Source organism: Ciconia boyciana, chromosome 1 (genome assembly GCF_034638445.1).
Source record: "Ciconia boyciana chromosome 1, ASM3463844v1, whole genome shotgun sequence".
Classification (NCBI taxonomy): domain Eukaryota; kingdom Metazoa; phylum Chordata; class Aves; order Ciconiiformes; family Ciconiidae; genus Ciconia; species Ciconia boyciana.
The window spans coordinates 123,749,768-123,893,946 of NC_132934.1; the positions used below are offsets into that span (position 1 = coordinate 123,749,768).

At 41.7% G+C, this 144,179-nt stretch overlaps 2 protein-coding genes across 9 annotated transcripts in view; both read left to right on the forward strand.

Moving 5' to 3' along the window:
• The window catches only part of FUNDC1 (FUN14 domain containing 1), a 50,349-nt gene extending 31,564 nt beyond the window's left edge, over nucleotides 1–18,785 (forward strand). For 2 of the 6 annotated variants that reach the window (XM_072847872.1, XM_072847882.1), the window contains exons 2-6: nucleotides 3,153–3,223; nucleotides 7,490–7,646; nucleotides 9,548–9,623; nucleotides 16,385–16,513; nucleotides 18,141–18,785. In XM_072847872.1, the coding sequence (XP_072703973.1) occupies nucleotides 3,153–3,223; nucleotides 7,490–7,646; nucleotides 9,548–9,623; nucleotides 16,385–16,513; nucleotides 18,141–18,218 (511 nt within the window). In that variant the 3' untranslated portion in view covers nucleotides 18,219–18,785. Of the gene's footprint in view, nucleotides 1–3,152; nucleotides 3,224–5,164; nucleotides 5,296–5,368; nucleotides 5,953–7,489; nucleotides 7,647–9,547; nucleotides 9,624–14,272; nucleotides 14,376–15,957; nucleotides 16,343–16,384; nucleotides 16,514–18,140 lie in introns of those variants that run through there. The other 4 variants (XR_012039830.1, XM_072847905.1, XM_072847891.1 and 1 more) reach the window with 4 other exon arrangements.
• A 28,838-nt stretch (nucleotides 18,786–47,623) lies between these two features.
• EFHC2 (EF-hand domain containing 2) lies at nucleotides 47,624–110,178 on the forward strand. Of its 3 annotated transcripts, none has more exons than XM_072852337.1 (15): nucleotides 47,624–47,729; nucleotides 57,174–57,362; nucleotides 61,717–61,867; nucleotides 69,603–69,826; nucleotides 72,747–72,998; nucleotides 74,603–74,713; nucleotides 75,031–75,169; nucleotides 83,069–83,234; nucleotides 84,241–84,383; nucleotides 89,475–89,671; nucleotides 94,221–94,354; nucleotides 99,185–99,382; nucleotides 99,980–100,072; nucleotides 107,057–107,162; nucleotides 109,542–110,178. In XM_072852337.1, the coding sequence occupies exons 1-15, from the start codon at nucleotides 47,688–47,690 to the stop codon at nucleotides 109,635–109,637; spliced, it is 2,241 nt and encodes a 746-aa protein (XP_072708438.1). In that variant the 5' UTR covers nucleotides 47,624–47,687; the 3' UTR covers nucleotides 109,638–110,178. The 3 variants fall into 3 exon arrangements, with proteins under 3 accessions (XP_072708438.1, XP_072708456.1, XP_072708448.1); XM_072852347.1 differs by lacking the exon at nucleotides 47,624–47,729 and adding an exon at nucleotides 48,004–48,073; XM_072852355.1 differs by lacking the exon at nucleotides 107,057–107,162.
• Nucleotides 110,179–144,179: the final 34,001 nt, after the last annotated feature.

Here is a 144,179-nt window from a genome sequence, read left to right on the forward strand (position 1 = left end):
TCAGTACCCTTTTCTGAAATTTCATAATATGGATATACAGTAGACAAAAGGTTACCTCCAGAAAGTTAAAAACCTTATGTTTTTTTACTTATAACAAAACTAAAAAATTAAGAACACAAACGTTGCAGAACTCTTTAAAAAAAAAAATCACTTTGCATATACATGAGGAAAGTTTTTAACAAGAATATGACAGGAACTGCAACTCATTGAGACCTGTATCACATTAAAGACAACCTTCCAGTGCCGTGAAAGACTTTCTGCTTTTCTAAGACTCTCAGTTCCCCTCCCCACTCTCTATTTGCCTAGGTAATCACAAGAAGCCTCAAATTTAGCTTAACACTCCAGTCTTTATTAAGCATTTTGACTGTGCAAGATTAACCTTCATGAGTCACAGTAGTCATCTCCTTCTGCAGTCTGCTCCCACCACTTAAGTACTAGCTACTTCCTGGAGAGATCCTAAAGCAATAATGAGCTCAACTTCACCGGACGCACGCTCTACCGCAAAGCCTAGCTCCCCTGTCACCACGATCTTGGCATTTGCCACATGCATTGCATACAGACCGTCCAAATGCATTGATGGGGTTTATACAATGGCATGAAGTCATGGTCAAAGCTCTATGTTGCAGTCCAAGTCTAGTAACAGATCAGAGGTGAGATCAAAAGATTAACAGATAATCAGCTTACATTATTAACAATGTTGTAAATAAAATGAAATGGAAGATCAGTCTTCCCCCTTCACTTTTTATTCTTATTTCGTTACTTTTCCAGGTTAGGGTCATGGGAATGTATCCTGCTGCAGCCTTACCTGACACTAACCATCGTTTTTGTTTAATAATTAAAATGCAGGTGCTATGGATCCAGTGCATCTTGCTTTGGAGATGCCTTTGGTTCTTGCCTGTTTAAAAACCTCTGACAGCACACTGAACTTAAGATTTTTCTTTTTGTACCTATTAGTTTAATCCTTCAGCAAAGGACAATTTAAATTCCTGTTAGTTAATCTAGACAACAGACATCCCTTTCTCCACCCTTTCCTCCTCTCCTCATACATGGATTGTGGTGGGAATTTCTAATTGAAATTTCATTAGGATAAACAAATTAAGATTAAAGAGATTGTTATAGGATTAGAGGACTACAAAATGAAAAAGCAGAATTCATATGATGATCACAAAACAGAAAAAAATTCTCATTAACTAAATAACATTTTACAAAGTTAAGAAAAGCAACAAGAGAAGGTTGAAGACAACCAATACAAGCAAACCATCAAAAGTCTCATCTGGACACGGCACAAAACAGAAGGATATGTATCTCTTAGCATAATAACTACAGGGAGGAGGATCTTCATTTTAACATCTTCCTAGTGCATCAGAATTCGGATTATGGCCCCTCTCTGCCAGGCAAGCAAGAAAGAGCTGGGATAACTCCTGGTGCAAGCTTTCACTCCTGCTCCAAAACCAATCTGGCAGCTGTTGCAGAAGGGTCATAACCTCCAAGAATCAGAGTCTGCTGCCTGCCCACAACAGCCCCTGCCCAGGATCTCGATGGACTGAGAACCCAAATCCCTTCCCATATCTGAAAATACATTTCTCTGCCATTTGCCGGCCTATTGAGCTTTGAGTGACAGCATGTCCAGTCTGGTTTTTGAAAAGGAATCATCCACTCCTTCCAATATGTTTATTGCCAGGTTATTCAAACTGTATTTACTAGGTTAAATCTGCTGAGAATCTAAGTTTCATTCACATATATGGCCTAGCGAAGATGGCCTGCAGTGTGTGTTGCCTTTAGGTTTTATAATTAATCACGCAATAGAGCTAAAACTTCAAGCGTGTGTGTCCCAGCTTGGAAGTCTGGTGAGCAGCACAAAGGAGCTGCTAGGATTGAAGACACGCAGGTGTTTGAAGGTTAGAGGGCTCTCCTCTGCTTTTTGTTTTCTGAAGCAAGAGCAATCCTGATAGCGTTTTCTGTGCTGGCATGAAGCCAATCCCACAGGCAGTGACCGCAGACCCCATGCAGCCATCAGGCAAGCTCAGCAGCCACCCAGGAGCAGCTGAGGACCTGGCTGAACTACCCACCATGGCTGTGGTTGCCAGAGACCTACTGCACCCTACACAACTGGTACCCCATTGGGAAATGTCTCGTGTGAGGAAGTGGGTGCATCCTGATCCCAGAAGAGAGATACCAGAGTCCCGCAACCTGCTGAAAGGTCTTTCTCTGGCTCTTTCCCAAACTTCTTCCTTTCAGCTTGTCACACTGCCCTGACTCGGCAAGAGCGGTGCAAAAGGAGGCAGGGCTGCCTAGTGTAGTTGTCTGGTACGCTCAGGTGGGATCCAAAACAAGTGCAAGGATGGCCTTGCCAAAAGTGCTGCAAAAAGGCTTGTGGACTGGGTGACGTGTAGTGTGAATGCACTTGACGAGATGTGTGGGTATCCTGAGCGTACAGCACCGTGGGGCATGGCCGAGAGAAGGGTGCAGACATAGCCATTTGTGCCAATGAGGAGAGTGAGCCCCAAGATCAGAGGGACCTCAAGACAGTGGCATTACATTTGGAGTAGTAGTTGGACTGCTAATTGCATGTGAGAGGCAGACACAGCCTAACAGATGTCAGAAGACAACACTTAAAAACTTCAGACCAAATTCAATATCCAGCATTTTGTCAATGCACACCCAAGTATTTAAGACAAACTCCATTCAACAAGCACGCCACCACTTCCTAGTTTCAGTCTCCAAGTTAATGCAAACAGAAGTTGCATGTAGAATATAATGTAGTTTCTAACATTAACATTTGAAAAGTATTGATCATATAAATCTCTCCATTCTGAAGGGAAATGAATATAATTGTTTGTACAGACACAAGGAAAGTAATCTGCGAAGCACTGGTGCATGATCAGTTAAAAATAGTGAAACCAAATATTAAGAATTTGAGCAACAGAAAGCAGAAAAAATATCTCAGCCAGCAGGCTCATACAATCCAAGCACAACTTTCTAGTCGCCTCCCTTACCTTATTGGCACCTGACTTGGAAATCTTGCACAGGTTTAAGACTGTCTCTGTCAGGCATGGGATAAGAAATGTCAAAGCACTGACTGAGATGATACGAAACAAGGTGGCTATAATGACCATCCTGAAAATCCTTTCTCTCTATTATCTCTCCTACAGTCTCGTCTACACAATGAACAAGAGAAGCGAAAGGTTGCAGGAGCTCCACAGGGATGCGCTCAGCCGGAAGAGTAAGCAGTAGTAAAAAATTATCCTCTGGGATCTCCCCGAGAGATAGAAATAGAGGTGAAAGCCAGCCATACAAACTGCTGTAGGGTTTGCAACAGCATCAACAGTGGTGAAACTGAAAACAGCCAACAGGTCTCTGCGTTAGTCGAAGCACCTTCCCTCTTCTCCTAGCCAGGAGATCATCTGCTACAGCAACCAATCTCGTGCGTGCATACGCTCAGGTATAAACCCAGACTGACAACAATCAGGAAGACCCAAAATACCTAGATAACGGGAACCTTTTCTAGAGATACCGTGGATGAGTTAGCTGGGTTGCCTTTTGTGCCATCTTGGCAACGTGAAGGAAGCCAGGAAAGCAGCGGTTTTAGTTTTGTTAGCGTGCTGCCTTCCACTGTTAATTATAAGGACTGCGTAACACACTCCAAACTCCTTTTTTTTTACAAACTGCTAGTGTTAGAAAAAATATTGTAATTCATTTAGCAATAAAAGTCAGCAAGCTTTTTGTTCCTGATTGGGAAATGAATACCAAAAAAAAAAAAAAGAGATGCTTAAACATGAAAAGTCCAAAGATGTTAGGTGTTTGTCAAAACAAATTGTAAGAGACAAATTTGTGTTCCGCACAGAAGGAGATTTATTGAAAATCTTAAGGAAAACAATATATTGCCTAGTTCTGTCTGGCACGCTATTGCCTGATTATCGTGATGGCAAATGTTTGTAATAAAAATTAGTTAATAAGCAAGCCACTATTTTATACACTAACTTCAAATTTTATAGGCTGACTTCAATCTCAGAACTGATTTAAGAAGTACCTTCACAGAGAACATATGCTTCTCTTTTTTTTTGCATGTCTGTTAAGGCTGGGGTAATTAAGGGGTTAATTAGAAACGTAAATGCTTAGTTTGCATGTTGCAAGATACTTCTCACTCTATAAAAATAGCTTTACAACATGGAAAAAAGTGGTTTTTTTCTCATTATAATTGCCTGTCTTGTGTATTGGCAGCATGAGAGTCCAAAAGAGAGACTGTAAACATTTTTAAATAATCCATTTCCCATTTTATTATTTATAATAACTGAACTATCTCACTTTCTTGATGTTCATATTGCCACAACGTTCATGAAGCTGTACTTACTGTGTCAGCTGTGTCAACTCCACACTATGGCTATAAAGGTTGTGCGGAGCTGCACACAATAAAACCAAAATAAATGCAGTGAAATAAAACTGTGTGGCTTTTAGCCCACCAAAGCAACCCCAACAGCACCCACCTTTGCATTGGAGGGAGTAAACCGGGGTCAAGCAATTCCAAATTTCACTTTTTTTTTAATGTTTCCCAGCTCACATTGACTTTAACCTTTGTTCTTTGAGGGGCCTTGCATTTTGTTTTCTTTTCTGGTTATTAATTTTTATGGGACACCTAATGCTCGTGGCAACAAGACGCGTGGTTTCAAACGTGCCCGCTGTGCGCGGTGCGCCACAGCTACCTGTGGCCCGTCGCCCAGCGATGACCACCCTTTACTTCAGAGTTATTCTGAGACTTTTTGAGGGCCTTACACAATCACCAAGGCTGAAGAAGTCTCCCACCGTACAGGCAAGAAGCCCCAAGCTGCCGACTCGCCGGCCCACCACCTCAGCGACCCAGCGGGAGAGCCGCGCCTCGGCCCTGCAGCCTGAAGGGCACGGGGACGGCCCGCCCGGCTGAGGCGCTGACCGCGGAGAAACCCAGCCGCGCAGCGCCGGCCCCGCGGTGACGGACGGCGGCGGGCCTCCGGGGAACTACAGCCCCCACAATCCTCCGTGGCGCCGGGGGAGGCGCGCGGCCCGAGGTGTCACGCGCCGCCTCGGGGACAGTCCCCAGCCGCTCCCCGCTGGGGGAGGGAAGGGGAGGGTGGCGGGCGCATGCGCGCTGTGGCCCCGCGGCGGCAGAGGGGGCGGCGCCGCGGCTGGGGGAGGGCATAGAGCGGCGCCGCCGTCGGCAGCGCAGAGCGGCCGTTTGGGGGCGGAGCGAGGCGGCCCCAGGCCCGGCTCCGCTGTCAACACCAGCCAACATGGCGGCGCGGAGGCCCCGCACCGCCTCAGGTCAGTGGGCTCCCCGTGGGCCCGGGCGCGTCCGCAGCGACGCGTCCCGTCCCGTCCCGTCCCCTTACGGGAAAGGGGAGGAGGCGTAGCGGCCGCCCTTCCTCTCGGGGCGGGGGGGGCAGCCCGGTGCCCCCGCCGGTGCCGGCGTCCGAGGGCGGGGGAGGGATGGCCCGGGCTCTGCCCCTCCCCCGTCCGTCCCCCCCGTCCGCGCGGCCGGTGGGGGAGGGGCGGGGCGCCTGCGCGCCAGGTCTCGCGCGTCGCCGTTGGCCGGTCCCCGCGCGGGCTCAAGCGGTGGCTGGCACCGCTGCTGGCGGCCCCGGCGCCCCCCTCCCGGCCCCTTCCCGGGCTTCGCGGTGGCGTCCCGCGGTTTAACTGCCGACGTCCCTCGGGGGCGGGGGGGAAGCGGCAGGCCCCGGGTGAACGCTGCCTGGAAACCGAAGTGCCGGCAGATCCGCACGGCAGCACGGCGGCGGAAGGTGGCAGGTGCCGGGCTCTGGCGTCGGCGGGGCCTTGGCGCTGAACCTGCAGGGCGCGCTGGGGAAACGAGGAGCGGTTGCCCTCGCCTCCGTTGTCTTCGCATCTTGTAACCGACTGAGCTTTAAGTGTGTTTAAGGTGTAACGCCTTTTTGCACAGGCACGGTTTTATGTGCGTGAAGAGTGAGTTTTGATTTGAATAATATTAATTTAGGGGCAGAATTAACGGCACTAACAGTCTGTGATCGTATGTTTATGTTCTTCGCCATTTAAAGATGTTAAACAGTTGCGCTTGATACCTCAAAGTTGGAAAGAAAGAAGACTCAGTAACAACTTTTCAGCGTTATAGGTCTTGCTATTTATGTTTTAGTACTCAAGAACACTTAGACGACAATAAAGGGAAAAAATTCATACCTACATGTGTGTTTCTTGTATTCTCTAACCTTTTACCCATAGTTGTAGTAAGTTAAAAAAAGTTGTTGACATTCTTAATAGAATGTTTATATCTGCAGTCTTCCTTTGTAATTCTAGGTAGTCGTTTAACTTCTTGTCCTCTTTGGAATGTCCCAGCATCATTGCTGAACTTACATTTCACCTTAAATATATTTAACTGAAGTGGACTTTAATTCATGTGTGTATGTCTGTAGAACTATGATATGCTTTTAAAAGTTTTTTTTCTAAAGATTTAACCATCTCTTCCCTTTGATGTTTGAGTATACGTGGTATTTAGGATCTCTAATTTGAAGTTGTAGGAGGCCTATTTTGAAAATATTGACAGAATTGTACTGCAAGTATGGAACTTAATTGAAGTCCCAGCTTCATCCATTTCATCTGTTGTGGAAAAGGAACAGAAGTGTCTGTTCTTGGCTTATTAGCATGTGCTAACATCTAGCCCTTTGAGGAAAACGCTAGGCCAGAAGTTCTCAATCTTTCAAAGTTTTGGTCTATGCAGAAGAGATGTGTGTGCTTTCTCTTAAGTTAGACATGTCTCACATTGCTTAAGATCATAAAAGCAGTTGTAGTAGGTCAGATGAAAGCCCAGCATCCTGTGTCCAAAAGCCATCAGCTGCAGGATGAGCTAAGAAAGATTTAACAGGGTAAGCATGTAGTGATACTTTCTCAGAATGTTTTTAATGATTTTCAGCCCAGGACCTCATTAGCTATGGTTGTTGTCTTTGTGTCTGACAGCCCTCGGTGGATTTCCTCTCCGTGCCCCCTCCCTTCCCCCCCCCCCCCCTTTACTTTGTTCTGTTGTTATTTGGAGTCCACATCAGCTTTTGCAGCTTTTGGTATCTACAGCATCCTGCAGCGAGCTGTTCCACAGGTGAACTGGGGCTTCCGGGGCATGGGGGGTGAAGGAGGGAGAGGAAGACTTCCTTTTTTGTGTCGAACCAGCTACCTTCTTGTTTCATCTGATACTGCTTGGTTTCTGTACTTGAGCAGGTAGGAGATTCCTGTTCACCTTTCCTGTGCCAGTCATGGATTTTATAGAGATACCTTCCCTATAGTCTTCTCTTCCTTACCTTGCCGATTATGGCATAAAATCTCAAAATCCTTTGTTCTGTGAGCTGCCGGACCATAGGTAGCCTGTATGCTGCAATTTAAACCGTTGGATTAGCTAGTTAACACCAAAAATGGTTCTCTTAATGTTTGGGGTTTTTACATATATTGTTAATTTACTGTATAACTGACAATCACTTTTTTCTTTTTTCTTTTTAAGAACATGAAAGTGACGATGATTCCTATGAAGTGTTGGATTTAACAGAATATGCACGGCGTCACCATTGGTGGAATCGTGTGTTTGGCCGGAATTCAGGACCAATTGTAGAAAAATATTCTGTGGCTACCCAGATTGTGATGGGCGGCGTGACTGGCTGGTGAGGGAGCATCACTTTTCATAACTGTGCTAGACCTTTTTCTGTTCTTAGAAGATCCCTTTCCAAGGCTATTTGAAGAAGATAGATTTATCTTCTCTAATGGGATTTCCTTTATCATTGATCAAGATTATTCATGCATGAACAATTTCTTAACTCATTACTCTGACTCATCATTCTAAAGTGTTTTGTAGTATTGGTAAAACACCAGTTAGCTAAGGGAACTCGTACCAGTTATTCTGAAAAGGATCTGGGGAAATGTCAGAACTCTGAAGTACAAGGAATAAATGGAAAATTACTGTATATAGCTTTTGTTTGTATGGAAAAGCGTATTTCCTTACTAGTATAGATTTAGAAACCTAGTTATGATCTTATGGCTAAGACATACTTGATAGGTAAAAGAAATGAAGAAAAAAATATGTGTGGCAGAATATACTTTTAATTAAGAGCCCCATTTTATAGAGACCTTTTTCCCTCTAAATTCAGCTGGAGCCATTTTGAACAAATTAACAGTCTGCTGTCATGTTAACTGAAGAGAGATACCACAGTACAGTTACACTAAAATAATTAATGGTGAAAGCTAGACAGTAAAGATGCGAACTTAGGCTGGAAAATGGGGCCACGGTCTTAGCAGCTGTGTCAAGGTATTTGTTATTTGTCAAAGGTATTTGACTGGTATTTGTCTATTCCAGTATTCTAAAAAATGTAAGTGCAGTGAAAAACAACATTATGGTAGCACAGAAACTTTTAAAAGAGAATTATGCAAGATTTGGAAGATGAAATAGACTAAAAATGAAATTGTTCTGTCCAGGCTTAGTACAGCTTTGAGGAGTGTAGGCTTAGTTTTCAGTCTAATTTTTTTATTTGCCTCTGTAGCCTTAAAATTCTTTTTAAGTTAGATGTGTATACATAAACTCTGAAGCTTCTAGGGACTAGTTCATCTGGCATACATAAAAATTAGCTTATTGAAAGATCTGGAAACCGTATATGTCAGTATCTGTAGATGTATATACCTCTGTGTGTGTATTCATGTATATAAATATGAATTAACTATTCATCTGCAGGGGGGAAAAATTCCCCTGTGTGTGTGGGCTGGTGGGGGGGGGGCAGTCAGACACCAGCAGAGTTGTCCAGAGAAGTTACGGAACCATCAGCCGTGGAACCATTCAACACTTGCCCGAGTTAGGACCCTGAGCAACCTGATTGAGCTTGGAGGTTGTATCGGACTTTGCAGCTGGCCCAGTTTTGGGAAGGCGGCTGGACCAGATGACCTCCAGAGGTCCCTTCCTGCCCAAACTATTCTATGATACTGACATCTGTGCTGTTCTCTATTTGATGTGGGAGTGTTTGGAGACTGCGAACAAGATACTAATTTTCTGGTTGCTTTGATCCATTAAAAATAGACTAAGGCCAAGTCCCAATAGAGGGGCCCCGCTAACTTTAACTCTTGTGGTAGGGATGTAACTTCTTTTTACCGAAGATATTTAAGTTATGGGTTGTGTAGTTAATATAAATGATGGTATAATATATTTACCTTCCATTTGGGAACAGTCATAATGGCACTTTTATATTATTACATTATGTTTTATTAACATGCTACATTTAATGGCAGCATACAGCTTTTGTGTATAGACAAGGCCTGGAGATCTCAAGCTTACTTTAAAGGGGCCATCAGACAGCCATGAACTAGCAACCATTACTCATGTTGTCTTGTGTTAGATATTATTAATTAAAATATAGTTTGTATTAAATATTCTGATTTTAAAATCTAAAAATGTGAAGTGATACATTCGCCATGTTAAATGAAAAAACAGTAATAGCTGTAGTCGGGAATTTTGAAATGTGGCATTGTTCAGCAGACAACTTCATTGGACTGGGTTTTTTGTTTGTTTTGTTCTCCTAAGGTGTGCGGGATTTTTGTTCCAGAAAGTCGGAAAGCTTGCAGCAACTGCAGTAGGTGGTGGCTTTCTTCTGCTTCAAGTATGTAGCATTTCATGCTTTATAAGTTGGCAAATGTTATTTACTAAACAATAGGAAAAACACAGCTGTTGGGTAAAATTTAATTAGGAAGGCTTCTTATCTACTTCCTCTTTTTAGTCTTATCAATCAAAAACTTACATTTCAGCTGGAATATTGTGTACAAAAGAGACATTTCTAAAAATCAGTGGTAAATCAGAATCTACTCTATCCTATAAAACAGTTTGTACTAAGCCAAAAGAAACCTCTGTGCAGAAACTGAGATGCTGTATGTGATTCAGCATTGCCAGATTAGAGGAACTGCCTGTAAACCTCTGGTTAGGGAGATCAAGGAGTTTAAGCTGTATTTATTTTAAATAGGTTTGCGAATTTTATCAGTGCTTTAGAAGTAGTAGGCTGCTTTGGCAGTTGCTTGGAGGGTGTGCTCTGGTCCCATTGTGAAGCCATGTTTTTCTCTTTTTCTCCCCATGCTGTATTTACTAGTTATATCTGTTGAACCTCTGAAGCTTTGCTGCCTTCTGATAGCTTCATTGCATTCCTCTGTTCAATTGGATTTCAAGTCCAGAATTTTTTAATGATGTTATCTAGCCTGACCATTTGCATTTTTCATCAGATACTGTGGTTAGGGGAGGGCATATTTCCAAAAAGCCTTTAAATTAGATGAAGAAACTTTAAGTGAAGGAGAATTTCACATACCCTTCTGTAAGATGCCAATTAATTCTTAATTTTTTTACTGACATTTTTCATGTCTTGCTACCTGTGAGCTTGTCATTTTTCCTCAAATCATTCTAGAGGAAATAGACTGGTGCCTAATTAGGTTCATGCAAATAATACACAATTTTTTGAGGCAAGATGTTAAAGATACTTTTTTATTATTATTATTCTTTCCAACATCACCCTGGAGGATTTCTGAAAAGCATATCCCACTTTTAGTTATTTCTTTGATTGTAATGGCTGTTGCAGTCAACCATTGATCAGGAAGGCTTGGGAAGGCTGATTGCTGCTGTATCATGCATGAAAATGTCACAGTTGTGTGAAGTACTCTTACTTCCTTCATGATCATGTTCTTTACTGATTTTGGGTTTGGTTTTGTGGGTTTTGTTTTTTTTTTTTTAAACTCCTTGTTGAATATAAAACTGACCTGCAGCACTTACATGAGAATGTATGCTCTTGGAACTATTTGGTTTAAGTTGTTTTCAACAAATATAAGGTGTATTTTATTTTGAATTACTTGAAAGCAAGCATCAACAACAATGTAAAAAGTCAAAGAGAAATAGTTTTGATATGAAGTTTATAGTATTAGCATTCATTCCACTTCACCATTGTGCATTGATGACCTTTTTAAATCTCCTGGAAATCACTGGTTATTAGGCTTGTACCTAAACATAGGGATGAATTTTACAAGGATGTTGAATCTGAAATGGTGTAGAATCATCCAGATGTAAATTTTTGGCAAAATTTGCTGTGTCAGCAAATGAATCAATTTGATGGAGTACTCTGGACTTCTTTAGCCCACAATGTATATTTCCGGATCACGAGGGAAGAATTAAATCTTTTTATTTTTATATGGATGCAGTGGATCTTGAAGTACTCATCATGCTTTTCATCTAGTTGACTTAAAGATCAGAATCTCTCTTCCCCTATTGTATGCCATTGGTCTTAATTCTTTTAATGACAGTTCTTATCTAAAAATGACTGAAGAGCCTACAGAACAGAGGCCTGGCATCCAGGGGTGGTACGAAGAATGTTGCCTGCAGGTGCCTTCTTAGTACTTCTGACTACAGGAAGCTGAAAAGTTAAAACTAAGACCTATAGACAAAGGAAAATAGAAATTGCTTAAAGCACATTACTTGTGCAGTATTTTTGTTTGTTGAGCTGTGAAGTTTGGGGAGCTTTCCTGTATATAAAATAGATTTGCCATGTGTTTGAGCGTCTGATTTCTTAGTTGATCTCATTTACGGTGTATCTGAAAAGGAATATTATCCAAGAGGAAAAATGAGTTGCATATTTTGATTGAGTTGTCTATATCTTTAATTAAGTAAGATCAGATTCTCTTGGAAGGGAATGAAGTAAATGCCTCGGTCTTTCATTTTAATTCAAAACGTTTTGCATTTTAAAGCTGAGTCATAAATTCTATAGTGTAATTACATTTCTGTAGTCTTTAATTTTTTCATTTAAAGATCACACATCGTGATTTTAATTTCCCTATGAATACATGTTCTGCGCTTCCCCTGAGTGCGCAGAGGAGCGTTTCAGCACATGACTAGAAACTTCCTTTTTATCTGTAAATTTCTCTGAAGTTGCAGATTTCATTTCAACTCCTGATTGCAGTATTGACGTTATAATTACCTGCTAAAACAAGAACAACTACAGAAGGCAAGATTCTTGGCTAAAGCCCATTCAGTGAAACATTTCAGTCCTGAAACTAAAAAAATGCGTGTTTTCTTCAGCATGTGATGACTTCATCTCAAGAAATCTAGTAGGAAACCGAAAGCAATACATTTGTGGAGTGTCAATTTGTACAAGAAAGAAAAAATTTTTCAGATTTTAAGTCATCTAGAAATTTTTCAGTCTTAATACATATTAAATGAAAAGTAGTCTGAGGAAGAGAATAAAAATGACATTAAGGAATTTGCATATTTTTCCAAATTAAGATCTCTTATCACATCTTTGTGCTGGGTATGTCAACAGCTTAATTTGACCAATTAACTATCCTTTTTATTGAAATAGATGGAGCTCTCAAATATGCTGGTATAAGACCAATACCCATGCACTATATTAAGGAAAATATAATTTGTTTGTCATAGAAAGTAAGGGATTTTCCTTATATAACTTCTTGTTTATACAGCCCAGAGTTTAGTGAAATCCTGAAGAGTAGGAAAGTATGAACTCATGTGGTTCTGCTATAATAAATTAGTTTAAAACAATTGTTCTTAATGAGCGCCTGTTCTCTGTGTGTTTTTAAACTCCTGTATCTTTAATAATGGTTTTGGTGCTTTTTGCTCTGCAGTCAACATACAAATTGCAGGTTTTTCCATTGTGTGTTGACTACTACTTAATCATAAAATTGTATTTTTGTTCGATTATTTTTGCTTTCACTAATATATTTTGCCTCATTCCATTAGCATGCCATTGATTAATTTAGTTCTTCATTAAACTGTTTTCTAACTTAAGTAAATCTTTGAAAACGACACAAGAGGCAAAATAAACTCTAAGATATCCTTGGTTATATATTTTGCGGGGGTTTGATACCATGCCATGATGATGATGTGGCATCTCAGTGAAGTGGGGAGAGAACAACATGCTTTTGGGGGTGGGGACTTAATAAGGAAGAGTTGTATTCAGTTTTGTGTTGAATATCCCACTTCACAGTTGATGTCTGCAGACTTTGAGTGAACATTCAGTGAAATAGCCAAAGCAAATGGTAGTTGGAAGTTAGCCTTTTAAAGAAATACCATATTTCTGGCAAGTTTTGACATGAAATGGAGGGGCATCGTTTCTCTGCCTTTGTGAATTGGCGTAGTTTCACTGGTTGCAGTGGAGTTGTGCCAGCAGATGGTGGCTGAAGATACAGCCTCTGCAGTTTAACTCTTACAAAAAATGTTGTATAATTTCTCAGTCCCTCCTTATTTGTATATTGAAGTTAGAGACTTGTCAGATCTGTTCAGGAAGCTGCTTGAGTGTGATGGGGGTTGCTACCTATCTAAATAGCAGAAAATACCTAGAAGTATATGTGGCTTCTGAATGCTGTGCAAGCAACTGAACACAGGGAGCTTACCTGTACCTTCCGGGCTCGGTTGGGCTTTTTTAGTATGAGAGATTTTTGTCTTTGAGGAAATTAAAACTCTTTTGTCCCATCTTGCCATATAAATTTTTTGCTCTTAAATGTTTTTTGCTCGTTACTCTTAATAATGTTCCATAATAACAAAGTACTTGCATGCCTCTTGAGTATTACCCCCAAAATGAGGTCTTCCCTTTAGATCTCTGTTTTCTTTGATTAGTGTGCAGAAGGATGCATGTATTTTTAGTATTCCTGAATTTATGTATTTTTTCAATTGCCTTTGTAGAAAAAAAACCATTATTTTTTCAACAGTTCTGGAAGATCTTGAACAAAAATAAATTTTACTAATGTGATATATGAGAGAGAGAGAGGTGTATATATATTATTCCATTATCATATATACATATATGTATATTTCTGTACATAGATATATATATACACACCCCTATATGGCTCTTTTAAGAATATATCTCTCTCTATATGTATAGACCTATATGACTCTCTAATACCTATAAGTATGGAACTGATAATGGAATATTATCATTTTAGTTTCTCTGTTGTTGTAGGGGCTGGGTTTAAAAATAGTAATGAACTTTAATAATTTGTATTTATGTAAATTTACTGTTGTAAGCTAATAGGGTTTTTATGATGTATTAGGGTCTAAAAATTGAAGTCTGTCTCACCAACGTTTGAGTTCAGTGGGATTATTTCTGTGCTTACATACAAAGTTATGTAATTAGTAGGATTGCAGCCAAAGTAGGTATGACACAGGCTCTGACTATCACTGCAGTGAAGTACGGTTTTGTTCGGTTTTTTTTCTCAGTTATAAATTTTATATTCAAAACGTTGTCCTCTCTTGCTTATTTCATAGATGTGTGCAAAAACTCAAAAGCAGAACTTAAGATCTCCGCTACTAAGTTCAGCGAGGAAAGTAGTATAATTTTTATTGTGTAAACTGGAGTTTTGATACAAATGTAAGTTGTAACTACTGGAGAGCTAAACAGAACTTAATTAAAAACTTCTGCCTCATCCTTGTACTGTATGGATAACCGAGCTAATTAAAATAGCCTTAATGAAATGTTTCTTTTAAAGTCCCATTTGTTTATATTTTTTTACAACTTTCAAGCAAGCAAATATATTAGCATTTCTTACATTGTGTTGTACTGGGTAGATCAGTCCATATTTAGTTTTCAGGTTTATGAGTTAGAAGGCACCAGTTCAACACTTGGGCCTTTTTGAAATTCTTGTAGTAATGTTAAATTGATAATATGAAAATTACCCCAGTGCGCAACCTTCCCCCCCGCCCGTTTTGTCATCCAGTGACTTGTTCATGTTTTCATACTGTATAGATAGTCCTTAGTTGGCTATCCCTGCCTAACACTAGTGTGGATAAGTGGTTTTACAATAGACAGGCAAGGTCAATGAATTTTTTCTGTTCTGAGGTATGACGTAAAGGAGAGTATAATACTTAAGTTCATTTTGCATTTGTCCAGTGAATTGTTTTTTGAATCTTGTTCAAAGATGGAAACTGAAGTTTACTTTCTCACCTAGGTGGTCTTTTAGGAGCTTCATTTACGAACTTTAATTTAGACAAAATCTGTCTGATGCTTGCTTCATTTTAGGGAGTTTTTTTGGTGTGTTTGTTTTTTTCAGGATCATGAAATTCTAATTTGTGGTGAGATATGTTGCTTAATTATTGTGGCTGTTTAAAACAAGTTAGATTGGCTAATTTTACTTATTTGGTAGAAAGAAGTATGTGAAAAATAAAATTCAGTGCCTGTAAGCGATGTCAAACATTTCTTTTTATGCCATACCGAATAAATTGTATATTTAAATATCTGTTTGACGAAACTTAATTATCTGTGAATTTTATTTACCAATTGTACCATTTGCATAGAACGCTCTTACATAAGTACATGAATTTGCCAAACATGACCTTAAGAAGGATCTGAGAAATACTATTCTTCATAAACTGTTTTTTGTGTAACAGTCATTTACCTTTAAATTTAGTGGTCTGTATCTATTTGTTTTAGCTGTTAAAAAAAGCAGTACTCCTTAGTTTTGATTTTTTCCTCTCTTTTTTTTCACAGCTAATGAGTTGTTTGTTTTAACTGTTCTCTAGAGCATGCAGTAATTGCCCAATTTTTTTTTTTAAGCTATGCTCTTAAAAACATTTAAATATGTTTTTCTTTGGTGAATTGTCTTAAGGAAATTGGAGGGACTGTCAGTGTTGGTCAAGTAACAGAACATCTCGCTTTTTTCCAGGATAAAATCTTAGTAAGAGAAATAAGGCAAAGGGTTGGGATGATGGTTAAATATGCTAAAAATCTCATGGATGTTATTTAGCATTTTGGGAGTTTGAGTGTGAATTGGTGTGAGCAATCCCCCAAAACTTACCCACTTTGTTGATGTTACAGAACTTGTGCTGTACACAGGCCATGTTATTTTTCTGCCTACTGGTTTTGTAGAAAGTATGAGAATTCTCTTGTATTAAATACTTTTTTCTTGGACAGTTTAAATGATGTGGGATAAAATAATAATTTTCAGTATTTCTAGGGATGATTCTGATTAGTCCGCAATATCCTGTCACAAATCAGAATTCCAGAATTCTGAAAGAAGCTGAAATGAAACAGTTTTTCATTGTTGTCCTATGAACGTGCTTTTCTCTGTCCTTTTCTTACAAGTAAGGTTACAGTAAATGCTGAAGGAAAAATGTTGTTATTTAAAGCTTTTATAACTAAACAATAGAGAAGTAAAATTAACAGTAGTCTACTGAACTTTGTCACTGCTTGCTCTAATTTGAATTGTTGTTATTATGGAAAATACTAGTGTTTGAAGCAGAGTACTTGCTGTATTTGGCAAAATGTCTTTTCCTATATCTGTAATTAAAAAAGAAAAAAAGAAATGTGTAAGCACTAAGATACTGTATTCTGACTCATAAAACATTAACTACAACTGTACTAAATACCCTTTATTTTCCTAGATTGCGAGTCATAGTGGATATGTACAAGTTGACTGGAAGAGAGTTGAAAAAGATGTAAATAAAGCAAAAAAACAGTTAAAAAAGCGTGCAAATAAGGCAGCACCTGAAATCAATACTCTAATTGAAGAGGTAAGTCTAAGGTGATAAACTGTTTTCTACCAGCCAGTTTTTCTTACCTTCCACTGCAGGTGATGATTAGTTGGAAATGCAGGTGCAAAACTGGAAGGCATCAGAAATGGTCTGGCTGTATATTTTATTAAACGTTACCAGATTGTGCTCTCTTTTATTCATTTAGCTTTCTGTTTTGCTCACTCTTAAAGAGGACACACAAACTTCAAAGTTAATGGATTTCTACAGCAGATACAGCTGTGGGACTGCCGTTGGCTTTACCACTTAGTATGTGCAGATTCTTGGCTAGTGAGAAAGCATGACATGGTCATGACACGGTAAAAAGTTGTGGGTGTTGTGGTTAAAACATGGTAGCTACAAAGACAAAACCCAAATCTTTTTAGTCTGCTGATAACAAAATTACTTGGTTGGAAAAGACTGACCTTTCTTTCTGGAGAAAAGCTATAACCACTTCATAACTAGAGTTGTGGTTTTTATCTCATTTTTGTACAGTTTGAAGAATATCTGTCTTCAGAATCTGTCAGTTACATACTATGTTGAAAAGAGGTAGCCTGTGATACCAATCAGTGTCACTGAGGCTATTTCAGTTTGTCATTTGAAGGCTTTCATTTAGTCATTTTATCTTTTTTTAAAAAAAAAGTATGTTTAGCCTGTTTATACATATTTTCAAACTTCATACAGATGATCGAAGTTTCTTTCTCTGTAACTGTGAATCCTGACTTGGAATATGTTGCAGACAATGTAACAGCAGCCACACTAGAGCTCTGTAATTAAGTCTTGACATCTCAGATTTAACCTGTATGGAGTTGCACATAGGTTGATTAAAAACTACCTTAAATTTTAATGTGAATGTGAAGTGGACGTTCAGGAGAGATGGTTTTCTAGCTTCTGCTATACCCCAAATAGTTTAACCTGTCCTTCTCCATCACCCTGCAAAAATGCGTGGGACAGGATGGGGTTTTTGGTGGTTTCCTCCTCCCCCCCCGCCCCCCCAGTTGTTACTTTCTTCTAATTGTGCACTAGTGCACAATCTGAAGTGTTTGAAGTGGAGGATTTATGAAATGGCACATGTTTGATATAAACATCTTATACTCTGTGCTATTACTTAATGAAATACTGTATACAAAAGTCATCAGACATAAGTGGTTTTTTGTAGCATTAAGTTGTTAGGAAACTGGCTCATAATGGAGTGAAGTGAAATGGATTCTTTTTCAGTTATCTAGTCTTCCAGAAAAAAAAATTAAAAAGTGCTGGTTTTATGTGATTAAAATTGAAGTGATGGTAGGGCTCATGCTTTTTTGCCAAGGGAGTTTGTAAAACATCTGCCTTTTTTTAATCAAAACAAGAGTGGTATTGGCATGAAATTGCTATGACAATTCCTCTGTATTTTGACTTTTAAAATGCTAACTGCATTTTAAATATATTGTTAAAGACAGCTGAGAGTCAGTTTTCACTCCATTGGTGCCAGCAGTTGCCACCTAGCTTTGTATGTTTTTAAACATGTTGCTTTCCCCCCCCGCCCCCCCCAATTTTAGTATTCTCTTTACCGGGTAGTTGTGATAAGTATTAAATGTTACAATCAGACACAACTGACTCAGTTCTTTATGAATATTGTTTTTCTTCTCAGTCAACAGAATTTATCAAACAGAACATCGTGGTGTCCAGTGGATTTGTTGGAGGCTTTTTGTTAGGCCTGGCATCGTAAGGACCTGAGTTGTCTCTTCCCAATGGCATTCACGTCAGCAAAGAACAGTTGTGGTGACACGCTGTCTTAAAGCAGCGTGGGTCACTGGGCCTTCCAGCGCAGGACGAGTGGACTAGCTAGACAATTTGCAAGCTTTTACATTTCAGGCTTTTGCCTCTCGAAGCTTGGCAAAACTAGGATTTGCTGAAAAACTGTGCAGTGTGCTCATTATAGCATTTCTGGGCAAAACTGGTTCATCTTCATCATGACTTTTTATCTATGACCTTTCAAGATCTAGCATTTTTTAAAATGTTATTCTTGGAATATAGATATGTAACCATACTGTAAGAAAGAAAGCTCCATTTCTATGTTTTCAGTTAAATATTGTTTATTTTTAAAGTATTTTTCTTCATGCTGTAGTAGATAGTATCAATGAGTACATAATGTATATGATATTGTAGTTTCAGCCTCATGGCTGTCCATGTACTTTAGAAGTCACTGCAATAATCTATCAGTCTGTAATACCTTTTTACAGAGTATTAAATAACAAAGAATCATGAGCTTATTAAAGGTGAAAATTAACTTTGACTCTGGCCTTTGTGTACATAGAAAATAAGAAAGTCTCATGTTTATAGCCTTTAGGCATCTGGTGCGAATATTTGCAGAGATACTTGTGATATTTGTGTGCTAAGTAAATGTATACATGTTATTTTTCCCAGGTGCGTAGACATGCATAAACTCATTGATAAAACTGTAGTACACAGATAATGGTTGCAAGCGCAGACTCCACAGTGATCTAATGCTTAATTGTTTTACACTCAGTAAACCATGGAGGTGATTTCAGACTTCAGTAGTTGGTGAGATGAAGAGATGAGGCTTCTGCCCGAGCACTTTGCAAGGGCCAGTGCTTTGTAGGACTTGATAACACGTCGGAACAACATGCCTTGAATGAACCAAAGGTTGCTCTTGCAGTCCATTTTAGCTGGAAGTGATACTTCCATATTCACCTCTATTGCCACTATGTTCTCCCCAACTCAAACATAATCTTTTTTTACAGTTGTCACTGAATTTGACTTTCACTGTCTAGGGTGTCAGCTATGGAAAAACGAGGGCAGAGATTGGCTTCAGTTAGCTTATTGGAAGAATGCCTATTTCTTCTGAAGTCTGGGAAAGCAAATGGGACTTAATCTGCTCGATGTGTTTGCTGCCTCCGCCTTTGACAGATCAAAGCAGGAAGCGGATTCTAAAGGAGATTGGAGGCGTAACTGTGGATGGGCTGGAAAATTTATTCTCAAGTAGTTTTTTAAGGTGGTTTTGGTAATTTGTTACTAGGTTATTCTAAAGAAGTTGAGAATCCAAACAAATGCTTAATGCATTTTTCTGCATTTCAAACTTGTGAACCTTTTAGAAATTTCGACCCAAGAAGGACTGTTTGCTCTGCCCCGATCTCTGTTTTTTACTGTACCAGCAAGTTAATGTGAAATGGAGTCTCTCTCCCGCAGGTTCTGTTGGGTTCTTGTTCACGTGTCTGAACAACAATAGTGATTCATTAGCAGCAGATGGATGGATGTGCACTTCTGATGTACAGGACGTGGGATGGACATCCATCAGCTGGGCTGTACGTGAGGGGTGTTTGACATAGTAACTTAGTATATATTTAGATTAGTGCATCTATGGACTTCAGAGATCTGTATTATTTGTTGACTTCATATATGTGTGCTTCTGGCCAAGGTAAGTTATGAAGCATGTCATGCATATCTGTGAAATTTAAGGGTTTAGTTAAGCGAAAGCCTGTTTAAGACTTCTGAAAATAAAACTTAACACTCCCCCCTCCCCCCCGATCAAACCCCCAAAACCAAAGAACATAAATGGCCACAAATAACATGTTAGCATCCTAAATATTTTGTTTTAAGGAGAATATCTAAAACTATGTAAACACAATTGTTGCAGTTTATTGGAAAGGGGAAGGCCAAGGAGGAATGTGTGTGCTGGGTCATCTGGGATTTAAAGAATAAGAAAGATGAAAATGTTAAAACGTGAAAGTTTCTTTGCCTTAGTGTTCAGTCCAGAGGATAACGGGAAGGTAACCAGTCAGCTCTCTTCTGCTGATGAAGCTAATGGATTTTTGGCGTGTCCGAAGAGTTGCTGAAGCCAACTGACGTGGGTCACCCACCCTGACTGGAATGAACTCTGGCGTTCTGAAGGGCTTTAGGAATGAAGTGACCATCTCAGTGGCATGAACCTGTAAACTTGCATGTTTTAAAAAAAAGCCTACTCTCTGAAAGGCTTTCAAGGGAGCATCTTTAGTGTGCTTGCTAAAAAGGCTGCTCATGTGACCAAGGAATATACTTCATAGTTAAAAGCAGAACTAAAAAAAACCCCAACAATTTACACAGTAGTATGCAAGACCAATTTCTGCAGAGGAAAGTTGTTCTGCTATTCTGTTACCATTATATGAGATTCTCGGTAAGGCAATGAATAAAGAACTGATAGAATTAAATATATTTGGGGTTTTTATTATTATTTTTTTAAGCCTTTTGAATAAGAAGTGTAATGTTCTGGTAGATGTAAAACTGTCTGAGGGACCAAAAAATAAGGAGAAATGGTATAATTGAAAAGGTGAACACTGGTGGTTTGTATTAGGATTGTCCTTATAATGCATTCACGAGCGGAGAAGAAGAATGACTGCACAGCAATATTTGCTGAATTATTTGATACAGTTCCTTAGGGTGGTGAGGTAGAGGGGATGCTGCCAGGAACTACAGCTAGAACTGACAGGGTGAGGAGATGATGGAGTGGCAGACTGATAAACGTGAAGTACCGAGATAAATAAATGCAGCTTTTCTTGCAAATACCTGAGATTTTATGTGTGTCAGCTCAGAACAGGGTCTTGTATATCACTATACGTAAGGGAATGCTCTATAGAGTTATGGTCAAACGAATGGGGTTATCGAGAAGGGAATGGAGCATAACAGAAATACTGTGTTTCTGGTGGTAAGTTCTTCTCTGGAATGATTTCAAAGTTACAATTACCTGCTGAGAAAAACTAAAGCAGGCTAAGAAGCTTCAGAGAAGGGAGAAATAAAGATTGAAAAACATTTTTTTGAAGAGCATTTTTTTGGGGGGAAAAAAGAGAACATCCATTTTAGAAAGCAGACGATTAAGAAGGGAAGTGTTAGAAATATGTAAATTAATGAAAGGCTGAGCCAGCATTTCTATGCTTTGTATTGTATAGCTGAAGAACTTCACTGGAAGATGGAAAACATGAACGCAGCATGGGGAAACACCTTTTCACATAAGGCGTAATTGGTCCGTGGACTCATTTGCCCTGCCCGCTAATGAAACCAGGGAGCAGGCTCCATTCAGGGAAAGATGGGGCAACACTTGGGTAAATTGCAGGAGTGCTCAGTAATATCTGAAGAAGCAAGAAAAGCAACTTTATGTTTCTCTGGCCATAGCTAATATTGCTTGGTGAAGTTCATAATAAAATAATTCTAGTGATGAGATTATCCTACCTTTGCCTTCTACAGGCTTCTGTATTTTTTTCCCTCAAACAGTTGTTATCAGTCACTCTTCAAAATTGAATACTAAGCTAAATGATTGACTAAGGCATGCCATATATCCCTCTGTAGTGAACAGCTGTTGAAAGTTTACTAAAGAGTTTTGGGAGAGATTGCTAATAAATCATCTATTTGTTTTGTATTATCTTAATGGGATAATCCATCTTCTGAAATGATTTCTTTTTAGTTAAAGCCGCACTGGGCAATAAGTTTTACTTTAAAGTGAGATGACTCGTTGGTCAAAACCAGTGTGATCTTACTACTGAATTTTAAGAGACCAGAATTTGTCTAAATCTTTGAAGGCTGTTTCTGTTTTAGCAGCCAGACTGAAAATTAAAATATTGCGGTTAAAGATACAGCTGCCTCCTAGATTCAAGTGCATTTGTCATGAGGCCTTAAGAAAGGGCGATGCATACAGAGTAAAATGCAGAAATCAATACTGTAATTCAAAATTGGTAGCTGTGCACATTTCATAACATACATAGCATATGGTAATGTCAAGAAGCATCAGTAATACCTCCTCCTAACCTCCTGAAAATTGTTGGAAATCTCAAAGAATTACTTGAAAATCAAACTTTTGTAGCATGCAGCTGCTGTGTGCCGTCTGAAGGTGATAGTGGAAAAAGATAATGTTCACCCAAATTCAGCACAGCTGGAACTAGGTGACATTTTGGAAGGGAGACTGATGACAAAAAAATGTGGGTTTTGGTCACCCTAGGACTGTGCATGGGGCAGGTGGGTGGTGGGGGAGAAGGACTAGAATCAAATCTGCCAAGAGTAGGAGGTTTCATCCTCCCGTGTCTTTTGTATTATAGTTCAAAAACTAGACAGGAATGATCAGCTTAAAGAGCTGGTTTTCCCTTGTCTGATTGGGAAGCAGGTCTGCTGCAATGCGGTGATGTCCCAGTACTGGGACAAATGGAAAAGTTGACATTTGTTATTTTGGGGTGATTTGGGAAGCGGGTGGTGGGTTCCTAACTACTGAGGCAGCTGACATTCATCAGGGCCTGTAAGACCGGAACCCAATTTTAATTAAGATAATTGTGGGGTGCGTTGGCACAAAGCATCCGGTACTGATCCAGCACAACCTGAAACCTCGATTGGCCCCACATTCAAGCTAAGAGGCCATCTAAATCTTGGAGTGCTGAGGAACATGGTGCAGAGACTTAATGTGGGCTTTTGTGCTCGCACACTGGACTGGAAACAGCATGGCTAACCCTTGCACAAGTGGTGCTATGCTTTAACTACGAAATCTTGCTGGACCCAAGCTGGCTCTAGTTTTTAGCTTGGGTAAAGCAATACGGCGTTAACAGATTTGACTAGTTCACGGGTGCAGCACCCAGAGGTCTTCTGCCTCCCTCACGCTCTTCCCTTGTCCCCTGACCCCGGTGCCCCCAGTTCCTCAGTGCGCTGCGTGTTCCCACCTCCCTGCGTTTGTTTCGCCTGTCCTCGTTTTTTCACAGCTACCTAGAATAGAGCAACAGAGCGCACACGATTGCTGATCTATGAAAAAGAGGAAACACAGTGCTTGAAAATGGGGTGAAGTCGGGGAATAAATCCCACAAGCCAGTTCATCTTTGGACTACCTGCCAGCTAATCCCTCTGCGTTAGAGAGCTCAAGGAAGCTGGAGACCACATTCAGTTACCTCTTCCTAGGAAATATCTCCTGCTTCCTAGACCAGTACCCTACCTACCAAACCATAAGGTATTTTGGCATGAGACAACCTTGGTCTGTCCTGCTGATGCATTCTGTTGTGTGGATGTGTCTCAGCAGTCGTGGGAGCGCTTGGGTCTCATCTCCTCAAAGTTTACCTTAAATCATTGCTAAATAGTTAAATATGCTGCTTGAAGTGGAAATGCTCAGGAAGGAAGGAGGGAAGGAAGGCAGGGAGGTTACAGCCATGATACTTTGCTGCCTGTTTGGTAGGATGCTTACCTGAGAACTGGAATATATGGTTACACATCTCATCCTTGATACAAGAGTTTTTGGCTTCACCGTCAAACCCCCACAAAATCAACGGCTCACAGCCTTAAGCTGTAGAAAAAGATTTTTGCATATGGGCACTGTATGTTTTAAAAATACTTAATAGAAAATGTTAACATCCGCAAAGGAAATTAATGAGTATTGAACCATACAATTCCCATTTAACATAGATGCTTTGAACTTTCATTGCAACAAGAGGCTATCTACATACACTTGCCAATACGCGCTCATGGGACCTAGAGAATTAAGAGCTAACATATCTAGTCTTATTTTTAATTAAACATCTTACTTTCTTGAAGTATTAATTGTGAAGTAAAGGTTATGCTGTTTTCTCATGTGTTTAACAGACAACGAACTCATACTGCAGCCAAATATACAGATTTTTATTTTCAGATTTCAAATCCTCTCCAGTTAGACAATCAAAATGCTTTGATAGTTGATGTTGCTCAGACAGAAATCTAAGCCAAAACACATCTGAACAAATCTGTAAATGTAAGAAAAAACTGCAGATGCATGAAAGGAATGTATGAAAATCAAATGTTGCCAAATATTGTTTCAGAATCCACTTGGGACAATAAAGAGGAGGAATTAAAATTAACAGCAATGTGACTCTATATTTTAATACTCCTGTAACAGTGTATGATTGTTAAAGTTAATAAATATTGAGAAATTGCCTTTTGAAACATTGATTTTTTTTTTCTATTTCTATGGCATCAAATATGATACTTAATTTCCAAACTTAGAAGCTTCTTGTGCCAGCTAAATTGCATGCTGGCTCCTGTAGGAGCTTTGTTTTGAGGCTGCTTGTGCAAGTAAAGCTAAGCATATGCTTCACTGACTAACTGGTTTGTATATGCAAGCAAAGGTAGAACAAACATTGGAAGTGATATACACATTTTTTCTCTTTTCATGTTGTTACAGGAATCTCTAGTTAGGCTCTGAGACCCTCAGGTAGTCTGCAGAGAATCCGAAAACCATGGACTGCACAATGTATAGGAGTTGAAGGTAAGGCACAAGTGGAATTTGTCTGTCTGAATATGGATGTCGAGCTAGGTACCCTATGGCCTGCTTATATAAATGGAAGGAAACAGGCATTTCTGTGGCAAATTTACCTTATTCTAAAACTGACATCTACAGTGGCTCAGATGAATCTGACCTAGAAGGACCCACTTTTCCTCACTGTTTTTAAAGGCAGCCCAGGCCATGACTTGCTCACCTGTAGGTACTGAAGGTTGGGTGAGATGAATTCCATGAAACACGTTTAACTGCAAAGGGCATGAGGGACAAAAAAGTGATTTACCAAGGGCAAATCATGCTTGCCTGGCCTGTCCTCCTTCTCCGATGAAATGACTGGCAATATAGAGAAGGGGAGGCTGGTGGAGTGGTGGGGAGGGGAAGGGGGAGTTTTCAGCCCTCTTACATGGGCTGAAAACTGCTGGCACTGCCAGGCCCCAAGGGCAGCGATCAGTGTCTTGGTGTCCAGCTGGCAGTGGTAACAAGCAAAGTACATCAGCGACTGCTGCTGCATGAATATTTTTCAATATCTTCATCAAAGACCTGTGTGATGGGCCAGAAGGCAGCCCCTTAACAAATCTGTGGGTGACACCAAATCAGGAGAGGCATTTGGCACACTGAAGTGTAGAGCTTCGATTCAAAGGCAAAGCCGGGGAAGTTGAGCATTGCACAAAGAGCAGTCTCGCAGAGTTCAGCAAGGAGAAGCAGAAAGTCCGGTGCCTGGGGCAGGCTAACCCCATAGACAGCCACTGCCTGAGTAGCAGCTCTGCTGGAAAGGGCATGGAGGCTATGGTGGACTGCAAATTGAATTTGAACGAACCCTGCACTTTCACTGCAAATGAAGGAAATCACGTACTGAGGTACCTTAGGAGGAGCATGATCAGCAGTTACGGAAAGCTGTGATCCGCCTGTCTGTACTTAGGGCTGGTGAGTCCACACCTGGAATACTGTGACCACTTTTGGGCCCTCCAGTTCAAGGGGGATGTGGAGAAATAGGAAAGGGTCCAGAGAAAAACACCTAAGCTGATTAGGGGCCTAAAGCATAGGACCTACAAGGGAACCTGAGGTTGTTCAGCCTGGGGAAGAGGAGGCTGAGGGGCAATCTAAGGCAGCCTACAACTACTTGAAGGGGGGTTACAGAAATGATGGAGCCAAACCCTCCTCAACAAGGGGCAGCAGCCACAAGCTGTGGCTTGGGAGGCTCACGCTGGCCATTAGGAAAAGCTTTTCCACCAGGAGGGCGGTGCAGCACTGGGACAAGTCACCCAGGGCGGGTGTGGGTTCTCCCTCCTCAGGGGTTACAAGATTTGGCTGAACAAAGCCACAGCTGACCTGATCCAGTGTTGCTGACCAACCATCCTGCTGTGAGCAGAAGGCTCCAGTGGTCCCATCCAAGCAGCACATCTGTGGGACTGTGAAAGTAGGTGCTATCACACTCAGCCCCTCCGTCTCTCTCCTGGGTTTGGCCTTGTGCTCCTGCACATCTGAACATACATCATAAATGCTCTTCTATGGCTGGTCTCTTCTTACTATTCGCTCTTCTTACTATTCACTCTCTTCTTACTATTCACTCTCATTACTATTCAGCAGGAAAAATAGATGCTGAGGGTATGTGGTACCGCAATTAATTCCAGTTTTTAGCTTTAAAAAGAAAAAGCAAATTTATTTATTATATCAGCATTGGAAAGGTTAGAGACCTGCCAAATGTTTTTGTGATAATAGATTTGCTTTTAGAAAATTAAGACCCTCTGGTAGGTGACATACAGGAATTTGTGTATGCGTGTGATTTGGTTGGAGTTGTTGCAGCAAATTCTCAAATATGGAACAGCCAGAAAAATTCATTTCTTTTTTTTTTTTTTAATAGGCAATCCTACACTAATTTAAAAACAGTAAACTGGAGCAAGGTAAGTATTACAGAGCCTGATGTGAAAAAGTATATTGATAGAAAATAAGGAATAGAATATGTGATGAAGATTGACATCGCAAATGAAAAAGGAAGAGGAAAAAAATAACACAAAATAACGGAAGATGCAAAGTGATTAGGGAGCACCGAGAGAGACGGGAATGGAAAGTTGGTGACAGATGAGGTTGATAAGGCAAAGGGCCTAAAGGAATTCCTCGCCCCAGTAATCACAGAGGCAGCAGAAGGCAACATCCCAGGAACTTCCTCAGGGAAGGAAGGAAATGTCAAAAGGTTTTACTCTTGCACTGGAGTGGATAATAAGGCAATTAGTACTATTAAAAGTTGTCAGCGCACCCAGACTGGAGTGGTAAATCACATCCTAGGATTGTAAAGTGAGAGGGAGATGCTGGAAAGTTCTTGTGGAGCAGCTGTGATAACTTACTGGAAAGGGAATTATTGAGAAGTTTACATGGAAAAACAAGAGGGAGCACTGCAATCCCGGCATTTACAGATCTGTAAGCTTGACTTCACTTCTGCAGGAGAAACTAAATACTGGTGACTCATGGCTATGAACATTTGCAAGTGGCAAAATGAATACATCGTTTTAACATACATGCCATGGGAGAAGTACATATAATACAAATGATTTGGAGTCTGTTGCACAAAAGATTTATGCAAATAATCTCTATTAATAGGATTTCTCAGTGCAAATCCTTTCTTGTCAATATAAGAAGAGGTCTTGGCAATGTTATACTCATGATTTCCCTTTCCAAACGGTTTCTGATGTTTCTACAGTTTCAAATGTTGTTTTTCCCTACATTAATATATATTACAGAGGCGGTAACTGCTAACCTTTCGCAAAGCTGCAAATATGTGAACTATGCAGTTTATCATCCACAGGTTGAATAAGAAGGGAGAGGAATACAAATTCTCCATATGCTATACCTCCACACACCTTCCCTCGACTGGTCTCCACACCTTTTTATTGCTTGATCTATTTTAGATAGGAACGTGATTCCTTTATGAAATAGTTTAACTGCTGCTGATAAAAATAAAATAAAAATAACGGGCAAACTTCTCCGCTTGGTATTGCGGGCTGATTAAATCCTGTGTTCCCCAGGGGAGCAAGGTCCCGTTAGCTGCATTTATCCCCAGCCCCAGCCCCGGGCATCGGGCACCTCCTGGGCCGGGGCCGTGGGCCCGCGGGTGGGGGTCAGGATGAGCGGGGCCCGTGGCCAGGCAGGGCTGCACCACAGCTGGGGTGGGGACCGGGACGAGGGTCTGCACTGGGCAGTAGCTCCCCGGAGAGGCTGCCACAGCTCCTTCTCCCACAGCCCTCGGCCCCAGGGTCAGGTGGGGGCTGCCCTGGGGGCCCCAATCATCAGCCTGCATCTCCAGAGATGAAGAGGGCCTGAAGGAGTGAGACCAGGTAGGAAGAAGGTCACAAGCTCTGGAGAGTGGTTCATTTACCTTCTCCTAGAGCTGCATGTAGTACCTTCCTCCAGAAGCACCAGGGGGATCTCTGCTCGAGGGGAAAAAAAGGAGATAAGGAAATGGGCTGGAAAAATCTGAAGCTCTTGAGGGCAGCAGCCTCTGCAGAGAGCGGTTGAATAAACCACTCCATCTCCAGCTGGCAGGAGGAGTCGTATGCCAGAAGACATCAGCCAAAGGGTGGCAAAGATGCTCTGCAGAGTGTTTCCACGGTGCCCAGCACCAGCAGCACTGCTCGGACTAGGCTGGCTGAAGAAAACCAGTGAGGCAAGAGCTGTGGGAGCAACAGACTGTTAGAATAACCACCACTGGGAAAATGAGAGGAGTGTTCATGGACACGAAGGCATCCTTCAGGTCCTCCCCATCTACAGCGACCACCCTGCCCAGTACACTTACATAGCACCTGCCATGAGGGGTTTCTTCTCCAGGACTTGTGCAGGCCCAAATCCTAAATGGATGTCAATGGGACACGGTCATCACCGCAGGGTGACCAACAGACCCTCATTAGATACCTGCAGTTCTTGTGTGGTTCAGGCAGGTGCCCAAGGCTGGGAGACCTCATGGGACCACTGTGCAGCTGCACTGCAGAGGCAAAAGAGCTGCCAAGGCCAACCTTGCCATAGCGCCTGCAGGCACGGCCACCCAGGGCTGGGACCTTGGGCAGTCCTCGTGTCCTGCTCCCACCTGAGGAGGAGCTCCCCCCCTCCTCAGCTCCCCATGGACACCAGGTCACCCCCAACACGGCCTCTGCTCTGCTTGGCAGCTGCTGTGCGGGTTTGGATGTCCAAACCCATCTTTGCCTGAATTTCAGGACTTGGGGAAAAAAAAAGGCACAACTGAGTCCAGCTGGAATTAGCCTGCCGAGAGCCAGAAAATCTGGTAGCGACCCAGTGAGTGGCTCTGTGTGTGTGTGTGTGCGTCTAGGCGGGCACCGTGTTCCTGGGGTTTGTGCCCTGGTCCAGCAAGCGTGACCTCCCTGCGTCCTTGCTTCACCTTGAGGTGTCAAAATTAATACCTGCTTTTCCACGCCGTGCTGCTCAGACAGGACATGGCAATACCCCTGGTGCTCTTGCAGCACCTCTCCATGCATGGAACAGAATCCCTGAGGCTGGGAGGGACAACTGGGGCTCAAAGCAGGTTCACGCACCTTTACTACAAGGGATGATGGGCATTTCAAACAGCCGGTTATCCCTGGGCAGTGGGAGGTAACACCAACAACATGACCCGACCATCCCCTAATTTCTGACCAGCCCCCAGACAGCCTCACTTTTTTTTTTTCTTTTAAAGGATTCAATACCTTTCCCTGCAGGTGTTCTCCCTCTTGAATTCTTGAGCTCTACAACAAGCCCGTCTCAGCATCCCGACCTCTGACTATAATTTTACCTCTCTTATCTGTGTGCTGACTTTCTCATGGCTCTTTCTCAGCAGCCTGACCCAAGGTTACGCAGCTGTGCTGTATCAGAGCTGGGCCTTGGGTCCTTGATACACAGGCAGCTGAGCTCCCCGGGGGAGGTTACAGAGATAGGGGGGTGCAGCACTGCACTGCCTGTGTTACAGTATGGGTATTTCAGGAACGATGACCAAGCCTTCAAAACCATGCTTTACTCCTCAGGTCACATTACGGATGGACATTGTTTCAATTCCTATTGACTTGGGGGTGACAAGGCAGTGCCCACCGCCATCACGCATCACTTTTGCTCCTCCTTGCTATCTTGTCACACCACCGAGGAGCTATATAGCATGCAAAACTGGTGTTTTCTGAGTGAAATTTGAGCACAAGTATTTCTACAAATGGCTAAAAGTGATACCATTCCTGTGCAATATGTATTATTCTCAATTTTGGGTTTGAGTTTCTTCCAGCCTGCTCAGCGTCAGGAGACACGCAGTCTTGTTTGCTCCTTTGCTTCTTCCTCAAACCGATCCCCTTCAAGATAATGAGCAGTGATGGACTTGATCTTGCCAGCTCCATAATCTAAACGGGAACGGTAGCGTGAGGCACCCACAGGTTTTGCGTTGCTTTTCAAAGGCTGTCAGCGCTTCTCACGGATGAACGGCAGCAGTGCCAACTGATTCTGGATTTCAGACAGGGTTCCTGTTCCTTGACAAACAGGTTTCATTTTTCAGAAAAGGCAAATCGAGTTTTGTGCAAGAGGGTTCTTTCTGAAGAGAGGAGGAGACACGGACACACGCAGCCCGAGTTTCGCACCAGGAGCCAAACATGCACAGCTGAATTGGCAGCATTGGTCCTACACGGCTGAGAAAATGCTCCTGAGTGATTTCGAAAATCAGTGTATTGTGGTTTTGTTGATTATCGGCACTGCTTTTCTTAATCTCCAGCTTTGTAAGAAGTGGGAAGTCTATTGTGTTACTATCCAGATTACCTAATATAGCTTTCCTTGGCTCAGCAACTAGTCACTTAGGCCACTGCAAGTTCAATAAGGGATCAGAGGCACCAGCCAGTTAAAGTCTCCAAACATTTTTGTTGGAACAAAATTGCAAACCTTTATCTCACTAGAAGGATTTACAGATTACACATGACACTGATAAATAAGAGTATCAGTTTAATGTCTGACAGGTCGCCTCTCAGAGGACTAAAAGCTACGTTTGCAGAGGGATAGAGATGGTTATCAAATGATCGTTCCTGTCTCTTTCTTTTATGAAAACTGCCTATTTTGTGGCCAAGTGGTACAAAAGCAAAATAATTCGGAAGAGTTATTTTAAGGCCAAAACCAAGTTCTCAGAAAATCTGTCTCCCAGTCTTCCAGTACATACAAGGTTGTTATAAAGAGGATTATGATCAACTGCTCATCGTGTCCATCAAAAGAAGGACAAGAAGAAATCAGCTTAAACCGAAGTAAAGAAGATTTAGGCTAGGCAACAGAGAAAACTTCCTAATGATGGGAAATCATGCAGCACTGGAAGATATAACCCAGAGGTGTTTTGTTCAACTTTTCAAAGAGAAGATTAAGGAAAGATCCAGCACTGATGGTTCAGAAATGCTCAGCCCTGTCTCAGAGCATGAGGCAGTAAGGGTTGGGAGGGTGTCCCTTCCAGCTGTGAATTCCTGTGACTTTGGGATGCGCTAATCTAATGCAGTGAGAGGCTTTTCAGGTAGCCTAGTGTTGCTGGGGGATTCATAGAGGCATAATGAAGTCCTTCAGGCATCTTGCCCTCTTAAGCATCCAAAATGTCACCTGATGGACCTCTTTAGTAAAAAGTGCGATCCCTGCATGCGTGCAATTGTTTGTCCAGGAGGTTGTAGATCTGGGTGCCACCTCATCTCTGGTCATCAGAGTCATCAACAGAGTCATCTCTACCAGCTATACATGGATGACTTGGATACTGTAGGGTGTTTCATATGGGACAGGGTGCCTCTGTTTAGACAACTGAATTATAGCCATGAGAGATCCAGCTTGTCTCTACAGCTGGGAGTCTCACGCTCACCTCTATACAGCTCCTGTTTGAAAACATGCAACCAACTCCCAACCTGTCTTCTTCCCAAATGCAAAACTACTGAGCGTGAAATGTTTTTTAAAAAGGGGGCTGGGTTATTTTTTCTAAATATCATAATAGCTACTCAAGCCTCCTGTAAATTATCTGCAGCAAAATAGAGCAAACGTTGCACCCCGAGGAGTCTCTCAGCTGAAAGAGGAGTCACGGCCAGAACGACCACACTCCACATGGAATGATGTCCCTTCCCTTTCCCAGGACCTCGAGTTGATATGATATGATCTGAAAGGCAGATACTTTCTGTGGTCAGCTCTTGCTGGCAGCTTGGCCTTGCAAAAATCTTCGTGCTTTAAATTACCAGTGCCACCATAGCAATTGTCACCATGGCTGACCAAGCACTGAAAATGTAGAAAACTGTGGTCAGCCATAGCGCAGCACAGAACACGACCCGTTTTTCTGGGCAATGGGCTGACATCATGCTATGCGCAACTTGTCACTTGATGTGCAGACTGTAAAGTTGTGATTAGACAACCTCCCCTCACCTTCATGTTCTCACCTAAGAGAGAAACTTGACAAAAAAATGGAAAATGTGATTGCAAAGCTATATAAATTAGCAGAGGGATCCCAGGATCTGATAGTTCCTGAATTTATTTAGAATGATTTTTTTTTTAACTGCCTAATTTCAGTTTGATGGGTCCCTTTGAGAACTAAGCAGGTCATGTAGCTAAACTAAGCAAGAGCTTGTCTTCTTCATGAACTGCTTCTGAGTCATGTTTGTACTCAAAGGGAATGGTGTCATGCATTAATTGAGTCTCACTGGTTTAATTTCTGATTGACAAGTAAATAGTTCTGGTTCTTAAAAAATTACACAACAGAAAAAGCTCTCAGTAATACTCTGGTGACAGTCTTCCCAGGTACATTTTTTTTTTTCTTTCCAGATCAGCACAAACTGCAATTGCAGTTGATATTGCATCATTCTGTTTCAATGGATGTTATTATAGTTAGCTGTATTAATCTGATTATACTGAATTTTGGCTCTTATTTGCAGTTAAATTAACTTTACTTATTTAACACAGCTGCATGTTTAACACTTAATAAAGTTGCTAACCATTTCAGTGAATCTGATTTTGTCCCAAAGCAGAATTCATTAAATCTGCCAAACTGCTAGGTGAGGAATCCAGAAGAAAAGCGGTACGGACACAGTTTAAGAGTCAGCCTTTCCCAGCTGTTCACAGATGCAGAAGAGAATTTAGGCCTGTTGATCTCTCCACAGGGAACAAGGAAGTTGGAGTGCTTACTTTTCTGATTACAGAAATTACAGAGAAATCAGCCTCTCCTTTTGCCTGTTCTGAGATTGTGCTAGGGTGAAGGAATCCTGGTGAGGGAAGACAAGAGGTAAAAGGGGTCGTGGCTGGGATCTTCTATGTATAGATGCCAACTCATCACCCTAGCTGGGTAGCACAAACGAGCCCAGGCCACTTTTGCCTCAGTTGCATACTTGCTTCTTGTTAGGAGACTCACAGCACAGGGGAAATGCATGAGATGGCAATCACCTGACCACAGAATTTTGTCAGAAGCCCGATAGGTACTTCAGGAACAAAGGTATGTGCAGAGGAACGGGCCTCTCTGTTGGGGTGTTCAGCTCTGGAGGTCTACGGGCTGAGAGAGAAAGTCTCCTGCTACCTCCACCCCCCATCCCCTGCCCACCACAGCTGGGAGAAGACCAATGGGTGCTGGTGGACATATGCGCACCTGGAATACCTGGAGCTCTGCACAAATAAACCCCTTGCTAGCAAGCATGAGGTCCCATCTGTGCATGCACCCAAGTGGCTGTTACTTTATTTCAATATGACATTGCATCTAGGAAAAAGACTGCTTAGTTAATCATGAATTTATTTATATCCCTGGGATGGAATCTCACTGACTCCTATCAGTAGAGTCCAACTATCTGAATAAAATGGAAAGTGGCAATGATCACAGTATACAGATTGCTGCTTCTTGACATTCGCCTGTCCCATTTGAGACAGCTGATGAAGCTTTGGAGGGATCTAGCACTCGCCTTCCCACAGCTAGAGGGAAGATGAAGATGAAGGAGATGGGCTCTTCATAGGGATGCATGGCAGGATGGAGAGACACAATGGGCATACGTTGAAACAAGAGAGGCTCAGACTTAGACATAAGAAGGAACTTGTTCCCCATGAGGACAAGCCGGAAGCGCACCTGGTTGCCCAAGGAGGTTGCGCAGGCTCCGTCATTGGAGGTTTCCACGTCCTGTCTTTCTCACGCCATGAGCAACATGGGTTGATCTCAGAGCTGATCCTCCTCTGAGGCCCCCAAGGTCCCTTCCAACCTCAGTTATTCTGTGATCCTATGGGTACTTTAACACTCACTGTTGGCAACGGATCTTCCACAGATGGGATCAGCCTGACTGGAGCTCTGCCCCCACAACCTCCCTCTCTGCTTCTATCTCCCCCTCCAGAGAAAATAAGTTATCCTCTGGCCAAGGGTACTTGGTGTCGTGTCACCTGTTGCAAGGTTGCTTGTAGGTTCTAGGTGAGCAGTAACTCACCTAGAACACGATATGGAACAAGATGTGAAAGGGGGAAAACATATGGCAGCTAAATTTGAGCCTTGTAACTTCAACACTGCAATTTCCCCCTTTGGTAAAACACACAAATGTGCTTCTCCTTCTGTGTTATGTGCCACATTGTGGGGCACATTTTGCAGGTCATCTGTGGAGGTAATTCCCTCATGTCAGTGCAGTTGCACTACTGAGTATATAGTGGAACTGCTTTTGCAAAAATAACAGAACTGATTACTGGCAAAAATGCCTTTGATTAGGGACATCACTCGTTTACTTCACAGCAGCAATGACAGAGTCTTGATGCCATTTAGGAATACATACCATTAATCTCAAATTGACTATGTTTTCACACCTTGTTTTCCTCGACCAGCAGACGATTAAAAAATAAGAATCTGATCCTAAGAAACTGTATATTTATAAAGTATTTTGCTTCACACAGAGCACATATTTTAATTTACTAATCTGTATTAATTGTGTTCTTGTAAATTACTCAAAACTGTCCAGTATCTGAGCTGATCATCGTAGCTTAGCTGTGATGGCCACCAAGCACCACAAATTTTTACATTTACAAATCTATGACTATGACGAAGCAGGCACAGAACACAATTAATATGTTCCTACTTTATTAAAGAAGGCAGCAGTTTCACTCATCTAAACATGTCCTAAATGTATAGGTCTTAGAAAGATGGCCTCTGTCCCCTCTTTTTCATAAAACAGAAAGAAAATACAGTCCAGGAGGGAATCTTCTGCTGCAACTCAAAGTCCCTTTTAGGTTGTCTGTCCAGCCAGCATGGATCAGAAATGGTGCTGCATTTTTTCTGTGCCCATGTAGTGACAGTACATTTACCCAGAGACTGCATCCTTGGTCAGAAAAATAGTCCATCTAGTCCAGAATCTGTACTGCCTCCTAAACGAGAAGGGGTCCTCTAAATAATCGTATATATGCCCATGACTAAAACCTATACAGCTGTACAGAAGGATTTAGATCACAACTACATAAGAAGCCTTAATCCTGGCGTCTCCTCTCTTTGTAACTGGAATGTTTTTTCACTCTTTTTTTTAGATCCTGTATTAATATTAATATGCCAATGAAATGTAGAACATGATGAGTGGTATTTGCAGTATCTCTTTGTGATCTAGAAAAGAGGTGGGGGAGCAACATTTGAAGGTGACACAAAGTTATTTAGGTTAGGCTGAGCCAATGGAGAGAAATTCCCCAAAGTTTTGTCCAGCCTGAGCATGTGAGCAGTGGGATGATAAAGCTATGTCGGTGCTCATTAATGCAAAATCACGTCCAGCGGATGGACTAACCTGAAGCACTCTGCACAGTGCTTCGTCCTAAATCACAAAGTCAGGGAAAGACTGGGACATTCACCTGGAAGCTCAGTGTAAACCAGCAGTCAAATCACAAACAAGATGCTGGGATACATAAGGAATGGGATGGAGAATGTACTCAAGATTATGACATCACAGTGCCATTTAGGTTTAGTGATTCACCTGGAACATTGCATTTGGTTCTAGTCAACCTAATGCTCTACAGAGACCTACTCAGAAGAGCTAATTCAGCTTAAGGAGCTTACTCTCCCTGAGATCCCTCTGCAGACAAGAGCGAGCTTTGGGCTCTCTCCTAGGAGGCACTTCAAGCATCTCACGGTAGGTTACTGTTCTCCACCATCCTTCAGAATAACCTGGTTTTCTCCATTAAAACAGAGGCTAATGTTAGCCCTCTATCAAGACACACAGAAATGTAAGGCACAGTTAATGAAAATTGTTAGGGAAGTTGGGAAAAAACAAATTAAGACTGAGGAAGCTTTTTGATTTACATAGGGAGCAATCAGAAGTTTACAAGCTAAGGAAGTCAACAGCAGGTAGACTTGGCACTTCTCCTGACTTTTTCATAAGAAGACAGCAAACCCCATCAGTGACATTGAGAGGCAGGGGATGAGAGAGGAAGGCTGTTCCACTCAATGACGGGATGAAGCTTCATTGCCTCGACAGCCTTGCAGGATTAAAAAAATGTCATCCACTCCACAGCTGATGAGACTACCAACAGTTACGCTAGCAAGGGTTAAAACGCGAGCAGTCTCAGGGCTTGGGTAGCTGTGCTTCAGATTATGACTTAACTTCTTAATGTAGAAGCTGGATTCTCATATTTGCCCTTCTTCCACCAATGAGCAGTTTATTCAGTGGTTACCCACTCACACAGCTTCTGCATTTCTCCCTGAGGCGTCTGGCACAGCTACCCCCAGGATCAGCCCTTGTGATCTCCTCAGCCATTTCCCAGCGAGTATACAGTTGCTAGCTGTGCAGAAGGAAAAGAGACCACAGGGACAAGCCTGAACGTGCACCTCAGAGCAAACGATGAGCCAGATTGCCGTGAGTGAAAGGCCACCCATTCCCTCACCTTTCCAGTGGGGTTCCTGCCAGGCCATTACTGCAGATAGGCATCATAATATCCTGGGTGAAAAACAGTGCTGAAAGAGACTGCACAAACTAATTTACAACATCCCACTGACCCTGGGGTGGATCAGCTGTACCGAAGCCATACCTAGCAGAAATCTGTCTAACCTGTCGTTACAAGCACTGGAAGATGAGGATGCTCTGCTCAGCAGGGGCGTGATGCTCTTCTTTGCCATCCTTACCACTAGAGCATTTTTCTGGTGTAACTGGATTACTTTTTGTCATGTCTTACCCACTATGGCCATTAAACATAGATAAAGAATCACAGCTCCAGAGAGTTACTTTGAACCTTGGCCTTTCCTACATGCAGCATCTTTCCCCACATTTGGTGCTCTCCTTAAAGCATTGGCCCCAGCATCGGGGATGCAGAAGCACAGCGAGACGCTGTCAGCACTGGGAAGGTTGGCTCCCTCTTATCTGCAAGGCTTTTGGGTTCTTCTCCTTGGCCACACCTTTTCCTGCCGTTCAGCTCAGAAGCATAAGACCCCCAAAGCTATGCAGCAAACGGCCTCACCCGCCCGCAAGTGCTCCCTGCATCCTCCCCTCCTTGCTGTGCACCCTCCCTTCCTTGCTGTGCACCCTCTTTTTTAAAAGGGCCACAGCTGCCCTCTCTCTCCCCCAGCTCCCTTCAGCTCTGGTGCTCCCTGCATTTTACAGCTATTACAGACCGCACAGTCTTCAGCGTAGGCAGCTGCATAAGCACTGGTAGTGGGAACCGAGGGGAATCTCACATTTTGCCTCTGTTTGAAAGCCCCCTCCAAGCGTATTTGTGGTAGGCCTGTCCAGTCCCCCCTTGACCCCCAGCACACATGCACACACATGCACACACATGCACACACACACACAACCTTGTGTGTGGCCCAGATTGTTTCTCTTGTTCCTACAATGCCTGTTTCCTTGTCATAAAAGGAAATGTGGTGGATTTGGAAAAAGGCAAATCATATCACGCTGCATGTCCTTTTTAAATTTCATGGAATTATAAATCACCTGATTGGTTGTTTTAGTCTTTCCTCAGGAATTACAGGGATGGCAATTATTTCTAATTCCTTGGGTCCACAATTCCCTGCCCCTACTTTTAAGAGAAGCACTATGTTTGTCCTCTTCTACTCTTCTTTGAAAAAGGCACTAAGCTTTCTGAGCTTCTCAGCATTATCTGCCAATTTTCCTACCCATGGAGTAATTCTTCCCTTGGTTTCCCTTTTTGTTACTATCAAAAATGCCCTTAAAGTGCCTTATTAGTATAAGCAAAGAATAGGAGAAGTATTTTATTTTGTGCTTTAGATTTTCTGATTTTGTCTCTGTATGCTCATGCTGAGGTTTCTTTTAACATTCATTTTTAGATATTTGACCTAGTTTCTATGTTCTGTACACTCCCTTCTTGCACTTGAGATCATTGAAGAGCTTGTGATTTCACAGATATCTCTTACTGCATTTTCTATCCTTTCTACACACTGGGATATTTTGTGATTCTGCTCCTACTGTCTTTTGTTTACTTATGTTTTTATTTAATGAACCATCAGCTCTTTCTGGAGCTCTTTTCTTCCACAGATTTGATTCCCAGAGGAATTTACCTGCTAATATCCTGTGTTCATTACAGTCTGCTGCCTTCAAGTCCTTTGCCTTCAGGTTTATGTTACCCTTCCTTCACTCCCTGAGGCTCACAAATCCTCTAACTCCCTCACCAACATTGTCCTCCACCTTCACACTCCCCAGCTGTTCCTCTCCCGTGGTAGGAACTGACGCCAGGGTCGCCACCTGGGAAGCTGCTTTCTGTCCTGCTGCATGACAAAATGCCGGTGACACACTCGCCGAGCAGGCTGTGCCCTAGTTTATCACGTTCTTCATAACTATTGGAGTAGTTAAAGACCCTCCCAAACCAATCATCAGCCCTGGTTTTTTTTACATGATTTTGCTAGCTGCTCAAGAAAGAGCGTCATCTGTCTGAGTTTCTTAGTTAGGGGAAAGAAGACGAGTGTAATGGACGTGACTTTTTACCGTATTATTTCCTGCTACTATTTAGAGATCAGATCTATCGCGTTCTGTGCTCCTTGACTGAGAAGAAATGTATGTATCTGCTTTTCCCTCGCCAGTTCATATTTCTCCAGTTCACTGCTTTCCATTTTTTCCTCGTGTACGCCGTCCCATGTAGACTCTGCAGAGCATACTAGTGGGAGGGGAGGGCAGAGCTCTGGCAGTCGCTGAACCTTCCCTGCTTGAGCGTTGCACGGGGAAGCGCCTCTTCACAGGCAAGACCTCTAAGGGAGATTACTTCACCTTTCCAAAAGGTCACATAAATTAGGCAGTAAGATTTTGCCCAAACCAGCAGCCATGATTTGGCTATGAGGACCACTTTATTCCCCATTTCTTTAATAGGTAGCTTTTCTTCTTGAACCTAGACAGTTTAAAATTTGGTGCCGAGACCACGCTGGATCACTCCGTTTCGTCTGATTTGGTCTTGTCATCTTCATCATGAACTGACCCTACAATGTGAAACAGAAACATCATAGCTACATTAAATACCAATAAAATTACGTGCAAATACAAAGATTAACTCATTCTAACTTGACTTTTTGCTGCATGATCCCGTCCTCCTCATTCACATAAAAATTATTCAGCCGCAAAAGGCCCTTGAGCATAACATGACATTTACGGCATCTCTGAGTATTTCTTGTTTATTTCTCATAAATTTCCTTTGGTAATAACTTAGTCACTCAGCAACACTCTACAATATACACATACATTACATGATTATCTCATATTTTATACAACACATGTTAAAGTAATTAATTTTCCCAGGCAAATGTCATACCATTTAGTTCATCGTTAGGAGCCAAATATTTGTGCAACCGTTTGTTACAAATATATGCATAACCACAGAACACTTCAGCTCCGTGGTATTTATTAAGTGTAATTTAAAGGGACACTGTCGAGGTTGTTACAGTCTCAACTTGCACATTAGTTTTTGTTCCACTTGAAATTCCCTTAAGGATTCAACCTCAACTCATTTATTTAATTGTTAACTATCCTTGCTAGAGCATTTAGCACACAAAAATAAATATGGTCTCACTGTGGTGTGGAACGTGTTAGCAACCAGCTAATGTCATGCCCTAGCATGACAGAAGGGTTTCATCTCTCATTTAAACCTTCTTTATCCTTTTCATTGACAAGGTCTGGAGTTTGCCCCATCTTTAAGGTAGAACCATAGCAAATAAGAATAGGTACCTCCTTCATAAAAAGAACTGAGTTCAATCACAAGTTCAAACTGAACTTCAAGTTAAGACGTTTCGTTCTGTGCTAACACAGGTTAACAACAGACAAAACCCCATCAGGACAGCGGCTCTAATTTCAACAGATGGAAGACAAGTTAGCCATGCAGCATCAAGACCGGTTGCCTTGAAAAATACATTTTAAGGGCATGAAACCACCTCTGATAGATAGTGAAGTCTGCTTCTCCCATCCCTTGAATTAGGTCTTACCCATACTCCTCACACACTGATACGAAAGCCCTTCAAAGTACATTTAGAGAGAAGAAGAGCAGCGGCGGAGTTGTGCAGTAAGAAATTGTGCTCAGAGACTCAACAGGCTGAACCAGACGGCTCTATTCAAGCTAACAGCCCAATAAATCCTATTCCCCGCAGACCGCTTATTCTTCAGCACGTTCAATCAACGGGTTTGGAAAGGGGGACCTGACACTTTTCTCACTTATTTTGGCCTTCGATGAGAAAAGCAGCAGTGAAGAAAAGAAGCAGAACCAAAAGCGGTACAAGTGGGAATGAGAAGGGGTAGGAGGAAGCGCAAACCCAAGAAAGCAGAAAGACAGGAGAAAGAAATATTGAGAAGACACAGCAGAGCAACAGCAAAGGTGAGAGTGACTGGAACAGTGCAGCACCTTGGTGAGACTTCTTTTAGGTTATTGTGAACAGCTACCTTTATTCAAGGAAGACGCACTCACACTGGAACAGGCAGAGAGAAGAGCAGACCTGGGTGTTCAGAAGAAAGACGAACTATCACAAAAGCGGAGTGCCAAAAAGTCTGGTTCGCTAAACTTGGCGAACAGCTGAAAGGAGATGCGGTTGCTATCTGCCATTAGGTAAGGAGCAGGCACTGAATGGCGAAAGAGACACATTATTCAAAGGACAATGCCAAAACAAGGATGAAAAGGATATATTTCCCATGATTGCCTTTAGGCTGGAAGTCAGAATAAAGTCCTAATTAGCAAAGGGATTAGGTTTGGGGTAAACCTCAATTCCTAACTTATTCATAATTGACTGATTTCAGTCAGTTTTGAGAAGCTAGTATTGACCAAGACTTTTGATCCATACAGATGACCTCACTATCATTAAGACGGAGCTTAATTAATTTAAGAAACAATTTCTGGTGCGGTGCCTGCAATTGCCAATGTCTTGGTCTCTGTGATGGAGGGGATTACCGTCACTCCCGTTCTGTTATTATTCTGGCAGACTTCACCAGTTTTGAGACCACTGCTTGGAAATCCAAAATGTACTTGCTCCTTTGATATCTTACACTGCCTTAATTTTTTCTATGGACAATGCGCTATCATATTTGAAGCAGAATGGATGAGTTCTCAAAGCAGCTTTGATCTGTCCTAGATCCTCAAAGCAGCCGGCAAGGATAGCTTGAAAGCTTTTTATTTTAAATAAGTGGCATTTCCTCCCCTCTCATTTTAATTGAAATAGATGCTGAATGCAGGGCAAATTGTATTGTAAGCTTGATTGCAGAAAGCAAGTATACTTCTAAACCAGCCTTGATCAACAGCAGTTTCTGGTAATTGACTGTAATCTATCTATCTATTTATTGCCATGGGAATTTTAAAAATTGTTGGGTTTTTTTTTGTTGTTTTATCCATCAGCTGAAAAGATTAAGCTGGAAAATGCAGAATGGGAGGAGAGGGAGGAATTGATCAGTCATGCAGCCTCAACTGATGGCGTATCCTCAAGGCAACTTGCAAGACTTGGAGAAATGCCGACAGAATTTTCCTAGGCAGAAGGAAGCAGACTGGTAAATCTGGCTGAACAGAGCCAGGGCTGGGGCTTTTGAGTGTCTTGCAGTGCCTCGTTGGCTGGATGGGAGAGCTTTGACAGTGGACACGGAGATTCAGGCTACAGGCAAGTTACACCACTGGTGGAAAGGAGGAAAGATGTGTATTGACACTTCTGCTGAGCTAAACCCCTTGTTTTTGTCAGCAAGGCAGTGTGAGAGCAAGAAGAGGAAAGTCAGGAAATGTTCATGACGTGGATGGGTTCAGTCCCATTGACATCCCAAACAGGTCAGGAGTAAAGGAAGGAAAACCAAATACAGTCAGGAGGGAAACAGCTGCCTCCCTTCTTTATTGTGTCCGTGAGTGCGACCCACCGTTCTGCAGTGTCTGACACTGTCATCAGGTGTCTGGATGCTGCAGCTGAGGCGATAGTGGCATTTCCCTGACTTTCATGGGGCTGTCTGGGGGTGGCTGCCCTTTTAGGCTGCTCCTGTTAGAGTCACCGTGCCCCCCTGCCACAGGGCTTCGCGTTCCCAGGTGATTTGTCTTCACTCTGAAATAGATGTTTTCTGGAGGGAGGAACGCGTGCGTCGCTCTTTGCGCAGGTGACGACATAACTTGGAAGCTTCGACTGCATTTTGACGAAGGTTATGTTGCTGCCGAGTGCTGTATTCGTACTTTCCTCCTGTCAGTTTGTTAGGTGCGTTACTTATCATGGGTTTTTCCTACTCTTCCCAGCAACTACTGCACGCTGTATTAAACGCGTGTCTATGGTTTAATTGCAAAAAATCTGTGTTCCTCTTCTGAATTAAATTAGAGGCTTTTCTGTCAGGTTCATTTTACTAGCGTGGCTGCATCTCAAATCAGCCCACGTAAGGAGGGTGAAGAGGAACCGAACAGCTACTCCGTACTGCAGATCTCACTGAATATATGCAGCGGGGGCAACTCAAAGGTATCTACTAGGCCCAGAATATTTCTTTTTCATGTACTTTCAGAAGTGTGGGTGACTTAGGAAAGCGGCCCCTCATATTCTCCCTGACTTCAATGACAGGGAAGTCAGGCTGATTGCAAACATGCCTGAAAAGCTCACACCTTATGTAAAAGAGCTGGGTATCACATGAGTAGGAACTTCAAAACGCTTTACACAGGCATGGCAAAGTGAAACATGCCCACCGAGCTTGTTTTGTGAGACAGCAAACTTCTTCCATCAAGTTTCCAGAGGCTGATGAATTTGTGAGATGGTGTGATGGGGTGGGGACAGAAGGGGAGGAAAACCAGGTTACTGCACGGCCTCTAGCACACAGGCTGCACCAGGGAGGTAGCACCAGCGGGGGTACTACAGCTCCCACCTTCTCCCTGCCCAACACCCCGCTTCCCCAAAGGGCATGGCAGATCTGAGCGAGGTGACTCATGTGCAAATGTGCCTTATTAGGACATGCTGAATCGGAGCAATTAGCCGTGGAAAGGTCATTCCCACTAAGGAAACCTTCCAGTGGGACCAGGCTGGATTTAACTGCTTTTCTGTTCTCCTATCCCCTGCAGCATCACCAGGAGAAAAAGGTTACGGGCCATGAGCTGTGGAAATTCATGCTTAATATCTTGCCTTCTTGGGGCAGTGGGCAGCCGCAGCAATAATGTGCCAAGTGCCCTTGTGGTACACAGCCAGCACAGGCCTGTGGCTGCAAAAATCCCCAATTTTCCCTGTGTGGGTTGTCTAGAGCACTCCACAGCTGCAGCCAAAAATTATGGTTGAGCGTTGTTTTCTGGCCACTGAAGAAGTATCTTCATATGCTACATGTTCATTGACTGGTGAAAACAAAATTAATGAGGTAATAAAAGTCATGGGAAAACATGAGTGTTCAGTTTTGTGTTCAGTTTTGAGCCTCTCAGTACAAGAACAACATGGAGGTGCTGGAGCGTGTCCAGAGAAGGGCAACGAAGCTGGTGAAGGGTCTGGAGCACAAGTCTGATGAGGAGCGACTGAGGGAACTGGGGTTGTTTAGGAGAAAAGGAGGCTGAGGGGAGACCTTATCGCTCTCTACAACTACCTGAAAGGAGGTTGTAGAGAGGTGGGGGTCGGTCTCTTCTCCCAAGTAACTAGCGATAGGACAAGAGGAAATGGCCTCAAGTTGCACCAGGGGAGGTTTAGGTTGGATATTAGGAAAAATTTCTTTACTGAAAGGGTGGTCAAGCATTGGAACAGGCTGCCCAGAGCGGTGGTGGAGTCACCATCCATGCAGGAGTTCAAAAAACGTGTAGATGTGGCACTTCAGGGCATGATTTAGTAGGCATGGAGATGTTGGGTTGACGGTTGGACTAGATGATCCTAGAGCTCTTTTCCAACCTTAATGATTCTCTGATTCTATGATAATGAATTGATATTTCTAAGGATCGTTCATTGATGGTATCAGTTGACCCACACTGCACCGCAATGAACAGCCACGTCAGGATTTGCCCTTTTTCCCCCTACACTAGCTAGCTACCGGTAGGGCTGTAGCTCTCTCTGTGTGTGTATGTGCGTTTGATTCCTCTAATCCTATCCCCTATGTGATTTCTGCAATGACTGTTACAGCATTTGATATTTTTCTAAGACAGGCCTAAGGAAGAAGGTATTAATAGGTAATAATTTTCCATTCTTAATTTCTAGTGCCTAATTAAGTGTATGTCAGAGTTCATCTTATGTTCAAGTTTGAGTGTGCTTGCATGATGATCCACATAGGGCCATAATTCACTTTAAACTAGGCAGCCTGGGAACAATCTAATTTTGGACAGCTCAGCCTTACCATGGCCTGTAAAACCAGTCCCAGAAAGAGCATGAAGTAACACGTATGACAGAAGCAGAGACGTGTCTTCACAGTGAAGTGACACTAAATTATGCTGATTTTAGTCAAATTTTCCTGGTCTACTCTTCTTCCCAAACCTTCCTAAACTGACACAACTTGTGAGTGGAAGACCTGGTCTTCCACTCAGACAAATGGACTAACAAGAGTGTGGAGCCAACAGCATTTGGTCAGAGTAAAAACCAGTTTTTTTTTTAAAATTAAGCCTTTTCTGGAAAGTTTTGGGTTGCTCAGAAGTTTACAATTTGAATACCTTTACTGATTTCAAGTTTGCTAGTAAAACTCAATCCCAATACAAACAGACCAGAATCTCTGTCTTTTTATCACAAAAACAGTATTTTCCATGTTTTCCCCAGCTTTAGCTTCCCTCCTGCTTTCTTCCTCCTTTGAACTGTACAACTAATGCAGTCTTACGTACATTCACCACTATTATCCGTAGAGTACTGTCAGAATATACAGTCAATTTACTACTGCCAACTGCTTGCCTTTGTTGTCATTAACAATCTTCATTTAATAAAAAGCTTTTATCAATCAAAAATGGTTTTCCTGTAGTACTTTCATTTTTCCCAGAAAAGGCATTAAAATTAATTTGTTTTCACTTGGTCTGTATTCTTGAGTGAATATAGCAGGGAACAAAAAAGATAAACATGTGAGAGAAACCCCAAAGAGAAGGTAATGTAGAAAGAAACAATTCTGTTCTAAAGTAGAATATGCTCTTTTTTTTTTTTTTTCCACTTTCAAAAGCAAAAAAATTGAAGACTGGTAGAAAACATCACATTGCAACTGTGCTTTTGGTGTACAAGGAAGACATTCCCCTCCTCCACAGCTCCCTGTGGCTTCTTTACTGGGTGAGACAGAAGGTAATCCTACACAGGAAGATTTGACCTGAAGGTTAGGGACGATTCACGGGATTTTCTGCTGGAAATGCACTGAACTCTCTACTAATGCCATGTACTTCACTAACCTTCTTGAAGAAGTGCTGCTGTTTCCCTTGCATGTTTTTCACATACAGCCTCTGCCTGTACTGCCTGAAACCTTGGAGCAACAATTTATGATTGATATGAGAAGAGTATTAAGACATTTCAACCGCCCCGCTATGTAATGAGCCACAAAAACTAAACAGGAGATACCAGTTCTGGAGGATAAATGAAGTGAAAAGAGACACTAACTCTTCACTATTGTGTTTTGACGATGGTTACTACCCCAAATGAGAAGTTGTGCCATTAGTTGCAAGGAGCCTATGGGGATTCCACACAAAGCAACAGCTAGGCTGGTTCACTAATCTCAGAGAGACACATTGGCACATACATGTTTGTTACAAAATGCATTGGATCCACGTTCTGAAGATCTTCCCTCTCTAATGACAGCTGCCAAAACAGAAAGGTATGTTTTCTGAGTGTGCCAGCTGCTCCCATGCAATGTTTGTCAGGTTCATAGACATATGGAAAGGATACCAGGGGATCACATGAACGTGCAAAGAACAATAGAGGATGCTGAAGAGCTTCACTGCTGAAGTACGGCAGTGCTGCGTGCCCTGCAATGACCCTTTCTGAATTTGCACAGCTTGCTTTCCTTCCTTCCTTCTCCTTTCCTTCTCTTCCCTTCCCTTCCCCATTTCAAACTTTTGGCCAAAAACAAAAAATGAAAGAACTTTCACTGAAATTACAGTTTTTGTAATCAGAACATTTTGGCCAAATACAAATTCAGATTAGCGAATGCTGCACAAGCGCTCCATGGGAGCTGCATGGGGAGTGCCTCCTAGACTCACTCAGACTGAACACATCGCCCATGCTCTTCCACGAGCCTCTGTTTCAGGGAGGAGAGATGATATTTATGGGAATTTCATGGTCTGATGCATCATAGAGTATGAAGAATGGCAGGGGAGATCCATTCCATCTATGAGAATAAGGACATTAAGCAACTGAAGTACAGCTCCTCTGAGACAGCATGCTGGCATATCAGAATTGAAATATTTGGGCTTCAGCTAACTATTTTATCCATAAACTCATTTTTCTGTAAAGAGCAGTTCTAATTAAAAAAATATATTCATGAACAGCTTTATGTAAAATGGAGGAACATAATGTAGCATGGTTGCTGTTCTCTGGAATAGGCTTTGGAAGTGGTCTAGAATGCATCCTCCCTTATTAACAAGGAAAATGTTACTTCCATTAAAGAAAGAAACAACCCTTCCCCCTCAAGCCATCCGTGAGAAACTCTCAGTGTTATTTTCTGTTTGAAATTTAAATTTGAGCATAATACCACCCACTGTATGAAATGAATGTGATTAAAATGACAGTTCCTTTTATTTTCAATTAAAATACATTTCAAATGTTTACCTTTCCGCACTAAATGCAAATGCAGGTGCATAATACAGCACTGGGAAACTCTGCAGAAAGTGGAAACCCATTGACCTAGTTTCACCATCCCGGAGGACCAAAATGCAAAAAAACCCAAACAAAAAGATGTAAAAGCATCCCACCCCCCACTCCCCCAAGCTCACCAGGGCCCCAAAGTAAAACGTGCTGTATAAAAGTCACAAAACGAAAAACATTAAAAACATTAAAAATTAATCCGTGCAGAAAACTGCAAATGCGGTGGGATTCACCTGCCCCTGTCCATAACCACAGCTCCAGAGTTAATTTGGGGGGGAACCACGTTCAGCCAGCCGTCACTGCACCCCAGCAGGTGGGAGGGAGGGACGGGGACTACACGAAGCTTTGGGCCTGAGGTAAATTTTGCGAGATTTGTGAGGAAGACGGCAACGAATTCCGAAAAATTAAATAAATGGATTCGGATTGAGTTCTAGTTCAGCCCCAAAGGCCACAAACCCCGACTCGCCCCCCCGCTTCTGGGCCCGCACCGCCACACCTCCCGCACTCCCGCGGGGCCGGGGCTCCTGAGGACGAAGGCCAGGGCCTGCTTCCCTCCGGTACCGCCTGGGCGGGCTATAACACCGGGGGAACCGGCGGCGGGGCCGCAGGGAGCGGGGACAGGTTGGGCCTGCGGCGGTGCCCGGCAGCCCCGGACCCGGCGGCTGCGCGGCCCCACCGACCCCCGCCTGCCGCCGCGGGGCAGGGCCGAGGCCGGGAGCGCCCCCTTTCGCCCCGCCCCCGTGACGTCACCGGCCGGTCTCCAGGCAACGGCGCCCCTAGCGGCGCGGGCCGGGCGGGGAGCGGCGCGGGGCTGCCGGGGGGCCGGGGCGGCCATGGCGCTGCCGCTCCTGCCCGGGGCCTCCCGCGACCGGAACGTGAGTGACAGCGGAGGAAACGCCCCTTCCCACCCCCCTGCCCCGGTGCCGGCGCTGCTCTGGGGGCGGCGCCGGTGCCGGTTGGCCCGGCCGCCCCCCTCGGGCCAGGCCGGGCCGGGGGCGACGCGGCCGCCACACGGCGGGCGCCGGCAGCGCTCTGCCGGCCTGAGGGGGACGAGGGCGGAACAAGATGCGCTTTGGCTGTCGGTGGGGCCGGCAGGAGGGGGTGAGGCGCAGGTGCTCCCTGTGGAGTCGGCCCCGGGGGTGGCGAGCAAGCGCCGGTACCACGGCGAGGCCTTTTCCCCCTCTCCTTAGCCGGCAGGTGGAAGGCGAGATGCTGTTAGGTGTGCAAACCTCCTCTGGTTTTACCTTGGGAGGGGGAATACTGTGCAGCTAGGCTGGGACTGAGGGGTCTGGCAGCTGCTGTGGGGCAGTTTGAGCTCTTGTTGCGAGTCTAACAAAGCAAAACGGGGAGAGGCAGATACCCTCTAAATAAACCAAAAAGTCTTTGCAGAGGGGAGGAGAATGCCAGGGATGCTAATGTGGTTTTTCAGAGTTGCCAGTACCATTAAATACCGATGGCAGTCTGAATATCTAAGATGGTATTTTTATCATGAGCTACAATAGCAAACAAAAGAGAAGGCTGCCATCACTACTTCAAACTTGTTCATCAAGGATAGCTAGGAATTTGCTGAGTACAATCTGTGCTGTGAAATGGTGCAGGAGGTAAGGAAGGATTCAGGCATGGCTCTGTAGCTGGTGCCTTCAGGAGGCAGATGAAACAGTGTAGACTTTCTTAATAATGTTAAAATATCTGAAAGGGAATCTGTCATTTTCACACTGTGAACATGTTGTGGCCATTAGAGCCCTCGTTTCTGCAGCCTGACTGCTGGGGTGCTTTGCTAGCTCCTCAGTCTGGTCCACTCTGTGAGGGAGCGTGTAGAAGGTGATAATGTATTTCAGGGACAATTTGCAAATGATTTGTCAAGACACATGTATTAATGCTAATGATACCATGAGCATCAGTACCCCTTCAATATGAGACTTGTCCACGCTGGTAGCATATCTGGGAGCCCACGTTACAAGCTGTTAATCAGTTTGCATTAAGTGTGGTCCAGTGTAAAACCTCTGGCAGCTCTCTAAAAAAACCAAGACAAGTAGAGGCAATCGTAGCTGCCTAGGTGCTGGTACAGGGAGTGTGAAATTGCATGGAAATTTGTGGACTCCTCAGCCTCACCTGGTGTGTCAGCATTGCACAGGTATGTGCACACACAGGACCTCTTGCAGCAAGAGCCCAGTTTACAAGCAGTGAGGATCTTTCAGGCAACTTCTTCCCCACAAACAGCAGGCTGCATGCCATTGTTTTAGAAGGAAAAACAAAAAAAAAGGGCCTGGTGGTAAATACTCAGTCTCTCTTGCTGAATTCAAATTTGTATTGCAAAGAGTTGGTTGTGTATATAATGCTTCAGGTAGCTGCCGAGTGGGCATATCGGCCACGCTGAAATAGGTGTGTACCATTAGTATCTGCTGGGTGGAAGCAGAATAGCTCAGCTCAGTGTTATCTGAGACTTTATTGTTCTCCACATTTCAATTTGACTTAATTGATAGGGATTATTGTTTTTGGAGTATGATGGAGTGAGTGGTGGTGATGGACTGGTGTTCTGGAGTGATCCATAACACCCCATGCTGAAGCACATATAATATGTATATGTGTTATGAGAACTAAAGGTGTGAAAACCAAGTCACAACTGTCGCAAGGCAGCATTGTAAAACCATAGTTACACCATTGGTAGGGCTCCAAATTGCTCTTTTGACAGTCCTTGAGATAGTGGAGTTAATACAGATAATTTGCCTTTCTTGAAAAGCATTTCTGATCTCCGCTTAGTTGTTAGCTATTAGGTTTAATTTTATTTTCATATAGTTCCACAAATGAGAGGCCAAGAAGAGCGTATTTTAAGGAAAAAAAGTGTCACTGCTATAGCTAAATTAAAAAGGAAAAAAGTATTTTCACCTGTTAGTACTCTAAGCATTGCCATCAACACCTCTTACTGCACAGAAACAACAGTAGCAAAGCACGCCCTGAATAAGGACAAGCAGGGGACAGGGGATTGCTGTTCCTGTCAGCCCTTGGTTTATAATTATGGGTATTAATTCCACTCTTATCACTGTTCAAGCTGCTGCTGCAATCCTCTTTTCTCTGCCCCTAATGCTTCCACCTGCCTCATATATAGGCCCATGAAAGGCAGTGGAATAGGAGTACATATGCGTTTTGTCTACCTTGGATGTGTTTAATAAGGTGACTGGGCTGTCTCCAGAAAATCAGAGCTTTAAGGGACACAGAGTCTAACTTCAGGGCAGCAGGGACTGCATTGGCAAATGGGAAGGAAGAAATCCTTTCGCAGCGCTTAGGACTCTGGATCTAAGAGCCACTAGCCCTTGTATTACTCCTCTGTTATGATTATTATTAATTCTGGCTAGCTCTACCAGGAATACTTAACTTCCTCTGCAGCCAGGAGCAGAAACGCTTCATCTCTGGCCAGGAGCAAGGGCAGCGAGGCCAGGGAGCTTGCAGCCGCACCTGGTGCCGGCACTGCGAAAGGCAGCAGCTGCTGGCTGGTTTTTACTATTTTTCCCTCCCTTAACTGTAACCGACTGGTGCTGGATTCAGCAGCTTCCCTGAGGGCGATGATGCTGCTGCTGTGGTCCTGCACAGCTGGGACAAAGTCTTGCTGCTCGGGCATCACAGCTAATGAGGCTGGAGGGTAACATAGGGGGTTGATAGGCACTTTTAAAGCAGCTGGCATGGTTCCTACAGTAACGTAAGGTAATGTTTCCTTGGCGCTAAATGAAGAGCAGGGATGAAAGGGACAGGCATAGCACAAGCAGTGCCATGTTTGATGTTTGGTTTGATGGGACGGAGACGAATGACGGCTAGCAGAAGGCGTCAGGAGCATAAAATATTTACTGTCTACGAAGAGAGTAAAAGGAACTGCCTCTATTTTTTCAAATCTCTTTAAAATCAAAATTACAGTAGTTTGTGTACACACAAGTCCACCCATCAAATAAATCCCCTTCACCTCCTTTAAAACTCCTGTTCCTTGAACAGAAGTCCAAAGATAAGCTGCTCATCAGCAGTGCCTGTCATGTTCACATGTGGGCGATCGGGAGATCTAACGATAGAGCAGGCTGGTATCTGGAGAACAGATTAGCCCATCTCCTGCCCACTTGCAAGAGCCCTCTCTTTGGGGGCTGGCTAATGGGCAGAAGTCAGACCTTTCCCCTTTGCCGAGGCTGGGGAGGCCAGAGTCTGTGCTGGGAGTGCTGCTGCCCCTCGGCAAGGCTGGTGCTCCTCTGTCCTGACAGCCTTAGAGAAGTGCCCTTGTCTGCCTGGCAGTGCCAGGATGTGGTACTCGCACATCTTTTACTGTCCTGTTGCATTAAGGAGTTTATTAATGTCTTTATTTTCACAAACAGTAACTCATGGGTTACCTGTCTGAAAATTTCACTACCTGTTGCATACCCTTGAAAAGGGGAATTCCTAATTTCTTTTCTTTTGTTCCTGACACTGAAGCCAATGTTTAAGAGCTGAGGGGAGACCTAGGTACTGTAGCTTCTGTCTGCAGAGCCCAACTGATATTGAAATTGTGCAATAGTGAGATTTTCAGCTTTGTCTGTATGAGTTACATGTGTGTCACCTGTTTTTCAAGACAGAAAATCATGGCATCTTGATAACCATATTTCATCCTGCGTGTGGTGGAAACGTAGCACATAATAAGTTTACTCTGTTACTGCAGGAAAAAGTTTGTGCATTCAGAGTCTGGACTGTGTTAGGGATGGACACTGCTTGCAGTGCAACAGCATCGTTACTTCCTTTGTTTAGTGTTACTGGTCCACCTCCCGTTGTCCAAGGCAGCTGTCCCTTCTGGTAACAGATTGATGTTCTTGCCTTATATCAGCAGCTAATGGAGAGGACCACATATTCGTATGTGTCAGATATACCAGGTGCTAGCTGACCAGTGTATTTTCTTGCCTGAGGTTTGAAATCCCTCTCAGAGAGAGAATTCCGTGCAAAAATTCTGGATGGCATTTCTCAGAGAATCGGACAATGAGTTTAGACATCTCAGGGGGAAAATACATACTTGAGAATATCAGTTTCTGTTGCAAACTTTAGTGGCGCAGCAGAAATTCCCTGTCTTCCTTTTTTATTGCAGGAGCTTGGAATTGCCCTCAACTGTGCTACTGTTGCTGTCTGTGTTTCCTGGCTTGAGTATTTTCTGCTGCTCTGTAATCATTGGCGCCAAAATGGGACATTAGTTTTTCTTGACAGAGTGCTTGCCAACCTCTTTATAAGTAAGCTGGCCTGCGCTGCCTTCCCTTCTTCTTTCCCTGTCCTTCTTTCCTGAACCCCTTCCACTGCCTCCTGCCCCTCAGCCCACACCCCCAGATCTCTGTCTGTTCACAACCCCCAAACCCAAATCTTCCTGTAGCTGCCTGTCAGGGTTGCGTTTTGGACCCTTTACTTTATATCCATCTGTTGTCTTCTCTCAGGCTGTACCAGCTTAGGCAGTAAGAGCAAGCTAATAGAATCATAGAATCACAGAATAGTTTGGGTTGGAAGGGACCTTTAAAGGTCACCTAGTCCAACCCCCCTGCAATGAGCAGGGACATCTTCAGCTAGACCAGGTTGCTCAGAGCCTTGTCCAACCCGACCTTGAATGTTTCCAGGGATGGGGCATCTACCACCTCTCAGGGCAACCTCTTCCAGTGTTTCACCACCCTCATCATAAAAAATTTCATCCTTATATCTAGTCTGAATCTAACCTCTTTTAGTTTAAAACCAGTACCCCTTGATGTGTTGCAACAGGTCCTACTAAAAAGTCTGTCCCCATCTTTGTTATAAGCCCCCTTTAAGTATTGAAAGGCCACAGTAAGGTCTCCCTGGAGCCTTCTCTTCTCCAGGCTGAACAACGCCAACTCTCTCAGCCTTTCCTCATAGGAGAGGTGCTCCAGCCCTCTGATCATCTTTGTGGCCCTCCTCTGGACCCGCTCCAACAGGTCCATGTCTTTCCTGTACTGATCCAGGCTGTTAGTGTTGATGCACCTTGTTCTGGGATGTGTTTCAGGGGTACCACAGTTGCTGGGAACAATGTCTTAAGGTAACCCTCCTTTTACAGTGCCATTTAACCTCTGAACGTACCGAAACCTCTGCAGCAAGCCGGGCATGATAAAAGATTTGAAAATCGGTAGCTGAAATATGGCTTTTCGCTAAGCAGTGAGTGCTAATTTTCTGAGAGATGCTACTTAGAAGTATTGCAGGAACTTCTGCTGTTTGTCTCATCTCTGGTGGTGATCTGCGCTTTCCACAGGACAGGAGGTCATGTGAATTTGACTGGCACAGTCTGCAGCATTTGCATTTATTTCCATTGCTTAGCTGAAGCAACCAGCAGACTGTATCAGCAGCCTAGAGTAGTTCAGAAATGCCACAGTTCATCCTGATATAGGATTTGAGCAGGACCTCCACAATGCAGCTGCTGTTCTCAAGGTGGGGATTAAAATTGGATACGGGGAAGAGAACTAGACTGCTACCAGTGGCTTCTGCCATAACTCCCTGTGGGACTTGGTTAAAAACACATAGCTCCTGAGACAGCGTGTGTCACAGGCCTCCCTCATCACTCCAGCCACTGTGGTGAGAGATTTCCTGTTGTGTTTGGTTCAGCTGAAACGTGCAGCTCCCTGAAGAGTTTGCTGTGACTCTGTACAGAGTATTAAAGAGCAAGATGGAGAGAGCATGAGGCAGTGTTCCCTGAGGATTGCAGTGGCTGAGTTTGCAAAGCCAATAGCTGCAGTCAGAGAATCCTGACCTTTGCATTAGTCACTATTGAATGTATCCTCAATATTTATTTCAGGCTCACCGCACAGAAAATGGCCAGCTTTGTTCAGCAGATCTACAGCCTGCTCAGTTTAGCTGCATTAGCACAGCAGACACAGTAAAGCTCTTTCCCTGCACTCTCACAGATTTCTTTTAGAAGTCATTTAATATTAGTGTGGAGGTAACATGATGTTCTGTCACTATTTTAGGCTGGATGTGGTCTTAGTTCATTAGCTGACGTTTCCCAAATGTAATTTTTCTCTTTTGTGGTCTTCAATTATAATTACTCTTTTTCTTAAACTTTTGTTTGTTTGTTTGTTTGGTTGTTGTTATTTTGTTTTGTGTTTTTAAGAAATAACTACAGACTTTTAGAAGATATTATTTTGCATATGGATTTAGGTGCTTATGATGGAGAAGGGGCTTGTAAGTAATTCTATGATTAGGAATCTAAAATAGTCCTTCTGTTGAACCCTAAAAAGTTACAAGAATGCCACAAAAGATTCTTAACAGAATTGCAGCTGTTGGGCCATATATTTTTCATACCAAATTGTGAACGATGTTGTGATTTCATCCCTAAATTCTGGAAAATTGCCAGCAGGAGCAAACCTGGATTACTTTGATGAACACTTTACCACACTGTAGCTCGCCAAACCCCAGAAACAGATGAACAGCAAATGCTTCTAGAAGAAGCTTTGAGGACATGAAAAGCTTTCCTTTGCTCAGGAAAACTGCCACCCTCACTGTGCTTTGATAACTATGCCTTTCTCCCTAACTCATGCTTTGGTAATAGGGGAAAAATAATTAAATGCTTGCTGTGCCAAAAAGTGGATCTGTTCTATAGCACCTTCAGTATAAATCAGATGTTTCTGCCCACAAATTTCCCTTTTAAAACTCAGCTTGACTATAGTTGTTCCACATTTGAACTGATAAATGCAGAAAGCTGCCTCCCATTCTGACTTCTCCCCAACTCTTTATCAGCTTACCGAGGAACAAAATTATTAAAAAAAGAAAGAGAAGAAGAAAGGGCAGCTCAGGAGCGCCCAAAGGAGAGGGAGAAAACCATCCCAAGTGCAGATGTGTTACAAAGCGGGTGCCGGACCCCGTCAGTGCCTGTCTGTGCCAGAGTCCCGTACCAGTAGAGCGCCTGTGTTCACTTCTCAGGGAAGGGTGCGATGACCACATGGACATCTGCTCCTAATGCCTAAATGTCAGTGCTTACACTGCGCACCGAAGCATGAAATTTTATATCACAGCTCAAAAAAATGTGCTGATAAGAAATATTTTATTTTGGGTATTATTCCTGCAGATATGCAGCTCTTTTAAAAATCTTGTTAAAATCCTGGCTTGAGCAATGCTGTGTGGCAGGGGGCCTGTGGGCTAACTAGTTGTTACACAAACAAGTATTTCCTTTTATTGATCTTCTCTTTTATTCAGTAACCCTTGTTCTTGAGTTATAAACATGTATTTCAGGAGTACTTCTTATCTTCCTCTGTATTATTCTTTAAACTGTGATACTTGCCATGTGCCCTTTTACTCACCTCTTTTCAAAACATCGTTTACCTTTTAAGTATCTTCTTTGGGGAAGTGCTTCCATATTCCCAATCATTACTGTCCCCAGTAAATGAACCTCATCTCATTTTGCAATGACTGTTTCAAAGGGTGCTGGCTAGCCCAGCTTTTGTTAGCCTAAGCAAGGCATGGCCATTGATTATTATGGTATTAAAAATAATAATTTGTAAAAATAGTAAGTAATTTATTATTTTCCATCCCACTGTCCTTGCAAAAGGACACAAGTGGTGTGAAAAGGATTTTAAGCACAGGTTAAGCTAAGGTAGTGATTGAACTGTTCGTGTCGAGGGCAGCTCTCCGTCCTGTGTCATTGGATTTAGAGCACCACAAGGCAGGTGAACAGTTCAGATTGTAACTTTCAGTGTGCAGTAGTTTGTATATATGAGCGTTGAATGTTGTGGGCCATAAGGCTGGTTAGCTGCCTTTCAAATTCCTCACTCTCTTTCATATTGGCAGAATGAAATAACTACTTGGTTACTTTCAGGTTTTGCTGCTTCACTGTTTGCACTTGTTCCCAGAACTGCTGTGCTGAGCGTGTTACGTTATCTTGGAGCACTTGAATGTTGCCATGATGAAAAACAATGATCTGTTCCTTTTCTTTGTTGTTTTTCTTGGCCATTTTTTGATTCCTGATAGCAACTTAGAGTTGTCTACACCTTTTGGGGGAGTACTGGTTTAAATATAGATATATATGCGTGTGATAATTAGTGTTGCTCGGTCTTCCAAATGAGAGGCAATTTTGGCCCTCTGCTACTTTGCTGACATACCTACTCTGGTGGTACTATGAAAATTTTGCTGTCCAGCCTTTTCCTCTACCCAGGGCCTTCTCTGTGCTCACCCATAACATCAGTTCCTCCCCCTTCAGCCTCATCGTCCCTCACGTTCACCCAGCCCCAGCCCGAGGGAAGGTACAGCTGCAGTAGTCTCCGTCTCCCCTTACTAGGTGTGCCGGGGTGCAATTACCCAGTGTGCCTTCGCCCTCTCAAACCCTCGAGACACTTTGGCGAGGCGGAGAGGAAGGGAGGAATAGCAGAGTGAGAGGAGCTAACGAGTCAGAACCGCTGCTCATGGGAGGAAGGGTTAGTGGAGCTTTTTGTTGGCTTTTCCTATTTCCCTGTCCTCTCGTGTGAGACTGATGTGTGGGGTCGTTAGGGGATTGCTGCCTGAGCGCAGCTCACACCGGCTGCCTCCATTCGAGGGAACGGGCCAGCAAAGCAGTCAGCAGGAGGGACATTCCCACAGGCAGGACTGATATTCATGTGAGGCCAGAGGCTCTTCTGCGTCACTTCAAGACTGGCTCCAGCCCCAGCCAAGAAGTGCGAGTAGGCAAGATGGGTCTCTTTGCAGTTGGTTGTGCATATTTTTTTAAGCACTACATCCTTAATTGCCTGAAAAAATAGTAATAATATAAAGAAATCACTACAGGGACCTTCTTTTGGAATAAGCCCAGATGGAATGAATATTCTGTCTTTTGATTCAGATCCAACCTCCCAAAATTCAAGTGTACGCACTAGTACAGAGCTATTTATTTTGCACTCGGGGTGCAAGTGTAAATAAGATCTTTGACATACGTAATGAGAGCAGGCTGTTCTCTGGGTACTCCTGAACCATTTCCATTTGTCCTCTGGAGAACTATAGAAAAGGTTTTTCCCCTCTACCTTTTGCAATAGCTCTTGTGGGTGATTTGCTTCTTTCTACCACATGCCTCAATCCTTGTTGCAGGGAAGGAGGGGAAAATGGCCGGTATCATCCTGTCTCTCAACCTGAGTAAATTACTGGAATATTTTCCATTTTCCAACCCATTTTCATCTGTAAGGCTGGCAAATCGACCACTGAAATATGTCACTTCACTTCCAGTTGTTACAGGTTTTTAAACTCTGTATTAAAAGTAATTATAGAGAAACTTTTACATGATTAATCCCCCTTGCCTAGATAGTTAACTCTTACGGATTTAAAAACAAACACACTGATTTTTTTCTCTCTCTTTTCTTCCAAACTTTTGACAGATAGGGAAAGAAAAGTTCCACAAGTCACAGCACTGGGGTTACTGCAATAATGTTGCTATGCTGGTTGGAGAAGATAAACCTGGAATAGGAGGTGAACCGTTACCTGGTCAGAAGCTGAAACCTAAATACAGTGTGTTTCCTGAAGGAATGGGAAGTGATGCTCCTGCTTGGATAGCATTCGACAAGCAGGTATGTAGAAATCTGTACCTGTATGTTTTTTATGAATAGTCACAATATGACAAAGACGGTATAAAGGTGAAATTCAGTTAGTCAAATACTTCAGAAGATTATTTTGTGCATGCAAAAAAAGCTCCTAGATAGACAAAAAAGAGTAGTAACATCTATTTTTCCATCATATTGGTATATTGGACAATTAATATATATAATGCCATACAGCAACATATAAAAATATTTCTGTATTGGGGTACATCTCCTACAGGATATAATAAAAATAAGGGAGTGGTTGATATATTTCTTTTTAGTGAAAATGGTGACAATAAAGGAATTATTGGGCAACCTGGGAAGAATGAATGTAAGGTAGGCCCCAGTCCAGGAGAAAATGTGCATGGACACTCGGGAATTGTTGACCACAGTGGAGTGCTATAGGCTTGGAATTCACTTATGCCATCGCGTTTGCTTGCTCAAAGTCTTGATGACTTTTGTGTGATCTGTTCACATGTAATATAGGTAGATTGTGTCCATTATAGACACAGGAATTTAAAATTAATATTTTTTTATTTTGTAAGAATGTAGTGACACCTTTAAATTTAGAGAGTTATCAAATAACTGTAATCTGTGATGATATGAATTTTGTAGCACACTGTCATTACTTTCCATGTTTAAATTTACATTAAATTCTACTTAGTGATGTTTTATTTCTAAAGCAAAAAGCCTACAATCAGAGAAGAAAAATGATCCAGAAAAAGAAATCATTTGACAGATCGTAGAAATGTTGCATGACTAAATGATTATGGTATTTAAATATTGGGAAGAATGGCTAATCTCATAATTTTTGCTTTAAAAGAAAAGCCATGCAGGTAATTGCAGCACAATTACGCATTTGTCTCTTTGGCAGACCAGAACTACTACAAGGAAATGTAAGGCTTGAACAGATAACACATGACTTTGGTTAGCATTACCTCAGAAGTCCTTAGTACTGCTCACATAGTTTTCAGCGATGTGCTCAATAATGAATTGGTCTAATGTGCCAAAGTGTTAAGGCTTCAGCCAGTCCTGCATTTGCTTTATCTGCACCCTTCTTTCAACGAAGAAGCATGCATTGGCTTCTCAGGGCCGTACATAAGTTAGCAGGACTTGGACCCAAGTTTATGAAATAAAGGGGTTAGGTAGGGTGCAGTGGGGACCTGCCACTGAACATGGCTGGCGAGATGAACTAGCTAGCCTTTCTACATTCTTTCTCTAATCAGTGCAATACAGGGCAGGAGTTTGCAGGTTCGGAATTGGCCTCTGGAGGGCTCATGTGTTTGTATTAATTGCAGACAGTTAAAGGGAACTACCCAACTAATGTAGCTTCCCCCGTTAAGAGCCGAGAATGCAGCTATGTCCTCCAGTGGCGCAGTTTGTGACTCAGCAAAATGGACTGCAAGGAAAATGGTTTGAGTAGGTGTTTATCTTTTTAAATGTAGTCTGCTTTCTTACTATTTTTCTTTGGTTTCTGACTTTCAGCAGTACCATAGTAGTTGGAGGAAGGACAGGCATAAAACTTCATTATTAAGTAGGTTAAGAAATAGTTTTGCAATTTCATACGCCTAATAGGAAGCAGGTGTAAATTTAATTTCTTCTGCGATTAAGTACACACACAAGGTCTCCTGGGCTTGAACTGATGTTTATAATTTGACTACCACAGGTGCCAGGGAAACCTTGTGCCAGCTTTACAAAATGCCACAGAGTTTATTCAGTATTTGTTACTTTTGGTTTTCATACGTAACATATAATTTTTTAAAGAGTGGGATGGGAACTTTGCACACAGCAATGTACTACAGATGAGTTAGGAAGTGTTACATTTCAAGTATTTTTACAATTAACTTTGCTTTAAAATGAAAAGTAAGTCATCTTCTTTTCTGTTCCTTCCTCCCCTCGCCCTTCCTGAATCATGTTTTGATCTGCAAAATAGCAGTTGGCTGCTGCATGTATTTCATACACTAGCATGTTGATAAGGATATCAACATGCAAAAGAACTTACACAAACTTACACAAAATGCAAAAGTGCAAAAGAACTTACACAAACTTCTCAAATGGAGTAAACCAGGACATAGGTGTATGCTCAGTGAAAGAAAATAATACAGTGTATTTAGGACCTGATTGTGCTTGGAGATCTATGCAAACAGACCGTTTCGCCTGGCTGGTGTCTCACAGGACAACCATTCTCAGAAAAGATCATTGACAAAATTAAGAACAATTAGTAATCAAATAGGGCACTTGAACAATATGTTTGTCAAACGACTATACTCTAGTGGGACTAGCAGACTAAGGAGAAGAGGGTACAGCATCTGAGGAAGTTTCCAATGGTTGCACGGCTTATCAGCAGCTGGGCAAGGAATGAAATTCAGCTCCTTGTCAGCTGAACCCCAGGATGTTCAGACTGGGATATAGTGGTTCCACCATAGTACCTTTTAAGTCCCCTGGAGTATTCATGAGATCTACATAGGGCTCCTGGTTCTTCCAGAATAGTAGCTGGAGGCCAGGAAGGATACCTTGGTCAGCAAAAATGGCACTATACACCAATGGTTCGACAAATGGAAGGAAGAAAAGGTGTTAAAGGATGATAGAGTTGTTTGTGTTGGGTCTGTTGTATGTCAGATGTTTTATCCAGTGTTTTTGTGTTTGATACATGAAACAGTGAAATCCACAGTTAAAAATTACATGTGGCCAGAATGAATTTTTATTTATTTTCAACTATTTCGTCTGTAGGTTGTTCAGAAACTTGCATGTTGTACTACTTAAACAAACCATAACTGATAGTGTCTTTATTCTTTTGTGTGAAGATTTAATGCCATCAGGTTTAACAGGTAACAGTTACGCCATTTGGTTATAATTTAAATTTTATTTCTCTAATGGTGGCAGGTCACAGCGCAGGAGAATTGATGCCAAAAATGTATCTGTCATATTGTTTGATGCATGCTGAAAATCAGTGGGATCTTACCCTTTGAAACAGTTTGTGGAAACAGAGTTTTTCTCATCTTGCAGTTACCCTTCCTGAGAGAAGGGAGAGTGGCCTATTGAGAAGTCTGACTAGGACACAGTGCAGCTGTTCTTGTGTGCTCCTGAGCAAGCCACTAGCTCTCTCCCTAGATGTAGAAAAAGAGGTTGTGTTTGTCTATGAGGGTGTTTTAAAATCTCTGTCATTAGTATTCATGGAGGTACTTTGAGGTTCTCAAAGACACGTGCTAAAGGAATACGGACTATTAACTGGTCTGTTCTGTGTCATATAGGGAACTTGGCTATCTCACTAGTTTTCAAGCATTTTCAAGCTATAGTCTGCCAGATGCTTATTGAAACATAGGGAACAGCTAAGTTGTATTTTTGCCAATGCTTCAGTTTGTCTAATGAAGCAAGAATAAAGGTAATTGAACACATTAAATAGAATCATTGCAAAAAATGAAGTATGGATTGGCACTAATTTGACCCAAATGTGTTGGGGGGGAGGGCAGGATGGAAACCTTGTTTTAATTATTTGCTCCTTGCACATACTTACCACAGCAAGCATCCTGGTAGATAATGCAGTACTAAGTAGATACTTCTTGCACATTCCCTTAAAATTGGTCTTGGTGATTAAACACCGTGAATGATACCAAGAAGTGCAAAATTGTGTAATGGTTTGCTGAGTTTGAGTTGGGATCTCCAGACATAAAGGCCACTGTAGTAAACCACTAACCACCTCACCTATGAAGGTTTTTTTTGTGCATTATTGCTATTGCAAGAGACCATGAAGACCAGTTGGTATACTCTGTGAGATTTCCCCATTCGCTGAATTGCAGAACCAGGTAAGTTTTGAAATGCCAATATTGCACAGCTCTAAATGACTCCTGAAAAACGTAATTTCTCTCTGATAGTCTTCAGTACCATTCATTAGACAGCTTGCAGGGTCTGCTTAAAAAGAACTCTCCTTCCCACTTACCTCAATGGTAAAGCCATTACTGTCATAATGCACTTTATTTTCCAGAAATTCATTGAATAGAAGTCTAAAATTTGCTTCAGGACCTAGGTAGCTCATTGTGCTATCAGAAGTACTTTGTTCAGAAGATTTTCCAAGCAGCCTGCTGATAGTTTTATATTTGATTTATTTCTTTACTTCAGAGTTCTATCTCTGCTTAGATGTTGTGATAATAAAAACGCCAAGCAAAGAATTTTAAATTTATGTGATTTAATGTGGATTTCTATTCTTACATTTCTGAGGAACAAATATACCTCCTGAAATCCACACATTTAGTTACTTACAATCTATACAAGTTTATTTTATTGACATATTTTGCAAAAGCATTGAAGATTTTGCTGCTTTATATTTATTTATTGTTTTTAATAGGTATTGTCTTTTGATGCCTATTTTGAGGAAGAAGTGCCTGACAAAAATCAAGAGCTATATAGAATCAGACATTGTAAAATATACTTCTACCTTGAAGATGATACAATTCAAGTGATTGAACCCCAAGTGAAAAATAGTGGCATAACTCAAGGTATCTATTTTTAATAGCACTCTTTTTTTTTGCCCGCTTTATATCTTTCTTCAGTACAGTCTTGGTCCATTCTAATGGATACATAACGTGACTTCTTATAGTTAAAATGGGCTGTAAGTGAACAGCTATAATTGTCTTGTTATGGATCATAATGTGAACAGTTTATTTTTGTAGTTTCTGAAGATGTAGGTTTTGTAAGGCAGAATCCTCTCCTGCACTCACACGTACAATTTTTTCTCTAATACAGCTGTTTGAAAGCATAGCATAGTGGGTCTATTGTCAGTGTCGCATCACTTCTGCAAAAACAATTTGTGTTCTAGATCTCCATTCCTGAGCCTGGTTCCTCCCATTTTGTCACTGACAGTAAGTTCTCTAGCTGCAGCTCTGTAATTTTTCATTAGGTGCTGCAGTATCTCTGCCGTTGTTGAAGGAGAGCGCCTTTTGTGCCTCTGGCTGTTGGTTCCTTTATGATTAAAGTGCCCTTGGCACAGTAATTTTTCCTTGATGCCTCTAAGTTAAGAAGCTGCCTTGCCTCAATGTCACACCACTGCACTTGAGCCAGCCTGAGGACTTTTGCAGGAGGGTTTACTGAGCTGATTTACTGCAGTATTAATGGACTTGGTTTACATTAAGAAAATGTGATCTAGCGGTCAACATCCTGTTGCAGAAGGGGAGCACAGCTGCTGCTGCTTGGTGTTTACGGGTCACTGCCAGAATTAAAAAAGTTTTCAAGGAATATAGTCCAGATAAGCAGGATGTCTCGGGATGAGTTTCTTGGGATGACTGCGCCTCCCAGTCCCCAAAGATATTTTGTACATTCTGGTGGATCTTAGCACAGCAGTTTTAAAAAATAAGGTAACCATTTAACTACTGTATTCTTTTCCAAGATGAGCAGATGCTATCAATTTCTCTGTCTACAGAGTAGGATAATATTTAAAGGTGCTACGTGCATCACTACTGTTAGACCTGGGATAAAATTACCTGGGAATCTTTTCTTAAACCAGTACTTCAGGCCCTGCTCTCTCTGTGCTGAGTGGTTCTTGCCAGAAATCTTATTGGCTCTTCAGCAGGAACTGATTTTGGGTTCAGAGGAACCTCGTCCTACTCCTACCTGGGCAAGTGCTTTTTCAAGACCTGAAGAAAAGCATATTGAATCTCTTCTCCTGGGAACTTACAAGTTACTTACCCGCTCCCTGCAGTCATATGTGTGAGGCCAGAGACATCATCGGGTTTAGGTTTTCCTTGACTTGTGTGTCACGGGAGCCGGAGCGGCAGTTTCTTGATTTTGTGGCTTAGAACAAATGACCATTGACAAAGGAAGTACAATTAACCTGAGAGGTTACATCAGAGGCAACATCTTTGAGACGGAAGGTGGAAGCCGGGTTCAGTAGAGCAGGATAAAGCAAATTCAAAGCGGATTCCTTTGAATCTAGCTAGACGAATGAGTAATTTTCATTGTCTTTGTAGTATGGGTTGTGCAGGCTGCCCCTTCAGGCCTCATGTTCCTGGCAGTGTAGTCATGATCCTGTGGTGACAGGAAGGCTACAATTTGCCCCTATTTCCTTGGTTGTATCTTATGTTAATGGTTTTGGAGTCACCTTTGGTGCTGGATCTAAAATTAACTGAACAGTGTTAGAGAGAAACAAGAATTCTCTCAGTCTTCCATGCAAGGATGTTTTGAAGGCCTCTACAGCTTTGTATGAGTACTTTGTGTGGGATAAATGAGTATACACAACGTATTAAACTGATGAATTAAAAAGAAATGTTCTAGGATCTCAAAAGTGCACTTAATTTATTTGTTGCTGGTACCTGGGCTGGTAAGGAAGCTCTGTATATTGATTGTGTTTAGGAAGGAAGAGACACTGTAGATTGAAAGGCCCAAGGACTATTTGGGATGTGTTTAGGCTTCACAATTGATGAGAAGACCTGGGGCCTATACTTTATCATAAATAAACATCTACATAAATATTCTTATTATCCTAGAAGTTAATATGATGTAGAGGGAAAAAAGGTGGTGGAGGTGCCTATCAGAGGATTCTTTACTCACATGCACTTGGGCAGTGACTTCATGCTCCATAACCAAAGAACAACCACAAAGTTCTTATGTTAAAGACACTAAGTATTTGTTGTTGAATATATGCAAAACCAGTGTTTCTTAAAAAGAAATCCCAAACCATTAGCTGCTAGTCTTAGTCTGTTTTCAATTAAAAATTGGCCCATTGCCTCTTTTATTATAATTATATATGTCTCTTATATTATTCAAGTTCTCTGTCCTGAGTGGGAATTTGTAAGCCTGAGAACAACAGAGGCATAATCGTCTGCATTGTGAAGCTGGTAAACTGAAGCATAAAGGAATGAAAATCTTGCCCATAATCATGCAGAAAAGATCGTTAACAGGGTGAGAAGCTGAACTGAACTGAAGTTCGATCTTAACCATAATGCTGTCCTCTGCACGTCTGCTGAAATACAACATTTCAGTTAATTAAAAGGCTGGGGGTTTGTAGAGGAGAGTTCAACTGTAGGAGAGCTTGGGTTGTTGAAAGGCAAACTGCACTGAACAACAGAGCACAGGTGTGGGGATGTGGGTGAAGAAAGAAGTGTGGGAACATCAGGAGCAGGATAGGCTTAGTCTGTGTAAACAGTTGGAGAGTTGCAGTGGCAGGAAAAGGGTTGTGTAAAGGAGGAACAGCAAAAAGCCGTAATGGAAAAAGTGGAATTGAACTGCTGAAGGCAGAAGGTGGTGGTGACCTTAACTTGGATGTTTACCCCGGCAGAAAAGATGTAAAATAGGCAGCTCAAATGGCTGTTCTCAGGAGTCTTCTTGCAGAGTAGATATAGCAGTGGTGGGGTAGATCAAAGGTAGGTGGTAGGGTAGATCAAAGGTAGATCTTCTTAGCTTGGCTGGTTAATGCCTTGAGGCCATGGGATTATCAGTGCTTGTGCTGTAACCCACAAATGAGAGCTTGATGGTCTGAATGGGTGTCCCTGGGCATGGTGGGATCAGAGAAATGTAGTAGTTTCTCACTGTACTCTCCACTGTGGGTAGCACTTGTGGCTTTGGAGAAAAAAAACTTGGAGAGGCTTATGGACTGCAGGAAGATTTGGTGAAGGAATAGCTGTCAAAGAAGTTAGAATTTCTAACTTCGATTATGATTTTACAAAACTAAAACAAATTGGCTTCGGGGCAAAAAAAAAGCCAGAAAATGTGCTTTTACCATTGATCAAAATCTCAGAGTGACACAGTAAACAGTAAAATCTGTGGGAAGTGTATTTCAGTGACTTTAAAAAAGTACATTATGGAATTGGCTGCTGTACTTGGACATGGATTTGGACAGATAAAGTTGCTACCGAATAACTGAAATTTACACTTCATTTAATTTTGGAAACTGCCTTGCTATAGTTTGAACTTTGGAAAATATTAGAAGCATTAGAAGAAATCTATACAAGCAGAGAAATTCAGTGCAAAACACAAAGGAATGCAGAGGCCAACCTGAACTTGAGAACCCAGAATCAAAGCAAAAAATACCAGGACAATCACAGTACATAAAAACTAACTAAAGATAAGGGAGTACAGAGTGAAGAGAAGGACAGTAAACTCGACTGCATAACAAACTCCACTGTGTTCTTCCAGAGCCAGAATGCTAATTATTCTTTCCATATAAAAAGAAATTCTCCCATAGAGCGCCAGGCTAGATATGGCAGTGCAAGTGTTTTGTAGATCTAATTCCCAGTTAACAGGACTGTGGCTGGCTGATACTGCCTTATCAAAAGGTCATTTATGTCCCATGGGGTTGACTGTAGCTTCCAGTGCAATCCAGGCCCTGCACGCCAGAGCAGAGTGGAGCAGCTGGCTGGTTTCCCCAAGGTCAGCCAGCTGAAAAAGAGAGTGGAGCTGCCTGCTGGCTGGGTTCCCAAGGACGGCTGGCTGAAGAGGAAAGTACAAGCAGGAAAGCGAAGTTGCAGTCAGCTCCTCCAATATAACCGATTATCTAAGAGTTTAAGACCTCCCCTGAGGCCTTGAAATAATTGTGATTTTGCCATACTTAATGGTGGCCAAATCACGACCGTGCTATGTTCTGAGACGGGTGAATAAGTGAATGTAACAAGCCTCCTTGTTTATTGGGGTGAACTCTTTGTGTTGTAGGAATAGTAGTGGTTGCTTCTCCTCCTTTCTGTGCAAGCAGTCAAAGAGTGTACAAACTCCAGGTGTTACCCATTCCTCTCCTTTCTCTAATGCACTCTTGAGTAGTGCAGAGGGAGTCAGAAAGCTGTGCTGAGGAAATTCTTGATACCACTTTATTTCTTCTGCAGAGCAGCGTAGCAGCAGAGACCAAATAATTTGCTGCTCAGTTTCATGAGCTGCCCCATACTCAAAAGGCCTTCACTACTATTAAGGTCTCCTTAAGCTGCTGCTGTAGTTGCCAAATAATCAGAAGCCCTGAGAGAAAAGAAGATATGCTACAAATTATGGTATGGGAACTTGATGCCATGACCACTGTCAGAGAAAAGCAGTACCCCAACTCCCTTTACAAGAGCACGGTAGGGGAGAGCTTTAGCATGACCAGATGCAAATATTTAAAATAATGCTTGGTTGTGCAGTAGGATAGCCTGCTCAATAAACTGACAAAAACCAAAAGAAACATAAAGAATAGCCATCCATCCTGAGCAACCTGAGTGTTGCACATGCCCAGATCCTCCTTTAACCACTTGTAGCAAATTTCTAGAAGTAGAATGTAATTATTTTCCAGAAGGAAGAATAATTTAAAAAATGCTGAGACCTAACCTCAGCTGATCAGGTTTTATTGAATTTCAAATTCAACAATATAAAATGTATCCTCTACATGTATAGATCAGGCACAGTGATACCTAATAAAAGCAAAGGATTGCTAGAGATATTATATTTACAAGACATTTTCCATTAGGAAATAAATTCTTATCCCTCAGAACAAAATGGGCATATGGATTATACTTTGAAAAGTGATATGAAAAACTAGCTGAAGGCTTATTCACCAGTTCTGAGGTGAATATACCCTCAGAAAACACCTCATATTAGAAAACTGTCAACCATTGTATTTTCACTAAAATGATGATTCAACAGGATTTGCATTTATGTGGAGGACTGTTCTGACTTAGCACATTATCTGTTGATTTTTGTAGGAGTGACCCAAGAATTAGACAAAATTAGGTAACACATTTTAAAGTATGTGGTTTTGTTAATGGTAATGCGATGCAGTTTTGCATCATGTTAGAATGTGCTAATTACCATGTTTTCTAACTAATATTTCCATGAGGATGCATCTTAAATATATGTATAAGTATGCAGATAGAGGTCCAAATTTATTTTACAAAGGGCAGTAATGAGAATGTCAGATTTGGTACATGTGAAATATCAGGATGCTTAATGGGTCTTAAATAATTATTTTAATGGGAACATAAAGTAAATCTGCTTTGTTGCTTTATTCCCCTGAAAAATTAAGGGTATGTTTTCATTGTAGGAGTTAGAATTTAACAAACAACTCTGATAATGTAGAAGTGGAAGGTATTTCGCACAGATTAGTCCTTAGGGAAATAAAGCGAACAAGAAAGAATTTCCATGGACTAACTCAGAAGTAAGGCCCTTCAAATACCAAACAAAACCACACAATGATATCTTCCTCCCTTCTCCTCTGTCTCTCTTCGTCTCCCCTCTACCCCCGCCTACCCCCAAAACAAAATAGCAGTGCTGGAAAATCATCAAACGGAACTCAGTGGGAAACACTACCAGATGCACAGCTGAAGGGCACTGGAAAGAGAGCCAGTTCTGTAGTGAGAGATAATGAAACAGACCTTTTAGATAATTGTGTCTAGTAAACTATTATTGTAGTAGTAGGTTAGTATCGGAACTATTTTTAGTTTTGGAATTTTTGTGTGTTTGCTGTAGTTGTCTTAAAGTTGCACCTTTTATAATTACTGTTATTTTAAAGTTGTTGGGAACCTATGGCAGCAAGGAATTGTTATAATAGTATGGGTTGGTGGTTCCTGTCTGGTCTTAACCAGTGGGTATCCGCATTATAAAACTGGTGTTACAGAGGTGTCTGGGTTGGTAAGTACAGCAAAGAGCCTGTGGTTGAAGACTGGACCATCTTTTTATTCTCTGCAGGGTATTTTCACACAACTATACTAAGGTATTGATGAGCAAAACTTTCACTGTTGTCCTTTTTGTTCTCTCATAATGTTGAAAAAGAGAGTTTAGTCCCAGCTCTGCCAATCTGCTGTTCTTTGTGAACTCTGACTTCACTCAGAATAAATCATAGCTTGTCATACATGCAGCTGCATACCTTTCTTTAATGTATGCGCTACATATTTGTTTAACCTACTGAGGCTGTAGCTTATAAGTTGTTTCTAAAATACTTGTAGTATTACAGAATTGTTGAGGTTGAAAGGGATATCTAAAGATTGTCTAGTCCAAACGCCCTACTCAAAGCAGGATCAGCTAGAGCCAGCTGCCCAGGGCTGTGTCCAGGTGGGTTTTAAGTATCTCCAAGGATGGAGACTCTACAATATTTTTTGAACAGCCTGTTCCCATGTTTCATCACCGTCACAGTAAAAAAGTGTTTTCTTGTGTTTGGATGGAATCAGGTATTTATAAACTTTGATAAAATCCCCCTTCTGAGCCACCTCTGCTCCAGGCTGAACAGACCCAGCTCTCTCAACATTTCCATATGAGAGAAGGTCTCTTAATTTTCAGCAGTGTGTACTTTTGAAGCATTATCCAATTCATCAATGTATTTGTGAGTTTTCAGCTGATAGACCAATAGCAGATTCCTTCTCTTTTAATGTGGTAAATGTAAACAAATACGATGGCCCCAGAATAACAGTCCTTTCATTTAAAGACTATAAAGAAGAAAACTTAAGTGTGTACTTACTTTAACAAAGTTAAAATGCCTCTCTTTTTTCTTTGTTCCTTTTATTTTCCCTTTCTTTTTCTTTTTGGATAGTGTTCCTGTTATACTATGGGTTATGAGTTCCTGGCTCTGTATTTCTGAGATATATCAATATTTACATTTTTCTACTGTAGCCCAGCAATCAGCCCAATTCATCTCAGTTGTCTCTACTTTCAGTTTGCTCCTTTATGAAGCTCAGTTGAATGCGCCTGCTTCCATGCTTGATAGACCACGCTTTTTTTCCTTGGTAGGGCAGTTTTTTTCTCTGACCTTAGCTATATATGGCTCTCCTCACCCTGCAGAGCATAGACAAATCTAGTCCCTACTATACACCCCTGCCACATGTTTTTTTGCACAACTTTTTGTGTGGTTTTTTTTTTAAAGAAAAATTAATGATACTAGTGAGTACTGGAGACTGCTTTGCTTCTCAGAAAAAGTAAAAAAGACATCTCTTTCCTTAATGAGAGCAGGATCTTTGCTATTCTTGTTGAAAAAATACTAACCTGTTACGTTTGCAGCAACACATCGGGATTTATTCCGGTGGTTTCCAGTTTGCTCCAGAAGGTGGTAATTTTCTGTATTAAGTCAAATACTAGAACTTGAGGTTCTAGAAGACGATCAGTGTGTGTATTGTTGTTAGTAAAAAGGATCCTCTTACCTAATAGTTCTTTTGCTGAATAAAGGATAATTTTGTTTGACCCATATGGCTTAATCTGTTTTGATCATATCAGCATAGAAAATTAGCAAGTCTGTGAAGTGATCCTTAAAGCAAAGGATATTCACTCTATGAATTTATTCTAATTCTTTTACAGGAACTATTGTTCGACGTCATCGGATTCCACTTCCACCTCCTCATGAAGATCAGTTCTATACTATAGATCATTTCAATATCAACATAGAAGTAATCCTTTATGCCCGAAGATATAAGATTATAGATTGTGACCAATTCACAAAAAATTTTCTGAGGAAGATGGGAGTTAGATTATATCCTCCCGCAGGTCGTCCAGATGACCCATACACCAAAGAGCGGCAAAAGGTCAGATGAGGCAGTAATAGTGAAAACTTGATTTTAATAAAAGTGCCATTGCTATTAGTAATATCCATTATATAAAATATTTCTCTAATAGCAAACAGAAAGTATGTAGAGGTAGCTATTTCAACATAATGAATCACAAGAGAAAACTTGCTTTTTAAAATTTTGTTATACGGCTCATTGTACTAACATAGTGAGGTCCCAAATATAACTGATTTTCTCCTGATGTGTTCACACACCTTTTGAAACAGAACAAAATTAATTGGTAAAAATAAAATAAACCTTTCCATATTAAACTGAAAAGAAAAAAAATGGACCTATTATATGTTCTCCTTATGATTTTGCTTAGAGCTAATTTAATGATAATAAACAGAGCTAATTTAATGATAATAAACACTAATTATAATAAGTGTTTAAAGGAAGATCTAATTGGAATTGTGGTTCAAGCACATCCATGGCTTTCTGCAGACACACTTACTTGATCTATTCATATGTCATCCTTCATCTCTACCCCACATGTTATTAACAGCTCTTTGCATGTGTCAAGCAAATTCTGCTGCCACACAGAACCCAGCACTCTGCAGTTTTAAGACTTGTGAGATTTTGTTTGAATGCAGTTCCCTCTTTTATGAGTATATGGGAACACATACACACCTCCTCCAAAAATCTCACTCGCAGCTCCTGGATGCTATGTGGATTCCTCTCTGCAGGATTTGGGATCTTTTCTCTGGGAATAGTAGTGGGAGTGATGTTTTCTGTAGGGGGTAATGACAGTTTCTTTCACTTCTGTTTTTCTTGATGAATGTGAGTGCAAATGGCACTGTATTTTTCTCTTGACCTGACTCTGTTAGGACTGTTGGCCCATGATATGCAGCCTGTTGTGATAGATCCAGCCTAGTACTCTGAAAGCAACAAATACTACACGTGTCTGTTGCATTCAACTTAATCCTCCTATTGAGAAAACTGCTGCAGCTCTCAGCAGCAAAAATGGAAGGTAATTATGACTGGGATGTGTAGGACCGTTTGCATGTCTTTGAGGCACTCTGAGGCCAACATGCTGGTTTCACTTCATTCATGCTTTCAGGCTTTTTGCAGTCCCCCAGTGAAAAGTAGTATTTGTAATACATCTCCTGGTTCTGTGTAGTGGTGACTCAGGCTGGCCATGGGCTGCTTTTCCCTTACTCAGGCCTTGTAGGTAACAAGTGTGTATTAACACATGCTGAGTTGTCTTGATACTGGCAGACCGTGTCAACATTATGTATGGTACTGCATAACCTGCTTAGATTTTTTGTTGTTGTTGTAAAAACAACAAGCAAAACATTCAAGTATTGTGCATATGTGTGCCTAAAGAGAATGGAGAGGGGAAAAAGGTTTGAGAAATAAGAGCATCAGAAGACCAAAAATTACTGAAATCTATGTCTTAATATTCTCAGTTGTTGAGAAATTACAGAAAAGTTATCTAGCAAATTCTGGCTGCTTTGTGCTCTCACTTTCCTGCGACTAATTTGTGGAAGGTAATTTTTTTTATTTATTAAGGGTGGATTGCTCTGGACTGCTTTGATCAAAATTAAATAGGTTTGCACCAGACTCCTAATAGGACAGATGGCCAGAAAATGAAGGTACAAAGGAAAAGAAGGAATATGATGAGATAGAAAATGAGACCAATGAAAAATGTAGCAAGACCCTTAGATTCATATTTCTGTATTGTTGGAGATGATATCCCATGGATGGTGATGTTATCTGGCTCTGTGGCTGTTATTTGGTCGCTCACTGCATCTTCAAGGGTCAGGAAGAAGGAAAGATAGTACTGGGATGGTAAATACCATGCATATGAGTATGATGATGCCTGAAATGGAAAGAGTGCTGCAGATCAGCAAGGACATTGGCAGGAAAAACTTGGTTCTGCTCTCCTTATTTTAAGATTGGGTGCTCTGAAAGAATGGGCCTTTTCCCTCTCAGATTTTTAAGGCCAGCAGATGTATCAGTGGATAAACAGAAATGTAGACGATATAAACTGCCCATAGTCAACAGTTCTTTCTGTTCAGACAGCTGAGCTTACAGTGTGTGATTGATGTCCGTCACCGTTCTCCTTTGGAAGCAATTGCATATAATTTTGTAGATTAGAAGGTCTGTCTTGCCCCTTTAACCCACTTTGGGCATGATGGATTTTGACTTAGGAAAAACACCTTGTTCAGAACAACGTTTATATATGTGACTGTAACTAACGGTATGTAAATGCAGTCCTCGGATTGAATCATCATCATGGGATCCAATTTAATGCGGTGCTACTGGTTTTGCAGCAACCATGACTGTAGATAGCATCTTCTCATAGATCACATCAGCTGGAATATATTTTTAGTTGGAAATTTGCTATTCCTTTTCAGACCTATGGGTGTATATTGAGAGGAGAACATACATACCCAGTACCTGCCAACTGTATGACTTGAATCAAAAGTTAATTAACTATGTTTTAAAGCTAACAGAAAGAAAAGCCAAAGGGAAAAAGAAAGAACTAATTCTTTATACCACATCATCTATAAAAATAATTTTCAAGGAAGTAAATCAGGAAGGGTGATGCTATTTGGAGTTGTAGTCCTCTGATTACCATGGGCAATTTGTTGAAAATGTGAGCTGTACTATAAATAATTTAACAATTTTCTGATCTGAAGGACCTTGTTGCAAGAAAAACAAGGATCAAAACCAATCCAAAATTGTTTTCATATATTTTCCGAGAGCACAGAAACCCTGTAAATAGTTCTTTGGTAATGGCATAAATAGCGTTTCATGTATTGTAATTGTGTGCTGGTATCTGAAAATCCTAAAAGCATGTTCTAAGATTAGATGGTACCCTGCAGTTTGGTGTCCTGTTTTTAAGAGCAAATAATTAAAAAGGTGTTTCTCTTAATTTCTCCTTTATCTGCAGATTCTGGATAGCATGAAGCCATTGCGCCCTTATGAGCGCATTGACACTTTGAAACAATTTCTGGAGCATAATGGACATGTTTTACGTTTTTTCTGTGTGTGGGATGACCCAGAATCCATGTTTCATGACCCACGGGAACTTGTTCTGCACTATTATTTGTCTGATGATACTATTGATATAAAAGAAATTATACCAGTAAACTCAGGCCGGGATGCAGTTCCACTTTTCCTCAAAAGAGATAAGCTTCCAAAGGTGAAGAATGAAAATTTCAGCTTATTTTGAATTCTTCCACTAATTAAGAAATACTAAATGCCTTGTTTTGAAAATCCTGTGTTAGGATTGTAATGATATTTAGAAAGTGTTATCAGAGTATTAATCATAATTGTATAATTTAGGTTTTACACACATTCATATAATAACTTAATAAGTGATGGAAAAAAATAAGTTTAGGCTTGTCATGCTTAAATTAAAAGGAGAGAAAATTTAGGCAGAAAGATATCCTGTGATTTCCTTTCTCCCATATTAGTATATTAAGGTAAATGTATTAATAAAGCTGTGCAGTAATGGAAGTCCAGAAAATTAATTAATATTGATAGATAAAGTAATGTAAAACTGAGGTGAATTCAGGTTTGATCCATATGATTTATATTTGGAACCTTTGGAAAAGTCCAGTTTTAGTATTCCATAACATTACTTCTTTGTAGCAAATGTAGCAATTTCTTAAAATTGTGTTCCTAGATTTGGGATCTTATGCAAAGCTAGTTAAAATCAATAGGAATCCATAAATAAGCTTTGTCAGGTACTAATCAGGAGCTTATTTGAGAAGGCTCCTCTCAAAGAAATCTTCAAGGGGCTTGAGTCCTCTGTAACCTATTCTGATTATAAAATTAACGAGCTGAATACACTTCTGTATCACGCCAAACAGATCCTGATGATAGAATAGCATCAACCCACAGATGGACTAAAACACTGGGGAATCTTTTCCCTTCTTTCCTTCTAATACTGGTAATCTATTTGTGATGCCGTACATGTACATGAGATTTTATAGTAAAAACCTAACAGTAAAATATTGCAGTGTTCTCACTTTGTGCATCCTGTGTTCTGAGATGCTGATTTAGCAGTGGCTCTATGCTGACTGACCCCGTCTACCATTGAAGTGCATGTTGCAATTTTAAGGGCTGGCTTCTTCCTCTGAATTCAGTGGTAATTTTGAAAAGGACAGCAGAGGAGATCAGTCAAAAGTTGTGATGTTAGGGAAGGTGGTATGACAAAATAACCCACTTTGGTTACCCTGCATCAGCAGTTTGCTCATGATTTTAAAAATTTAATGTGTTGGCGTATTAAGTTTGATATTTCTGGGATAAATTACTATTGTAATTTTGAAACTTACAATAGAAACAAAAATACTAACATTTTTGCCAGTAGAATCATGCTTCCTTGAATCCCTTGTATTTGTGCAGTGGTCAGCACAGTAGGACCAACCCTGAGTGGTTCTTTTGCATGTTTTTATAATTATTACCAATCAAAATAATAGCCCTTAGAGCAGATGTTGACAAGGATATGCTGCTTTGGGTGTGCTAACCTTTGCTTTCTGCTTGCTTCCAAGAAAAAGGAGACTTTACTCTTAGATACACAGTAAGATTCTGAATGCTTCTTCTGGCGTGCATACTGGCTTTTGACATATACACTGGCTTTTGTTCGGTGGTGTACTCCTACCTTTGAATTTACTAAAAATTCTCCCAAGAAGATACTACAATAACAGTCAGTCTGTAAAAAACCTGCTAGCTCTAAGGTAACTGAGTTCTCTTTCCTGACTGTTAACTGTATTTCTTAAGAGTTGGTCTCTTTTCTTGCAGTATGCTCCCACTGGGCTGTATCAGCCGGGCACAATCACCAGTCGTACTGTTCTCAATGTATTTGGAAAGTTAGTAGGAAACAGAGGCCGTTACATTCTGGACAATCGTAAGGTCAGATATTATTGAATGCCTCCAGCTGTTGAATGTCTTTATAGTAGTTTTTGTCATTTCTGTGGTGGTTATCCTCTACAACAGAGCTATTTATAAAATTGTGTTGCCACTGGAGAATAGCTCAAATGAAAACTACTGAAATTTATTGTATGTAAATTCCATGTTTGTGAAAGTGAGGTAGCTTAGCATGGGGTGAAAAATACTTGCAAATGGACCATGAATGTTATATTTTAAATCACACGCACTAAATGACCTAGATTTTAAGAAAGGTTGTGGGATTCTGAGATTTATAGAGCTGCTATTCCCTCTTTTATTAGACAGGAGCAGTGCATCAGGAATTTTACAGAGACAGTGACCTGAAAATAGGGGCAGTAATTAATGTTTGGGGAAGGAAAGTAATGCTATGTGATTGTGATGAATTCACTAAAGAGTATTACAGGACAAAGTATGGAATCGGTAAGTAGTGATAATTATCCTTTCCTTATGAGTATTTTTATACTTCTGAGTTTGACAGAGCTGTCTTTGAATTTTATTACTGACAAAACATGTTCATTAAAACCTTTAGCAATAACAATCTGTTGTAGGCTGTTAAACAGCAAAGCAGTAATTTTGCAGGTGATCCAGAAGGGCTTTCTTATATGTTACTCCATTGAAAACTAACACATAAAGTGCATGTTCTGTTCCTAACTGCCTCTATTTTAAAACCAGAATGACAAAATAGTCATATGGATAGACTGCCAATTCTTCTCTCCTTCCCCCTCCCATTCCAATAGCTGTGTTTACAGTCAGAAAATAAAGAGCATGTAGCGAGTGGGTAAGTAGAATTCATTTATTGCTCAATTATTGCCCATTGTACTATGTTTCATTTTATATGGATGTCAGAATCCTCACATAATAAGATTTTCTGACACGACAGTAGTAGTCTGTCACATTATTGGTTTTTACAACGCAGTTTTATGTATTCTGGACCATTAGAGTATGTATCCTGTGAAATTTCAGCAGTGAATTCTGGAAACATTTAGCAGCTATGTCCATAATGGAAAAGCATTTTGGAAGTGTATAACAATAGGGGCTTTCGTTTATCTGTCTTTGAATTCCCTCAGTTGGACTTGCTAATGGTTCTATTATGGACATCTTCCTGCAAAAACAACTTAGTTAATTTCTGGCAGCTTATTCATTCAATAATATAGCTAAGTGTCTGACTGTTCAGAGTTGGTTCAAAGAATCCTACTATGGCCTTTCTCTGACATTGTGAAACAAAATACCTGGGTAGACTATTTCTTTCAGCTTGACTTGTGATTAGATAGAGTGTAGTGTTTGGATCAAAGCTTGTCTGCTGCATTGAGGGAATTAAATGATGTAGCGCTACCATTACAACACTAAATTTCTTAATTGGTAAAACATGTCTCATTAGGACTTTTTTAATAATAGCTTGGCATGTCTGTACCAAAATAGATCTTTTCTTATACTAGCCAGTGTGTGAGGAAGCCATATTCAATAACCATAGTATTATGTATAATAATAGTGAGTCTAACGCCAGAGATGCAAAACAGGGGGTTCTTCCCTGAGAATTTTTTCAGCCAAGACCGCTGCCACTGTTTGGCAGCAATATCCTCTCTGTGAGTAAAATATCCTGGAACAGTGAATGGGGATTTCTTACTCACAGTGAGCAATGAAATGCAGCTGACCATTCTGTTTCAACCAAGCAAGGCAGCCAAGGGCTACGCAAATGCAAAGGCTCTTCCCCTCCTATAATGCTGGCTCAGTAATTTCTGGTTATGTCTCTGGATGTTAGAGTTAGGTGCTTTGCAAGTTAGGAGAAGTCAGAAGTTCCTGATGTGTAGAGTTCTAGAAAACTGGGACCATAGGTGATCTAGTTGATTCCCATTGTTCTGAGGCAGGATAGTGTATGTGCATAACCTGTCACTGGCTGATGTTTGTATAGCCTTTTATCAGCATCCTCCAGTAGAGGAGATCTCTCTGCCTCCTGAGGTATCTTGTCCTAACCTCATAGTTAGAAATGCTGCTTAATAGCTACTCTGAAGCTGGTTTGTGTAAACTGAGAGTAACTTTTTTGTCTTACCTTTGTTGGACATGGAGAACAACTGATCAGTATCCTCTTTTTCTAACAACCTCGTATATATTTGAACACTTTCCGATACACCATCTTACCACCTTACTCCCTTCCCAGGCCGTTTGGTGCTAGGGGAAACCTTTCAGTCTTCCTCCCTAGTGCATTCCTTTATATCTGTGATAATTTTTCTGGTTTTTCTCAGTACTCTCTCCAGTTTGTCTGCCTCCTTAACACAAAACACACAAAGGTGTGCTCTAGTCGAGACCTTCAGGAAACTGGGAAGTGTTTTGCACATGCCTTTAAGGATACATGATGGCAGAGACTGGCTAACACAAAAAACCCATCCATCTTGATGCTGCCTGTCTTGTTCACAGAAAATATACACTTTCTTAGAGCTAAGAGATTCTCGCAATTTGCTGTGAAATTCTTTCCTGTTTCCCCCATCAGGATTTAAAAAATGTAGGTATGACGTTTTAGCTAGAAGGGGCTAAGAGTAGAATCAGGGTAATTTTTGGCTTAGAAGCAAGTTTTGAGAGAAAAAGTGTTAGGGTTCACCTTTCATTCTTAGCGAGTTACAAATTTTGTTTGTGTCTGGTGGACGTACAAGGTACTCTCAGTGGGCTCAGTCCCACAAAGTGCCCGGCATTCTGCTCCCATCCAATTAAACACTGAAACGTGCTTAATTGCAGCTTGAGTCCAGGGAGACCTTTTACTTGAGTAAGAGTAAGCAAGTGGATAAATGAGTTCTTACATCAAGGCACAGTGCTCAGCACCTCACGGCATCAATCCAGCTGTTTGTTGTTGTGTTTTCACATTACTCCCCTTCAATTTATACTCTTCTGCCAAAGCCATTAAAGGGGCTGACATTTATTTTTGACTCTGCAGTTTCAGCATAAGTTGCTTGCCAAGGAATTTGCCCTTTAGGAGAATTAGGAGCAGTTTAGATTTCCCTTGAAGTGCATGATTATGATATCTTATATATTTCCAATGTTGGTTTTGCCTGTTTTGCTTTTTATACTGTTTGTGAAAAGCAAAGGAGAGCTCTTCCATGGGTAAACAATAGCTAATGCCCTTCAATAGCTATCAATGGAAGAGAAAATGCCTTAATGTGTGATATTATCTGTCCAGACTTGCTAGTGCAGCCTCAGAGAAGGAGAAGAATGTTCTATAGCAACGTAGGTGTTGTGGTCACCCAGGTAAAACATGAAATATACTGATGTGCAGTGGGGGGAAGCTGATACTCATTCTTCTCACTGAATACAGTATCTTAGCACAGAGTTGAGTATGAAGTGTTCTTTCTTAAAAAACAGATTGTTCCTGAAGGAACAAAACCAGAAAAATCTGGTTTCCCACTGACTTTTCTTCAATGTCCTAGCACCTCCCAAGCCTGTCTGTTACGCCTTTTCGCAGCACCCTGTGATCCCTCTCCTGTCCCAGCTCTCCTCGCCCTCCCACCCCCTCATTTCTCAGGCTCCCTCTCTGACCTGCTGCCTGGGCAGAGCAGCGTGCGGGGTGATGGGCTGGCCAGTACATGTGTGCTTTTGGCCAGGCAGCTGCTGCTGGATAACAGCTGACTTCTCCCTTTTCCCTCAGTGGGGGCATTAAAGCCTGCTGCCAATTTTCACTAGACGCGTCAGAGATGAGAGTCTCTCTGGCGTCTAACCTCTCTGCTACATGTGGTGGAGGCTGAGCAGCGGCTTCTAAGTATACTTGTGCATTTACAGATGCCTTTTTTGCTCAGGTAACTGGAATAATCATGAAGTAAGACTGTAAAAGGAGATTTTGTTTGAATCAGAATAAACACTGTCATGTTTTAGTTCCATGGACAGTTCTGTGAGCCCTAGATTGTCTTTAATCCTGCATTTAAGAGTTGTGAAGATGGTGGTATTGCCTTCTTATTTTACTTCTTACCTAACTGTGAAACAGACTTGCACAAAAAACACGTCTCAGCTGTTTGCTATACACCTCTTATGTATGGAGAACGTCATGTTAACAATGTCATCCCTCCAGGTTATTGTCACCTCTTAAATTGTCCAAGGCTAGTGTGACTTCTCTCTCCTGTTCTTGGCTGTAATGCTCAGAGGTGTCTGTCCTCTTCCTCTGAAGGGAGAATTTCTTGCCTGCCTGCTATATACTGATATTCAATATGGTTATCACTCTAATCCAAAGTATGTAGTGCTTAACTCTTCCTTGAAATACGTTTTTATCTAACACGAGGGCTTCCCTACAGTTCTTCGACTGAGGGCCGACGGTAATCTTACAATGTATATAAAAATCTTACAGTGTATATTGAAACTGAAAGCAGACAAGCTCATTCAAGGTGGTTTAATGCTGCCTCCGTGGCAACAAATTATTTTTGAGGAATTCAGTGTTTCTTATGAAGAAGGCTGTGCCATCGTCAAATTGTTTATATGCTAAAGATGTGGCTGGAGCTGTTTTGTTTCTTGCTGTTCCCAGTGCTTGTTCAGATCTCACTCAGGCTTTGATGTCATGAGAAAAAGTAACTAGTATGTGATACGTGTTTGATATACTAGGTGAAATAAAACCCCTAGGGCCAGCCCATCTCCTGCTGGGCATCAGTTGATGCAGTAACAAGGGGTGAAACTGTCCATGAGGAAAATACCTGTGCTATTCTTTCTGGAAGTAGAAATTTGTAATCCCGGACTTTCAATTTACCCTCTACTCACTGTAAATTCACACTGAAAGTGTTACAGCCTGGAAGAAGAGAGCATTGTTTCCTTTTCCAGACTGGACAGAGGTAATTTTCTTAAGAAACAGTGATAACCTTGAGAGGAGTGCATTTTATTTAGTGTAAGTGCAAGCTGTCTGTCTGATTCTACCCTAATGGTGTGTGGCAGAGCAAAGATGAAACAAGTTTTGAGCTCAGGTGTGGCTATTAGTCTATTGCACCTAGCTGGCTGTTCAAAAGTTGCAGAAATGAGTTTTTAACTAGTTCCATAAACTGTATTTCTCCATTTCTCCATTTCTGTCTGAATTTCCTCATTCACAGGAGAGAATCTGAATACATAATCCTTTAAAATCCTGGAAGCTGTAGGTGGCACGAGGCTGGATGTTTGTGTTCAGTGAATCTGAACGAAGCAAGCTCATTTTACATCAGGGAAAGGATGGGAACCAAAGCGTTGAACTTATCTTTGGACTTCGTTTACCCCATGCTTGGGTTATGAGGAATTTAATGTACTCTCTGGGGCTAACACAGTATTCCTCTTAATTTGTAGTTTCCTTTTAGTTTATAAATCTAATTTTCATCCACATGTGCTAAAGTACATACAAAGGGAAGTGCTTTAGCATTTCTTAATGGATGCCTTATGCGTGAGTGTTAATGTGCATACACTGTGACCTGCGTGTAAACACATGAGCTTGCCTTTTGAGTTTGTCAGTTCAACTGAACGTCCTGGCCTCCCAAACTCTTTCGGCAGCAAGCGTATTATTTGCAACCGTGCGAAGAGACGGGCTTTGCTTCCGCTAAAATACGCTGCTACAAGCATCCAGACTTGGAGGGAGAAGATATCACTTCAGACTAACCTAGTGCGTAACTAAAAAATAATGAACGTTACGGTTTATAAACAGCACCGAGACCCTCATGGGAAGCACCCGAGCCGCCGACCTCGGCGCCGGGCGGTGAGGGGAGCGAGTGACGCGGGGCGGGGACCGCCGCCGCCGGCCCCGCCGCGCGGCCACTAGGTGGCGCTGTGGGAGCGCGGGAACCGCGCGCTCGGGGCTCCCGTGCCCTGTGCCCGGCCCCGCGGCGGCGGGAAGGCCGCTCTGTGGAGCCCGGCCCGGGCCCTGCCGCCGGCGCGGCCGTGGTCGCGGCGTGGCTGAGCGCTCACCAGCTCCGTGCCTGTCGGTGCCGGGGTGTTCTTTCTGTCTCCGTGCGTGTGGATTTGCGCACGCCGCGTTGCTTGCAACAAGAATCGCGTGTAGAAGTTACTTAACGGGGCACACTGAAAATGTCTCGATTTTGTCACAAACAGTATGTAGAAAGTAGTGTTTTGGTGCATGTTTACATGCACACATGCTCTTTCATGGTGAAGATTGCTTTGAAAACTTGTAAACGCTCTTTCTTTTGCATATGGCTTGGCCTTTGTACTGCCGAGTCACAGAAAGGCCACGTGTAGTTCTTACGGAGAAAAATGTTGGCGTGGTTTTGCAAAACCCCTTTGTGACTGATTGGGGTGAAGGTATTAGCTTTTTGAGTCAGACCATATTCTTCGGAGAGGTAAAGGCCAAAGGAGATCCCATTGTGTTTTCAGGTTAAAGAAAAACTCTGACATCTGAATGCCTTCTATATTTTTCAATTTAATGCTGCTGTTAAGCAAGTTAGATTTTAAGAGAGTATGCTGCTTTGATCTTCTGATATAGCCACGTTTAAAACATTTTAATCACAAAGCAATTCAGAAAATGTTCCAAGTGACTGCAGTTTTGTCATTCTCCTCTCTTTGCACTGAAACCCATGCTACAAATAGGTTATTCATTTCTCTTCAGTTCTGGGTAGAAAAGTGAAGTTTTAAAGAAAAAAAACCTTTATTTCATGGGATCCACTTTTATACACTGGCCACTTACATCACTCTTTGCCCCCTGGGCTGCCGTTTGTGATCTGTCGTCTTCCAGTTTGCCTCATGGGTTTGTCTTTCACTTCCTAGCCCAGCCAGCTCTGCCTTCTTCAGGGCAGCATCTCCAGCCCACCCAGGCTGTGGAGGTGATGCCATTCCACGCAGGCTGGTCTTGGTGTGGGAAGGGCTCTGCAGGTTGTGGGGTCAGCAAGCTGGGCTTAGGGCCACAGCAAAGGGGGCCAGCTGCAGCCTGGGCTACCCGAAAATCGAGGAAAGTGATTATCCCCCTCTGCTCTGCGCTCTTTAGACCTCATCAAGGTACTGTGTCCCCTTTTGGGTCTGCCAGGACAGGAAAGACATGGACCAGCCAGGGCAAGTTCAGGGGAGGCCCCAGGACGGTCAGGGCTGAGGAACACCTGGGGGAGCAGGGCTTGCTCAGCCTGGGAAGGGCCCTGAGCCGCTGCCTGCACCCACCCTTGGGGAGGTTGCTGAGACCAGGCAGCCTGGCTCTTCACAGGGTTACACAGCGGGAGGGTGTGAGACAACATACATAAGTGGAAACAAGAGGCTTAGAGTGGGGTATCAGGAAACACTTTCCTCCCTGGGGCAGGCTGCCAGAGCAGGCTGTGCAGGCTCTGTCCTGGGAGGTTTCAAGCCCCAACTGGACACAGCCCTGAGCAGCCTGGTCTGGCCTGGGGCTGACCCTGTCCTGAGCAGGAGACCATGCTAGAGACCTCCCGAGGTCCTGTCCAGCCTGAATTATCCTGTGTTCCTATGATTTATGTCTTCATTTGTCTCATGTCTGCCCATTTACTTTCTCCCATATACAAGTTACTTTTTTCCTCTCACCTTTTCCATTTTCCATTAACCTTATTTAACCAGCAGACCGTATTACTGTGTTGAAGTTTTATGTGAACCCCACTGGCAGCTGGAAGCTGTGTTGCAGCGAAAGAGCAGTGCAGGGAAGCAACAAGGGGCCAAATGGTACAGGCAAGATTTTCACCAAGACAGGAGTATGGAGGAACCATGGGGCAGCAGGGCTTTTGAAAGCAACCCCTATGGGAAGTGAGTGCAGGTCCCTGACCAGACATGTCTCTGCTGAGTCAACTCCTGCTTTGTATCTGGGATAGTCAGGACCATTGATCACTGCGAGGAAAGACTTGAGACTGGGGAAAATTGAAGAGAAACAAAGCTTCCGAAACTGGATAAAGTGAGATGTGGACTGAAGCTATTAGCTTCAATTCTTCTCATATATGTATGATTTAAGTAATGAATAAAATTTTATTTATTTATGTATTTATTTTCCTCTGGCAAAAAGCAGAGGGTAGGAAACTCGTAAGCCAAGTACTTACTTAATCATGTTGTCTCAAAGGATAAAACTGAAAAATTAATTTAGACTTACTAATTTATTATTTTATCCCATTTTGAAACTATATTTGTCTTTCCTTTTGCCTGTGTATCTTAATGATATTTGTCAAACATTTTAAGATTATAGATGAAATCCTGAAACCCTTGAAGAAACAATGATTTTGCTGTTGGCTTCTATGGAGTCTTGTTCTACCCTGTAACAGTAGGAGGGATCCTGGTTTGACTTTGATCAGTGCTCTGTTACAGAAATAGGCTAATAAGTATTTATTTTGGATGTTTAAATTCTTAGTAGAATGGCTTCATCAGAACAGTAATAAATAAGTCTTGCTGTCTTTGTTGTAGAGGATTTCACCCCAGTTCGATATAAGGCTCCACCGCCTCCAAAACCAGAAAAAAAGTTTCCTCCTTATACTGGATTTGGTTCCGAAGAGGATTCTCTATGTTCCTGTATGGGTCTGCTTCCCAAGCCTCCCCGAAAAGATTTCAAGAAGTTCATGGAGAAAGACAGGTATTTCAGTGAAAAATAATTCCAACTTTTTAAATTATGTCTTTTTGTGAAGGAGATAAATGTTAAACAGGGATGTCATTTTTTCAGCAAAATATGCAGCTCATCAGACTTTTAGAGCACTGGTTTAGTGACATGGTGCTCCAATTTTCTCCAAACTCAGCAAAATTTCTCTTTTGAGAAGGCAAATATTCTGACCCTGCCATCCCCCACCTCCTTCCCTTCTGCTGTCTGCAGTGGGAATTTGATGGAAGTCTTAGTCCAGGAATTAGGAATTTTGTATGCTTCAGCAGTCCAACACTGATTTGTTTTTCTGTTTGACTTTCTGGCATTTACTTTTTTGTCTGATGAATTTCATGCAATTTATTGTAGCAATATTAAACCATTAACCCTTTACTTTCCATTATTAAATGGTTTGTCAGACAGTGGTTGTTGAAGCCTAAGCAGAAAGCAAAGTCACATGCTAGAGGTTCACCTGTAAAACCTCTGTAAAAGAAGAAAGCCATTAGAAAAAGGCTTGGGAATGTATTGATAGTGCATGTAGCAGTACTGTAAATTATTTAAAACACAATCACTTAACAAACCTCCAACTAGTAAGATCATCTGGTGGGCCTGATTTTGTGGAGAAAATCCTAGTAGGTATTGCTATTCAGAATTTGATTTGAAAATATACATGCCTAAATGTGTTCTTCCTTTATACATTTTCTGGAAAGAAAGTCGGAGCTTGATTTGCAACTGAATTTGAATACAAATTCATTCCAGACCTGTGGCAGAGAAGTAATTTGCCCCTGAAAATGATTCCTTTCTATGAGGCTGACTTGAGCTGGTTCTGTTAATTTAAGCTGAAAATTGTTTTTGACAAAGTAGGGAATCTTACGCCATTTTCCTTCTTGGTCCAGGAATAACACAATTAACGTATGTTACAAAACTCAGGAGAATGCATCTCTTAGTGATTAAAACTTTTCTCATACTCTGTTTTTGATTTCTTACCTCTTCTCTTGCTTTTTAGAAGTGGCATGGAAAGTAACATACTGCGCTTTCTTGCAAAACTCATCACAGATAGTCCTATTGACAAGGATCGGAAATTCATTATTTCCTACTTCCTGAGTGATGACACCATTTCAGTTTTTGAACATATACAGCGAAACACAGGTAAGGTGTAGTAATGTCTTGCAATCCGTCCCAGTTGCCCTGCTCATTTGGTTAGAGTTTACAGTAAACATTGTGGCCAGACTCAGCACTAGCAGAAGCAGGGATGTGGATTTTTAAATGCAATGGGAATTACATCAGCAGGTCTACTGCATTATCGTGCATAGCTGTATGTCATAGTAATTTATAATCTTCATCGCTCAGAATAACACTGTTCATTGTATGACAGTACTTCACAATATCCTTTGGGAACTGGAATTTTAATGCATTAGAACGTTTATTACATTTTAATTTGCAAATTTGGCCTTTAAACATTTGCTTTTGTTGTGAATAACATACAGGAATTGTATTGTAACTGATGATAAATAGGGACAGGAAATGTAAGACATCAAGAATGGAAGAGTAAATCCTTTGTTTTGCAAGGTTGTGTTATGGTGTTATGAAACCTATATACCATCCATTGTATACAAGCAGCTCATGAAAGCAAAACAGTTGTGATATTTTTTAACGTACTTTATCATTAATCATGTAGTGTTGAGCATATAAAGAGTGAAGATTGCCCTGTGCTAGTGTCTGTATGTGTGCGTGTGTATATAATACTGAACTGAATTTCAAGAGCCAGACTACCAGTGTTTAAGTGACAAATGCTTTGTTACTTCTCAGTTGCTTGATCACATTCATCCTATTGCTGGATCATGGTGACCCAATGTTGTCATGGTTAAATTCTTTTGACCACTGCTGTCTGTTGTAGGCTGCCTCCAACTGAAGATATGAAAGGTTTTGTGATTTTCAAGCATCTTTTTATTTCCTTGGAGTGTCTTGCGCACGGATGGAAGGACACAAGACTGGGAAGGATGTCAGGAAGTCATTCTGTAACTCAGAGAGATAGGGAAACCTTGGCTAAGCATGACCATGTTGGAGAGATTAGTGTATTTCTGTGAAGCCCACAAAACATCTGCAGCAACAGTTTCGGAGCAGTTAACATCCAGAAGTGCTCTGGCACCTCTCAACTTGTGCAGTTGAAGGACTGACTCTTAAAAGCTGCTGTCAGCCTCTGATAAGACCATACAGAGAAAAAAATCAGGAAATCACATTCTCTGAAAGACAAGGGAAAAAGAGTAATAGGTTTCCTTAGTTACCATGATAGGCTCTTGTGGAACCTCGTCACTAGCTCTTTTGATACTGCTTGAATTGTCCTGTATCAGCTTCTTGGCACAGAGCACCTTAGTGTGGTATTTCAGGTACACCCTGCAATGGTGACCCACTCACTGTGCTCAGTACTGACCTATTTGGTACTCCCAGCTCACTGTTTAGAGCAAAGACTGTCCTAGGGAGGACTGTTTACTCCCCTTTGCTTCACGCTTTGGGGCCAGCAGCTGACTTTCTGAGGTCCAGTTATTCAGCTTACAGTTAAGGACTAAGTATTCTTGCAACCCTACGCTGAAGCCTTTACTGAAAATGATTTCTGATATTAATCCTTTTCAGACCTATGATGAGCATCACATCCATAAAAAATGAAAGTGTGGTGAATATCTACACCCTCTATGTTCCTAGAGAGCTCTTTCTGTACCAGTGGTGCTACTAAGTCATTCTGAGTGCATGAGCCTTTTCAATGCAAAGAACTTCTAATGGCACCTCTGCTTGTATCCAACTATATTATGAATGCATAAATAGGGACCTCACCCCCAACTAAAATACAAGCAATTCTCTGAGAAATGTTTTGAAAATGTGTAGAGTACCTGCCTAGGCTTCAGTGAGCATTCCCAGTTAGCCCTGCTCCACTGCAGCATCAAGATTTAGCACTGCTGATGGCAGCCGTGTCCTGTCATCATCATTTTACTAGTTTCCTGCCATCCAGTGGCCTGCAATTTATGCAACTTCTTTTATTACAGCTAAAGACACATACACTTATGTATATATTTATTATGTAATGCTGCTCTGAGGCTCAAGAGCAGCTCAGTTCTCCACTAGTGACTGACATGTTTGATTGGCATTCTTTATACTCGGAGACATAAAGGATGCTAAGGGTACAGCTGCACTGTTAAATTAAAGAAGTCCAGGGAACAGTTTGAATCTTGGACCCCAATCATATGTATTGCCTGTTTGGTCACTCCTGGTTCTCCTCTGCACCATTCCAACTAGACAAGTCTCCAGAGAGCCTGGGGCCCCTCCTGGAGGATGCTTAACTCCAGAAAACTCTCCTGGAAGGCAGTAAGGACAAGGCTGCATCAGGTTTGGCTTGCTCCACCCTTATCAGTCATCTAACACTAGCCCAGGAGGTTTTCCACACTCAAAAATTTAGGTCCTTCTGCCACACCCGGGGGCTGCAATACATACCCTCAGTTTTATGCTGTAAAACACCACTCTGTTGGACTGCAGCACAGCCCTCACATACCTTCAGTTTGGACACACAAAAATAATAGCTGTGTCTTAAGACCTCAGATTTATCATATAGCACCCAGAGCAGAGCCAGAGCCACACACTGTGCAGTGCAGATGTGGTCAGTTGGTCAGGCTCTCAACAGCATGTGTGCCAGGCCAGAGATTGCTTCCTGGCTTCCTTTTATTTTGGAATGAGAATATATGCTGGGATTGCAGCTGGGAGCCCATTGAACATCGCTGGTCAAACAAAATGTGAAACAATAAATGGGCAAATTTGCATACCAACAATAACAAATGCTTTAAGACGTGCATGAAAGGCAAGTATCTGTAAATGGGTTTTTAACTTCCCTGGCATGTTAAAGTGGATGGATTAGCTGACTTTCAGAGGTGGTAGAAAGGTGAAGTGGAAGGATGTGGTTAAGAACTGGCCATTAGAGAGTTTAGTGAGAACAGCCTTGAAGAGGCAGGATAAGAAGTAGGGATGGGGGTGAGGTAGAGCAGCAGTTGGAAAGAGGTCTGGGACTGCAGTAATTTATTTGTTCCCACCTTTGTTCTTTTCTTTCTTCTCCCTTTCTCTTCTCTTCTCTCTCTATCCCTCCCTCATTTTAGTCATGTCTGAAGGAAAAGTGAACAGGTTTCTTCGAGGTTAAGAATGACAAGGCTTTGCAGAGGTCAGATAAGAGCAGCTAGGAAAAAGGAGTAAGGCATGCAAAATGGGAGTGAGAAGAACATTCATGTGTGAGAAGAAAAGGTGTTGAAGTGGATGGGGTGGGAGAAGAGTAAGTTTGAGCACATCTTAGAGAGGGGATGAGTTAAAACAGTAAATGACTCCCAAAATAACAACTTGACCATCCCTTTTGTGCACAGGTTCAAAGGGCTATTTTTGCCTTTTTATTTGCATGAATTGATACAAATTTGCAAGTAAAAATGTTTCAAATCTCAGTCCTAAAATGGAATTAATAAGTTGCTCTTACTTTTCTCAGTCCAGCAACCTGAAGGCTGCAGGGAAGTACTTCACATTATTAGTAACACTGAAACGGTATTTGAAATGCACAAGGCTGGACATCTTGAAGCATTTGTTGAGATGGGGGGTCAAAGCATGAGAACTTTGGCTCCCCATGCAGAAGATCACAACCCCTTTTTTACTCAGTGTAAGACCAAGCCAACAGCTGTACAAACACCTGCAAAGTCTGATCTGATCTTAATGGGAGAGGGTCTTTGGTTGTGGTGTTTATTTTGTGCTTTGAGCCTGGCTCTTGTAGATTTCCATCAAAATTTCTCATCAGGTTTCAGTGTAAAATCTCTAACCTAATGAGATATTTTCGGCTGTTTTCCTTTATACCTCTTGAAATGTACTAACCCGTAATGTTTAAAAAACAATTATGGGACAGAGGTATTAAGGTAAGTTTCCAATCTAAGCACACAATTGCAGGGAAATAGAGAGACAAGAGTGAAGTTCCAATCTTACAGAGACCAGTTCTGTTTAAATATTACAAACAGTTGCCAGGATTATATAGCCTAAAATTTCATATTTGTTTTAATAGCTAGGTGAAAAGGAATGTGTTAAAATTAGTTACATTAGTGATTTGAATTGTTTTTTGATTCAAGCTAGATCTGACCATTACTGTAGTGTATTTTTTGTCTTTTGCTTTTATGGTGCTAGTAAAGCAATTAAGACAGACATCTGATCCAAACTCTGGTTTAGTAAGTAGTTGGGGTTTCACATTCATTTATAATTTTGAGTATAAAAGGCATTTTATTACACTGTTCATCAGCCCTTTATTGGACTTGCATCACTACCTCATATGTAAGACATCATTAAATGTTACTAAAGTATGCTTTTTGGCTTTTGGCTTGGAAGCTCAAATATAAACAGGAAACGAACCTCAGGCACTCCAGAGTTGTAGGGCACATATCCTGATGAAACTAAACATGTGACAGAATGTTTTCTAGAAAGCTTGGTACATGCAGTGCAATCTTGTGGTGCACCAGAAGATATTACTGGAAAGCAAAACGTTCATTTTAGTATCTTACATACTCTTGAGCACCATGTGCAGTTTCCAGTGGCACAAATAAAATCATTATAATGTGAAAAGAAATAATGTGACATACCCAGCTCACAAAGGAAATAACAGATTGCAATTAAATTGCATTGGCAGAACAGTATGTGGAAGATAGTGTCATGTCACTCCTACTTTTTTTTTTACATTCAAAAGCCCTTAAAAACAAGTTAGAATTACAGTGCACCAGAATTCATGATTTTCATAGGACTGTGCTATCCTAAGTTGTGAATATTTTTTTTCTTTTTTGCTTTAACAGTTCAAGGATAATTGCCTGCCTCTTACATCTTGCATCTTACATTTCTCAAGGGTCAGTCCCAAGGCTAGTGACAGGGTTATGGGAACGATTTGAAGAGGCACATTTCTGTCCCATTTTAAAGAAAAGAAAAAAAGGGAAGGTGTTTGGCAGGAATTCAAATGAGACATGTCACAGAATATGCACAATGTGACTGTTGCTGTGGACACTGGCAGAGACAGTTCTTTTAGCAATGAGAGGGAGCGGGAGAGTATATTATGAGACAAGAAACTCAGGAATGAAAACTAATATTTAAATACAAACCAGCTGGTTTGGGGTGTCTTTTGGGTTTTCTTTTGTGTTTTTATTTTTTTCCAAGTAAAGCCACAATTAATTATTTACAATTCTATTCCTATAGGGATACTTGGTGGGAAGTTCTTGGAAAGAGGTCGCATTAAGAAGCCTGGGCAGGAGCTCTTTAAGAGTGAGCCATCTGAATACTTCAAAGCTCAGAATCTGTTTGTTGGAGCCAGAGTTTGTTTCCATGGTCACAACTTTCTTTTGGTGGATGCTGATGAGTACACGTTCAACTACATGGAGAAGCATGCAAATGAGGTGAAGCAGGCTCTTGCAATTTTCTGTTATCTTTAAGGACTGTACCTTTTTAATATATTTTTCAGAATTATTTATACCTAGTTTTTTCACCCAAAGTTCACAGCCCAGTGCTCTCTGTCTAGCAATGGATTTAGGAGATGTTAGCTAGGGAGTGCATGCAAGCCTGGCCACTCTTCACCGTCCATTCCCCTTCTCCTTTCTCAGCATCCACTCTTATTGTATTAGGAGTTGTTAGAAGGTATATCTCTGTCTATTCCTTCTTGAGACTGTTTATGGACCTCTTGTCCCTGAATTGATCTAACCCTTGTTGAAGCTACAGATACTGTCTGCTTCCACAGCTTTCTGTGGCAAGTTGAAAAGTTCCCTGCCTACTATGTAAAAAAATATATATGATAAAAGAAGTAAGTATCTTTTATCTGTTTTAAACCAACCTCCCACTAGTTTCAATGCCAGTTCTAGTGTTCTGGGGTTTGGTGAAGATCCCCTTCACCTTATGCACCACCTTGCTAATTTTGTAAATCTCAGACATTCTTCCCCCTCAGTCTAATCCTATCCAGTTAAGAGTCTCACCCTTTTTAGTCTGTCCTTACAAGGCAACTGTGAGATGTGGAGACCGGAACAGTGCACAGTACTCAAGATGTGGGCACATCCAATTTAGAGTCTTACCGATGAGGCTGTTTTATTCCCTGGTTTGATTTTTTGGGTTCATACCTATTTATCTGCCAAAACATTTCTCTTGTAATATTAGAAATTCATATCACAGTCAGGAATTCAGGCTTACAGTTTGTACTGAGTTTCGCTATCTTTTGGTGTTGCCTTCAGAGGGGAGAGCAACAATAAATAGAGAGCTGGGGTGCCTCTACTGATGTGTACTGTATGCTACCAGTTATTACACAAATGGCTGGTAAAGAAGCCCTCATTCACCAAAGCCAGAAGTGTGTCCAACAGGAGGAAATTGATTGTCCTATAGCAATTGTCACAGAGGTCAAAAAGAATGGATACAGGGATGGAGAACCAAAGAAGAATCACAGAGCGTTTTGTGGGATTTTGTGTTGGTTTGGTAAGAAATGTAGATTACTATTTTTTTAATGATGATGTTTGTGCTGCAATATTTGAATAAAGGTACTCTGGTATACTTGGAAATTCCTGTTGTGTGCAGCTCTGACCCAGTCACTCTGAGACGCATCCTAGGAATGCATTAGCTCAGGAGCCAAGGCTTTTCTGCATCCCAATCCCTCTTCTGCATTGTTGCTTCGTCACAGTGTGATCTTGAACATCAGCCTTTGGAGTAGCCTGTGCTGTGAGGACTTTGGCATAGTGTGTATGCTTCATAGCTCACAGTGGGGTGACAGCATGAACTGTGCCTTCAGCAGACCTTCTCCAGAGCTGCCCTTTTGCATAGGCTTTTTGGGAGTACCCCTAGGGAAAACATCCAGGAGGGCTTATCAAGCTATGGTCCTCTGCCCATTTGTCCATACCTTTTGTGGATGGAGAAGGGAGAAGGTTCTTAGTGCAAGTTTTAATTGTTCCTTGTCTGCTGGGTCACCAAAGTGAGTGAACCTCCAGGACTCCCAAGACACCAGTACGCCCAGCGCAGTCTTGGGGACTGCGAGTCTTGATGCCATTGTGCTGCTGAGGCAGAGGTAGATGCAACCTGACCCCGTGCTGCCTGTGGGCCACACGTGCTGTTCTCACTCAAATGAAAATAGCAGAATGGTGTGATTTCTTTGTAAATTAACGTGGAGTTAGCACCACCTGCCTTCCCTGGAATAATGAAGGTCTGCAAAATGCTTGTTGATGTAAAATGCTACGACTGCTAAATGCTTTAAGCAGTAAAATACAAAGCTATATACATTATGTTTTCTTACTGCTGGACTGTTTCTCCTCCTAGTAGAATCAAAACCAAAGCTGTTCTCCAAAATGCAGAGCGCATCATTAGATTGTAAATGTTCTTTGGAGCTGCTGTTTGCATTGGTTATCTTGGATCAAACAGATGAGATCTTGGTTTTCCAGACTGAATGATTGTATGTTATCAAAATAAAATCTGCAAAATGGGAAGAAGCAACACTAAAAATACTCTTTAAAGTGAATTTTGAAATGTTCTTTGCACAGTTAAGATTTTAAAACAGCTGGTAGAAAAAAAGGTTTGTTCTCCCAATGATAGATGCTTTATTCACATCCTTTGAATAGAGCTCCAGAAGTAAGGACACACCTTGTTCGCCTCAGTTCATCAGGGGATTGCATACTCAGATCACAAGAACTTCAGCAATTATTAGAGAAGAGCAGAGCTGGAAGATGGTTTGAAGAAGGGGAGACAATTTTAAGATTACTATTTGTCAGTTATTTCTAAAATTAGAAAATAAATAATTTTCCTTCTGAATAGACAGAGGTTTCCTTTCAGCAGAACACATCAGTATGTTTTCTTAAAACTAGTGAAAGAAATCCAGATGGAATGTTTTTTTTCTGAAAACTGCCATTTTGACCACATTTCTATAGGCATATGTTGATTTAGATGAAATTTTGATTGGTAATGATAGTGCAGGTGGGAATTGATTTTCCTATCATTGAAAAAAATGTTTGACACCATATGAGGAAAGTTTTAATCTTCTGGTTCAAAATTGTGTTTATTGTATTGTTTTTAAGTTATGGGGAGAGAAAAATCATTGAGTCTTGTCATTTCGGTTGCCACCTGTACTGAAAGTAACTTTAAGGATCTAATTCTCAAAACTTTTCAACACTTTAGTTTCTTTTCCGATTTGAGGAAAAAAGATGTATTTAGAAAGTGTAAATTTGCTTTCAAAGCAGAACATGCGTGTTGTGCAGAGTCCTACCAGTATTATCCAGGTTTGAGGAGGACTCTTTCAAACAAGGCATCACTGTGCCCCCTTGGAAATGAATTCATCATCTCTGAAACAGTCTCAGTTGTTCAAACTTTGTAGTCTTCTGCAGCACCAACACGGAGGTTGATTTTACTTCCATTGAATTAAACATAATAACCTCTAACTTAAGCGAGACAATCAAACAAAACTAGATTGTGACTACTAGCACGTCAGCAGTTACATGAGAAGGGGCGAAAGCGGGTAAAGAGTTATTGCCATGTTGCTCAGATACTCGATGCCTATGTAGGTGTTTGGAATATGTAGTTTAGAAAAAGTATGTAAAAATAACTGCTTTGATAATGTAGAGAAGGCAGTTTTTGTACATAGACAGAACACTTTGTCCCTCTTTAAATATTCTGCTGATTGATTCCTTCTGCCCAGTCTTTTCTCAATCTCTGTTCCTTGCTTTTTCAGCAAAAAGCTGTGTGCTTACGGCCCAAACAATAACAGCTTGGGGAGGGGATTGAAAAAGTTGCTGTCTCTAAAACTTTTTGATTGCTGGTCCAACTGCTCCACACCACTGCCTTGCGTGGCATTGCATGCCGGGGTTGTACCTTGAGCAGTTTTGGCATATGCAGCAACTGTTTTCTCTAAATCTGAGTGTGTTGCCTGCAACCACTGATGTATTTATTAAACTTTGATCACTTTATACTGCTTTGGCAGTGTCGTAGGGACTTTAAATACCATTTTCTGGATCCCTTTGAACTGATACAATGCTGTAGACAGACTTCAGCATAATTGAGAGTGAGGCCCAATCTCTGTTGTGATTAGGTCCTTAATACCAGTCATACCAAATTTCAAATAATTGCTAGTTAAAACAACATTGCTTACTGGAAGAAATGGGAGAAAACTATTTTCGGACAGTTCATTGTGCTTTGTAAGTTAGGTAGAGCATGACAGATGTAAGAGCATATCAGAAATTCATGCTTGGACTCAACCCCTATTTAATGACTAAATACATAAATGTTTTATGTTAAAAATTAATATAGCAAACAAATCTTTGGTAGAGCTCTAACACAACACCCTGAATATAGAGTGGAAGCTTAAGTGCTCCAGTTCTGTTTATCTAAATTTAATTTTATTTTAATGGCCTATATTTAGAAGAAATATGCATTCTTCTTACATGACAGGAAAAATTGCTTCCTAACAGATTTCCAGTTTGCTAATTCTGAGTATGTAAAACAGCATACTCAGTCTAATATGAATGAGAATATCTGTTCAACAGTTCATTGGAGCCAGTGGTGAAAAGATTAATTTTAACATGGTGAATTTTATTAATTGAGAATTAAGTGAGATGCACCAACATAAAATGAGGACCAAGTTATTAGAACTGTACTTTAAATGTTTCTGCTTCTGCTTTAACAATTCAATGTTTGAAGCAAAAGTGGATGTCCTTTTATGTAGCTGGAATAAGCTTTCTGAGAGTGCAGGATCTGATGAGTTTTGTTTAATTTTTTATATTCTCAGTAGGAGGCAATTTTTTTCAGTAGCAAACTGCCCTCCAAACTTAAAACAATGCTGATTTATGCATTTGAAGTGAGGCAATGAAGAAACTAATAATACTTAGCAGTTCAATATTGCCCTGCCTCTTGACAACTCTTGATGGTACATGCATAGTTGGATGCATAGTGCCTTTCTCTCAAATCTATGTCTTGCTTTCCTTTGTTAAGTTCTCCGTGGCTGATATTGGTGTCATCCTCAAGAAACTGAAAGACATAGCTGGACCTCATTCCCAAGAAATCAGACAAGTATTTGCAGCCACTGACCCTGAGCATACCAAGGTGATTGAGTATGACCCTTTCAGGTAAGACAGTGGATTTTGTTTTTTAATATTTAATGAAGGCATGTTCCCCAAAAATGTATAGAGCAGGACTGTTTCTTGATGCTTTCTGCACGTGTTAGCTGACAAATGGGATGCATTTGTTTTGCATTTACTTGGAGACTGTATGTGAAAAAGAAAGTGAATCCATGCCCCAGAAAAAAAGAGAAATGCAATAGTTTCAAGGAAGCTGTAAAGCACAACTAAAATCTGTCTACTTTTTATGGAGCTGGCACAGGGTATTCTGAAGAAGGGCAAGTCAGCAGTAATATATATGCTGAAGGATAAAGAAAAGCCTATCCTGAGAGAGTCAAATGAATTAATTAGTAGTTTTGAAATTCAAGAAGGAATGTTTGAGTTGGCCTCCTGAAAAAGATGTTATTTGGGTTTTGAATCATTGATAAAGAAGAGAGTCTTCGCAGAACTATGGTGTATTGAAATTACAGGATGCAGTAATAAGCATGTTTAAAAAAGACTGGAAAGCAGTAGCAAGAGCAATGATTAATGCCTGGATCATAATTTCAGCAGAGATAGGGTGAGTAGATACCTGGATTCTGGCAATGATCCAGATATGGCAATGGGCAAATGTATAGATACTTGAAAGAGAAAATCATGTTCAAATGCAAGCTGATTTCAGTTTGTCCCACAGCCAGAATACTTGAGCATATGAACTGTGTTGGGTACTGGTTAATGATGTGGAACAGAGGAGGAGATTTTACCTAGAAGCATTTTGGTTTTCACAGTGGTAATATACTATGTATTTAGGAACTGTCATAATAAATAAAGCATATAAGTAGATGTATATTGTGTGGAATGTCATCCCTATAGGAATGTTAACCAAGGCAGAAATTGCTTCTGAAATATCTCAGAAGATATATAGATCAGCAGAAGGTTCTTCCAGCAATTCAAAGTGAAAGTAGTGAGAAATGAAAACAAGCTGGTATTCAGAAATGAAAAATAAGTTATTAAAAGGCAGGATTCAGACTAAGAGAGGCCACAGTTATTGGCAGGTTTTGGTAAAAATATTAAACAGAAGCAAGATTCAGCATTGTTAACTGCATTAAGAAGGACAATGTTTTTACTAGAGTAAGAAGTGGAGAAAATTGAAAGTTAATGTATATCTGGAGAAACTTTATAGCACTTGGGAACGGGTTTTAATTTATATAGACAATAACTTTTAAAATCAAATAATTATGGTTTTGGTTCAAATTATGAAATAATCTGCAAAACTTTGTCTTCTTACATGCACTAGGAGCAGGTCAATGTTTTGGAACATTTGCATGACGAAATTGGTGGAGCACACTTTTAGAAGGGATGATTGTGCTTTTGAACAGCAGGGAAAGAGTTTTATCAAGAAGAGGCTCAGCTGAGTGTAAATTTAATCACAGTCATACTCTGTGCAGCTGTGAACTGCCCAGCTGTTTAACTTAGGCTAGTGCTGTTCTGTGGCATGGAGTAAGATATGTCTAGTTATATGGTATTGAGGCATTCGGTTTCAGCAACAAAAATGCAGTAGCCCTCTCCATGAGTAAGACAGAAAGCAGGGGAATCCCTGTAATACCGTTTCTTTGGCCTCAGTGCTCACCTGGGCCTGTCTGAGCACCTGCTGATGGTCTACATCTCTCTTGCGGTGGGACTGCAGGGAGTCTAACAGGAAGCATTCACACTGCCGGAGGAAGAATTTCCCTCTAAGGAACATTTAACTTTTGTGCTTTATAGTGATAGTAGATTTTGTTTCTGTTCATTCATATTATATCCAGTAATCTAAAGGCTCTCTTCTTTTTGTTATCCATGTATCCTATTTTAGAATGAAAGAAACATTTTTAATGACGAAGACGAGAGCACTTCTTTGCATCTATGAAAAGTCAAATATATTTTTCTGTGAATAGAATAAGTATTTTTCTTTCAGTTTTGCATTTTCTTGTATACATCACTGTTTATTTTTAATCTGTCATGGCATTTCATGATTATAACTAACTACAAGTGATATTTTTAGTACAGGCAATTATCTGTGTGACAGCTTCAACCAGCATGATAATCCTCTTATCTTAAATACAACTAAAGCTTTACTGTGCTCTGAATTTGGCTGTTTTCTTCCTTTCTACCTATGTAATTTTATATGAGCTGCATTTAAAAATACACCTATAAGTACAATGTAGTGAAGCAGAATTGTAATTATACAATTTACTTTAACTACTTTCAGAACCCAAATCTATGGCACATCATCCAGGAAATAAATACATGGTGTACATTGAAGCTATCCCCTAAGCTATTGTTAAAACTATTGAAGGCTTTGTTAAAAAGAGAAGAAAAAAAAACCCTAAAACTTAGATGCCTGCATATCGCATGGTCCTATCCAGACTGCTTTTTCTCATAAGCTACTGGCAAGACTGTTTGCTGTTAGAGACAAAGAACCATGTGGGTTTAACAAAGATGCCTATCTTCAATTCAGCTTGAGCAACAGCTCTCTTAAGCAGTTAATTATTATTTCTTCTTTCTCTACCAAACTCAGATTGCAATCTGTCTTATTCTTCTAGAATTAAAAAAAAAAAGTAAAACAAAAGATAACTAAGCTGTGGGAACAATTGTTGCAGCTTGTTTCTTTTTGTCAGGAAGTGTGTAGATGTAATTCTGTTTGTGAATCTTGGGTCTCCTCATTAGTCCCTAGTAATCAGTAGAATATTCCTTAATTCCCAAATGAGACAATAATTTTATCTGGGGGTTTTGGCGACTTGATTGTCACTAACTGGCTTGAGAAAATAAAAGACCTTTAAAATCCTGACACTGGAAAAATCTGTGTCATATGTGGAAATCCAGACTGTGGAAATATTCAGATGGGTGATGTTATCTACATGCTTTCAGCTTCGCCAGCCCAAGCATTTAGAGTGACAGGCTTGTCAGGCAGTATTGTCCTCTTCTTTGTGTTTGCAGTAGTATTACTGCAGGCTCCAGGAAAGAGGCTCCAGTTTTGACTGGATCTCTGAATGCTGCTACAATATAAATAATAATATTCAGTAAGTGGAATAATAATACTGACAAGATAATGATAATATTAATAGATGGACCAAGTTTTGGTCATTGAGTTTGCATAATCTCAAATAAGGTTTGCTACTGTCAACAACTTGTCTTCTCCTTATATTTATCTCCTGCCACTTCAAATAAAGGATCTTTCTGATTCATTTAATATGAAAAAAGCAGCAGTTGAATCAACGTAGACACTATACAGTGTTTAGCATCCTTTTTTTGAATAGCTGTGTAAGTGCCATCATATTCTATGAAGAGATATCTTCATCTGAACAGGACCGCACAAGCCTCTCAGAGGAAGCAAGTGAAAAACTATATTTGTTGATAAAATTTTGCAATTTGGAAGGTATGAAGTTTCTGTGCTTTCAGTTCACGTGTGGATGTTAAGAGACTCATTATCAGATTCATTCAAGAATTTAACTATTCTCCAGCCAGAAGTTTGAGTCTTGTGTCAGAACTTTGTGCATCACTATCAATTTCTTCCATTTGTTTTCAAAGATCGGTATATAATCACAGTGATGCAGTACCCTCAAGGGTACCACAAGGTACAGATCTAATTGCATCAGCAATTACGGTGAAATTTATTCTTAGTGCAGTTTATCCAGAAGTATTATATAAAATTAATCTAATTTTGATTGAGGCACACAGGCCTATGTTGATGCTTGCTGTTAAAAAAAAATCCTGTTGAACATGAGTTCACCAGAGGCAGACGCTTGGGTTCATAACACCAACATATAGTTACATTAAGCCAGGTTTGACAAGAGGCCTCGTAACAGCTGAAGTAACCTACAACTGAGGCTGTCTTTTTCCAGGAGAACAGGAAGCCTCCTAGGTTTCCTTGCATGCCTCACTATTGGTGTTTTTCTTCTGTTATGTTGTGTCAACATCCAGGACATATGAAGAACTCTGTAATCATTGAAGGCAACAAAACCCCTACTACAAAGACAATGTAGTCTTTAAAATCAGTCCTTCTCCTCCCCTCCACCAGCAATATAAAGCAGAGGGAGATTGTTCTGATCTGTAATTACTAGTCCTGTTTCTTAAGCTCCGAAGCTTGTGTCCATTTGCTGATATACTGCAAGTGCCTTTAGGAGCTTACCCAGAAATCACTCTAGCTGTGTTACCAACAACAAATTCTTGATATTAACAGGAATGGCTAGTCATTCAGTGCCACCACTGGCCCATCAGGTGGATCTCAGGAATATTTCTTTTTCCTTGGGTTGGGCTAATTTGTCTTAGCAGCACAAGCAATCTTGGGAGAACGCATCTCAGGCTCTTCCTTGCATGCAATCTGATTCTCCGCTGACAGTGTCCAAGCCTAAACTGGTCTTGCTACTGCCTCCTGTCTTCCATTCTTGCCAGGAGAGCTTGTGATTACAAGTTGGGTGTAATTTTCTGCCCTTTGTGACCCATTTCTGTTTCCCTTCCCCCAGCTTTCCCCTGAAAGCTACCCAACAGGACCAGGTTTCACAATGCTTCTAATATTCCATGCCAGTATGGCATCTCTGGTAAAAGGCTTCAGTCATGGTTATTATGTATTTTTATATGTATAGCCAGCTACTGAGCAAATGTGGACATCCTGCAATAGTTTAAGAGTTCAGGTAATTTCCATTATACCTCCTTGAACAGATCTGGATTTCAAATTTAAGTAGATACATTCTTTAAAGATCTAAATACAGCATTTTATAATGAGTGCACTTTAAATATTTTTTTTCCACAAAATTTAGTGATTATTAACTGGTTTTAACTCCTTTACTTAAAACTAATGTAGGCTGTTGTTTTTGTGAACAGAAATTTGATAGTCAGTATCACTGATGGAGCGTTTTCAGAACATGAAATTATGACTCTCGGGCGGTATTACGGTGTGAGAGATGGATATGAAATGGACCTCCACTTCCTCCTTGCAGTGGCTCAAGAACAACTAAAGAAAAATAGCTTTGAGAATTTTGAACAACTGTCTGCAGTGCTTATGTACAACGACTGTGAAAAGTAAGTTTCCTCTATTTATCCTAAGCTGTTATTTGGGAAGCTCTGCTTGTAAACCTACCTACTTTCTGTTTGTTGCTGAGCAAATTATATATTGCGGCCAAAGAATATTATTTGTAATGTTAAGCCTCTCTCAGGACTTGACAGTAGACAAGAAAAGGATAGCCTTTTTGTCTCTTTTTCATTTTGTTTGTGTACTTTTTATTATAGCTGCTGTACTGAACATTCTGTGACATAATCAGATGCCCATTCACAGGCAAAACACAGTATTTTAAATCAAAGAGGAAAAATAGTGATTTAAGGGAAAAAAGAAAGGATTTGTAGCTGATTCTTTGTATGACTCATTTGCCCTTTTTGTTCTCTGATGTCGCAGATAAAGAATCACAGAGAATCACTAAGGACCTCAGTGTGTGGGAGACAGGCCACCATGTGCACTTCAAGTTTCTCAGCTTTGTAATAGCAAAATTTCATAAAACTTTGTTTTCTTTACCTCTACGCCAATATTCCTCACACGTTTTCCTATTCACAGCAACATTCACTTGTAGTAAATCTGGAAAATACCTAATGTATACTTCTCCCCCTCTCTTTCGGTTTGTGTAGACGTGGAGTGCTGCCCCATGAGATGTGCAGGACTATTTGCAAGTCCTTTAAGTTGCCAGTGGCTGATGATGATCTGCAAGCTTTACTGACCATGTAAGTTAAGGGCAGATAGTATGACCTGCATGCATAGGTGCAAATCAATGCTAAAGATCTACTGCAGACACAGTTCTTAAGAATTTGTCATTTATACACTATTAATCATTTAATGATGCTGATTTTGTCACTATACACATGTGGACTTTCCTATTTATAGAATATTTATAATCAACTAAGGTGCACCCATCTTAGCAACTTCACTTCATTTTGTCTGGCATGGTAGATCATCTGGGTTTTGCCAGGTTTCCATGGAATTAGTCTTATGGAATCAGCTACTGATACTTACTATTATCAGAGAGATTCACTTTTTTTGCATTAGTTGTTCCTGTGTATATGTAAGGTAAAAACAATAATCTTATGAAAGCACATTATGTGAGTTTTAAGAAACATACCAAGATGAATACAATGAAATATCCTTGAATGAAGTAGACAGCATCAGTAGTAAATAAAAGTGATGCTACTCCTATTAATCTCACCTGAAACGTATTTTATTGGAATTTTTAAAAAGGAAAAGGAGTATTGGCATGGTTTGGGTATTATTCCATAGCACATTTAATTATTTCAAGACAAATTGCTTGGCTAGCTGTATTCATGGGAATAGAAGTGAAAAGAACTCGTATTCAGTGCACTTGTATTAAAGGCTAGAGTTCAGAGTAACCTGTGGTGTTTTGAACACTCATGTCATGTTAAGTTTGGTTTTCATGGCCAGATTTTCTCATAATAAGTTTAAATGCATGCTCATTGGTCTCTTCTTTCCGTTGTGGGAAATCCTTAAATGTTTTGTCATGCCTTTATACTGTGTTAAAAGCAGGAGCAGGTCTTGTCTTCGGTCATGTTTAGGTGCTTTCAGGTAGATATGCTTCTTGATTTCAGGAAGAATTGCAAACTAAGCATCTGGATTTATCAAATAATGAAGAGACTCTTGTCAGGCAGAAATGTGGAATCCATTTTAATAAAGCATCTTTGTACTGCAGGCAAGACTTCCTACTTAAATCAGTGTCAACAAGACTGCTTTAAGAAGCCTAAGGGGCTATTTTTCACAAAGCCCATGTATCCAGACCAAAAACTTTCAGAACAGCTCCCTGCAGTAGCCAGATAGACAACTTTGGCAGTTTGTTTGCCATTCATCACTTCTTACAGTTAGGTTACAAGCATTAGTCATCAGAAGCATGTCTGAATTTTAGCATTAATCTAAAATGCATTTTTTAGAACTCCCACTAAGCTGCCCAACACAAAAAGTGTTGGAGGACAATTGACATCCTGTACTAGACAAGGGGTTCTCATAGTTTCCACTTCATAAAGGCTGAAATTGAATAGATGCACAGACAAGGGACTGGAGGTTTTCCTTTATGTACTAACTCAATGCTGATGAAAAACAGACAAAGCCTGACGCGTCATAAGCTCCAGAGACGTGTTTATTGTTTGTGAATTTATACCAGGGAAAGCTTTTGTGGGATGAACCTCTTCTCTCCTGAAGAGTCTCAGTGTAGGCAGTTAAAAAGAAAAAGCCCAGTACACTATAATAAAAATTAGAGATAAGCTTAGAAGACAAGGAGACTAAGGGTTGGATTTCACCCAGCTTTAGACAGGTACCCATGGCAGCTGAATGAGGATTCAGCCACTGTAGGTTCTTTCTGTAGGCAGTGGAGAAGGAGAGAGTTATCTCCTCAGCCTGTGTAAGAGCTGGATTTCTAAATTACCATCCATTTTCCTTTGTTTCTAAAGGGGCTGTGGCCAGCCTGTATTGCAGATTTCTGTATGAGAAAGGTAAATGGTGTGAAGCTGGGCCTCAGAAATCAATGTGAGAAGTGCTTCATGTGATAGAGTGCTATGTGTAATGCCAGTTCTAAGTTACAGTATCATCTGCTTTGAAAAATGCCAGTTTATGTGGTGAGTCACTGTACTGCAGATAAGAAGGAAGATTGTCACATTCTTAATAATGTGTGCAGTTGGCACTGCTTGTTAAGTTTATTGTTTCATGAGGGTGCAGAGTCATGGAAATATTTTTTTTAAGTCTAATTAATAGGAGTTAATTTCCAGTAATCTGGAAAGTGAAGAGTAGAGCTGGTGGAATGAGATTTAGACTTTACTCTTCCTTTCCTCCTGCTTTCTGTAGTTTTCTTTGAGACTGAAGAACCATGAAACAGGCAGGTTTATTGTTAATGAAGAACAGTCTCACTCCTGTGGAGTATGCAATTCAGTGTGGGCTAAGTTTGTCAACAATATTCTTTCCTTGCGTTTTTTTGGATGAGGAAGCATGTAATTTTGTGTCCATTGATGTTTCTGAAGCAAGTGGTGGTGGTATTCCTACTGTGTGTATCTGTATTTATGAAGGAAGAAAGTGGTACAATAAAAGTTATTGGATTGATTCCCACAAAATCAGTATATATAGCTAATGCACTAGCTGGACCCTATTCAGCTATAAAATGATGCTAGACAATGTGATCAGATAATAGTTGAAGACTGAAGCTATATGTTTATTCAGCTTTGCTATCTGAGATTAGGTGGCAAAGACTTTCTGTAGAACTTAATGGTTCTATTTTTCCATTTTGAAAGGCAATACTCTTAAAGTATTTATTATTTACATTTGTAAATTATACTGCAATGATCTGTCACTTATTAAAAGCATGAGATGGGACTGGAAGTTACTGTCTAATCTTGTGGTCACCTCCAGATGACCCAAGACTTTGTTTACTGTACCCAAAGACCATTCAGTTTCCATAGAGTGCAGGGAGAATTAGTGCAACGACTGTGAGGCTTCATAAGACCCTTTCAAATTGTCTGTCTAGAGTAAATTTATATTTTTAATTGTGGAGTGGTGGAATAGTAGGATTTAGGTACCCAACAATGTGTCCATTTTTCCGATTTACCTGAGCTGGTTTATTAATAAGTATTTCCTTTCTCCATCAGCATTTTCTCACTTAGTTTTTTAATCACAGGGCAATACAGACTTTTAATCACAATGTATTAAGCAATGCAGATGGTACACAATCGTTTCTGCCAGAAAACTGCAGTAGTCATTATAAGCATTTCTTTAAATTTATGCAGGCATAATGAACAATTATAGTTTGTTTAATAAATAAATGTTGCTACAATGCTTAAGTAATGTATTTAGGAGTTTTTTTCTGTTATTTTTATTTACTGCAATGCTAAATGTATGCTAACAAGGACTTAAAAAGATGCAGTCCTTCCCCAGAGGGTATATAAACAGCTGGCAGATAAGGAAACAAAAAAATGCAGGGAAGAAAGAATGGATGACAAGTTTACATGTATTACACTTTGATTGTTTTGCATTCGTTTAGTTGTTAAGCATATGTCCCTATTTTTAAAAATATGTCTTTTAATTTATGTTAAAAGTGGCTGTGTAGTTCTTCACCTCTCTACAGTACCAGGGTGAGACTGTGGGACTCTGGAGGGGGGCTTGTTGTTTTGAAAAAGTTAATCCCTAGTGTCTCAGGTAGCAGTGCCTGATAACAAAGGGCCTCCTACATGGTCATGCCAGTTCTCAAGTCACTAATGGCCAGGCCATTCCTGCCTGCTCATCTTTTCCCTGGTTTGTGGCTGGGTAATAATTTTTTACCTAGTTGCTTACCTGTAATGTTTTTTTAGGGCTGACCTATTTCTTTCAGGAAGCATACCCTCTTTTCCTGCTACAGCAAGTGTCCTGGTAGCAGGAGCAAGATTTGAAATGGTCACAAGATCTTTCTCCTGCACTCTGTCTTCTACTTGTTACCTTTGATGCCTGAGACTCCCTATGCCATTTGTGATGAAAAGACTCTCTAGCATTAATACTTGGATCTCTTAAAATAAACTATTTCTGTTATTCAGTATGCTGAGGAACTGATCATTCAATTTATAGTTGTTCAAGACGTGAATAAATGTATACACAAGATGGTAGCCAGTACTTAATTCATTCTGATCAGCTGCATAGACTTGTCTGTGCTTGCTGTTTTAAATCTTTTCATATGAGCAGTTTATGACAATTTAGGTGTATACCTGTGTTACACAGAGACTATCAAACAGGCTGAAGAATCCCAACATTTTCTCTAAGGTTAAAGCAGTATGATGCTTGTCATCTATTAACTTCTTAATAAATGTTATTCAAAACTAAGGAATTAAAAATCTCTGCATGTACATTAACTTTTCACATAAATGTTTGGGTTACAGATGTCTTGATGGGAAAGAAAAAGTATTCCTAAGTAACCTTTACTCGCCAAAGCATCCTCAGGAATGGTCATAATGTGATTTAAGCAGATTTTTTCACATATCTGGGGTATTTCATTATGACTATATTTTTAGAAGCAGAAATGTGCGATTATTTCTGTAATGTCAAAGAAAAAAAAAAAGCTCTGCAAAGTATGATAGGGATGGGGGAGTGACTTTCATAGTCTGAAATCACATCCATTGGTGAAGTCATAGGGTAAAACCGAAGAGAAGCATGGTTTCAAGAGATCTTTGTTGCATCTTCTTGATAAGGCAAATCTAATTTCCTTTCCTGAAGAGCACTGTCAGTTTCAGTCATATTAACTCCAGCCACTGAAATGTATGACATCTCTGTCCTAATAATGCACGAATTGATAACGTCTCCTCAGTCCATCTGGATACTCTGTGCCAAATTGCAAGTGTGTGCTTTTAGTAGATGGATATAATAAGTCACAGCAGGAAAGAGATCTAAAGAGTAGATTTGTTTTTTTCTTTCTGGATTATTCTAGAGTAATATTTTAAGCTGCTTTCAGTAGCTATTTAAATATGGGATTTAGGAATCCCATTTCCTCTGCTCATGTTAAAATCTTTGGTTATAGTTAACTTCATGCCCATGTTGTCGTCTCAGTTTGCTAGTGCTGTCACATCAAAGGACTTTTTTCCTTGTTAATGTCTGTCGAAAGCAGAAGCAATGCTTTCCTTGACTTCGTTGCCTCAACATAAAGTTTAAGTAGTTACATGCCTTCACTTGTTCTTTATTTAAAAATCCAGGTTATGCAGCTCTGCATCTTGGCTGTAGACTTAATCTTTTGACTTTTCACAATGAGCAAAAGATAAATACATATATAGTAAAAGCAGAAAATAATTGTCATGATAGTTCTGAAATTCAAAATCTGTGTGCCGTAGTTTTTTTCCAAGAGGTATAAGCTTTTTTATTGTCTTGTTACTTCTCATGCAAAACTCCTTTCTTTTCCCAATTGTCACCTGCAAAAAACCTGAAACAAACAAGAACCCCCTAGAAGTGTGAATGATAATTTTCTTGTATATTGGATATATTCCCCAAAAGTAAAGCTTTATGAAAGTGTTAACTTGCGTGTGAGCTATTATAAAGCAGCAAGCTATCATAGGAGGGTTTCTCATGGCAATGTTTCAGGCTCCTCTTTAATACTAGTAACAGTAGCATTCTTTTCTGACTTTGCTTTCATCTTCAGCATAACTCACTGTACTTAACATTCCAGTTTATCACTAGCATCTCTGTTTATGGCTCTCAGTATATTTTATTATTATCTCTCCTGCTGACTATTAAATGAAAGGTGTGGGGGTAGGAGAAGGAGAGGATGAGTTGCAGTTTATTGCAGTTTATTTTTGTTACTGGATTTATTTCTCCTCTTCTCCGGTATTGTTTTCCAAGTTTGTGCTGTAAATTCTCCATTAAAGTACCTTTATGCTTAATTTTTACCAGAACCCTCTGCAGTGGTTGAAGGGTTTTGACGCCTGTGTTCTGTGCAGTGCTATTTCTTTAAGATAAAATGGTTTTCTAAAAGACTTGTTTCCTGGAGATGATCTTGCTCCTGTGAAGTAGTATTTGTCTCACCGGATTACAGGGCAGAATTGTTTAACCTGATGTTTCCCACCAAAGAACAGGTATTGAGTCTTGCTAGTTGCGTATGTGTCTCCATGGACCCCAGTGAAGCACAGACACTTCCAGGATGTGCTTATATGCCTAAACCAGGTCCCTTTTATATGTAGATAGTGTTAGGTGAGACAGATGTCACTCAGAGAAGCTGCAAGTACAGTATTTATAGCAGAGCAGTTAAGCTGTTCATTTCAAGAATGATTTGCATGGTAGCTTCAGCTTGCGGATATCTTTCAAGCATTTGACTAGTCCCACTGAAATAACAGTGGTTCCCAAGTGCCTTAATCACCTAAGTGTTTTGCTGAATTGAGGATGTTTTGTCTGAAGCTGCTTCATCCAAATCAATGGTGGAAGGATGACGTGGCTTACAAAACTGCTCCCATGGGATTTATTAGTGCAGGGTAATGATTTTAGAAATTTGAGGGACAGAGATAGCGTGTTCCACATGTACCTGTAGACCTTTGCTGGCAGCATATGTATCTTCATGCATTTAGGGGACCCTCATAACTGACACAAATATATATTTATTCCATAGAAATAAAGAACAATGCCATAAAACAACTACCAAACGACAAGGCTTGTGATTTTTAAATCTGGCTGTTATCTGATAGGTTAGAGAGCTGTGGGTTTGTCAATTGTAAATTGATCCCAAGGTGTGTGTAAACAGCATTTTTGAAGGATTGATTATTTTCAGGAAATTATTGTAGAAGCCATATAAAGCAGGTCAGTTGTGTTATAGCACAGCTCTCTCATATCATTCTGTTTCTTTTCTACACAAAGGAATCATACACTGATCACCCCAACTCTATGTTTGTCACCAATTGTGAGATCCCAGTGTTGGAAAAGGTTGGGCAATGCTTCAAAAGTAAAATGAAATTAGTTGAAATGTAATAAACCTTAAAGAAGTTGAATTCTACTATAAGAGACAATAATAAAGTGTAAGAATATGGAATAGAATGTATGATATAGAAGTCCTGACAGTTTGGTAGTGTTTTTCTATACTCCTGCCAGTATTTGGTAATAAAGGAGTAAAAAATTACTATCTAAAAGGTAATATATTAGTATGCTGTAGATAACGTGATCATACAACTTTGTTAAAAATTTCCTTTAACCTTGAGTCATCTTATGGATATTTTGCTTAGGTTTGAAGATGACCATAAGCAAGTGGAATATAAAAAGTTTGTGGATGGGATAAACTGGAGAGAGAATCAAATCCCTGCTTTCCAGACGATAAAGGTTCCTCTCAAGGTAAAACCAGTGTATCTGAGCAAAGGAACAGTACAGTACATGGATGTAATTTGTCCAACATTAACATGAGTGCTTTATTCAATGGAGTCCACAACAGTTTTCATATTTGCGTATTTGTGCCTGTTTTCTTCAAGTAATTTTTTCTGGGAGGTTTAGAATGAAGCAGAGAAGTCAAACAGGGATGAGGAGCCCTGTAACACCCCTGTGCCTAATAGGTGTCACATCTCTGTGACATTTTTCTAGAAGAAAAAAAAAAAGAGAAGGGGAAACAGGTGTATTTGTCCATGAACAATGGGCGTGAATACCGCTCCACCCACAAATATCGTTGTTACATGTCAAATGATCTGTTTGCTTGCTGAGATAGTCAGGAAATACTTTAAACTCCACTGCCACTGCAGAAAATAGCAATGTATTTTTTATAACTCCATAGAAACTTGTACATAATACACCACATCACTGGTAGGCGTATAGCAAGAGCAGTATCGATGGATCAACTTTGTATGTCTCCACCAGCCTGCTACTTAGGGTAAATAAAAATGCGCTATCAACAAACTGCAGAGATTAATCTGATCTTGCCATCTTGTGCTGAACGGAACATTTTAAAATAGATGGTGCATAAGGCAATTATGTGGATTTTTAAAAACTTCATAGCAGATAAATCCGAAGCCCTTCTGCCAACATGTAGTTTTGCTGTTCTGGCCTAGCCAATGTGTTGCTATGCTTGTACAGAATGTGTTTGATTGTATTCAGACCGTTTAGAAACATAGCGTTCCTTTAAACTGAAGTTCAATGGTGGCATAGTTTAAACACAGCATTCCTTTAAATTCAAGTTCAATGGTGACATAGTTTAAACCAATATTCCTCAAGTACTGTGCTATTAACTTGACTCCTCTCTCTTACTTGGCTTACCAGCTCTTTCTTCTGTAGCATCTCAAACTGTCGGTGGTCTAATGAGGGCCCAGTGCTGCTGGTTTGCTCTGCTTTCGATGGTGGTTTATTTTTCACTTTGTCATTGAGAGGAATTTTTCCATCTTGTACAGATAAAATCAAAGCCCTTCCACGTGTTTTATACAGCAGTCCTGTAGTTCAAAGTGTACATTAGGTTTTGTTCAGTGGGTATTCTTTGTTTTTACAGAAGAATTCTGTGCTTAAGTTATAACTCAATATTTAAACAGTGACTGCTCTCAGGAGATTGTGTCAGGATAAGGGGCCTCGTGAGCCTCAGTACCACAGAAACAAAAAGAAGGTCAGAGCCTGTGCCCAGAGCATTTTTGCCTTGAAGATGGCACTGGCAGGTGAGGGAAGGAGATGGCTCCTATGGGGTGAAGGTGGGGTGCAAGTGGTGGTGGAACCAAGAGGCAGCCTTCACAATTTGAAGGTGTGGAGGAAAAGGTGCTTGTGAAACAAGCAGGAGATTGAAGTGGACATTTGTGGTGAAATATATGTTCTGATCAGCATAAGAGATGAGGGTATGAAGTTTGGGTATGAAGAAGACATTATCTTTCCTTGGAGGACAGCCAGTGGATGGGCTTTCCGGGAGTGGCTGATGGCTAACAGCCCCAGTTGAGAATGGTACATGGAGTTATGGGAGGAAGGTTACAGCTGAAATCAAAAAGGAAGAAAGAACATCAACAGAAATTATAATCAGTCATCATCATGCTGGGTTAGTCAGTTCCTCATCAGCTCCAAAGCCTTCCTGTAATTGTCATACTGACATATAGCACTGTTTTAATGAACTGCACCCAAATTGGTGCCAGTGTAGTTTACTGAGTTTTATTGACTTTATTGTTTTGTTAGTTAGCTGCAATACCTAGGCTATCTTTGGTACAGTACAAGAATATTTTAATGAAGAGATCAATATGAAATGGAAAAAATCAGAGAAAGGAAGGGATTTAAATCTTGTTCAGCTTTAAAATCCAATTGTCATTCTGTTCCTTACTTACCACGAATTAACAGCAATATTTTGGGGCTACAGTACCTGTATTTGAGAGATAGATTTCAGCAACAGAGTTGTGCTTGTTTAGCTGACTTTTTTCTTCTTTCTATCTAATTATTTTGTATGATTTTTGTTGTTGAGACATAGATGACTTGCAAGATTTCAAGTATAAGCATCTTAATGAAGAAAATACAGCATTATTTAATTTGAAAATATCTGCAAAAGGGCTAATGATAGAAAATATTTTTAATAAAATATTCTGCAAGATTGATAAAAATGTGCTTGTAGTAATCTTTCAAGAGGATGTGCTATATAAAGGTCCACTTTTGCACAGATTTGTATGTGGAAATGAAGCAGCTCATTCAGTCTTATGTTGACCAGCTTTTAATTATTATTGTTTTCAATATTATATTCTAAGATATTCTCTGGGTTACTAATTTCAGAATGAAAATGACTGGAGCGGACAACCACCATCCCTTCCTGTGAAAGGGATCAAATACTTACCTCTTCTGGATGATCTGTTTGGCAAGGAAGAATAATCTGATCTGTGCAAGGCACTGCTTTTGGATTAGTGTTTCAGCTCCAAAGCTTACTTAGACAGATACTGAAAACATTCCTTGTAAAACAAAAAAATCAGATATAGGTGTTATTGCATTTAATTTCTTATTCCAACATAGATGTATACTTTGTGTGTTTTTGTAACTCCTTCTAAATCAACAGTACTCTTTCATACTTAAGCATAATTAAAACTGTATTCTCTAATCTTTGTGTCTGGTTATATGGAGAATTTACAAGTATTGAGAAATCTTTGAGTCAAACAGAGCAAAATCTGACTGACCCTGCTTTGTTCTGCGAACAAAAGAGGTTGTTGGATGACCTCTTAAACTATTAGGTCAGACTATATTAGCACAATAAGGTAATTCCGTTCAAATTTCCTCTCTTGCTCTTTAGCTTATATCTGTGTTTTTTGCTATGTCCCTGTGGTGATGCTTAAGTACTGTTTGTGTCAAAGTTTGTTATTTTATGGAGGAAATACTAGCAAGGTTTTAGCACAGTATAAAGTTGCTCTGGTATCAGAGATAATTGTAGCCTTCCAATATAGAAATAAATAGTTTGCAGGCACTGCACGGAAGCTATCAGTTCTTGCTTTTTGTTTTAAATGTGACTCAGATTAGTAGCCACCCAAGTTTACTTGGGTGAGACATGTATGAAGAGAAGGTGTTTCAGTACAATTTTAGTGTGCAGCTTTCTTGCAGTAGCACTGTACTTGCTCTTTGAAAATTAATTGATGCCTTTCTCTTTGCTCAAAATTGCAATGACTAAATGGAGTTCCTGTTAGCATTTTTGTATCTTTTTAAGCTTATGCCAGCCCAAAGCCATGATTAGATCTGAATTTACTGCATGCTTTTGTAAGAGAAGTAATTACCCCAGTTTAAAGAATGGAAGAGGTGAGGTGAAGGGGGGAGCTGACTCATCCATGGCAATTCCACGGGGGAAGGGGAAGAGGTGTGAGCCAGCACACCTCTGCCAGTGGCTGGGAAACTCACACATTCAGTAGACTGAGAACCCTGCGCTTTCTGTAATCTGAAGTTACAATTCAGGGAGGAAGTGTTTGATTTAGAACGATGAGAATTCAACGTATCTAAATCCCCAAACTGAGGGAAAGACAATAGTTCAAAGAATAACTTAATTCAGTAAATCTGTATCTTTTTGGAAACTTGGAGATCCCTTTTAGAATGATGATTCCATTTAGAAATACCTTGCTGCACTTTTGCATGATAGTGTAAATGAAATTTTTAATTGTATGTCTTCTCTCTAGCCCCCCCAGCTCCTGAGAATAAATTATTTTCCCTCCATATGGCAATATATGAAGCTTTTGGCAGCTTTTTACCTTTTTTGTCAGCAAAAAAGGACTTTTTTTGCATAATTATGGCATAAAAAAGGTATAATTATGTGTGTTGCTGCTACTTAGGAAGATGTTTGCAATACAATGAGTAAGTGATGGTCTGTGTCCAGGGGGTCAAAAAGAAAACTGTGACAACTTGTTGAAGTGCTCCAAGTTGTAGACAAGACCATGTACTGCTTTTTGATCCAAAAGAGGAAAATGGTTTCTTACATGACAAGAAAAATGTCTGACCACGGGGATAGTGTCAGGAGCCAAAACAATAATGACTTGCATTTGAAGCCAGTTTGATGAAAGCTGAAGATTTTTAAAACATGCCACCAAGACTGAGATTGACACTTTAAATTAATGCAGTTGCCCTTGTAAATTTTTAATGTTCCCCAGACTTCAGAAGGATATGTTTCAGTTGTGGAAATCTTGTACAGCCAAGGGTTTCCAAGAAAGATTGACTCTGAACATTTAGAACTTCCCAAGTAGCTTTTAGAGATGGGAAATTCACTTTAGTTTGTTTTGCTTTATGTGTGTAGGACAAAGAAGAGCCTCTTTTCAGCAAAAAAAAAAAAAAAAGTACAAGAAATAGAATTTATTATAATTTCATGTGGAACCCTGTGTATAGGTCTGGTCAATCATGGTCTGGCCTGGCCTGGTCATGGTCAAGAAAGGTGACTGCAAACTGGAACCAGTGCAGAGAAGAACTAGAAAGTTAACTAAGAGAATGGAGATAAGAAAGGAGACTAAAGGAGCTTGGCTTATTTAGAGAAATAAAATGAAGTCTCAGAGAGAATATGACTGCTCTCTGTAAATACATTATGGCCAGGCAAGGAAAATAATCTGTTTCAGTTAAGAATATTGGTAGTCTAAGAACAAATGGGTGTAATTTGCCATGAATAAATTTAAACTGGACAACAAAAGGTGGTTTCTCACTTCTAAAACAATGAGGGTCTCAAACAGCCTTCCAAGACTAAAGTACTCAGTTTTAAGGTTGAGATGGGTCATCTGATGACAGTAATTTTAGGATGTTTATTAATACCCTTCTGAATTATTATTCTCCCTTCTTTTTCTCCTCTTTTCCCATGCATCTTGCATAACCCTGACGAGTACAAAAGGATCTCCTCGGAGCAGGGCAGACAGGGCCTGAAAAATATTTTCAGTGCTTGTCACTGTGCTCACAATGTGTCATGTGCTGTGGTCTGATGTGTTATAAACACTTTTCACCAGGTTTTCTTTTTTACAAGCAGCAGTGCTTCCAGAAGGGAAAGCCCTAGCCAATGAGCAGTCCAATAATACTCTTCGTATAATGTGACTTACAGCATATGCTGCCCAGAATATTTCAACCTCTCTTCTAATCCTGCCTCCAGCTTCTTCTCTCTTTTCACATTGCTGATGAGGGGCCTGAATGAAGACAATACCACAAGATTATGTTTCAAGATGGCAGGAGGCCACAGCTTTAAAGCATGCATCGCATAAAGGGGAAAGCAGCCCTCACAGTTGCCATTAATCTCAGCTCTCGATCTCTGTAGGGGAGCCAAAGATATCTTCTTTCCACAAGTATCTGTGCTGTCCATGGCAGGAGCAAAGAGATTCACATTACAGTACCGGCTCCCCATCTCACTGCTGGGGTCTGCTGCGTGTTCAGTGTTAATTTTTATTTCCTCAACTTGGCATTTGAGAATAAGAGGCTTCAAGTTCTCTGGAATAACTGCTGCTGCAAGCAAATGGCAGGCTGCAAACGGGAAAGAAGACTGGTCCTCGTGTGCAGGTGGTGCACCCGTTAGCTCATGGCCTCACGTCAGCTTCTGCTCCTGTCAAGTTCAGAGTGCCTGCTCTGATCACCAGCAGATGGGCCCCCTCAGACATGGTAGCCACAAGCAGCCATAGACAATCTGTGGACAAAAATTAGGTTCCTCACCACGCAATATTTTTCTGTGTCCTGCCCATCCTACAGGCATCTACTGTATTTTTCTAGACAGAGCCATTTGTACCAACGTCAGACAGATTTTCATCTACATAAGTGAAAAGATGCTGGTCTCCCTTCTGCATTTGTCCCTCGTGCTGATGTGAGTTGATCCTACTTCGTGGCAGGAAAGCTCTTCACAGAAAAAGTTTGGGCTCAGTTGGCTCCTGTATCTGTTCTCTCTGTCTTGTCCTTTTAGCCCAGGAGACGTTCCTGCCTCCTAAAGTGAACTTTCTGTGGGAAAACTGCAGGGATCCTGATTCCACAATAACCAAAATATTGGATGTTTTCAGTCACTTGACAGCATTCAGAGAGCAGTCCGTATATCACTAATAGTAATTCACTGGTCTCTTGCTTGCTGGACCCTTCTCTGTGTTCCCGTGGTTTGAGACATGGAACTAATCATTAGAAGAATTTTCCAGTTTTTAACATCTTGTAGTCATAGGTAGGTTATTCAGTGACATGGAGAGAAACATTAGTTCTTTAAGCGGTGATGTCCTGTACCCTCAGTAACTTATCCGTTGCATATTTACTCGCAGCATTTCTTCCTCTTCAAGGTGCTGTAGCCAGCAAGCCCCAGTACAATGAGAAAGACAAAATGGCAGCATGTTTGTGAAAAAAGTTACAATATCAGGAGGAAGAAATACCACAGTCGGAGTTCAGTCAGATTTTTAAAATTATTTTTAGGTTTTAGGGGGCAGTATAGATAACATTTGAGAGAAAACTATATTGAAAGGAGACTTTTTAAAGTTACTGTTTGCTCTGAATTTATTTCTTGTTGTTGTTTTTTTAGGGTGGTGACTCAGACCCAGTCAGAAGCAGCGCTCATGTTCTAGGCAATGGTCAAACAAGCCAGGTACAAACAAGGGTGTGGGGGGAAGTCCGTGTCCCTACCAGTTTCCAATGTAAAGTTTAAAACCAGTGAGGGAGCATCACCAAGACGAGAAAGGAAGTTAATACAGATATAATATATTAAGTGTACAGATTGATTATATAAACCCTTTCTCTGCACAATTGGTCATTTCTGAATCATCTGGAAGTTTCTTCTGGTACGTATTACATACAAATAAACTAGCTATCCTCATCTGCCCTTCACCCTAGCCGGCTGTCCTCTTTGCTCTCCTCTTTCGTCAGGCTAGTTTCATATTAAGAACTACGAACAAAGAGAAGTAAAGGAGCTGATTCACAAACTTCTCCAAAATCTGATGCAGATCCCTGGCAAGCAGCATGGTGGGATGATCTGTAACAGCAAAAATTCATTGTATCACCTCACAGTACTCCCACTTTCAAAGGCAAATCTGCCAGAAGAATGGCATTGTCTTGAAAGACAGGAGGAAGACCTTTTGCAGAGCTGCTGTGGCACAGGTGGGATGCAGCCTCCTCTAAATTAGCATGAGGTTTATGAGTGAGACTTATGTCCCTTGCCTTCAGATGGCTACAGTGCAGATGTCTGCACCTGCACTAGCTCTCTGAATCCCTTGCTTGCCGAAGGAAGGGCGATGGGCACTTCTAGGGAGTGACTAGCTTACAGGAATATCTACAGGAGGCCTGTTATCCATGCAGTGCCCCTCCCTCTGCACTGACTGTGAAGGGATTTAAAACAACTAGCTGAATGTAGACGTTTGCATTGCTGACGGGTGAGATAAGTCCCACCCTTGGGGTCCATCAGCATTGCTAGAGGAGCACTGGGGTCAAACATGGTGACTGCTTGGCTGCTCCCCACCCTTGCTGCAGGTTGCGGCCATGCTGCAGTGAGTACGGTACGTGTAGAAAGGGCTGAGCTTCAGCCAGCTGTGGGTAGTCCGGGTTGAGCTGGGCAGACCGGGCAGAGGAGAGCGTGAGTCCATGCTACGTGCTGAACGTGCATGTGATCCCTCTCATGGGGTATTCTGGAGCTTAGGCTGAGCAGAGACTCGGCGCCATGCTTAGCAGGTGGACCTGACTGTCCTCCATGAGCTTGACTCAGGCTATGGCCAGTGGGTCTTGGTCAAATTTCACTCCAGCTAGGTAAACAGGAAAACCTGGCTTGATTTAAATGGAACTATGATTTCGCTTGTTAGAGCTCTCTGAAAATCTAATTTAGCAAAGTATTTAAGTGTATGCCTAAGGCTGTCCCTTTTGCACAAAGCCACTCGAGTGTGTGCAGGCGGCTTGCTGAAATCCGTCAAATGAAGCACTGGTGGAAATGCTTTCCTGACAAGGAGGAATTCCTAATTTGAGGCATTTCGGAATTAAATCATTGTAATAAAAAACCCCACCATATGAGAAGGTAGCAGTGAAAGGAGGTAATACAGAATTGTCTGGACATGTTTATACAGGCTATATTTTGTGTGTTGTTACTGTAGTTCTTCTGCAATATAAGCTAGCAATTAACAATTAAATTCCCATTATGGGATCATGTTGGTAATTGAGATAAACTGTAAGTGTGTAACTGTTTTAAACCTTTCTTTTAACTAACCCAAATACTGTAGTACTTATATAATTTAGAGATAATATCCCCATTAGTAGAGTTTATGACTCAATAAACAGCTCCCACAAGTTCATAAAAGCCAAAACCATAAACACCAGGACTATTAATGCAATAGAAATTCTGTGCCTCCCTCTTTTCTTGGTGGTCTAGATAGAGCAAAGGGAAATGCTATCTCAGAAAAAAAACATTTATTCTGGCTATATAAATATAAATTAATTGTCTTAAAACCCATCTGGAAATTTCCTCTCCTCCCCATGTCCCAGGTGGTCTGGCAACAGTGATGCATTCTGCTTTTGTCTGCAGGCAAGAGCAAGAGCTCCCATTTGAAATCATTTACATGAAACAATTGCATGTAAAAGCGCTGGTGGTATCCTCACCCTGCCTCTCCCTTCTGGAGAAATGGGAACAAAATCTTCTCTAGAGTTGGGTTTCAGTGTACTTTTTTATTACTTTTTTTTTTTTTTAAAGGAAAAGCCTCGTCGAAGTGCCTGGACTTCACAGTTTTTGAACCTCTCTGCTGCTAGCATTTTTTCCCCATTTTGACAGCTAAATGAATTTTAGTGAAGAGCGTCTGCTTGCCTGGAGGTTAATACAAGCAGAGCTTTTGTAGCTCAAGCCTCTTTCCATTTGGAGCTGAGGGAAGTGATTAATTAAGCCATTTGCAACAAAAAATGAACCCTTTCCTTTGTCCGAAAGAGCTTTATTTCGCAGTGTGGTAGGGCGCCGATCTGCTTAGCAAATCGTTGCGCAATGAACCACTTCTATCTGGTCACTTACTTTGCTGCTGAAGGATATTTCTTCCTGTGTTGTTAAAATCATATTGTTTGAGTTCTCAAAATGCAGGAAGTTTTTGTCATTGCTAGCCGGCTGGGTTCCAAATGGACGTGAAAAGCTGGAGGAACACAACAGAGCCACTGCTCTTGCCCTCCCTCTCCCAGTAGGTAACTCATCCTCGGATGAAACACACGGTTTTCATTTGTTTTGCTGTTGCATCATGTCTTCTGTTTTTGCCACTTTTGTGTGAGAGTTTGTTTCCAGAGTAAGCATCTCAAGTGGCTGTTGGGATTTGTGTCTATCACCTCGCCGCTGCTGGATTCCTGACCTTTATGCCGATGAGGGAGTTTGGCCTTTAGGACCACAGGAAAGCTCATTTTCACTGAAGGCAGAAACGCAGACATTTTGTTCTGCGGAAGCGTGGTAAGTAGTGAGCAAATAAGGTGTCTCCTGGGCTTTGTGCCATTTGCATTTCACTGGCCCTCCCCGTTTATCCTGAAGTTTTAAGTTTCCATAACAATGGTATCAAACAGGGAGGCACTCCCTCGGGAATGTGCCTGCCCACTCGCTCTCGCCCCACACGTAACACTCGCTCGGTAAAGTTTCACGGCCTCGCAGCAGGTTGAGAGATGCCCCTTTTGATTCCCTGTTGGCAACCACATAATGAAGACAACCCAAGACCCGAAGCAAATCAAGTATTCGAATTAGAAAGACTCAGCATCTTAATGAAGCAAAATTCCTTTTAGGAGGCAAACAATCACGAAGGACTTGAACTGTCGCTGCTGAGGTCCCGACAGTTTCACCATTGATTTCTGTGGGAACAGGTTTGGCTTTACTTTCTGGGAAAAGGCAATTGCTTTGCTGCTTTCCTACCCTTGCACACAAAATCCTTGACTCGTCTCAGGGTAGTCCACATGCTTCAGCTGCAGCAACCAGGTCCTAGGACTGTGTCAGATCCCAGCTCAAAATGCAGTATTGCAGATAAGCAGGTATGGGGGTCTGTAATGGATGCACCTGACTCCTTAACCAAACTAGCGGTAGTTTGGTAGAGGTTCCAAAGGTAAAGGCCTAAGCCGTAACCAGGCCAAGAACTTCTCTAGCTCCAGCCTGTTCTCTGAGAACCCACAAAGGAGCAGAGTGACACAGTGAGCATCGATGCATATGAGCTTGGAACACCCATCATGCGATTAACACATGAATAGCGGGTGGCTTTTCCAAGACTCATTTATCAATTTAACAAAGAAAGTTGTGGATACAAGGAGTCTCATGCATACCTTTGCCATCGCATGTAATTTGACTGCAAGCCAACCACTTTATTCCATAAATATGACAGCCTTAGTGAGCCTTCTTTGAGCTCTCCCTGCTAAGCAGCTTGGCTGTATGGCGGTCTCCCCTTGAGCTGGGGATCTCCCCTTGAGCTGGGATGCCTCTCAAGGTTGCTCCTCGAGGCAGAGAGACCTTTCACCAACAGCAGATCTTCCGTAAGCAACCGATAGTGCTCATAACCTTGTATTATGGTAACTTTGATTTGTGTCTTGGTAACTTTGATTTTGTCTTGGTAACTTTGACTCTGCCTTGGTAGTTTTGAATCATTGTTCAAATGATCGTGCAGTGCAGTAACAGAGTGAACCTTTCATCGAACTTTGTTAAGTCGCACTTTTACAACATCATATTTCAATAAAACCACTTTTGCTGATACCTTTGACAGTGGTTCTTTAAGCTATCTAAATCGCCCATTCGCAACAGGGTCGCACCGCCTCCTCTGTGGCGGCAGCATTAGCAGCTCTGGCTCCTGGCACCTGGTGGGACGGAGAGCCAGGAGGAACCGTGCTCTGGCTCCTAGCAAGACGAGAGGCTGGATCAAAGCCTCGTGCAGACAGGAAAGACAGATGGTGACTCCAGCGCCAGCTCCAACCCGTGAGTAGGGAGGTTTTGCAAGTAACACTAGCAAGACTGCACAGGGATGGGAAAAGGAGTAATTCCTAGATATGAGATAACGTTCCTGATGCCATGTAAGTATGATGATGAGTAGGACAGGATCGGAGATTCTGCATCACAGAAAAATATCTGTAATATTGTCTGCCTGGTCTACTACATCTCTATCATCTTGTGTCAGTGGTGGGGATTGATGGAGTAACAGAGAAATTTTCATAAGAAACTCTTGTAAGAAGAGAATAAATGACTTTTCATTATCCTAAAATACACCTTAATCTAAGTACGTGGGTGGGCTGTTACTTGAATTATAGAGAAGAAAACTGGACTTCTCAGGCTTTGACTCCATTGTATGCAGTTACGAAATGCTCCAAAGCCTCCTGAGAGGTTCCTGGTCATTTAGAGGGAGTGGGATCGGGCTCTTCTCTCAGGTTAGAAACTCATCATTTGAAGTCTGCGGGTGACTGCGGGTCTCGTGGGTTGCCCAAGACCCTGTGTGTAGCTCAGGAGGGCTGTTTTCCCAAAGCAGGCCCAGCAATTGCAGGAGTGCCTCCTCACCAAGGAGAGGTTTCAGCTTTCTGATCGCTCTGATCGCTCCTGGATTGCTCCGCTCAGTTGCACAAACCTACCACTTTCCCTGGATAAGAAGCGATGCCCCCTTTCTTGTGGGTGAGGGCGATTGCGTAGTCTTCCTCCTGCTTCATCAGCTGAGGCTTCCAGATACTCTGAGACTGTTCAGCCCTGCCCTGCAAAGCCCCTGGCTGAGCTTTTCCTACTGATGGCGTGTGGAGAGCTATAGAAAGAATGAATGGTGTGAGTATTAACACCCGACAAGCAGGAGGAAGAGCTGCACAACTGACACGTGGATGTTGATGAACGCTTCCCTCCCCTCACATTCTTCTTAGAAAAATGTCCTGTTGGTGGCATTTGAGGCATCTCTGCCTCTGTGTGCCAAAGGCCTCTCATATTGCAGGAGGTAAACCGTAAATCACAGTGCGAGATACAATTTTTTTGATTTAATATTGCTAATTTAATCCATGTTAGTGATGCTGAGCATGCATCAGTTAAGGAAAGCAATCAGTTGGCCATCTCTGGGGAGCATTTTGAGAGTGTTTTCAGGTCCAAAATTTGGAACCCAAGTTTATGGAACAGGATGTTTCCAGCACAGGTAAGTGGAAATTGTTCTTGGGGTGACACAGTATAATGTTGCATTTATCTCAGGAGTACAACTAATAGATAATGTACCAGTGCAAATAGATTTTACAGTATGATGTCATAGCAGCCTTTCATCTGTGTGCCTAAATATTCAAACCAGAATAGCATCCTTGAGGGAAATGGTTACTGTCCTTCTGGAAGCTAGCAATGCAGGATTCAGCATTAAAAGTTGGCCTCATGCAGTAGACTGGACTACATGAGTTAAAACAATGGTGGTAATGGAAACAAAAGATAGGTGCGTTTGTTAGGACAGGAATGGGACTGTTCCCTCTTCCCTCCCCTTATTTGAATCAGTCACTGTATCTGCTCTGGGTAATATGGTGGAGAGAAAATATGGACTTCTGAGTCTGCCAGGAAAGAAAGAGTGGGTTGCACCAGGGCACGTTGTTTCCGAGAGTCAGACCATTTTAGGAAGGGTGAGCAAGAAGGACTGGGAAAGACTTGCTGCACAAAGATGATTACAGTTAGGTGAGTAAGCCTTGCTTTGCCCACTGGGAACTCATGGCTTTTGTCTCAAGGCAGCCAATGTGTGTCAGATGGCTGAAGGTGACTCATTAAACAGCATATGCTAAAGTTACACTAGTGTTGTAGTGAGAAGGATCAGGAATGGAAGGAGAAAGAGATAATCAACATTTATTTTCTTTTAACAATACTGTAATTAAGCTTTTTTATTTTCAGGGCCATCTCCTGAGGTTGCTATGCTCCCTGAACCTCTGTTCATGGCTGTTGCTGTTCCTTATCCGGAGTGGTCTTCCACATAAGGTGAAAGACCGTGGGTACTGGCTGGTGTGACCCATGACTTGGGTGCTGGCTGGTGTGACCAAGGAAGGCTCTGTCTCTGCCAGGCTGCGCTTGCCGTTTAAGTGGTAAAGATTTCAATCTGTATTTTTTTCAGTTCAAAGTGTGATGCTGTAATGTTGGACTGGTGGGAACACTGCTGCACACAGTTGCTAGGGAAACATCTTCAAGTTCATTTTCCTTTGAGTTTTGTCATTCAACTCACAGCATGGCCCTAATTGTTCTTTTGAAAGTGGGACATGTGAGCCATGAAGGGGTGCCAGTCACTGATGTAAGTGCTGGCATTGACCAAACACTCCGGCTTGAATCTCACCAAGGGTCTTAGGGTCAGCAGAGAGGTTTCTGCAGGTGCTGGAGCGGGGTTGGAAGCAAAACAGCATCACCATGGATTTGAACAATGTGTTGAGAAACCCCTTCAATTATACCTGCAGCAATGACTCAAGTTCAAGCTTATATGCTTGAGATGTTTTGCTAGACTTTGTATTTACATTTGGGTAGCCTTTTCTTCTGGCAGTGATGCCCCTCGTTTTGTTAATGAGTCTGCTAGCAGTGTGTTGGTAGGCTCTGTAATGAAAGAAAATATGACGGGAGTTATTGACACAATACTCAAAACTGATCAGAACATTCTCCTCTAAATAGGAAGTGAAATGACAAGCCTGTTTCTATCAGTCAACCTTGAACGTCATTAAAATCATCCCTCATCAGCATGCCACAGGGGCAGCGATGGAAGATGTAAACACCAACCTTTGTGGAAGAAGAGACCTCTCAAAATAGGTGCGTCTCCCAAACATTTGTATGTCTAAACTCTCCCTTGAAGAGATAGTCAGGCGCAAAATCACTCACCCCTCTGTGGGGACTGAGCTGGGGACTAATTTTCTAATGGACAATTCTAGGAATTGCTCTGTGAGCAGAGGCAAAGCAGATATTTTGGGAAAACAGTTGCAGTTCTGTCATCACCTCTCTGTAATGCCTGTATGTCAGCAAAGTTGTGCGTGGAGCCTCGTTGTCTCATTGCACAGACACAGCAGGAGTCGGCTCGTGATCCAGAGATATCACCCGTGGAGCAGATCAGACAAAACTCGGGAAGGGGTCCCGAGAAGTGAGATGAAGTGGCACATCCACGATTAGCATGGCAAATCTGAGGCAAAATCCTGACCCTCTGAACCCCTAAACAGCACCTTCTCCAGCGGGCTTCATCTTTCCCTTTTTCTTTTTGGGCCTACAGCTCAGGTAACGTCTTCAGAGGATGGCTGCTCTCGCCCAGAACTTGCCAGATGAACCAGGATGGGGTCTTCTGTGGGCTTTGCCTTCCCTGGGGTGCCTGGGGTGACGATTTGCATCACACAGAGAGGGGGACACAAGGGAGGCCCCCGCAGCCCCGGGGCCGTGCAGGAGGGTGACCCCCTCGGGGCCACCAGCCGCTCCCGGCAGGCTTGACCGCTTCTCCTGCTCCTGTCCTCCGTCTCCTTCACAGCCACAGGCTGCCAAGAACAAGGAGGCTTTTTTGGAGTGAGACGGGATCCTGGGCGTTGGGAGGGGAGAAGAATGATCCCATACCAGCTCTCTCATCCCCGTCCCCCGCTTTGACAGAAAGTTGGGTCTGTGTTGTTTTTGTTTCTGCTTCTTTCTCCCTTGCCAAAGAAATCATTGTGACTAACTCCTCATCATACGTGTTAGACAGTGTTTCTGGGATCAGGTCCTTCTCACAAAAACAAAAATAATCCCTCTTGCCTCCCCTCCCAGCTATCCCATAACATACGTAAGTGTTCAAGGAAGGCAGGAATGTATTTTAATTCAGATCATTATTAATAAGTTCAGGAGCTATGAGTTTTTCCCTCTTCATTCAAAATGAATTATGTTTTGGAGAAATATATATCCATCTTACAGAGTTTTAATCCGAAGGGACACCTCTTAATTAAATTAACCAGTGAAAAGGAAATACTTGTAATAAGGGTGCAAGATAAATATTTGTACCGTGCACATTCTAATTTATCACAGCCTTAAAAGAGTCCATAAGGTTTGTTTTTCTTCACTGAAATGTGACGCATTCAGATATCATTCTCATTTATAAATTAGTGTATGCCACATGGGATACCCCCCTATGGGTTAAGGGTATTGGCCTCTGAGTGATATACTGCAGCTGAGAGTGCTGTGAAGTGAAGATGAGTAGTCCTGAAACGCAAGCCCGAAATTTAACATTACCCAGAGGCAAACACAGCCCTGAACTGACTCGAGGGTGGAGGCAAGGCAGGACAGCCCTGATGTATTATCATGTGGGAATGCACAGTGCGGCGGTGCTGCTAATTTGGGGGGAGAGAGGTGAAAGCACCCACGCTCCCTCCATTAATCTGCATTTATTTACCGAGGTGGTACCATGATGATACCCACTGAAGCCCTGGGTAGGCAAAATACTTAAGCGGGAGCCTACTTTTAAAGCACCTGGTAGGTTGAATTAATTTCATAGGCAGTGCTTTCATACTTGTAATTATGTTCATGATTAAATACTTGATGCCTTCACTGCTATAGGTAACTTCTACCTCTTTGAGTTTTATTTAGCATTTTTTGAACTAAACCACAATTCCTGTACACATACCTTTGTTTACGCATTTACCTTCTCTAATGTCTGCATGAATGCTCATGCAGTATTATGCACACACACGCACGTGCACACACTCAGGTGTATAAGACAGACAGACAAGTCAAATACAGACTTGCATATTTTTACCCTATGTTATATATTGGACTACATTTTAAAAGTATGCAAATTTCTACTTTGTAAAACTGGGGGTAATCATGCTGAAGGAAGATATGCTCAAACATCAACAAATATGCACAATTATTCCAGGAAAGGAGTGTGCACAGGGATAGCTCTGATTTGTAATAGAATTAGAATAGAATAGAATAGAATAGAATAGAATAGAATAGAATAGAATAGGCTATTTCAGCTGGAAGGAACCTACAATGACCATCTAGTTCAACTGCCTGACTACTTCAGGGCTGACTAAAAGTTAAAGCATGTTGTTAAGGGCATTGTCCAAATACCTCTTAAACACTGACAGGCTTGGGGCATCAACCACTGTAACAGTATAACTGAAATTATAGAGGCAAAATAATGCTAGTGCATTTCCCAATGTAGGAGGGCTCTAATAAACTGCAAACTCAGATCACAGCATTAATTGCAGATGCCAAACTATATGACAAGTTCTGGATGTTCAGTTGGTGCCTTATATTATGTTTGACCCACAAGAGACTATAGGAGAAAAACGGTGAATACAAAAATGGAGTTTATGGGGGAAGATATGGCCAGTGCATTTTATGGTGCAAAAGCTAAATCAACACTTTATTCAAGGAACAAGGACAACTTTCCAAATATTTTAATTGTGGGCATACTTTGGCTCAGTTTGTGGAAGAACTTATGCTTTTAACAGGGAAACTAGCACAGATAACTGAACTTGTCTACAGGGAATATTTGTTGTCCTTCTAATTATTAATAAAACCTCACATTTAAACCTGTTATTCCAGATATATTAACTATAGCTAGAAATAATTCAAGAATGAACCTGAGAACTGCAAACTAACGTGCTGGCCTTCTATACCAGACAAGGTATTGAAAATTATATCACGGATTAGAATTGATAGACACGGATGGATCCCATGTCTGTGAGGTAGATGGTGAAAGGAAAGAAATGTTGCTTCTGTGGGGGAGAGTCAGGCTTCGCGAATCTGTCGGCAGTCTTTGCAGAAGTCAGTAAGTATGTGACTAAGCAAGGCACCACCAATAAAGTGTATCCAGCTTTCCAAAAATGATACTTTGCCCCAGGCACATTGGAAAGCCAAGGTGCAGAGTGGAAAAAGGCCCAAGTCCTCTCGTGGAGCTTCTGTAGTCTAGAAAACAGTGTAGATGTATGTGGTATACTCTGATGTGTTAATCAAAGATCTGGAAGAGGGGATAAATAGCGAGTTAACCGCATTTGCAGATGATGCAGAACTCTTCAGAAGAGTCAACAGCAAAGAGTTGCACGAGAATCTCACACTGCTGAGTGACCAAGAGATAAAATGTCAGGAGAAAGTCAGTGCAAAGTAATGAAATAGAGGGAAAACAACAAAATGACCACTGCTTATCCAACAGTTGGCTCTCAGCAAGCTGCTGCCATTTAGAAAGAAGTTTGGAATAATGATGGAAAATTCTCTGATAGCATTGTCTGCTACTCAGCAATGGAGGAAAAAAACAGGCAAATTAAGTACAAGACACTACCAGGAAAGGAAGTTGTTGTTTGAATTGTAAGTCCAAGCCATGCCATGCTTCAGCCCCCTAAACAAGAATGAGGAGGGCTACGACCAAGCTTGCACGAGAGGAGTGATGAAACAGCTTATGAAAAAAGGCCTATTCAGGGAAAGAGCCTATTCAGTGTTTCTTGTAATGGAAGAACTAAGAGTCTTCCAAGGACATTATCAGGTTTAAAAAGAGGGAAGGGAAGTATTAATTTCACACGCAGCATAGCTGCCTCGTGCCTGTGTCTTTGCCACAGGAAGCTGCAAAGGCCAAGAGGGTAGAGGGGCTCAAAAGGGGATTAGACAAATTCGGAGAGGACTGGGCCGTTGGTGGCTGTCAAACACAGCAGCCCAGCTGCAGCTCCGGCTCAGGAGGCCCTGTGGCCACTGAGCGCTGGGGACACAGCGGGGACACCGGGAAGGGCCCCTGGGCGCTGGTCCTCTTTCCTCTGTGCTTTGCTCTGAGCATCTGCTACTGGCCGCCATCAGAGGCAGGATACGAGGTTGGACCGACCCTTGGTCTGACCTCGCAGAGCAGTTCTTATGTTCCTCTGTCTCACCGAGAAATACAGATGTGCTGTGCTGACATCTAAATAAAATAAAATAATCTAACTCTAAATAAACTGAATGTTCTCCTTGAACTAAAAAACAAAACAAAACAACAAAAAAAACCCCAAATAAAACCAAGATAATGTTTACACTGGGAAATGTGCATTTTTTTCTTCATGGATAATTCAAAAACAGCTGTAGGGGTTTCACTCAGACTCCCCCCCTCCAAAGTTCACTTTTAGGTTGAGACAAATGTTTTCAGTGCCAAAGAAGACATTTGAAGAAGGCTGTAAGTGAGAGAAAACAGAGTTAAGATGCAAATTGTGTTTTGCTGCAACCTTAACCAGTAATCTCATGATTTACAGTAATTTTGCTAACATTTGCTTATCTTCAAGGAGAGAATGGCTCTGCTTTAGCGGAAGCTGTGTGTTACCACGAGGATAAACAGTGGTCTTACTGACTAATCAGGATTTCCCAATGTTGTCTCATGAAGATTTCAGGAAAAATCTCTTCCGAGTAATGCTCTTGATGCTAGGGCTGAGAGATTTGAAAGAGAGCATTAGACCTGCTAGTGCTTAGCAGCTGCTGGGACAGTCCCTGTGCATGTCACAGAACCTAAGGAAATCTGAAATTAATCTTGGTGGCAGGCGCAGTGGGGGCTTTTGCCTTCAGTTAAAGACAGAATTGCCCAACACTTCCCATTATAAGCTCTTGCTTATGCTTTCTCATAACATTGGCAAACTTTAGCTCTGCAGGCTAGAATTATGCACATTGGATATCTTTCCCTAGCTTGCAAGTTTGGGAAAATGTCAATGCAAATGGAGACTTCTGAGGAGGAGGAGAGAATGGAGACAGAAATGGGGGCTTACAACCCACCTGCCAGCTCGTTCCCGTAAAGGTTGCTAAGTCCCTCTGGAGGTGCGGCAAAGACTTGAAACCTGGCAAAGGAGCTGGTGTCAAGAAAGTGTGTTTTCTTGCCGTCACCACAAAAACTCGCTGTCAGTTAGTTATGTGATGCTCTAAAGTCCCATTTTTACATGCTCAGAGATGAGCAGAAAAGCTGCTAACGTGTCAGCAGTACTGGGAATGCTCCTATCCCATTACACAATTCCTGTTCGGTGGGCACCATCCTAGAGAAGAGGAATTACCCTGAACAATGTTTTGGGGGGTAGGAAGAATCATGCATTCTCGGTTTGGCTCTTCCTCTTGCAGGTAAGTAGAAGCTGATTTTATAAGAGCTCCAGTGGTGTGACTTCAGGGCCTGCTACATTAAGGAGCACTGGAACCGAGTCTGCAACCTTGGCAAGGCTGGACTTCAAGGATAAGGTCCCAGAACTGCAAGGAGAAGTCCCAGCACCCTCCCATCTTCTGGGTGGGGTCAACCTGCTGCTCCAGCGGAAACGTCAGAGGCAAGATTGTGTGTTAGCAGCCATGGTTCTCCCCCTCTGAAGGGGAGATGAGAAATGACCAAGGGTGATAAGTACCAAAAAGCTGTTGACGTGCATTCAGGACTCTGGGAAGGAACATAAGAAATTTGCGTTTCCTGTTCTGCCAGAGGCACATTTGATGAAACTACCATAATACATATGTGCAGAAAGTTTGAATGAAGGGTCATTATATGTTAAATTAACTGTATTGCAAGGGCATTAAAGAAAACAAGAACAGGAGAAACTCTTCAATCCATGAGAGGATTTGTGTGATGCCTCAGAAAAATAGATCTTCTTGTTAGCAGGAGGCCTATCATTCTTGCAGGGTCATTGGAAGAGACCCAGGGCCTTTTGCACTCTGCATGAGCAGCGTAAAATAGCTTTGCATTTGCTTGATCTTTTTCATTATATTATACAACCTTGAGGAAAGAAAAGCAAGCATCGAATTTGTGATTTATGGCTTGATATTTACTTGCCGTATCCGGGTGCGAGACCTAGTCCAAGAAACAAAAAGAGACTGTGAGCCCAGAACAAAAGCTACATGCTTAAGGACTAAATGTATTTTTCTTGGAGCGCTGTCACCACTAGCTCTGCTTGGAAAGCCGACCGCCTGCTCACCCTGCAAGGGTTTCCAAGCTCATGTGCTTCCACGTTGAAGTCTCTCTCTCTCTCAATGCTCTTCACACTTGACTCAGTGGACCTTAATCCCCATCCTCACTGCTCCTTGCGGAGGAGATTCCTGCACCCCATGTCTGAGCTGAGAAAACCCCTTTTTAATAAATTAACACAGTACGATGGGATGCGGGAGCATCTGGTGCTCCCAGTTCTGATTTATTTCTGCAGCAACACACAAAACATCGAGTGATAAATTATTGAAAGTCAATGGGCCCTTGGAGAGTAGGGCCATGATGAATAGTGAGCAGTTGGCATCCCACATAACCGTGTGTCCCAGAGGGCTACCTAGGGAGACGGTAAGGGGAAAGAAAAGGCCGAAGCCTTTGAAGGATACAGCTGTTAGGAATGTCTTCCTTTCACTGAGAGATTACTTTGATTTTTAACGCCTTATTTCAGCAATGGGAAATGGGATTAGTAGTCAGCTGGGAATAAATAGTAACCAGTAAACTCACTTTCACCTGCAGCCCATTCTGATATAGGATGACAATGAGGCCGAATATTGATTTACCCTAAATGAATTTTTCATTAAGGACACCAGAGGCTCCCTTAAAAGATGTTGCAGATACCAGAGTTGTCTTTTGCAACTTCCAAGGCAGGGAAATTCAGTCTGTGCCTTACCAGTAAAGAAGCCACAATATGCTTGTTTGGTATGGAAATCAGGATTATTTTGGAGTCAGCATTTAAAGATACTGGAACAAAGGCCAGATGGTGTAAACACTTCCTGATTGCCCTGGTTTTGTAGGATTTTCACAACAAGCAGTGGAGAAACCACTGAGAAATACCTTTCCTTAATGATCCTGGAGCTTGTGGTCATGGGGAAAAACTGCCCAGGCGAGTGGATGTGGTGACTGGGATCACTGCAGGGGGCTGCTGGCTGGGGCTGCTGGGTGGCTCTGGGGCAGGTAGTCACTCCCTGTGCCTCCGTCCTGTAACCTGGCAGCTGGGTGCAGAAAACACACCATGGGTCATGAAAGACCAGTTGACAGAAGGTTTGTTGTACATCAGATTGTTGCAGGGGCCTTTTCCAAGCCTGTATGTACCGTGCGCTTCACTACATCCTCTGAGGCAAAATATGCCCATGTCTTGCATACATGGGTGTGAGAGTTCAAACGAGCCCTGTGCCCAGAGGTGAAAAATTGGAGCCAGGATGAGAGCAAGAGAGGGTAGTGTTCTGGGCCCTGACCACTCCGGCCCGACTCCAGTTTTTCCTGCTGGATTTCCTTTCAGGAGGGCACGCAGGTAGCTGTGCATGGACATCTAGAGCATCCTTGTGCAAGCACTTGAGAATCTTGAGCTGGTGCTTCAGACTGTCATGCTTTTTGGATGAGATGACTATTTATCAGTATTACAACTGGCAGCCAGGGTATATCCCAGTCTTACTTGGGAGCACTCTCATTTGCAAAGATTGTATCTAGCAGCTAGTGATAACTTCACTTTGGCTCCAAAATTTTCATTTCAGTTGTGACAGAAGCCATCAAATGTTACATCTTGCTGTCTGCTTCTGCTTCAGACAGCTCTGCTTTCAGATACATGAGTCTGGGGGAGATGTTCACATGCATATCTACTCAATGAGAAAAAAGTCAGTACAACATTTTCATGTTTGTTTTCTCTTGTCTGCCTCTTGTGTTCTCTTCTCTGCCTCCATCTTCTACTGTAATGGGTATTTGTATTTATTAGTTTTACTTAGTAACTGGGGAATTCCTTACTGGTAGTGTTTTTTCTGCTTTGCTTTTGGCTGAACTACATGTTTTGGAAGTCCCTAAAAATTGCTAGTTAGATGATTCTCATAAACCTCTACGAGTTACTCTAAACAGAAAGGCAGAAACACCAAAACACCAGTGTAATTTATAATTGCTTGTTGGAAACCTCTGTGTGGGTTTTTGTTGTAACTGTGAATTGCTCAATGGGCCGGTTGAGCTGTTTGTTTTAAAATGTCGCGGGCAGTTGCAAAACTGCAGGTGTGGAGTGGGATGGGTGCCTGCAGGGTGGCGGGGGTGCAGGAGGAGCCTGTCACGTATAGCCCGTGTACATCAGCGGCAGCTCTGGCTTTCCCTGCCCAGCCTGGGTTGCGACGGCACGTCGGCTGATGAAAGCTAACTTTGCGCTAACTTCGGAGTCACTGGGTATGGTGTGGAGTCTGGAGTAGATGAACTTGTACTACTTCTCTGGAGAGCTTTGCAGCCCAGGCTGGGCTCTGGGCTGGCAGGGGTTGGCTCAGGCTGCCTCTGGTGTTTCAGGCTGTTCCCACTTCTATTTACACCTCTAGCACTATCTTATTGCAGCTGTCACAAGGCAATGGCTACCGAGTTGCCCCTGCGAAGGCGCTTATAACACAGCCATGTCAGGATATTTTAGTGCCCATTTAAAACCTTCCTCCTTGCCTCTTACTCTCCCTAACTCTTGCTATTTCCAGCCTCTCTTTCTTCCGCAGTGACATTGGCGTAGGTTGTCCATACTGCCTCTCCTCCCTTCCTCTCCATCCTTGCTGCCAGCCTGTGTTTAAAGCTCCAACAAAGAGACCAGGGTCTGAAGGGACCTTAGAGACTGAACTACTTCCAACAACCTGTTCTCTTTGCCAGGCCTCCGAGTGCACCCAGTAGCACCGACTCTGCCTCCTGAGCTGGGAGACACCATTGGGGTGCAGCAGGTACCTACTCTGCTCATGCAGGACTTTGGTTTTTCAGTAGCTAAACCAGTGGTTTTCATTAGTGCATTGCATGAAAGAAAAATACAGCACAGATATGTCATTTAAAGTACCTCAATTAGAATAAATCCACCACTGATGATATCAACAGTGTCCTTCTTATAGCATGAAAACAAAATGTTTATTCTTTTTAATGGAGCTTTTTTCCCCTCTGCTTCTCATATGAACAGGGGCTTATTATCACCGTTTCCACTCCTATATTCCATATGTGACTCCAAATAAAATCCTGAGTTATTTAATCTCTTGCCTGGAAGGGTCAGTTTAACGTATCAAAATCAGCCTGACTTACATCTGCTTTGCAGATCATCACTGGCATACTTTAAAAATTGTTATATGTCTATAACAACGCCTTCCTCCCCTCCCCCAGTGCGCCAGTAATGTCAAGATTTATTGAATCTGAAGGTCCAGTTGTGACCTTGGCTCCCACTCGCTAAATCTGAACCTCTGGGCTCTATAAATCTTTGTGCACTGTTCAATTTATAGAAGTGAACATCTGCTTATCATACAATATTTAAGTTGCAGGTGTATTCTACCAGTAAAATAAACACATGAGTTCATGATTGCCTAGGCTATAGGACATTAGACAGATGTTGAAGAGATGGCGATGGTTTCGCCTGTTGGGAGAGCCCTCAGCAGGAGCACTCACCACTGGCAGAGCTGCTGGACGGCGAGGTGGCTCTCAGGGCTCTGCGTCACCAAGAAGCGAAGGCGGCATAGCTTTTACCCCATAACGTCAGCCTATTCATCTTGCCTTGTGGAGAGCAGTATCTGGCTGAGATGCGCACAAATCACGTAAGGAAAAAAATCTCATCTTCCTGCCTCTCCTACGTCTGGTGGGAAAGGCATCAGCCCACGTAAGGACGGTTAGCTTTCTGCACAACCTGGGGAACGAGAGGCAGAGTGGTGACTCTGTTTCTTCACTCACATGATGAAAAATACAGTGCACAAGAGAACACAATCTCAGAGAGTGCATGGAGAGGCAGAGACCTACGAACACCTGAATGTGGTGAGAAAGGCTGAAGAGTCCTGCTCCACAGTGTAAGGAAAGCATTAGTGACCACAAATCATTGGAAAGAGAAAACAAAAGGAGCAGGAAGTATCCACTGCGAGTGGAAGGGAGGAAAGAAGAGATGACCGAGCAAATGGAATCAATGATGGCTAAGCTGGGAAACAGAAGGGCAGCAGAAAACCAAGATGACTTAGTACGACCCATAAGAGATGACCAGGACAGAGGATTTTTGACAGCAACTGAGGAAGCCAGGGGATACAGCAGTTTCACTAACGAAAGAAGGAGAAGATAAAATGAATGACTAAAATGACTGAAAATCTTCCTTGTTTGGAAGGAAAATGTTGAGCTTTAAATACTGCTTATATTTTAAGGCTATCTCACACCAAAGCTCCTGAGTCCAAGCAAGCATCCTGGCTAGATCCTAACTTGCTGTTGGGAGCTTGTCCTCCTCCCTCTCTCCTTGCCCTCTGGGAAGGCAACATGGCCATGGGAGCCAGCCGGGAGCTGTGGTGTGCCCAGGACCTCCCTGGGCTTGTGGTCCGATGCCCCGCAGAGATGAAGAAGGCTGATATAGCCACTCGAGACAGTGGGGTCACTCCACCCAGCTCCTCTGCTCTCCCCATGGCTTGGGGCCGGTCACACCATAGACAGAAGTACCACTCCAAGCAGTGCCTGGAGAGTAACTGAGCTCAGAGCTGTGGTGAGCATGCACAGAGGCTGGAGCAGCATTTCTGGTTGCCCTCCATCCCCGTGGCTGGCAGGGGCAGAGCCTTTCTCCCGGCTTTGCCCAGGAGATTCCTTGTAAAGGGCTTTGGCCCAGCACCAGGTGAAGTGTAAATTGCAAGCAGGTAGCAAAAGTGCCTTTGGGCATGAGGCATTTAAAAAAGCATATTTGCATTTTAAAAAGTGCTTATGGTCCCTTTTCAGGATAAAGAGCCTCTCTGCAAGAAGCCCAGCTCCCATGCTGGAGCACGGGGCTTTCTCCTCCCAGCTGGCAGCTGGCTGGGGAGGGAACTGGCTGCGATGGATGCAGATACACAGCATGGCATGGTACTGGGCTGAGAAACTGGTTGGAGTCTTACAAGCCATGTAGCTGTGTCAGCAATGGGCTGGCCCCCCAGCTAGGTAGCCCTGTTTTGCAGGAGGAGAAAGGAGGACCAGCACCAGAGTATTTCTGGTGCAGGGTGCAGAAGCCTGGACCCTGTTCTGCCCAGGCACATGGCTGGCCACTGTGCTTCTCCCTGCTCACTGCTCCCTCGATGCTCCAGGGCGTACAGGTGGCCCTGGGGCAGCCTGTGACGCTGCTGGAGCTACTTTGCACAGCCTTGCACTGAAAATGTGAATTCACTCATTGGAAGGGTTGGACATGACATAAAGAGTTGCAGTGGTGCGGGATGTATTTTACTCTGCTTTTATTCCTGCATTTTATTCTCTGCCCTGCAGCTAGAGATGGTCTCATCAACCTGTTGCACACATTTTGGAGGGTGACCAACTTGGTTCATTAAGTTGCCCATGACAGAGGGCAGGAGGGCATCTAGTTAACGTAACAAAGCACCTGAAGAAAAAAGATTGTGAAATATTTCAGCTCTACTTCTATCAAAACTTCTATTAATATATTTCAAGACCTTCCATAGTTGTTTTCTGCTCCCTCTAGGCTAGTCTAACCCCAGCCGTAATTTAGCATGAGGCATGAATATCTTCACTTATTTTACCCATAAAAGAAGAAAATTGGGAATTTGTTCAGACTGCCAGGAATCTGGAATTTGTTGATGAATGGACATTTGGCTGAACATAGTGAATTCCCAGCTAATTGAAAGCAGATAACACAAGTAATGCATTTACCTTGAAAAACATAATTTTCTTAATAAATAATTGAAATGGCAATCTTCTGACAGATGAAATAAGAAAAGAATACTAAATAAATTCAGGATTAATTCCTGTCCTATATATTATAGCGTACTTAACCGTCATACCTTATGAGGAGATTAAAAACTATAAATCTTTTTTTCAGCACAGTCCCAGAGAGTACTTTGGTCTAGAAAGTGCAAGGGCCATCCTATTCAGGGGAGTGTGGTTTCAGTCATCATCAGCCCATGCTTCTGTCTCCAAATATCGTACCTAGGGAGAAGAATGCAGAAGCTGGGGAAAGAAACCAACCTTGGAAAAACGTAGGGAGTAGCCAGCATGATCACAAACAATTGAATTAGCATCTTTGTAGGTGTTCAGCCTCCTCATCTCCTTCCTCGTCATGAGGGTGGGCCAGCAAACCTGTTTCACATTGCACTGGTGGGGAACTGTGGCTAGATATTACACTTCAGTCAAGGGGCAATGATTTTCAGATAAAGGGAGGTTAACAGCTGAAAACGTTAGCTTGAAACACTTGCAGATGATCTGAGCACACCCTCCATCTTAAGGAAAAAAATAGCAAAGGATCCAAACAAAAGCATATGGGTCCAAATATCCCGATCTGGGTAGGGCTATGACTTGGAAACCCTTCTGGATCTAGAAGCAGGTTCCTCCCATCTTTATGCAACAGGACAAAATTAAACTGCAGATCTGAACTCCACCAAAGTGTAGAGTTTTCAAAATGCAAAGGTGGACTTTTTTCCTAGCTCTAGTTTGGCGGTAATAATTTGTTGTGGGCTTGTGGTTTGAGCGGAACAAAATGTTCACAAAGAAAGAGACATGAAATCTGACGATTTTTAATCTGTTTAACTGCAAAACTTGGCCATACTAATTGGAAGCATTATTAATCTGCGTTAAGTTTGGAATTACTTTTCGATGAATTTGCAGCAGGTTGTGGTTTTGGGGAAAGGCCATGGAAAACTTCATAGTTTCACAAATTTTTAATGGGAAAAGGGGGAAGACCATGGTGGTGTTACTTGAGTTGTGATTTAAGCCTTTAGACTTGGTCAAACTGATGGGCTGCAAGGCAATGTGAACTAAAAGAACAAGTCCTGCAAATGGAAACTTTCCCACTGAGTGCAGCAGAGCTGCTCACAGAGGTGTTTCCTGTCAGATCAGTTCTTTAGCTGATAAGCAGCAAGAGATGCATCCAGCTTCTTCATAAAATCAGCAGGGAAGAAGCTCTATAAGGCCACAAAAGGAGCTGAGGAGTATGAAGAAATGGGATAAATGATTTTGAACCTCTAGCTTCCTTGCTACTAAATGTTCACTAATTTGCAAGATCTGTAAGTCCTATTAGCATGGGGAACTTGCCATACTCTCAAGACAGAGTTAAAAGAACAGCTGCTGAAAAGCTTGATGGTGACTAAGCGTGGTGGCTGCACTAGCCAAGATGTCTTTTTTGGTCTATCTATAAGAGCATCTAGCTGGTAAAAGCAAACAGGAACTTTGGGAATGTTTGAGCACTCTGTTGTGTAAAGAAAGGTCTTCCTAGTTGTCTCAGTGGTGAGACAGTCTGCTGGATGAAAGACTCACTGAAAGTCTGTGTCATCACTGACAATATCTTTTCTCAGATTTTTTAAGGTTAGAAGAGACCTGAGGGTCTTCTAGAGAGATATTCATTGTAACACAACCCATGGGACCTACCGGGGTTTCTTCCTGCTTGAAATTTCCCAATTTCCTCCAAGCTTTATTAGAAACTGATCAACAACAAGGAGCGTATTGGTGAGTAATTCCAGCAGTTAATTATTCTCCACTCTGAAAAAAGGGGTCTTATTTCTGTCAGAATTAATCCAACTTCAGCATCAGACCATGAGATTTGTTAAACATTTGTCCAATAAGTGAAGGAGCCCATCTTTGTGAAAGTTCTGCTGTCCGTGTGGCCATAACTCATTAGTACCAAGTCATCCTTGAGCCTTCCTTTGGACATGTGACATAAATTGAGCTCTTGAGCCTCTCAGAATAAGACATGCTTTCCTATCCTTTAATCGAGTCAGTGTGTTTTTTTCTGAATCCTCTCCATTTTTTTTCAGGACCCTTTTTCTGAACACCAAAACAATTGTAGGAGCCATCGCACCATTGTGAAACACAGAGGATACCTTGCTCCTTAATGGAACCTGCTTTGCACAGCCAAAGGCTGTCGTGGCCTCTTTAGACACTGAGCTTGTGTTCAGCTGACTTTCTACCAGGATCTGGCAATTTCTTCAAAATCACCAATCTCCTCACTTGGTAAGTCTGGCCTCCTTTGCTGTCCCTTACTTGTGCTGTGTCACAGTTATGGAGCAAACCGGATTCGTCGCCCAGATTAGCTGTTACATCTTTGCCATTCACCAGTCTCTCCCAGTCTTTGTGTTATCTGCCAACTCCACCAGCAGGGAATGACTGTTAAAGAGTGAAGGCCAAGAACCCAGCTCATGAGACTGGCGGATTCCCCAAAGGCAGTTTTACTTGAGGACCTATCGGTTTGTAAAATAGTCCAACAGTATCATTTACATCAGCACTATTACCTTTACCAATTAAACTTGTACATGCTCCAGCATTATAAAATTATTTGGATAGGGTCTGTTTTTAATAAGTTCATGATAATTTCAATTTAATTCTATTTTTTCCCCTTTAATTCTTAATAGAGTCCCTAAATAATCGTTCTATTATTTTGTTCAGACTGATGTCAGGCTGACAGGCCTATATTTATTCATGTCATCCTAGTTACTCTCTTTAAGTGCTGGCACAACATTATCTTTCCTTCACATCTCTAACTTCTCTAGCGTTCCAAGACTTATTCAAAATCAGCAACAGGGGTTCAGTGAACATCTTTGCCTCTTGGATGCAAATTGTTCAGGAACTGCCAATTAAAAATTTCTAAGTTTAGAAATTATTGTTGTAAAAGAAAGGGTTGTTTTTCTTACATAAGATGCAATGCATTATTTGTCTTTTCCCCAATATAAGTGGGAAACATTTACTCAACATTTTTACTTCTTTGGGTTTATTACTGGCAGTCTTATCATGTCCATTTAGAAGCAATGTGGTACCTTTGTGATGAACCCATTTGTAGCTAACATACTTTTAAAACTCCTGCTGACCCTATGTTTGTACTTGTGTCCTTTTCTTACCATACTGCTGTAATTTACAGCCTGTAATTCATATTAATTACCACTAATTCACTCTAGTTTTTATTAGTGACTTCTCTGGATGAAAGTCTTTAGTACAGTTTCTCAACTTATTAGATATCAGAGGACCCACCCCAGAGAGAGCCCTTATGAATAGCCAGCAATAAGCAAAGCTTTGACCAAGCTCAAGCCTTATCAGACACCAATAGTCACTTAGTGGTGAAAGACATTCCTCTCAAACCAGGATTCATTAATCTTAGTCGTCACTGATCTGCTGTCATTAAGCAGTTAGTCATCCATGTTTCTCTGTTTAAATTCTTCCTCGTGATATTTCAGTTTTCTGAAGCCAGGCTTTTCAAAATACCCAGTCCTGGCTGGGGCTATGTGATGATGATCCCCACAAACATGATCCAGCCATGATGGCTTGTATCTATGCAGCCACTACTTTTCACTGTCTGATCAGCTGGTAACCTGTAAAGAAACAAATCTAGCACATAGTATGTTACTCACCAGATTTTACACACTACATGTTACACACTGCAAGTATTTAAGTTATGCTGTGTCTTCTGTATGGCTGGACATGCCATAAATGTATTAGTAGATGCAATAGGAGGTCTCTCACTTGAACTGCACAAACTGCAGCACCCATGGCAATGCAGCTTTTTTGTCCCTATGCATCATAATCCAGTGAGCTAAATTCACTCTGCCCTGTTGGCTTTGGAGTTAACGCTGGTTGTACCCATCTCAGACACCATTTCTGAGGACACTAATCCATAACAATATGAGAACATTTGTTTTTGAGTTGCTAAAAACTTGGAAACAGGCCAAACCCCTTTTCACAAACAGTGCAAGTCCTCCTTAGCTTTTGCTCAGCTGATCCTCCTGAAATAAAGATTGATTTAAACATTCCAGCCATGGGAACCTTCCCACCAGTTTTCAACGATAGGGACCAGGTCAAGCTTGTGTTTCTAAAGGAGGAAAAATTGTTCCCAATTCACTATACAAGCAATTACAGAATTTCTTCTCTGGGTATAGAAACATGTTTTTCCTGAACTTTCTGATTTTGTGCTAAAGGAACAGTTGGGTCTTCTCTTGCTTGTCACCCCTTTTCTCCAGCATAGGACCTTCCTTCCTTCTCAGGAAGGTCAGTTCCTTCCTGAGATGGATGCTTCCCAGCCCTCTGCAGCCCCTGTACTGGAGAGCAGAGCCAGCTGAACCACAATCTAATGATAGCTGCTCTTGGCATTTTAAAATGGCCAGTGGTAATTTTGCTTATGAAATAAAGTTTCTAGCTGTTTCTCACATAGCACAGGAGACAGCCTGTCTCAGTGCAGATTTAATTATTATAATGAAGCAATCATCCTTTTGCTGCCATTCTACCCTTACTCTGATGGGGTTGTGGCAAGTGATAAACAGAGACAATAACAAATGAAACTGAGATATTGGCTGGCTCCCTCCGAAAAGTCTCCTCGGGTCTTTACAGAGGCATGGAAAGAGAGTCTAGGTTGGGCAAATGTTCTGTGATAATTAGGATGAGGATAAAGAAGTGAAACATGAGGTCATTCTTCTCTGAACACCTAATTCATTTATTACGTTTATTAGGATAGTCTGGCTGGTTTTCGTATTGATTTAAAGGAAATGTGCCACTTCTTGAAATTTCCAGCTTTACTTTCTTGTTGATATTCAGTTTTGGGTGAAAAGCAGAGAAAGAATAAGTTAACTCAAACAAACTGGTCCCCTATTAGCAAAGGCTTATTCTGCCTTTTGTATGTGTTTGTTGGATGATAATGGTGAGACTGAGGCAAGTCATCTCAAAAATCATTCTCCAAAATAAAACCAAGTTTTACCTGGGGCTGATGACTTGCTCCGACTACAGAGGTGGAGTCTACCTGTGGAAGCAGACACCCAAGGCTCGAATAAACCAGGGCAGGATTCATCTCACCTGGCTTTAGGAAGCTAGAAGGAAGCTTTTGTCATCAGTGGAGAAGAGCAGGTTTGTCCGGGGCCTCGGTCTTCCTTTCTTATAGTAGGTGTCCACACAGGTGTCCACACAGTCTTCAGTTTAATTAACCACCATGACTCATTCTCAGCAGCCCCAGATTCTGTGGGCAGTGCTGGTCCCCTCAGCAGGAATGCCCAAGGAGCAGAGTCCTGCCCAAGCTGGGCGAGGCTGGCAGAATGCAGGTCTAAGCCAGCCCATCATTTTGCACTGAATGTGTGGTGATTTGATCCATTTCTTTAGATTTCAGAGTTTGAGAGAGAACAATGAAATTCTCGCAGCTCTTCCCTTCCGACTGTCCTGCCAGACTTGGAATGCTCTTCAGCCATTTGGGAAGGTATTATACTTGCAAATCCATTTATTACTTTGACTTTGGCATTCTCATTAGAGCCCTGGCTGCACATCTGAACTATTACCCCAGCTCAGTTTACTTTCTTGTAAACTTTGCTGATATGTGAAGTGTTGGATGGGTCTTGTGTAAAGCATATTGTCCTATTAAAACACATTTAAAGAGTCTTGTAAACCCTGGAGATTAACCCCAATGTTTATGGAGAGTTATAGATGCTAATTCTTGCATACTTGTCATTCCAGAGCATGGCCTGGTGGCAAACATTCTTGCTACCCCACAGCATTTACGTCAATGGGATTTGTCCATGCTCTGATTCCTTAGGACAGAGAAAAGAAATGGTGGGAAAGTGAGGAATATGGGCATTTACCATCCTGGACTACATTAGCTGGTCATAAAATCTTACAGCTATCTCATAACAGGAGACCTCAGACTGGGAAATAGAAGAAGGACCTTCCTCAGAGGACAGTTTTGGTTAAGAGGATATTGATAAGAGGTCGTCTTGTCCTGTTGGAAGAAGAATTTTCTCTTTCAGTTTTTGTTAATGTTCCTGTGATGGGGCACATGTGTGTGTGATCTCCTCTTCTCCCTGTCCTGCCAAACACACTGAGTTGGCAGCAGCAACCCCACAAACCTTCAGCTTCCTCACCAGCTGTGGGCACCTTAATCTGCCCAGCACCCATCAGTTTCTTCTCTTCTGGGTTTAGCAGATTTTTAACATCTACAAGCTTCTGTCTGGTGGTAAAACAGTAAATAAAAAAGTGATGGACTCAACTGTTTGGTGTATATGGGTGTAACTGTAGGAAAATGTATTCTATGTGTTCGTATAAATATGCATATATATCGGTTCAGTGCATTCGTGTGTGTGGGTGTGCATGTGTGTATACATGTGTGTACACACACGCACGCACAGTTTGGCACACATTAATATGGCTAAAATAAATCTGAGCAAATTCAATTTGCCAGAGCTGACACCTAACTATACCACTGCCTTTGTTGATATCTTAAACAGGTAACTTTGTAGATCTCCATAAAGTTAATCTTGACAAGTTTTGGTGGAACAGAAGGCACGTTTTGGGTGATATCATTTCTTTAGGAGACAACAGATATATCAATTATGACACTCAATGGAGCTACAACTAGCTCAAGAATTTGAACTTTATGGATAGACAGGCTTTGTGTTGAGGTTCTCAACATTTTCTTCCCCTCTGTCTTTACCAGCACTGTTGGGCCCCGGGCCTTGGGCGCAAAAATCCAGGTTGATGCAAACACAGACCCACCATCAGTGAAGGAAGAGTTGGTATGTGAACTATTACAGGAGCTTGACCCCTACAAATCAATGGGCCCTGACAAAATCCAGCCAAGGGTGTTAAGAGAGCTGGCTGACGTCATTGTGAGGCCGCTCTCCATAATCTTTGAGAAGCTGTGGAGATTGAGGGACATCCCAGAAGACTAGAAGAAGGCTGATGTCACCCCCATGTACAAGATGGGCTTTAAGGAGGACCCAGGAAATGATAGGCCCATCAGTCTTCCTTCAGTCCCTGGGAAAGCTATGGAACGAATCCTCCTGGGGGCTATCCCAAGTCAAATGAAGTGCCTGAAGTGCTTGGGAAAAGCCAGCACGGGTTCACCAAGGGCAAATTGTTCTTGACAAACCTGATTGCCTTCTGCGACAGAGTAAGCTGCACAGTCGATGTGCGACGAGCGGTGGACGTTGTCTACCTGGATTTCTCCAAGGCTTTTGATAACGGTTTCCCACAGCCTCCTCCTAGAGAAACTGATGCGTTACGGTCCAGACAAGTGGTCCGTGCGGTGGGTGGGGAACTGGCTGACAGGCCGCACCCAGAGGGTGGTGGTAAATAGCTCCTTTTCAAACTGGCAACCTGTCACGAGTGGGGTCCCCCAGGGATCGATATTGGGCCCAACACTGTTTAGTATCTTCATAAGTGATGTGGATGATGGGATCAAGCGTACCCCGACGAAGTTTGCCGATGGTGCCAAACTGAGTGGGGAAGTGGACACTTTGGAAAGGAGAGCCACCCTGCAGGCTGGAAGAGTGGGCTAACAAGAACCTTATGAAGTTCAACAAAGAGAAATGTAAGGTCTTGCACCTGGGAAAACATAACCCAGGAGTGCAGCACAGGCTGGGATCTACCCAGCTGGGGAGCAGCTCTGCGGAAAGGGACCCGGGGGTCCTGGTGGACAACAAGCTCACTATGAGTGAACAGTGTGCTGCTGCAGCAAAGAAAGCCAACAGGACGCTGGGCTGCATCAACAAGGGCATCACCAGCAGAGATAAAGAAGCCATTATTCCGCTCTACTCGCTGCTTGTCAGGCCACACCTGCAATACCGTGTTGCATTTTGGTCCCCGCTATACAAAAAAGATGTGGGCAGGCTGGAGAAGGTCCAGAGAAGGGCCACAAAGATGCTCAAAGGACTGGGAAGCTTGCCATATGAGGAAAGGCTGAGAGAACTGCGTTTTTTCAGCCTTGAGAAAAGAAGGCTTAGGGGCAACCTTATCACCATGTTCCAGTCTTTAAAGGGTGGCTATAAAGAAGATGGAGACTCCCTTTTTACAAGGAGTCACATGGAAAAGATGAGGGGTGATGGGTACAAGTTACTCCTGGGGAGATTCCAATTGGACACAAGGGGACAGTTTTTCACAATGAGAACAGTCAGCCGTTGGAACAACCTCCCCAGGGAAGTGGTGGGTTCCCCAACACTGGACACGTTTAAGATTTGGCTGGTCAGTGTGCTGGGCCGTCTTGTCTAGACCGTGCTTTGGCCAAGAAAGGTTGGACCAGGTGATCCTTGAGGTCCCTTCCAACCTGGTATTCTATGATTCTGTGATTCTATTATGCTATGATTTTTGGGGAGAGCTGATGTTTATGAGAGAGACCACCATGGAAAGAGATGAAGAGGATGGAAAGCTAGCACAGCTCTGACCAAGAGCTTTGGGAACAGCTGCCAGCCAGAAAGGTTGTGAGGGGTATGTGCATGAACTCTTTTCCTGATGTTGGTTACTCCTGTCTTCAGGAGAACAGGTCTTTATATATTTTTTTTTTCTTTTTCCTTAATTTGATAAATAAACAGATGCCATCAATAGTTCAGCTGGCTTTATTATCTTAATTTGACACAATCTTCTGGATTCCAAAGTTTGGCTGACCACTGTGATTAAGATGAGTGAGGTAGATGGAAATTAGTCATCCTCGCACTACCCAACTCAAACCCAATTTTTTTGATGGAGAAGGATTCTTTGAAGCTTTAACAAAGAGAAGAAGTGCTCTATACAATTGGGAAACCAAGAGGCGATAATAGGACAATTAAAGCAAAGCAGATCATACAGTCCTTTTTTGGTTAGACTGCTACTTGACAAAGCTGGGCTAATAATTTGTCAGCAAAAACCAATCTGATGAATTTAATCTTTTTTTTCTTTTTAATGTGTTTCCAAGAGAGCTCATTATTTTGAATACATTCATTAATCAATAATACTTTCTGGATAACTTTTGAAAAATATTTCTTACTCTCTTGGCCTACAGCAGGTCACAGTGAGTAATAGATATTAGGATAATATAATAATATATATAGAATAAAATAATATAGAATAATAGAACCAATGCTTTGGTTGCATGGTTCACCATTTAGCATGTTTCTGCTATCTGCCTAAGGAAGCACAACTTAAAGAATCAGGTTTCTAATAACGATATGCATTACCCAGCTATATCTATGATGTAGCATAAAGGAAGGTGCACTCACCTGTATAAGAAGATTTTATGTAGATGGTAAAAAAGACATGCCCCCTTTTGCTTTTGGAGCATGCTGGAGCTCCTGGTTTCTAGTAGCAGTTAAATCTTGGGAAGCTCTTTGCTGTGGCCAGCCTCAGTAGACAGTTACAACTAAGAGAGGTGTGCAAAATAACTCTTGCCTCCATGATGACCTGTCTTCATATCTTTAACATTTGATTGTGCTCCCAAATTAAAAACCAAAAAGGATGCCCTTGTAAAGAGCCACAGGGATCCAGCTCCAGGTGGTGCTGAGCACAGCCATTCTACACAGATGTAGCATGCAGCTAGTGTTTTTTTTCCCAATGTTTAGTCCAGTCGGAAATACCTACCAACTACCTTATGATTACCTAGTGCTTCTGAAGGCAAGATTTGCCCTGTCTTGTTAAAAAAAAAAAAAAATTTAACAAAATGTCATCAAGGGTTCACTTCTTAGTGTTTTAAACTCTATCTACACTACCTTGCAAGAGTGATTCTTGGGGCACTTGTGAGAAGACTGTCTCGTGGCTGTGCTACTAACCTTCAGGTGCACCCTCAGGTTGGACTGTCTTGTAGCTTCTGGGAGGAAACATGGGTGCACGTGGCGTTTCAGGCCCTGTTTATAGTACAGCCTGTGAGCAACAATGCAAAACCTAGCACTCTTTTCTATCAGGTTTTTTTTTGTTATACTTTACAATAATTACATTCTCCTGTGAACAGTTGTGTGGGCACTGCATGGAAATTTTACCAATAATGGTTGAATTTCACCTCTTGCCCTTCCACAACAGCTCATTTAGGAAGCTTGCCTCATGTAGGAGCAGCTTCTGTGTCTTGCTGACCCACATGCTTGCACCCAGAGCACGGGTTACAGCAAAAACAACGCCACAACACCAGCAAAAAGCTAAAGACAGTTCTGCCTTTGGATGACGAAGAAATTTGAGTTTGTTATCTCAAACAGCTAAAACGTAGGGAGCCAAAATTACCTCATCTTGGAGCAGTGCAGAGTTGGATGAAGACAGCTCCTCCACAGAGGGAGAAGAGGAAAAGCTCCCCTTCCCAATCATTTATTAATTTAATGCCTGGCATGGGATGGCCAATAGCTTTAAATAACAAATCCATTCATTGCATTTGCTTATGGGAGCTGACTGCAGCGGCTGATCTTGCCACAGGGCGTGGACTAGGGCGCTGCGTGCATTTCCCATGGCTGTGCAGCATCCTTCCCAGCACCACAGCTTGGACCCTGGGGCTACCAAAACAGCAGCCAGGCATGGGCTAAGTGTGCTGCACCCTGCCTAAGTAGAGAGTCCCCCCCCAAAAAAAGATAAAAACTATATAACTGGTAAAGGGTTTGGTGGCAGAAGGCTGGCAAGTTTTGCTCATATTCTGGGAGCTGTAGTGGCCCCTCAGGGTTGGTCTCCCCACCGTTTTTCTCTCAGTGAAGTTTATTTAGACCTTTGTTTTGCAAAAAATGTTATGTGCAGGCCCCGTATGCTCCACTTGAGCAGGAATTTCTTCTGTGGTCACACACAGCAGGTCTTTGCGGGAGCAAGGGTGGCCAAGGGTGGCCCATGCGGGAGCAAGGGTGGCCCTCTGCAAAGGCCTCAGCAGCGAGGCGAGGTGGCAGGCAGCAGACATCGGGCTTTCAGCATATGGGGAAAGCCCGAAACTTCAGGATTTCCTAGTTACTAACAAATGTACCTTGAATGGGTCTGGTTTATTTCTTCCTCCGTGAAGAAAAGAGAAGATGTTGTCGTTTGGGTCTATAAGGAAGACTAATCGGGAAGAAACCAGCAGAGCCAAGTGGCTTGCAAGCTCAAGCAACACGCAGCTATTGAGTTTGGTCTGGGTGAATGATTGCTTGATTGTGCAGTTACTGGAAAATGTGTCTGAGTGGCAGTGCAAGCGGTTTGTCATACAGCCTTGGGAGATGCTGCGTTCCCGCTAACCGAAGGCTCCCTCGCATCCACTGATGAGCGCGGAGCCTCCGAGGGAGCGTGCGGGAATGCCAGCTGCATGGCAAAGGGTGGCGAATGATGCAGACCCCGACGATGCTGGCCGCCCTGCTGGCTGCCCGGTGGCTGCAGGCTCGTTGTGGAAGCCAAAGCTGCAGCATCACCAAGCGAACAAAAAGTGGCAGCCTCAAATGAAAATGATTTGGCAGATTCAATGAAATCGGTAAAAGATTTATGTTGCTTAGAAACACGCCACTCTGCCTTCCTGCTTGCGAGGGTGTTGAGGTTACAGCCCACAACGACAACTACAGAGACAGCAACCAGTAGC

Coding starts and splice junctions, on each gene's coding strand:
- EFHC2 (XM_072852337.1), top strand. CDS start 47,688: ATGGCGCTGCCGCTCCTGCCCGGGGCCTCCCGCGACCGGAAC. Junction 89,672..94,220: donor TGGAGAAGCATGCAAATGAG/GTGAAGCAGGCT, acceptor TCCTTTGTTAAG/TTCTCCGTGGCTGATATTGG. Junction 94,355..99,184: donor ATTGAGTATGACCCTTTCAG/GTAAGACAGTGG, acceptor TTTTGTGAACAG/AAATTTGATAGTCAGTATCA.